This window comes from Mus caroli, unplaced genomic scaffold, assembly GCF_978045245.1.
Source record: "Mus caroli unplaced genomic scaffold, Mus_caroli_1 scaffold_4, whole genome shotgun sequence".
Classification (NCBI taxonomy): domain Eukaryota; kingdom Metazoa; phylum Chordata; class Mammalia; order Rodentia; family Muridae; genus Mus; species Mus caroli.
In genome coordinates, this window is record NW_028227259.1 from 39328285 (window position 1) to 39451209 (window position 122925).

Genomic DNA, 122925 nt, shown 5'->3' on the forward strand with positions numbered 1-122925 from the left:
CTGCCCCCAACACGAGGGATGTGCCTGCGTGCCTGTGGTTGACTGTGGTTAATGTGGCCATTTTGCCAGCATCAGCTTTTGTCACCATTAAACCCAGCTCCCCCAGGGCCCCGCAGAATTAGAGATGATCTCCTAAATTAGAGCAATTTATCCTGTGTCTGGGATTCTGAAACTTTCACCCTGGGGTGTCCTGAGAATGTGTGCTGTGCAGGCCCTTAGGCTATTTGTCATTGGTGGGCGGGCACAGAGGCTTGCTTCCAGCACACCTTTTCAGAGGCTGAAATGCACCTTGTTTTAGCTGGAGTTTCTACAGCTGTGATGAGACACCACAACCATACCCAACTTGAGGGGAGAAAGGGCTTCGTGTGCTCACAGCTCCACATCATAGTCCACCGTTAAAGGAAGTCAGATCAGGATTCAAAAAGGTCAGGAACTTGGAGGCAGGAACCTGGCACCAGGAACTGATACAGAGGCCATGCGTGGGTACTGTTTATCAGCTTGCTCTGCCTGCTTTCTTGTAGCATCCAGGACCACCAGCCCAGCGGTGGCACTACTCATCATAGAGGTGAGCTGGGCCTCCCACATCAATCATCAATCAAGAAAAGGAAGGCATCCCGGGCTTGCACATGGGCTGATCTGATGGAGGAAATACCTCAATTGGGGTTCCTTCTTCCAAATTGACTGGAACTTACATCAAGTGGACATAAGTCTAGCCAGCACACACTCCCCTTCTTCCTGGTCACGTGTTTGGGAGACTGCAGCCTCTAGGAAGATGGTGGGTGTTCCTTCTAGGGCGGTGGGGGCCAGGTGGGGTCATATGGGGGCAGGGTCCCTTCCAAATGATGCTGTTGAAGTCCACAGCCCTGGATAGATGAAGTGCACAGGTCTAGATGACCCTGTCTTCCTGTCTTCCCTCTGTCCAGTTGAAGACTCTCCACAAAACACCCTGTCATCCGAGCTTCTGGATCCCAGTTCTAGTCTGGAGATGCAGTGAGGGAATCCTCAAGTTTTCACCTCAGAAGCTCACATCCTGTGGGAGGGGAGGCAGCTTCCTGTGTGTCATGGTTGGGAGTACTGTGAAGGAGAAGGCTGGTGGCGGCTCATGCTTGAGGTGGGGATTACAGTGATGGGGAGCCTTCAGGTATCTGGGTGTGGTGCTGACTTTAAGGGACAATTTTTAGGCTACACAAAGGAGCAGTGTGAAGTGTTCCTTTGAGCATGTCTATTCGTGGATCCAGAGCAGGTTAGAGCATGCATGAGTCTGCTAGATGGACTGGGGAAGAGCTGTAGGAGTCTGGGAAGGTGCCACCTAATGCCTCAGGAAACCCAGCTGGGACAAAGTTAGCACACAGCAAATAGGGAGGAGCTTTCCACACAGAAGTGAGGTGTGTGTGGAGGCCTTCAGCTGTGAGTGGGCAGTCGCTTTAGAATCATGAAGACCAAGGGAAGGACAATAGAGAGGATGGGGGAGGGGCCTGAGGTCAGAGGGGATGGGCTTCTGCAAGGAGGCTGGGTATTTTTATGTCAACTTGACACAAGCTAAAGTCATCTGAGAAGAGTGAACCTCAATTAAGAAAGTTGACCAAGAGCCAGAGGCTAGATAGCCCAGGGACCTAAGGTAAGACAAAATATTACTGGTCTTTTAACAAAAGGAATTAACTATAAAATGACTCCTAAAGACATTCTGCCATACTCATAGATCAGTGCCTTGCTCAGCCATCATCAGAGAAGCTTCCTCCTACAGCAGATTGGGGACAAATCCAGAGACCACAGCCAGACATCACTCAGGAGTGTGAGACCTTGGAACACTCAGTCCGAATGGCAGTGTCTCCATCAGGTCTCTCCCCTCAGAGCGCAGGGAACCCTGCAGAAGAGAAAGAAGGCAGAAAGAGTGTAAGAGCCAGAGGTGATGGAGGATACCAAGAAAACAAGGGCCTCCAAATCAACTGAGCAAAACTCATATGAACTTTCTTTTTTCTTATTTTGGTTTTCCAAGACAGGGTTTCTCTGTGTAGCCCTGGTTGTCCTGGAACTCACTCTGTAGACCAGGCTGGCCTCGAACTCAGAAATCCGCCTGCCTCTGCCTCTGGAGTGCTGGGATTAAAGGCATGTGCCACCACGCCCGGTCTAGGTCTCTGATTCTTGTGCCTTCTCATGGGTTCTTTTCCTTTTGTTGGTTTGTCTTGTCCAACTTCAGTGTGATGATTTTTGCTTTGTCTTGTTATATTTTATTTTGTTATATTTTATTATTATTTCTTAGAAGCCTGTTCTTTTCTAATAAGGGAAAAAAAAAAGAGTTGATCCAGACAGGAGGGGAGGTAGGGAAGAACTTAGAGAAGTGTAGGGAGGGGAAACTGTAATCAGGAAGTTATGTGAGAAAAGAAAAATCTACTTTCAATAAAAGCAACGAATATTAACAATCTAGGGAGAGAGAGACAGAGACAGAGACAGAGACAGAGAGAGACAGAGGGAAGAGAGAGAGATGAATTAGTGGTTTGGGGTTAACACTATGTGCTGGCTAGTCTTATGTCAATTTGATACAAACTGGAGTTATCTGAAAGTAAGAAACCTCAACTGAGAAAATGCCTCCATAAGCTCCAGCTGTAGGTAATTATGGAGGGCATTTTCTTAACCAGTGATTGACAGGGGGTGGGGTGGGCGGCACGACTCAGCCCATTGTGGGGAGCGCCATCCATGGACTGGTGGTCGTGGATTCTATAGGAAAGCAGGGTGAGCAAGCCACGAGGAGCAAGTGTAAGCAGCATCCCCTGCCAGCGTGGTCTCTGCATCAGCTCCTGCCTCCACGTTTCTTCCTGCAGGGCACATGGACCATGCCACCAGAGGAACTGGCACAGAATGGACAAGATTGAGCATGTCCAAGCCGGGCAGTGGTCGTGCACGCCTTTAATCCCAGCACTTGGGAGGCAGAGGCAGGTGGACTTCTAAGTTCAAGACCAGCCTGGTCTACAGAGTGAGCTCCAGAACAGCCTGGGCTATACAGAGAAACCCTATCTCGACTCCTTCACCCCCCCAAAAAGATTGAGCATGTCCAAACCCCAGAAATCTAAAATGTTGAGATTAGAATTCCACCCCAAGACTGGCAGGAGTAGGGCTAACTTTCTCCCTGTTTCCTTCCCTGCCTCAGAGCACATAACAGGGTAACCTCCAACCCAGTGGTCACGGGCAGTCAGTCACTTACCCAGCACCTGGACTGCCTCTCCATGCTAATGAGGCATCTCAGTAGTCTTAGCCTTCAGCCAATGACTTTCCCCTTCCCTGGATATGCTCATGCCCTCCCCCCAAAACACAAAACCCTTGGTTTACCCTGAATAAAGTATGTGCGTTCAAATGCACCTCCAACAAAGAACTATGAACAAGCTAAGATCACCTCAGAGAGCTGCTTCACTGAAGATCATCAGTGGTGGCCTTTGTCTAAACCACACCACTGAGATCCTCTGAGAAGCCCCTCCTACCCCACTGCACCCATTCCCAGCCTGACCAGGATCCTGCTCATGGTGCTCAGCCTCGACACTCACAGCCTGGCTGTCAGCAGCAGTGTCGGATGCCCCAGAGGGAAGAGGCAGACTGCGGACCCCACCCGATCCAGAACCATCTGGAGCCAGTGTGCCCAGGACCACACCTTTCCATTTGACTTCCTGTCCTACTTCTAGTGGCCTCCCTGCCCAGCTGCTTTGTAGAGTCTACGCTGTTCTGAGATGTCCAACTGATTTGTGTTTCCAAGGCTAGGAGGAGGGAGAGTAAGTTTGGCATACCTGTTTCAACACCAGGCGTCTTCCTAACTTGGCATGGCAAGTAAGGTCCCTTCTGGGATGGCGAGATTGCCTTGGTGATGAAGGCACAAGGAAGTGCTTTTCCCATTGCTGTTTGAGTCACAGTGTTATCCCTGGATCAGCGGGACTGTGTGGCACCTAGGAATGTACTCCCCATTTAGGGCATTTCAGCATGTACCCACAACCCTGTCCCAGACCCGGCACAATCTCCAAGACCCGTCTCTGCCTTGTAGACCACCCCACAACCCTGCTACAGTCAGCATTACTACTTGACCATGTCCATCCTCTTGCTTAGCCGAGTTTGGTGAATCAGAACACAGTGTCTTGTTCATTAAGGACTGCCTTTTTTCTCTCAATGTCCCTGGGGTAGCAGTTATGTGACACTCTGTGCTTGTGCAGTGTCTCCTTAGTGGCCACCTCAGCGTGGGTCCACCCTCTCCTGATGGGGTGGTGCCCTGCCTTACTCGCTTCTGAGGATGCCCTGAGGCAGTTTTCCCATCTCTCACAGGCTGGCTCTCTAGAGTTTAGAGAGACACTGTTGGTTTTGGGATGGCCAGCCAATTGTACTGTCCTGACAACAAGCATCCCGAAGGTCATTGGCCATCTCCAGCCACATGTGAGTATGCTCTGGAGACTTGCCAGATCAACACCTTTGCTGGGGGAAAAGAGACTCCCATGTTTTTATTTTTTAGTACTAAGGATAGAATCTGAAGTCTTGCACATGCCAGGCTAGCATTCTACCAGCAAGCTACAGTCCCAGCCCTGGCCAACTATTTGGCTCTTACAGGTCTGGGCATGCTGTTACAAACCTCTCCTGGGACTGTTATTTCAAGTCCTTGGCAGCCTTCCTCTCTGTTTCTAGGTGTTTCTCTCTGACCATGCTACGCTCTGATTCCTGCAAAGGTTTTAGTTGGTTCCTTGGGTTTCTTACTTGACCCCACAATCCCTGTATGTTTTCAGTCTGTCAGCTGCTCTGTCCGTGGGTATCAAGTGTGTCCCTCCTGCTCCAGGCTGGTCTTTGCACCTGTTTATTGAGACTTTGCTAGCATTGCTCTTTGGCCATTTGTGCCTTGGATTTGTTTTGCAAAGTCCTGTTCTACCCCAGGCTCCCGGCGGTAGTTTTCCGTAAAGTCTTCCAAAAGAGATTTAATTTTCCAATCTGTGCTTGAGTTTACCCATCATTTTATTTTTGTGTAGTGCTTGAGACAGGGGTAAGACTTTTTTTCCCAAGAGAGAGCAACGCTCCATCTCTGTCTGGCAAGTGGCCCCTACCTAAGGATGCTTTCAAAGAAAACCTAGAGGCCCCGCCTCCCCATGGGGTGGGGTCCCAGACTAAATTCAAAGCAGAGCAAGCTGAGCACAAGCCTGGTCTCTCTCTGCTTCCCAAAGGTGGGTGCATGTGACCAGTGCAAGCTCCTGCTGCCACGCCTTCTTAGCCTCAATGACTGTGCCCTCAGGCTGAGCTAAAGAAAACCCATCTTCGCCTTGCTGCTTCTGTCTGGTGTTTTGGCACTTCAAGGAGAAAAGTGGCTAACACAGTCCTCCTCACCTGACACTTTGGTAGGGTCCCAACCCCTTATTAGCCACTGTGGCATTTGTGAAGTTGAGACCAGCTTACTGCTGCCCCAGGGGTTGTGTGTGTGGGGGGGGGGGGTGAGGGAGGCCACTCAGGAGTAGCAGGTGTGTGAATGGCAGGAAGAGTGTGGCATGGGCTCTGGCCCTGAGTACTCAGAGCTCTGAGCTGCCCTTGCCCAGTGCTATGGCTGTGCTGGGCAGGGCAGGCTAAGCAGGCAGGGGTTAAGGGGCAGGCAGAGAGGCGTGGCTCTTTGGCTAAGTCTGTTCCTCACCTCCCTAGTCACCACCATGATGGGGCCAAGTATGGGGGCTGCTTTCTTTCTATATTGCCTGTTTCCATTTTCTGTGTCTAGAATACAAACCATCCTGCCAATTTCCAGCAGGAAATTCTAGCCTCTCTGTCCACCCTGTACATGGCCTTGCTCCTAGAGCCCTAGGTAGTTACCTGGGCTGCAGGGTACCTTGGGAGCTCTGCCAGTCATGTGTGGGCTGCTGGATGCTCAGGCAAGAACTGATCTTGTCTCTGTAGCTGGGGCTTCCCTGGGCCTGCATGGCCCTTACTTAGGGGATCAGTGTTGCTTTTGTCCTCAAGAGGGATCCAGGCTCTCTGAGGTCAGGTCTCTGAGGGGTCCTGGGTGCAGACAGTGCTCTAGACTACTATTAAGTGATTGGATGATCGCACGAGTGCTTGAGTGGATGGGTGAATGAAGCAAGATGGGGATCTCTGGTTACTCAAGGAAGTAGCTTACACCTGGATGATAGATCCAGGGCACTATGCTCATGGACTCTTTGAGGATCTGTGGTAAGGAAACATCTTCCGTGTGTCCACACAGTTGCATGGAGTAGTGGTTTGAATAGATTTGGCCTTTATAGACTCATGTGCTTGAATGCTTGGCCCACAAGGAATGACACTATTCAGACATGTGTCCTTGTTGGAATAGGTGTGGCCTTATTGGAGGAAGTGTGTCATTGTGGGGGTGGGATGGGCTTTGAGATCCTTTGCTCAAGCTCCACGCAGTGATGAAGAGACCTTCCTGCTGACTTCCAGTGGAGGTGAACCTCCTGGTTGTCTTCAGACCATGAGGTAGAACTCCCAGCTCCTTCTTCAGCACCATATCTGCCTGGGTCTTGTCATGCTTCCCGCCATGATGATAATGGACTGAACCTCTGAAACTGTAAGCCAACCCCAATTAAATGTTTTCTCTATAAGAGTTGCCTTGCTCATGGTGTCTGTTCATAGCAATGGAAACCGTAAGACACATACATGGCAACCTGGGTCAGGAGCAGAGCAAAACTAGTGGCCTCCAGTTTGTATAGGAGAGTCCTTTCCATTCCACGGCAGAGGGCTTGACGTGTCCCATCCTTGGACGTTGGGCAGAATTCCTGGAAATCACCAAAGACTCTTCGTGAAAAGTTCAGCAGACAAGAGATGGTCAGGAAGATGCCTGCAGGAGAATCTGTGAATCTAGGAGCCCGAGAGCCGGGTGCAGCCAAGACTTGGGGCAGATGACATGTTTGGATTAAAAACAAAACAAAACAGTGCATCTAACAGCCAGGCAGGGCTGCCTGCACATTCCAGCATGTTCTGTTGATTTATGGCTGTTGCTAAGCAACATAGTACACTGAGGTGGGTGTGATTTTAAAGCTATGGCTCTTGACCAAAATGAAAATCATTAATGGGGGTAGGGGGAGGGTGGAGGCTGGGGCTAGGGAGGGGGAGGGCTCAGTGAAGCCTGGAACACTTGAGGTGTTAGAAACCATTAGAATGGAGAAAGGGTCTCTGCCCCTCCTATCCACTAAGCTGTCTAGGGCAAGTTCAACTCCAGGTACCAAGAACTGGCTGCTGATGCATCTTGGGAAAGCCCAGTGCGGATGCATCTTCTATTTTGCGGTGAATCCATGCACCATGTGTCAGGTTTCTGATGTCACTCCCCAGTGTGCTGATCTGCAGCATGTCATTCTCATGGTCAGGTTGCTTTGCCATCACACATAGCTCCCACTGTTGTGTTTACAAAAAGATAACGAGAGAGGGGGTATGTTTTATGGGGGTGTGGTGAGGTACGGGGGAAGGGGATGTCTCAGTGGGCCCATGCCAAGGCATCCCTTCCCCCTGAGGGACGAGTCATACGGCAGTATAGTATAGAATACAGTTTATTGAGGGCATGGAGAGGGGAGATAAGAGGGTAGTAGAGGCAGAGAAAGGCAGAGGGAGGGAGAGAGTAGAGAAGTAGAGGTCGACCATGACTACATGGAGAAAGGGGGAAGGGGATGGGAAAGGGAGAGGGCAAGGAGACAGAGAGCAAGAAGGGAAGAGCCCAAGAGAGTGAGAGAACAGGAGAGGGAGGAGGGGGCAAGCAGCCCTTTTTATAGTGAGTCAGGCCTACCTGGCTGCTGCCAGGTAACTGTGGGGTGGAGTTTAGACAGAATGCTAACACCCACCCCATAGTACAATCCATGGACAAGATGAGTGGTAATACAAAGTGTCTGGCTTGGGGACAATGGAGAAAAATATGGCTGTCACATATGCAAACATGAAGCTGGCATTCAGAAGGGGGTGGGACAGACCACAAGGCAGTAGTCCTCAACCCTCCCAATGCTGCCACGCTTTATGACAATTCCTCATATTGTGTGATCCCCAACCATGACGTTATTTCGTTACTGCTTGGTAACTGGAATTTTGCTACTGTTATGAATCATCATATAAATATCTGAGATGTAGGATACCTGATGTGTGCCCCTCCCAAGGCTCCTAGCCCACAGGTTGAGAACCGCTGCAATAAGGCATAGCTAAGATTAAAGAGCAAGTGATGTCCTTTAATGTGAGTTTCCTTGCGGTGCTGGGGCTGCAGGAACACTAGGCAAGCATTCTACCACAGAGCCACACCCCCAGCGCTCTTATGTTGTTACAAAGAGAAAACCACTAAGCAGGTAACCTGGTTAGTCTCACTGAGGTGACGTCTGAGGATAGCTTACAGGACTAAGGATTACCAATGGGGTTGTGGGTGGGTACATGAACTAGGAGTTTTGTACAGCAGGTACAAAGATCCAAGGCAGAGCATGCATGTTCTGTTAGAAGAATAACTGGGGTGGGTGAACAGTGTGGCAGGAATTAGGAGGGATCCTAGAGGGTCCCAAGGCCACTGGAGATCATTGCCACCTTGACAAGTCACAATTGCAATCCCTCCTAGGACTGGAGCGATGGCTAAGAGCGCCGGCCTCAACTGATTCCCAGCACCTGCACAGAGGCTCACACTGTGGCCTCCTCAGGCACTGTCTGCGTGTGGCACACAAATGTGCATGCACTCAAAACACACAGACACATAAAATAAAAATAAAAAGTTCCAAAGCCCGGTCTTACAGCTGGGACTTGGGTCCTGCAGGCAGAAGCCCGGCTTGTGAAGGGCAGCTGCCATCTCTCAATGGTGTGCCACGGTTTGAGTTTCCCAGAGTTTGGAGGTGTGGGCAGTTTATTTATGACCCCAGGACCTAGATGTCCCTGATCTAGAGAATAGGGGACCTGGCCCATCAATAAGTTTGCAGAGGCTTTAGAAGTGAGCCACAAGGACAGGTGGGTGAGAGCACCTCTGCATCTTTCCGGTTCAGGCTGGCAGCCAGTTGCCATGGAGACTCTGGCTCTTCCATGGTTTACCCTGAACATTCTCAGAACCAGTGATCTCAGGAAATGCCCAGGAGCTGGATGTGGGAAAGACACTGGGTGTCCTGGGCAAGCTGCAGGCCTCTCTGTGGCCCGTGTCCACATTTTGGCTCAGACCAAGCTTCCTTACTGTCTCTGGTGCTGCCAACCACGACAACAGAGCCAGACGATGAAGTTGACTCGGGCTCTTCCCAGGCTCTGTTCCCTGAAGGTCGGCTGAAGCAGAGCAGGTCACTGAATGAAAAAGAGAAACAAAGAGGAAAGACATGGCTGCTCTTAGGTGTGGTGGAGGAGAGCGTTTATTGTCGATAAAGGGAGACCATAGCCAGAGGCAGGGACATCTGAGAGAGTCCAGAGTGTACATGACCAGACTGAGCTGAGCCATGTGTGGAGACAGGGAGGGCAAGGGAGAGGGAAGAGAAAAACAAGATGAAGCAATAGAAAGCCAAAGGTACAAAAGAGGCAGGTAACCACAATGTCTGGATTATGTATGGAAGAGCCTCTTGAGGAAGGGCAGCCCAGCCCCTGGGCTGGAGTTTAGGGTAGGGATAGGATATGCCAGCCATATCCTGTAACAGGTAGGGCCTGAGGGATACAGGGGAGAGCCTGGTGGCCAGATCTGCCTTCATATGTAAAATAGGCACCACTGCCCTTTGTCCCTGGTTTGAAACTCAAGAGCAGCTGAGGCATAGTGACAAGGTGGGGCTGAACGTATAGAGGGGTCCTGCCTGTTTGTTGCCTGCTCTAGAGTCAGGCGCCTGGTCTTAGGGCTGGGACTTGCTCACCTGAGGCTGTGATTACCTAATGTCTTTAGGCTGCAGTTTCCCATCAGTGGCATGGAGATACTGAATGCAGCCTGTAGGGTCTACAGGCAGAGGGAGACTTGGAGCATCTACACATTCATAGGGTGGGCATGGTTCTTCAGCCTGGGCCACTTGTCAAACATTGTCATTTTTTTCTGGGGAGGCTGAGCTGGGGTGGGGTACACCTCATTCTTGGGGATTTATGATCTGTGATGTTCCTTTATTCCTCTGCCCCCTCTGGACTCCCAGCTATCTCCCTAGGGACTATGTTGTGTTTTGTTTTTACATATATTTATTGCTTATTTAGAATGTGTGCTTTTGGCTGTGGGGATGCATGTGCCATGATGTGTGTGTGTGTGTGTGTGTGTGTGTGTGTGTGTGTGTGTGTATGTGCTGTGCTGTGTTTATGTGTGTATATGTGGGTGGGACGGTCAGAGGACAACTTTGTGTGATCAGTTCTCTCCTTCCGCTGTGAGATGTGGGAATTGATCTCAGGTCACCAGGTTAACACGGTGAGCACATTTACCCACTGAACTAGTCATCTTTCTAGCCCCGAACAATCATTTTAAAATGAAATGTCTGAATTAACTCAGTAAGGACTTAGCAATGCCTTTAAGCACCGAGGTAATAAAGGAAGGCTCAGAGGAAGAAATGACTCTCTGTGGATGCAGCTGGGCAGAGTGACCACTTCATTAATGGGCAGAGTGTGACCACATATGATGGGATGTGCCCTGGGCTATTGTACCAAGTTCCCAGGAGCCCACCCTGGGGATCTGTCTTGTTTCCTTGATGTCACCAGGCCCAGGTGGTAAATAGAGTAAGCATGGACCTACTGTGTCTCTCGAGAAGCCAGACCCGATGTGGAAGCTCCATGCCTGCTAGGCTATCAAGTGCTGTGAGCTATTGATCATGAGAGAGGCACACACAGACGGAGGTCACATCTCTCCTAGGTCAAACTGCTCGATCATGCTTAATGGCCGGTTCTCCACATTTCCCCAGGGCTGGCTTCCAGGAGGGATTAGCTATGTGCCCATTCACTTCTCTTGACCTCAGTGTGTCAGGGATGAAGGGACACCTTGCCTTTTAAGTTTCAAAGCCTGGGGCGGGAGGTTGAATTGCACCTCCTGATACGGCAAAGCCAGGCACTCCTCTGCCCCCACAAACCTCAAGTAGCACCCATGGCTTCCTTTCCTTCTCAGTCAGTGAAATCAATTAACTGTGATATGCTAAGGGGAAGAAATCAGATTGCCAAAGAAGACTGGCCAATTTGGGGCTGTGGCAAGGATCCTCCTGACTTCAGGGGGCAATGAGGGAGGTTTGGAAGGAGTACCACTTGGAGAGTGTGATGGTTTGTATATCCTTGGACCAGGGAGTGGCACCATTTGAAGGTGTGGCCTTGTTGGAATAGGTGTGACCTGGTTGGAATGGGTGTGTCACTGTGGGTGTGGGTATAAGATCCTCATCCTAGTTGCCTGGAAGTCAGTCTTCCACAAGCAGCCTTTGGATGAAGACATAGAACTCTCAGCTCCTCTGCGCCATGCCTGCCTGGATACTGCCATGCTCCCACCTTGATGATAATGGACTGAACCTCTGAACCTGTAAGCCAGCCCTAATTAAATGTTGTTTTTTATAAGACTTGCCTTGGTCATGGTGTCTGTTCACAGCAGTAAAACCCTAACTCTAAGACAGAGAGGTAATACTGGAATCCCACCCTGTAAGGGGCAGGAATCAGAGTGCCTGCTTCCCCATACTCAAAGCTGAATGCAAATTCTGGCTTCTGGCCAGGAAGGGCTATTAAGGGCAGGGTCTTAGGGTACAGCATGTAATCTCCCATCATCCCCAACAGCTGAACACCAGACGTTACCCGTTACCCACCTGAGCCACGTGCACCTCAAAGCTGAGTTAGGAGAGAGTCATCAGGCAGATGGATGGAGGAGAGCGAGCTTCCCGATGGCAGAGGGCTAGCCTGAGCTCTCTGAGTGCCTGCTAGCATAAGCTGGGGGAAGAACCAGAAGGACCCAGGGAATGGTGTGTGTGCGCTCACCTGAACTGGGTCAGTGCCTGCTCCCATCAGCCTGACCGAGAAAACTCCTGGTTTACATAGAGTGGGAATGTTATTTCTGACACAACTGTGAAGGAGTGATGTATTCAAGACTGTGAGGCATGGGCGGTAGAACTTAAGTTGCAGAAGATCTGAGTAAGTGGAGAGAGATTACACCAACGGATTGGAAGACTGGGGATGGATATTGTTAATGTGTCAAGTGTCGTCAATCCGTATGTTAACAGAACAGGATAATTTTTTTTAAAGAGAATTTGACAGCTGATTCTAGAACTCTTCTGCAAACACAACAGTCCTGGCAGACCTCTAACTATGAAATAAAGAAGGGAAGCCAGAGGACTAACTTGGTTTAAACATTGTAAGTGCTTGTTCACTGACTCCAGGGTTCCTGGTGCCAGAACAGATAAGTAGGTCAGTGGGAGAGAACAGAGAGCAGAACTGGACTTGAATGCTACGTGCCCTCTATACCTGATTTTTAGGAAAGATAACAGGATAAATGCAAGTATGTGGGTGTCAGTGCAGATACCCAGACCCCACGTGAAAGCTGGCCATCCAATGTGCTTGAACCCCAGCATCGAGGGGACACAGATAGGGCATTCTGGGGACTCACTGGCCAGCCAGTCAAGGTGGAATAGAGAACTCTGGGCTCACTGAGAGACTCTGTCTCAACAAAGGAAAAAAATAGGTGGAAGTGGGGAGAGAGGGAAGTAATAGAGGAGATACTCAGCATTGACTTCTCTCTCTCTCAATCTCTCTCTCTCTCTCTCCTTCTCTCTCTCTCTCCTTCTCTCTCTCTCCTTCTCTCTCTCTCTCCTTCTCTCTCTCTCCTTCACACGCAGACACATACACACCTGAACACACACTTGCACATTAGAAAATAATTATAGGTAATATAAAAAGAGCTTCAGTTCATAGTGTGCACCGTACTAAACTGAAATAAAAATGAATCACAGCTCTTAAAAGCACATTCTTGTGGGGACCGTTTTCTTAAAGGAGCGAAGTATTTTAGGACTGTGGGTCTTATGGTGGCTGATGGATCTCTACAAGTCTGTCACGGTGCTGTGAAAGAGGCTGTAAGAGATGCATAAACGAATGGGGACAGCTGTGTTCCTCTGACACTCCACTGCTCAAAATAGGCAGCTGGTCCCTAGGCAACAGTTTGCCAAGTGCTGCTGTAAAAGAGAACAGGATGCACACCTTTGTGGTCTTGGCGCTGGACTAGGAGAAGAACCTTTGCAAAGCTTATATCTGATGGTGAGTCGGTCTCAAACCGTGGGGGGAAAAATCTTTCAAAAGTCAGTAACAAGAAAACAAAGAATAATTAGCAAGTGGGCAAAATGCCAGAGCTGACCTGTTACCAAAGCTGTTGCGAGGATGGCAAACTTAGCCACAGAGCAAGGCATTAAATCCACAGTGAACTGCTTGCTCCCCTGTCCCTGCTGCCATGGCCAACATCAAGGAGCCCGGAAATGGCAAAGATGCAGAGAAACCAAGTCCCTTGCCCCAGCAATCACAGGAGCGGTCTGGAAAATGACCTCCATCACTTAGGACCTAAAAGCATGTAAAGAAAGTTCTTCAACTGATTTTGTGGTATGAGGACTGACCTGCCATAAAACCGCGGGGAAAGAGATTCACTAGCCAGCAAAACTTCTACACCCAAATGTAAATCTCAAACATAGTATCAAAACAGATCTGGATGTGTGTGTGTTTATTTGTTTTGACCACTTTGGGTCCTCTAGGAATGTAAGACTGGTTCAAGACCAGTTTCTCTCCAATTCACTTTCATCACAGACTAAAACTAAAAGACACAGGATCACAGATATGGTAAAAATCCAGCAACTAGAGTCTCAGAAAACCGGGAAGGGAGATCTCAAAAAAATAAAAAATACAGTGATCCAAGCCATGGCTGGGGTGTAGCTCAGTTGGTAAAGTACCTTCCTGGCATACACAGAGCCCTGAGCTAGAGCCCCAGCTCATGAGGAAACAGACATGGTGGTGCATGCTTCTCTCCCAGAGCTCTGGAGAGCAAGAGAGGAGGATCAGCAGTTCAAAGCCATCCTCACCAAGTTTGAGTCTATGGTGGACTGCAGGAGACATGGTATCAAAACCAAGGAAACAGACAGACAAACAAAAAGCTCACGACGGTAACGTCTTCATTATATATAGAGTCATTTGGGTAAAGGGAACCTCGATTGAGAGAACACACCTACCAGACTGGCCTATGGGAGAGCCTTTGGTGCATTTTCTTGACTGATGATTGGTGTGGGAGGGCCCAGCTCACTCTGGTCAGTGTACTACTGGGTTGATGGCCCTACGCAGCTCGAAGCAGGTTGAATAATCCACAAGAAGCAAGCCAATAAGTAGCATCTCTCCATGGGCTCAGCTTCAGTTCCTGCCTTGAGTTCCTGCCCTGCTTGTCCTTCATGGTAGACTGTAAGCTGGAAGATGGATTAACCCCTTTCTTGCCCCAAGTTGCTTTCTCTCATGGTATTTATCACAGCAATAGAAAGCTAACTAAGACGAAACCTCAAACTAAAATTCAGCGGCTAGCGTCATCTTTCATGGCAAGGCATTAAAAGCATTTCTAAACACAACCAAAGGCTCCTCTGTTACCACCACTGCTCAGTGCTTTGTTGTCTTGAAACTGACTGGAGCAGACAGCTAAGCGTTGAAGAACGGCAAGGGTCTTGGTTAGGGTTCATTGCCGTGAAGAGACACCATAATCGTGGCAACTCTTAAAAAGGAAACCATTGAATTGGGGCTGGCATACAGTTTCAGAGGTTCAGTCCATTCTCGTCCTGGTGGGAGCATGGCAGTGTGCTGGAGGTGCTGAGAGTTTCACATCTGGATCCGCAGGCAGCAGAAGGGATTCTCTTCCACAGGCAGCCAGTCAGGAGGAGGCTCTGGATCACACTGGCCAGACTGGAGCACATAGATGAGACCTCAAAGCCCCGCCTTCACAGTAACATATTTCTTCTAACAAGAAGAACCCACACCCTCTCCAATACCTCCAATACCATACCTCCTGATAGTGCCACTCCCTATGGCCCTATGGGGGCCATTTTTATTCAAACCACCACAGCATGGACGAACATCTGGATCCGCAGGCAGAAGGAAGACACAGTGAGACACTTGCCTGGCTTGAGCATTTGAGACCTCAAGACCCATCCCCTAGTGACACAATTTCTCCAACAAGGTCATATCTACTCCAATAAGTCCACACCTCCTAGTAGTGCCTGTCCCTATGGGCCTATGGGGCCATTTTTATTCAAACCATCACAAGGGAAAGTCAAAATTGTCTTCCGTTTCAGATAATATGATCATATAGGAAATCTAAGGGAGACTGGGCCTGGCGGTGTACAGCTGAGTCCTTAGGCTTGGGAAATGGAATAGGGGAAACCTACCTGTAGTTCAAGGACAGGCAGGGCTCTGAGAGATCCTGTCTCAAACTAAAGAAAAACAAACATTAAAAAAGAAAAAGGCTGGACATGAGAGAGGTAACCTGAAAAATCACTCTCAAGCCATTATCAGTATATGACAATTCAATACAGCTGTGAGGCACTGCACAACAGAGAAATCAGCCATGTTCCTGTTGGACAGTGGCACCAATCAGAACAAGTGAGAAGGGTGAGACCCCTTTACAGTGGCAACAACCTCACGGAGACCTATAACAACTCTAACACAGTATGTCCCAGCTTCCTGTGGAGGTGGGGGACATAGCTTCAGCAGTCAGAACAGAATCTCCCATCCCAGGTCTAGGTCACAGCCCTGCTGCTTTCTGGCTTTCACGAATTATCCGATCACTCTGTGCCTCAGTTTCCTCATATGTAGAGGGAGATCATAATGATATCTCACAGGAGAGCTGGGAAAATTCAATTAGATGTAAAGTGTTTAGAACAGTAGTGGACACATGAGACATCTAACCAAATGCTATTTTTTTAAAAAAAGATTTAAATTTAAAATTTTAAAAATTTAAAAATGGATGTTCAGACTGGAACTGGGCCCTCTATAGTCCTATAGTTGAGTATAGGACTCTTAACTTCTGAGACACTTTTCCTCTTCCCCATGATTCCTTTTTTTTTTTTTGATTTATGTATTTATTTTGTATATGTGAGTACACTGATGCTGACTTTAGGCACACCAGAAGAGGGTATTGAATCCCATCACAGATGGTTGTAAGCCACCACGTGGGTGCTAGGAATTGAACTCAGGGCCTCTGAAAAAGCAGTCAGTGCTTTTAATTGCTGAGCCATCTCTCCAGCCCTGAAAGTTACTTTCTTTTGGCTAACTGTAAATTCATATTGAATTCAATGAAAATAACAGCAAAGACTATTTTATTATTAAAAAAATATTTAGTGTATTTATTTAGTTAGATTTTCAAGACAGCGTTTCTCTGTGTAGTCTTGGTTGTCCTGGAACTTGCTCTGTAGACCAAACTGGCCTTGAACTCAGAGATCCATCTGCCTCTGCCTCTTAGGTGCTGGGATTAAAAGTGTGCACCATCACTGCTATGACATAGTTTACTTTTAATTATGTGTCTGTGTGTGTTGTGTATGGCTGATGTGCATATGAGTGAAGTACCTGAAGAGGCCAGTAGAGGGCACCAGACCTTCTGGAGCTGGAGTTAGGCTCTTGTGAATGAACTTGTGTCCTCTGCAAGACCAGTATGTGTTGGTAACTGCTGATCTATCTTTCCAGCCCCTCAAAAGTACTTGTGATGGGATCTGAATGGTTAGGGACCGATACTGAAGAGCAAAAGCCCAGGAGTAGCTAAGACAATTCCGAAGAAAAGCCAAGATGGAGCCTCTGGTCTATCAGATATTGACCTACTATACTATGTAGCTCTTATACACTATATACCTACTATAATGCTATGCTACCTAAACAGGATGGTACTGCCATATGAATCAGACAGAAAGAATACTTGAACAGAACAGAGTCCAGAAGTAGACTCACATCTCTACAGGGACCTGTGTAGAAGATAAGTGATTTCATAGGTATGTGCAGAAGGGATGTGTTCTGTCCAGTGGATGGACTGGACATTAGGTTCTTTATATAGGGAAGGAGCTAGTGTGGTCCTTCCTCAGCATGGACAGAACACACTTTGTAGACATCCCTCACAGCTCAAGGTATGTAGTGTATCGACCCAACAGGAGACAGAAGGTGGCATACACAAATGACAGCACCAATAAATCTCACTGCGTGAAGATCAGCATCTTCTGTGAGTTCTTGTGGCAGAGACGTGTGCCCTACAGCAGGAAGTCATTGTTCCTCAGCTTTGGCAACACGCAGATGCTAACTATGTACTCCAGTGTCACTCGGGGCTCCCTCCACGTTCCCAGGAGCCTTTACCTTTAAATGTGGGGACTTGTGTTCTGTTTGCAGCCCTGAGAGTTTGGAGACAAGCTGGGCATCCATCAGGGTGGGTGGAAGCCGGGCTGGAGAAGTGAGAGCTCACTGTGGTCACAGATAAACATTTAACAACTTTCCATCTAGAGAGAATCACTTAAACTTGTAGCTTTGGCTGGCTTCTGAGATGTAAATTCTTCATGGTGGCTGATTTCCTGCCATTCCCATGACATCACTGAACACAAACTCAGGCATGATGCTTGCAACCGGCTCTGTCAAGAAGGTTAAAATGCAGCACACCATCGATTGCTTCCTTCCTGCACTGGAGATCAATGGGGAAAGCTACATAAGGTTGAAAGAAACAGTGCCCGGAAGAGCGGGGAGAAAGCAATTCGGAACATGGGGCTGTCAATATGATTTTTGTTTACACTTTAGAACTACTCAAAATGATTCAACCGTATGCACATGTGTTAAAGGATAGAAATGAAGATAGCATTAGCTTTGAAACAGTGCTTGCCTTTGGGAAGAAGGGAAGGAAAGGGGTAGGACCGGGAGGGGTGTAAAAGTCTATGTCTGTCTGTCTGTCTGTCTGTCTGATCTTTCAGTGTACGTAAGGACATGAGAGAGTGTGGTTTGTGTATGTGACATGTCTACACATGTGTGTACAGGTGTGCATACCTGTGTCTACAGAGACCAGAGGAGACACTGGATCAGAACTCTATTCCTTTGAGACAGCATCTCTCATCGAACCTAGAACTTAGAACCAGCCTGGCAGCCAGCAAGCACCACTGGCCCTCTTGTCTCTGGCCTCTATAGTGCTAGGGTTATAGGCTGGGGAACAGCCAGACCTACTTTTTACCTGGTTGCTGGGGAGTTTGAATTCAGGTCTTCATGCTTGCACAGCAAGCACTCTCACCTACTGAGTCATCCCCCGAATCTTAGTTTTATATCTTAAGTAAAAGGAGCTGTAATAAACACTGACCTATTGGTCTAGGTCCTGGATGAAGATGGTGAGGGTCAGACTGGCAGCCAATTCCTTGTGTTTTGTTTATTACAGAGGATGGAACCCAGGGCCATGCACATTGCTAGGGAAGCTCCCACTAAGCCATGTCTCTAGTCCTTACAACCAACTCTTCTTGGCTGGCCCTGTGGCCCACCCAAGGAGGTGCTTGTGAACTACTTTTCCTGGTACAGTGTAACTTTGGTCCATTCTAGAGACAGGAGGAGAAAGCAGGTGGGAAAGCTTCACCACTACCTGCTGCACAGGGATGTAGCCGTCAGGACAGGTAAAAGTGTGCTGCAGAAACAAACAGCCCTCAGGAGTTAGTGACTCCATGCAGCACTTGTTTATACTTGTGAATCCTACACATGTGATGGGGGCCCTGACATCTTTAGTCACTCAGGGTCCAATGGAAGCTTCACCCGGATGTGTACTTTCCCTAAGATTCTTAGACACGAAAAAGAAGTTTAATAAAGAAAATAGAGAGAGGCTGTAGAGTGCCAGTCCAGAGGATGCTCTGAATGCTTCACGGTCCTTCGCCCAAAACATGCCCTGCAGCCAGACCCAACTCAAGAAGTGAGAGGCTGTACTTCTACAGGAGGCAAGAAACACAATGTGAGCTTCAGGGAGAGCCAAGGATCTTCCTGGGGCTCATTGGAACAGGAGTTTAACCTGTAGATTCTGAATGGAGGAGAGGAGGAGAGAGAATGTGGGGGATAATAGGCTAGGCTGTGACTAGATTGTACAAATTCACTGTCTGAGATGTTCATCTTATCACAGATGTTGCTGGTGTCCAGTAAAGGAGCACATGAGGCACACGGGGCGGTGTGGTTTGGATGCACAGTGTGAGACTCCAGAATTTAGACCCGGCATTTGGAAGCTTGGAGCCTGGAGTATCAGGAGGAGGGAGGAGAACCCTGGAGTCTAGAGGAGGGTGAAGCTGGGACAGCATGGGGTACAGAGTCGTCACCTCAGGTCATCCTCACTGGTATGAGGGGCCGGGCAGTTCAGAGGGTGTGGGACTCAGCAGTGGAAGCAGGGAGTAGCTGACCCCGGGGGCAACAGCTCTCTGAAGGAGGCTGAGCAACAGGCACATACGTCTCAGGAAAGTGCTTAAACATCCACAGCTGAGCTGAATACTCACAAACACTGCCAGCGCCAAGACACAGGAGCCCCAGCCATACAGCTTTTAAACTAACGGTCACCCCGCACACCCATTAAAACCGGGCAGAGTGCAGCATGGTTCCACAATGGAAAACCACACAGCAGTAAACAAAGAACAAATTACAGCACCATACCCAAGAACCCGAGCCAGTCTCAGAAACATAGCATCCAGCAAAAGGGACAGAGCCCTAGACATCTGTCATAGCTACTAGCTTCAGCCGACAGCTTGACAGAACCCAGAGTAACTTGGGAAGAGAGAACCTCAAATGAAGAATAGTCCACAGCAGATTGGCCTGTGGCCTTATCTGTGGGGCATTTTCTTGGTTGCTAACTGATGTAAGAAGTACCAGCTCACTTAGGCAATGCCATCCCTAGTCAGGTGGGTCTGGGTTGTATAAAACCCTAAGTTGAGGGGAGCAAGCCAGTAAGCCGTACTCTCTGTGGTCTCTACCTCATTCTGACCTGGAGAAAATAAATCCCTCCACAAGTCGCTTTTGTCCAGAATGTTTTATCACAGCAACAGAGAAGCAAATTGAAACAGACCATTACAAGGATGGGGGACAGCTTGGCGGCACTGCTTACCCAGTATATGTGTGGTCCTGAAATAAGACCCAATGTGTGGGTATGCATGGATGCACACAGACACCATGGGCTGGATCACTTAAAGAGCACATACATTTTCTTGAGGTTCTGAGACAGCTCATCGTGAGAGCAAAGTGCCTGTAGACCTGATGCCCGTGAGGGCTGCTTCCTGGTCTGTGGTTAGCTGTCTTCTTGCTATGCCCTTAGTCAGCAGGAAAGAAGCCACATGCTGTCCCTTGGAGGGCACTAATCCTGCCACAAGGACTCCTTTCCACCCACCTCATCATTTTAAATACATGATATTTATGAACATGTACGTGCCCACTTCTCTAGAAGTGCACCCTGTCCTTGCAGGTATCTGTCGAGCCCAGATACCCTGAAACTAGAGTCATAAGTGGCTGTGAGCTGCCATGTGGGTGCTGGGAATTGAACCTGGGCCCTCCTGAAGAACAGCTAATGCTCTTAACTGAATATCCACTTCTTCAGACCGAATCTTTTCACTTCTTGAAGACTCTCTTCCTGATACTGTCCTTTGGTTTCAACAGGGAGAGTGGAATGAGGCAGGCCTGGAGAGGCTAGCTCTATCTCCCCTCCTGTCAGAGGGGCCAGTTACAGAAAAGAGGACATAGCAAGTCTAATTGATTTATGATTGCCCACTGGGGACATAGAACCTTTGTGCACATTGGTCACCTTGGATCACTATGACAAAATGCCATAGATTGGGTCCCTCAAGCAACAGAAATGTATTTTCTCACAGTTGGAGGGCATAGTCCAAGATCAAGTTCAAGATGGAGATTCTGTGAAGAGCGCTTTCTTCCTGGTTTGGAGGTAGTCGATGTCTCTCACCTAGTGCCCTGTGACCTAAAAGGCCATAGGTGAGAGGAGCTAAGCAAACTCTTCTGTCTTTTCTTGTAAAGCTACTATCCACATCACAAATCCTAACCCCTCCTGGAGGCCTGCCTCAGGGAACCAGGCCTCAGGATTAGGGACACAGCCTGGCCCTCTGGATGTCAGAAGGAACACAGGAAACACTCATTGATCAGTGACACACACACACACACTGGACAGTTTCTTAGGAGGAGCCACCAGAGAGTTGTGGCAGTGACCGAGGAGGGAGGAAGAGAGGGCATCCGTGTAGATTCTCCCAGCATGGGCCATGTAGAGGCTGGAGCTCAAGGGGATGTGGAGTGGAGGCTCAGAGGGACCTTGGCAGGCACATCTCTAGCTTAGTGCCAGCTGTCTCTTCATCATCATGACCCACTGAAGCAAGGTCTGCCCTACTATGGGGACATGTTTGCACAGTAGGGGCACAGTGGCACTCATGGTGAAATGCAGGAAGGCAGAAGTCTGTGGAGAGAGTATGCGGGGCTCATGCTTCTTCCAGGGGCAGCAATGGACATGCACAGGAGTAAAAGAGAGGCAATGGGTTCCATGGCTGAGGGCTACAGGTGTTGGGTCAGACTGAGAGTCAGGGAGTGTTGTAGTGACCATCCTCCAAGCTAAGCTCACCCACCATCAGGAGGCCAGCTTGGCCTGCTCACTCTCAAAGCATCATCCCTCCAGGGCTGCTTGACTGCTGACTTTCCTCCTGGAATGAAGGGTGGGAGAGTTCTAGGACCCTCCCCCGTGTATCCAACTGCCACTCCCAATTGGCTGTATTCAATTCTACTCCAGTTTTGTGTGGCTTAAAGGGAAGGGGGCTTCTCAGGGAAAGGCTAGAGTATATAGGTAAGGTAGGACTAAGGAATGGGTCTCCACCATCTCTGCTGGGTGCAGACCTTCCAGTGTGGCTGCTTTAAGGTCATCCATACCCCTCACTCATTGCTCGACGAGCAAGCCTAATACATGCAATGGTTCCCGGGTGAATGTTGGTGGACTCCAGCTTTTTGTCACTGGGTCCTTGTGGGGTAGGATGGGAATTTTGCCTAATCCCCCCAGAGCAAAAATTCTCCCAGCACTGAGCCAGTGCAGGTGAGCCCTGAGGAAAATAGGATATTGCAGGTGCAGAAGGGCGGATGACAGCTTGCAAACCATGGGATCTGGGATCCTCAGCACAGCTCAGAGCCACGACTGCGGCATTTGGTCACGGCAGGCTGTCTTCTGTGTGGTCCAGGGCATTCAGGCAGGTAAAGCTAGCCAGACAGACAGATGTGGGTATCCCTTTGAGACCAGGCGACTGGGATGGAACACAGGGAGGGTGCTGCTCATCACGATAGCAATACTACGAGGAGGAGAGGCTGCAGAGGGGCATGCTGGGTAAGGATGTGGGGTGGGTAAGCAGAGCAGGTGTTAGGAAGGGAGAACGTGCCAGGGCAGGGGGAGACCATGTAGTTGCCATTCACCTTCCCTTGGGGAGTGAGCTTGTTTGGGTGTTTTGGACCTGAATCTAAACCCAGGCAGGGAGGTGGATAATGGTGGCCTGCTCTGTGGTAGAGAAGTCCAGGCTGGGGCAAGCTCCAGATCTCAGGGGGTTTAGCCTTCCTCTGCTCCCTCCTTGGATTCCCTGCAGGACTCTGGGGTTACTTGCTACTCCTTGCAGTCCTCAGTAGGCCTTTCTGTGGAATCAGTCTTAGCTCTGGATGCCCTCATTCTCCAGCAGGAAACCAGAGTCCATTTAGCCCATCCTCTCCCTTCCAACATCCTCTGGACTGTACTGGGGAGGTGCCTAGGGCCCCAAAGGCTAGCTCGGAAGGAGGAGCAGCCTCAGTACCCCCTTTCCCTACTCTCCCTGCTTACCTCATTGTCTAGCCTCTCCCAAAGGAGGCTGAAGCTGCACTCCTGTCGCTGCAGAAAGTACTGAGAACCCAGGAGGGTGGAGGATCAACACTCCCAAGGCCCATGCTCCAAACTCCTCAAGGTAGGAGTCGGTAGAAGGGGGTGGCTGCTTGGTTAAAGAGGTGAGCACACCCCCCTCCCGCTGCCCCTCCTCCCTCTGCCTGGCTCACGTGGGATGCTGGAAGTACCTGGATGAGTATGGGAGGAAGGGAGGAAAGGGGGGGGGGAGGAACAGAAGAAGGAAGCAAAGAGATATGTACTGAAAAGGAAGAAAAGGGAGGGGGAGCAAGGAAGTACTGAAAGGTGAGGGAGGGAAGGAAGAAGAGGAAAAGGGAGAAGGAAGAAAGGAGAACTAGAAGGGAAGAAGATGAGAGGCAGGGAAGAAGTCAGACGGCCCTTCCTTGGCAGAGAGGCTCTAAGGAGCAAACACAGCCAACCAGCCTCAGTGCTCCCCATACAGGTGCCGGAATAGAAAGGTGGACAGGACAGAGGGTAACTCACCCCCAGACGAATTATCCAGCTCTGCCTTATGGGGTGCTGACCTTCTGTCCCCAAAGGCGTGCTGGGGGCCCTCCCTCTGCCCCCGCAATTGTCAGAAAACCTCCGGTCTTTTCCTTAATAAAGGGCCGCGATATCCTCGCGCTCCCGACCCCCCCCCCCCCAAGTCTCTCCTCCAACCACCTTGTCCCTAATTGCAACACCTGGCCACCAAGGTGGCCTCAACTCTAGATAGGTGTCCCTGGTTCCGGAGGTGACCGCTGTGGCGGGGCTCGGCGCATCAGCTCCACCTGCGCGATGGCTGCACGGCCGGGGGCGGAGAGGCGTGCAGCGGAGGGAGGGGCCTGCGACACGGCCCCGCCACGGCGCAGCCCGGCTCAGCGCCGCGCGCGTCCCCTCGCCGCCGCCACCGCCAGGCGCCCGGACGCAGCGCGAACGGAGCGGCCGGGATGCGCGCCCGAGCCCCGGCCCGCCCCACGCTGCGGCCGCCGCCTGCCCGCCGTACGCTCGCCTGAGCGCGGCGCCCGCCCGCCTATCCCCGACCACCCGACCGCGATGCCCGCCCTCCCGGGCCCCGGCGGCCCGAGACCCTGCTAGGCTGCGGCGGCATGGCCCGCGCGCCCGGCGCGACCTCTGCGGATTGCATCGGTGTGCGGCGGCGGGGCATGCCCAGGGCACCGGGCGCGGCCTTCAATGGGCGAGGACACGGACACGCGGAAAATTAACCACAGCTTCCTGCGGGACCACAGCTATGTGACAGAAGGTAACGTACGTGTTGTCTGAGACCCCCTCCGGCCGGCCGCGGCGTGGGGATGCCGTCGCACCGAATGCCCTCCGAAGGTTTGGACCGCGCGCTGTGTGTCGTGTCCCCCCCACCCCCACCCCGACCCCGGGCCGGGAGGGAGGGAACCCGGGGGCTTCGGCCGCTGCCCAGCGCCCTCCTCCGTGCTGCCCTCGGGACCGCATCTGTCCTTCCCCCGCCGGGTGGCATTGGATCGGGCCCTGACTATCATTTACAAAGCCCAAGGCTACAGCAGATCTGGCGTGGAAATCTCCAGGACCTGGAAAGGCTTAAAAATCCTTCATTTGCCCTTTCAGCGGGGCCAGAGCTCGCAGAAATTTCTAGATTGCCCACTCCCTAGAGAGGGACCCAGGAGGGAAAAATTCCATTACCAGATCCTCTAGGGTTCAGCTGCCCTGGCACCTCCCTGGCCTCCAGAGGCAGTTCCCTTGCGTGGGAGGGGGAAGGAGGCTCGTAGGGGCTTCTGTTTTATTCCTAGGTAGTGCTACTGAGACAGGAGCTTGGCCAGACCTTCATGGTTTTCTGGAAAAGTGGGGCATGCTACCCCAAACAGGTTCTGCGTTTAAAACCCCCTAAGTTGGCCCTGTGCGTCAGCCCCCACCAAAGGCTGGTGGGATTCAGAGGATCGGTGTCCTTTGCTAATGTGACGGTAACTTCCGGAGTCCCCAGGCCCTGACTGGCCACAGGAACGGTGGGGACAGCTCCAGAGCTCAGCCAGGGGCCGGAGAAGTGAATAGGCTGCAGTGAGGGAGTACCAGACCTAGCCACAGTAGCCCGCCTGCATACGGGTGCTGGTGAGCTTCCCGGGCAGCGTAGGCGCCTCTTCCCCGGGGCTGTGGGCCTAGTTGGAAGGGTGTCCATGGTTTAAGCAGGTGGCTGACCCGGTGGGAGGGGCCCTGGCGCTGAGTCCCGGGGGCTGGCGCGCGTGGGTGCCTGCTCCAAGGATCCTGCGTGGGCATGGCCTCCCCAGTGCCGAGCTCCGCCGGAAATGAGGCGGGCGCGGCGACTCCCGGCGGGCGCGCGGACCCCGGAGGCAGAGGCTAGGTGTGCGACCCGGGCGTGCTGATGCTGATGCTGAGAGCTGGGCTCCGCGCGCCGAGGAGAACCGCTGAGTCACGCGTTGCCGCGGGGTGTGCGGGGAGAGGGGGCAGGGCTGCCAGGCCGGGGCTGGGTGGCGGCGCTGCCCTAACGGGGCTTTGGGAGGCTCCTGGCGCAGAACTCAGCCCTTTGTCGCCCGCTGGGTGATGCGGAGGAGGGTCGCGCTTCGTGAAGATGATTATCTGCTCACAGCCTGCCTAATGGCAGAAGGCAGCCTGCGTGGCCGGTCCGCTGCGGGGCTTCTTGGCAGGGAGTCGTGTGCAGGGCCAGTTGTTGCTCTGGCTTTCCCGGTGAAAGCCTCAGTTTCCTCATCTGCACGCTGGGAACGATCCAGCGGGCCTCAGAGCTTTTGTGTACCAATCACAAAACGCATGGTGCCCACCACACAGGGGGACAGCGCAAAGTATTGCTCCCATCCGGTATCCTACATCCTCTTCTTTAATAAACCCACCCCAGCAAGGTTCGCTGGAGGACTTACCTGAAATTCATGGTTCGGTGGCCGCTACTGCCATCCGCTGAACTTTCGGATTCCAACGCTCGGGTTGGAGGGAGGTCCCTTGCCCTCATTCATCCTGTGTTATAGTAAAGAGCCCTGTGACCTGTGGGAAAGCATGTTTTCATATACCTCAGTTTTCCTATTTGTACAATGGGAGGAAACAAATTATGAGAAATCGAGGAAGGGCCACCTTCGATCTGTAGAGGTGATTGGCAGTTGAAATGTGTTGAGCACCTACTGTGCCCTAGCGTTTCACATAGGGCGTGGTGGAAAATTCTCACCATGAGTCCTGGACAGTGAGCAGTGTGTGTAGGACCCAGGACTCAGATACCCCTACCCTTCAGAGATGCAGAGTAACGTTATAGAGTGAAACTCCCATAGAATCTAACTGGAAGGATGTAGGAATTTTGATCTCCCTAAATGAAGCCCCCCCCCCCGCTCCCCCCTGCTCCCCCCTGCTCCTCTCTCCCCTCCCTTCATACTATAGCATCCTGACAGATTTTCATCCTGACTTCAAGGTCACAGATTTGTCACCTGGTCTACAGAATTGTGTTCAGGTTCTGCTTACAGCTCTCGACTTGCTCAGCCTCCCTAGATGAGTCACTGGGCTCCATTTGGCTTCCCTGTAAATCACAGTGTCCTCTAGCTCAGGATTGTTGAGATGACCATGGCCCCCCGAGAGTGTAAAATGCTCACAGATAGGATGGGGTTTCCTGGAGGCATTTGGTAATGTTACCATCGCCATTGAGTCTTAGATACTTGTTTTTGCAAAAGACGGAGGTGTATGTCTTCCCATCCCCCCTGGAGGTGGGCTCCTTGCTCACTCATATGCTCTAGCTTTGCCTTTTACTGCTGTTCCTTAAGCTAGCCATTTTCTTCTTGTCACTGTGCATTTCACTGTCTCTCTCTTCTCTCGAGACACCCTGTCATTTCGGAAGACCAGCTCCTACAAGACTCTTGAATTCCCAGTCCAGTGACATCTTATCTCCTCAGAGCAGTTCGAGTTCTGTTCACACTGTGGTAGTTTGAATGAGAACAGCCCCAGAGGCTCCTATATTTGAATGCTTAGTAACCCAGAGTGGAACTGTATAGTAGGACTGGAAGGATTAGGAGGTGTGGCCTTGTTAGAGGAAGTGTGTCATTGGGGGTAGGCTCTGGGGTTTCAGAAGCCTGTGCCAGACTCAGTCTCCATCTCTCTGCCTGCAGATGAGGATGTAGAAGTCTCAGTCATTTCTCCAGCACCATGGCTGCCATGTTTGCTGTCATGCTTCCTGCCACCCAGTAGGGACTAAGCAAGCCTTTGAAACTGAGCTTTCTTCTATAAGAGTTGCCGTGGTCATGGTGTCTCCTCACAGCAATAGAGCAGTGACTAAGTCAGAGGTCGGTACCAGGGAGCAAGTATTGCAGTGACAGGCTTCACCATGCGGTTTGGGGGTGGGGGGATGGAAGACTCTGGGACTTCACACTAGAAAAGTGGTTGAACACTTTCAGCAGGGCCTAATTGGAATATGGAAGTATGGAAGACAATGCTGGGGGCAATTTGAACTGTGGGGGCCCACCCAGCTCAAGAGGTTTCAGAGTGGAAGAATACCATTAGTAAGTGGCTTAGAGACCATTCTTGTGATATTTTGGCAAAGAATGTAGCTGCTTTTTGCTCTTGTCCTAAAAGTCTGCCTGAAGCTAAATTGAAGTAGGTTTTTTTTTTTTTTTTTTTTTTTTTGATTCATGGTGTTAGCAGAGGAAATTGCAAGACAGCCTAGTATTGATTCCGATATGTGGTTATTGGTAATCACTCTTACGCAGATCTATCATGAAAAGGAGAAAGCTGGAACAAAGATTAAGTACAAAATGTACAGTTAGAAGAGAAAGGAGCACCAGGAAGTGTAATAGAGCTGAGTCCAGGGCTCCAGGAGATAAAAAATTAAAGTTTCATGTTAAATGGATAAAAGGGAGTGGTGACTTCAGGGCGAGACCCACCCAGCTAAGGCTGCAACCTGTGAAAAGGAATTAAAGGAAAGCTTAAGCTCAGAAGGAATCCGGCTACAAAGGAAAGCTGACGCAGATGTGATTGAAGAAGGGGAGCAAGTTCCAGCCCCATCAAACTGCAGAACGTGGGCGCTTCGGCCACTGGCTCTGGCTTTAGAGTCAAGGATATAAGGAAAGGGTTGTAGGGTGCTCCCTCCGTGGTCAAGGAAAGCTACTGAGGCCAGGCATGCATCAGGAGTGTCACTGGGTGGAGGCCCAGAAAGGCCATTGTATGACGCTGTGAATGTGAAGCCTAGATTGCCTTGGAAACCCCAAGATGTTGGGGATGCCAGGGTCATGGGATGCCTGCTGAGGAGAGCTGCAGACCGGGTGTGGGACCAGCCCAAGAGAGAGAAGTGTGTGGCAGTCCACAGAGCTGGAGGGAGCTGAAGTTCTGGCACGGCATGTGGAGATGCAGAGTCAGGGGTCTGCACTTCTGATTTTCTGGCTTGCTTTGGTCTAGCATGTCTTCATTATGCCATCTTTCCTCCATTTGGAATGGATGATCTGCCCACATAGAGGCACTTCCCTCTATTGTACCAGCATGTACAATCAGCTCTTTTGCTACCCTAAGGTGTGCCTGTTGCCCAGAGATGTAAGAAGAGGGCATTGGATCCTCTGGAACTGGAGTTACACATGCTTCTCAGCCATTCTATGGGCTCTGGAAATTGAACGCAGGTCCCCTGGAAGAACTGCAAGTACTCTTTAACTGATGAGCTGTTGCTCCAGCCCCATAGTTATTTCTTTTGGGGGAAATTGGATCTTCCCTCGAACCCATAGCATATTGTTAGGGCTGGCTGACTTGCCAGTGAGCACTAGGGAGCCACCTATCTCTGCCCCCCCCCCCCACGTTGGGGTTACTTATCTGTGCACGTGCACGGCGGGCTTTTGTGTACCTTCTGGAGATTGAACTCTCACCCTCATGTTTGCACGCCAAACACGCTATTGACTGAATATAGGAACTAGGAAGATGATTCCGTTCTCCCCCCCCCACTGCCCCCCCTGCTAATTCTGGAGATCCTTCTAATTTTGGAGTAGAGGTCCCAGCCCCCCACCCCAGCCCCAGTCCCACTCAGGGTACTTTATACCAAGAGCTCTCTCCAGATAGCCTGGTGCCATGACTTCTTCTATTGTCTTTGGGTCAGCCTGGGTCAGCCTGACTCACGAGTTGTTGAGATGAAAACTCAGAGCGCCCTGTTGACACGCAGACCTCGGCTGTCTCGGGGAGAATGGCTTCGACAGTCGTGTGTTGCTAATTAGCTGTCAGTGTGGAGAAGTCTCATGTCCACCTTCTCATCTGGTGAGGGAAAGGCAGATTCAGTGACCTGCAAGTGTCCTTCTTATTCATTGTCTCTGATTCTAAAGTCAGAGCTGCAGGTTTTCTCTCTTTCTCCCTGGACATAATCCTCTTATCCTTTGAGGTACAGGACTAGCCTCTGAGCCACACAACTGCCATCTTGTGACATTCAGCTGTGCCCACTTGCAAAAGATCACCTCAGATGGGCTTGTTCACTCTTTGGATCACCCCCATAGAGGGGCAGAGAAGGCCACAGAACCTCATCTGAGTATCCAGCTGCACTGTAGCCCCATCCCATGGCACAAACACGCCTTGGTGTGAATTAAGATAGCTAGGTGGGTTTTGGGGTGCATGTTCTTGACTGAACTCAGCTGTGTTGAGGGTTGGTGTGCTTTTGGCTGTGGGTGCAGGGCACAGAGAACTCGGGAAATGGAAGCTGTTAGGGTGGTGGTGGGGCCTTGAGCCTAAGACCTAGAGGGTTGTAGGATGGGGCTACTGGGAAACAGGAATAAATAACGAAGTAGAAGCTATCAGGGTAGTGAAGGGATCTGAGCCTAAGAAAGGGGGAGCTCTAGAATGGGGTGCTGGCAAGTGTCTGTCAGACATTTTCAAGAACTACATAGATCTCCCAAAGGATGCTGCTTGGCTCTGTTTTGAGACAGGCCCCAGACTCAGTTACAGACTAAGATGGACATGTCTGGGCTTGGCTAGACCTAGTCCACACACCCATCCTTCTCTTAGTGTACTGTTCAGCATATCCTCTGGGCTGTCCACAGCTCGCAGCTGTGGTCTTGGGACAGGCACTCAGCCTAGGGGCAGTCCCAGCAGTGACCAGTTGCCCTGTTTGCACATGGTACGTACTGAGGGAGCATGGTCTCTTGGTTCCTGAAATCCCTCAGGCGTCACTCCAGGATGTAGGTGTCTCTTTACCTGTGCCTGTGTACTACTCTGTGTGATGTTAGAGTTGTCTGTCCCTACAGGACCCCATAGGCTTTGTAGCTGGACAAATGCACGGGTTTCAGATGAGCAGGGGTCTGGCCTGTGGGGTTTAGCCCATCCATCCAATGTCCGGTATCTAGGCGGATCCCTCTGTTGACCAGCCTCCCCTCCCTTACCTGTGCACCTAGAAAGAGACCTCAGGCAGTGGCTCCTCTGATTGGTCCAAGGGTAATTTCATCGCACAGCAGCTTCCTGAATGGGAACAGGGTTTTGTTCTGGAGAGTGAGTATAAGATAAAGTATATCGGAGGTGGAGCCCACTTGATAGAATACAGAAGCCCCATGGTTTCTCATAGCCATCTTGGCACCCTGGGTGGGGGACGAGTATTAAGCCTGCATTGTTTGTAGTAGGAGGGAGATTTCTAGACCCGGTGTTTACCTCAGGCTTTCTGTCAGGAAACCCAGGAGGAAGCCTTTAACACCCAGGAGACCGAAGGTAGGAAAACCTGGAGGGGTTTGCACCAGCTCCTTATCTGGGGAGCTCCTCCTGTGTCTCTATGCAACTCAAGTCGGCAACTCTTATGCTGCTTGGCCCTGGATTTCCCTCCATGCACTGCTGTCAGTGTCTCTGTGAGCTTCCCTCTGCCATTGGGAAAAATTGTTCTCAACTCACCAGGGACTGGAGCTCAGGGCCCTCTCCTCATGCCATCTACAAATGAGATATGGCCAAAGCCTCATCAGAACTCATCAGCCTGGCCAGCCAAAGCCCCACCCCCACCTATGAGGAAACTGAGTTTAGGGGAGGGGTTGGTGGTGCTGAAGTGCAGTCCAGGAAGAGCCAGTGTTTGCTAGATTGGTGCTCCCCTTGCTTCCTTCTGTCGCAGAGGGCTAGTGAGCCTTCCTAGGCTCCATAGCCTCCCGTTAAGGGGTTGGGGGATGTAGGTCACTTCGTTCACATCTCTGGGCCTCAGTTTCCCTGTGTTGCCTGGTAACTTACATTTCATAACGCTCAACGACCCAAGTGCTGTGTAGATACTGCAGTTAATGTGGGGAAGGAAGCCCCCACTCTAGTTTCCCTAAACCCTTGCCTCAGCCTGCCCTGTCTCATGTAGCCCAGGCTGGCTTCTGAATCATGCTATGTAGCGGAAGCTGACCTCACGTTCTTGACCTTCCTTCCCATGTCTCTGGTGCTATGGTGCTACCATCACACCTGGGTCCCCTCAGCTGGAGTTGAGCAGGCACAAATGGTAGCTTTGTGTCTTTTCCTCCTCACAAGCAAGTTTTGGTGTATTCCCTCATCGGCTTCTGGTTCTTGCTTTTCCCCGGGGGTTCTGGGGAGAGGATAGCAGGTGTGGAAGGTGGGAATTGGCAGGTGAAAGGTCTTTGAGGCTGCCCATGCCAGCAGCCTGCAAGCTTCCACTGAGTCTGTCTCCATGCCTGGGTCTGTTTTTAATAACAACAGTAATGTCATTATAGAGACAAGATTGAAGCTGCTTTTCTAACTTAGCATGAGGTCCTGTGGTTTTCCAGGCTTGGCTGCAGGGCTGGTCTTGTGGGGCACAGCCTGGGCAGTTGGCAAGGACCCTGTACCAAGTTTGTGGGGCAAATCTGACTATGCTGTCCAGTCTTGAAATTTCCAAGCACGTCTCTTAGAGCTGAGGTTCTGGGGAGTGGGGGGACTCTAAGGAGGTGAGGCTTGGAACAGGCTTCTCCTCTTCAGGGCCCAGCATTGCAGACCTCGCATGGCCACTTGTCCCCTACATGGCCCTCTGCCTGCGGTATATCTCTGTCGAAGGAGTCAGCTCTGCTAGACAATGTGTCTAAACGGCGACATCCAGAGACATTAACCTTCAAGATCACAGCATTTAAGAAACTAAGGGTGAGGACATGGGATAGGGACAAGGGACACCCACTTACTTCTCTTCTTCCCACATGCTAGGCGAGTGTTCTACCACCGAGCCACACTGTAGGTTTCTTATTTTCATTTTGAGACTGGTTCACCAAGTTGCCCAGACGGGCCTTGGACTTTCACTCCTGCTTCAGCCTCTAGAGCTTCTTTGATTTTAGAGTTCAAATTTTAACCCCGTCACTCCTGAAGGCAGGTGGCAGGATGGGCCCAGGCTCCAGGTTCACCTTATGGGATCACCTGTGTATTCAAGCCTAAAGTAACCTCGGGCTGAGGACCCCATCCTGGTGAGGAGCCACCCACACTGCCAAGCCAGAGCCTGTGGGCAGCCTTTGTTCTGCCTCAATGGGCCATTCAGCTCATGTCCTGGAGGACAATGGCCTTACTGTGTCAGGGTCACAGCTCTTTGGGTGGGTCCTGCTCCCTGGGCAGCAGGCAACTAACTGTGTTCTGGGCTCAGGAGAGGAGCCCAGACACTGCCAGGCACAAACACTGACTGTGCACCGGCTGTCCTGCCTAAAGAGCACTAAAGCCCCATGGCCTACTGCATCACCATCCCAGGCCTGGGGAGTGATATGCACCCTGCAGCTTTCAGAGCTACCAGGCAGAAATCTGTGGACCCTCCCTTCTTCCCCTCTGCACCGTAGGGCCCTTTTCTCCAAGGAGCCCATAATTGCCAACTTGCACAGACGTCTCAGACTCTACCTCCTAAGGCATGGCGTGTAATCAGAAGTGAGCAGGCCAGCTGTCCCTGCCCTGGTGGTCCCTGTTACTAAATGTGGTGGCCAAGCCCGTGTGCAGATGGCCTGCCTGCTTTTAAACTCCAGCTTTATTCCCCATGAAAGAAGATGCTAGGCAAGTGCCCACACCTCAGTTAACCCCTCCGTAAAATCAGAGCACGCGGAATACCCAGTGAGGCCCACAGCATCCTGTCTGTCCAGGGTGTGGCCACTTAGGATACCAGCATTGGTGGGACACGGCTGCCATGGAACCCTGACACTCATTCCTCGTTTTCAAAGCGTAGGGACTCCCAAGCACCCAGGCTTCAGCTGGAGGCTTTGGAAATGTGCAGGAGCTTCACAATTGTTCCTGAATCTTCTCCTTATGTGTACTGATATGGAGAAGGATGTGAGGCCCATGCCTGCAACTGTCTGGGCCTCTCTTAAGTGGTTTCATGATCCATTTTTTAAACTGCCAACCTGCTGAAGGCACTCGGTATGGCCTTGTTAGGATCACAGTGTCACCTCCACGGGTCCATGCCAAATGGTGAGAAGTCTGGCTCCTTTACCAGGGGCTTCCAGCACCCCAGCTGGTTCAGACTTGCTCAGTAGCTAAAGGGAAGGCCACACTTGGTGACCACATGGAAGATGGAGGGAGAGTGGTAGGGATGACGTCCCTTTGAGGTGTGGCAGGTGCTGTGTGGGGTGACACATAGGTCAACCCGGCAGAGCCCAGTACAGATGGAATGAGCAATCTTTTCCCCCAGGGTGAGAGCGGCAAAAGGACTAGCCCGTACTCACCCATGTGTGCTCCTGTTGCTGCTGAGCGGCCTTCACCCCAGCACTCGTCAGTGTGTGGGGAACCAGCACTCTCTGGGAGCAGAGGGTGGGCTGTCATCTAGAGTGTGGTAATGCCATACTTGACACCAGTTCCACAGAAGCCCCAGACCCAGTGGCTGAGTGTTGTGCTTGCCTGTATGATAAATCATTCTGACAGCAACTCAAGGGAGACAGGGTTTATTTGGGGGGCTCAGTTCAAAGTACAGCCCACCACGGTGGGGAAATCAGGGCTACAGGAGCTTGACGTAGCTGGTTACCTCGTGTCCGCAGTCGGAAAAGGGAAGGTAAATGATGGTGCCTCATTCGGTCCTTTTAAGCCAATGTCTGTGCCTCATTCAGTCCACGACCCCGCCCATGGAATGATCCAACCCCAGGTCTTCCGATCTTCAGTTAGCCCAACTGAGAAGATCCCTTCCAGGGTTATCCAGAGACCAGGATACCAGGTGATTCTAGACTGTGTTAATAGCAGTTAATCATCACAGATGTGGCCAGCCCGGTGGTGGGCAGCATTATGGGGGACCAGACCCTTCCACCTGTCAGCTTTCTCCTTCCAAATGTTCTTTGAGATGCTTTGTGGATGTAGTTCACTGGCCTTCCAGACACTTTGGCTCACAAGTGGTACCTTTCACTCCCCCCCCCCCCCCCCGCCCCACCGCATTCTGGCTGGAGCTAATCACCTGGATCTACCTGGCTGTAAGGGGGAGCTGGAGAGTGTAGTCTGTGGCTAGGTAACCCAGGAATGGTGTTATTATTAAGAGAGTGTGGATCTTGGTGGGCTGCCATCTTTGCCACATGACCTGACCAAACTAAAGCTCTTGCTTTCAGTCTAAAAGCCCCCCCCCCCCCCCCGCAAGAATTCTGTAGCTCTGGGTGTGGTACACACATCTTTAATTGCAGCACTCTGGAGGCAGAAGGATCTCTGAGTTTGGAGCCAACCTGGTCTATATAGTTCCAGGACAGCCAAAAGAATTCCATAGCAGATACCCTCACCCAAACCTTGTTGGCCTCAGTGTCCCCCTGTCCCTGGTGATGAGGGACCAGAGTGGAGAGGCAGAAATTGCCAAGGGAGGTCAGGGATGCCTTTTCTTGGGAAGGAGATATCTAAGTTGAGGCCTGAAAGGTTGAGCCCAGGCGGCCAAGGTGGACACAGGTACTGGCTTCATGGGAGTGAAGTCAGGGAGGGGGACGGCCTTGCAGGAGCAGGTTATGAGATTGTTAAATGCAGAAGATTCATAGAGTGGTGGGGAGCAGTGTAGGACGGAGACTTGTAAATGGTTTTAAATGCTCCAATAAGGAGTTTGGATTTTGAACTGTCAACCCCGAGGTCATGTAGAGGTGGTCCTGTCCTTGTTTGAAAGCATTTTAATTTCTGTTGTAATATCACAGAATAAATGCTCAAGTGTATGAAGGTCAGGAAATACAGCAAAAGGAAACCCCACTACTGAAAGCTTGGGGTATTTTCATATATATATATACATATATATATATATGTATATATATATATTCCTCAATTTACCTGCATATCATCTACTTATCATCTATCATATATCTGTTGTTTATTCATCTTATCACCCGTATCTGTCTGCCCTGTCTATCCATCTGTCCACCCATCACTTGTTTATCATAGGTAGTGATCCATATTTTGGCTGTCCATTCTTGTATTGACTCCTTAAGTAAAACGAGCATCTTTGGGTTGTTTATTAAATGCTAATGCTGGGTTTTGCTTTTTAAGCTCCCCCTTACTAATATACATCGACAGCTTTCAGGTTAGAAGGTCCCAGCCTTCTGTCTGAGCCTACGGGTGCGGCCATAGCAAAGTTCTGGGGATAAGGTGACTTAAACAGTAGAAATGTGTCAGCCCACAGGACTGGATGTGACAAATCCAAGGTCAAGGTATGGTCAGAGGTGGCCTCTAGGGTCTGCTCTCCTTGGCTGGTGGTGTCCTCATGTGGTTTGTTCTTTCTGTGTCTCTGTCTCTGTCTCTCTCTGTCTCTCTGTCTCTGTCTCTCTCTCTCTCTGGTGTGTGTGTGTGTGTGTGTTGTGTGTGTGTATGTACTGTGTCCTTGTAAGGCCACCATGCACACTGGATTAGGACCGACCTATGAGAGCATATTTTACCTCAGCCACCTCTTCAGGGAATCTGTCTCCAGGTACAGGCATATTCTGAGCTCCTGGGGCGAGGGGGGGGGGAGTACAGCTTCAATAAATGAATTCCAAGGGCACCGTTGCCACTGGTCATATCTGTCAAGAACTCTTCCTAGGAATTTTAATAAGTTGCATGCTGGTGTGCGTTGTGGAAGCACCATCTGCCAGGGGTCATGCAGGCCACTGCGAAGGGCCCCTCTCTGGACACTTTTGTGCATCTTTGCTTTTTTTCTCCGGGAGGCAGGTGGGGCTTCTTCTGGAATGTCTTCCCGGACTCCCAGGTCTCCCCAAGGACCTCACTCAGCAGTGCCCCAGAGCCCACTCCAGTCAACCCTTCCACACTTGCCAACTTGACTGTAAAGACATGGTGATCTGAAGTGTTGGTGAGCTGAGGCCCCCTTGCAGGTCCTTCCTGGCTGTGGTGTCACGGCTGAGGGATGTGTATACCCTCCTTGTCTGTCTTTCTGATCACCTGTCACCTCTGCAGCAAACACGACTCCTTGTTCTTTCATATGCTCCTTGTAGTGTTTAATTTTGTGTGGTTGGCTGTCAGCCCTGGCCCTGGATCATATATGTGGCTGCCATCTTCTAAGAAGAACCAGTAGGACGTGGAGGAGGTGACAGCGTGTGGCTTGGGAGTCCGGCCAACAATAGGCTGTGCTCTAGGCCAGGCCCTGCTTTTTGGGGCATGTTTGGGTTTGGAAGCAGCCATTTTGGGAGAAAGTCCAAGGGGTTTGCAGAGCCAACAGCCAGGGTCACTTGTATGGGTGAGTGACTACCACAGTGAGTAGAGAGGACCCTGCAGGTAAAGTACTCCAGCTGCGTCAGATCGAGGGAAGAGACCTGCCCAGTGACAGAGAGATTTAAATGGAAAGCTATCTGACCAGTCATGGCTTCTCACACTGAGTTCTCCATCTTAGCTCACTGTCTCCTCCCACTTGCCCCAAAAGGTGTGGTCTCTGTGACTCTGCTGGCTCCTCTGACCCTCCTCTCCCTCAGGTGATCCCCTGTGTTAGACCGTCTTGGCTTCCGTCTTGGCTTCTGTTGCTGATGACTACAAAGCTCAGACAAAATGGCGGCTCCCCTAGGGAGAAGGGAGCCACCTGAGAGCAAAGGGCAGGAGCCCAACAACCTTTCTGCAGCAGTTCAGGGCCTGTCCCACACCTTGGCATCAGACATCTGGGTGTGTCTGCTGCCTCTGCACCCAGCTCACCACTACTGGGGCACGAAAAGTGTATTTGAAGGAGGAAGGGAGTGAAGGGGCCCCTCTCCAGTGAGCTCCTCACCAGGTGTCGTACTTCCCCCCTGGCCTAATTCCCCAGGACCAGTAGTTGTCCGTTTATAGTTGGAGTTGCAGTAAGTGAGGATTTTTGATTTTGCAGCTTAAATGCTATAGCCCTGGATGACATAGTTCAGAGCTCTCACAGCAGTGTGGGAACTGAACCGTCCCAATGAGGACCAGCTTTGGAGGGCCTCTTGTGCCCTAGACATGCACTGTGATATGTGACCAAGTCCTGTCTTTTAGTCTATGTTGGTGGGCCACACACATCTGTCTGCCCAGGGACAGACAACTTAATTGGACCATTGTGCCGCTTCTGTGGCTCCGTGTGGAATGTTGGTGTCCTCTGCAAGTTCACGTTAAGTCCACACCGCTGTGGAAGGGCCTTTGGGAGGCGTTTCAGTCACTAAGGTTGACTCCCCAGACAGATCCTTTGCACCCTGACTTGCGAACACAGTGAAGAGATGCTGTGAATCCAGGAGAAGTCTTCACCTGATGGAAAACTAGCCTGGGCCTTGCTTGACCTTCTAGACCCCAGTCCTGTGAGAAATAAATGCCACCTAGGCTGTGGTATTTTGTTACAGCTAGCCTGGGTGGACGGATGGGACTTCCCCTGTGACAAGCTCACTGGACGCTTTGCAAATAAGAATAATTCAGAATGGTAATTGCCTGATAAAACTGCATTCAGCAGAGATGTTTGCCTTGAAGAGAAGAGAAGTTTGCCTTGGGCTGGGAGGGAGGCTCAGAGGTGGAAGGAACACTTGCCTTCTGTGCAAGCCCTGGAGAGAGAATGCTCTCTCCATTAATGTATTCATCAAGTGGGACTTGGATTAATGCAAATTGTAGACGTCTTAGGCATGGACTGCTAAAGAAGATGGCCTTGGAGAGGGTCATCTGCAGCCAGGACTCCATGAGAAAGGAAAACAGTGTGCCACCAGGGTGGAAGTGCCTTCAAGGAATCAAGGCTCGGGAAACACTCTCTGTTGAAGAAACTCTCACATCCAGGGCCTGGGGCATCCCAGGCTAGTTAGGATACTTCCATGGAACCCCACCACACCCAGCTTTAGAAACTTGCAGGTACCCCATGAAGTGGAAAGCAAAGGATGGAGCCTCCCACTGCTGTAGATTTTGAAAGGGCTCTCCAAGGCACTGAAGATCTTTTCCTCAGCTTCAACTGCCCAGACCCCAGCAAGTAGAAACCAGTGTGGCTTGGACCACTGTCCTAGCCAAGGGAAGAAAACAAATGACTCCTCAGAATTCACAGTACTTTCAATTCTAGTGTCTGAGCTAGGCGTGGGGCTGGGATAACAGCTGATGTTGTGTTTGCCAGAATCTGGCACTACCTGAGAGAAGGGCCTTTGAGCATTTGTAGGAGACTATCATGATTGTGGTAACTGTTGTAGGAACAACCTTTGAACTGTGGAGCTGTTCCCCGAGGGCATCCTGGACTGTAAGAGATGGAAAAAGCTGGCCAGCCCTAGGGAGTAGTCATTGCTCGGTTTCTTGGGCTTGTCTGTGCTGTGACCAGCTGGGGTTCCCGCTGCTCTGACTTGCACGTTTGACCGTGAAACCCTTAAGCGGCACTTTGTCAGGATGTCCTGTCCTAAGAACAGGAAAGGAAGCTAAGCTGGTGGCTCACACCTGTCATCTCAGTTTCATCTAGAGCCTGAGGCAGGAGGATTGCTATGAGCACAAGGCCAGCCTGGATTACAGAGAGAGAGAGACCTTTCTGGGCCTCCATCCACCTGCCCCTAATTACAGTGTCCTTAATAAATAGCAGCTTACTTATTCATTTCCCTGTACATTTGTAACGATCAGGAAGAGAGCTTGTTTAAAGGTCACAGGGTGATTGTAAACTGCCTCCGTGATTGCTGAAATGACTTTGAGCTAAGTTAGCCTGGGCCACCACTGGTACTTCCCCAGATGCTGTGTGAAGCGAGGACGCTGATGTTGGAAGTGCAGCAACTGCCCTTCTAGGGTGAGACCTCGCTGGTGTTTTATTCCCCTGAACAAAGGCAGTGACTTCTCACCAAAAGCTGCGGTTCAAGAGGGTCACACATCCAACCTCCTTGCTGTGAACGGATGTGGCCCACGGCCCAGCTCTGACGCAACTCCGCTGTCCCTCCTTGATGTTCTTGTGGGCACATCCCCCTGCCCCCGTTCCTCACCCCTCCCCAGCCTAGCCTGTGCACATTGGGCCCATCTGGCTTGGAGTGGCCTCGATGGGGTGAACTGAGCAGTAGCTGTTCCTGTGCCAGCTCTCCACGAGGAAGATGGTAAAAACACCGTGAATATTTCATAGCCCTGAGGAGAGGTTAGGCTCTGTATGGAAGCCATGAGAGCATCCGTCATCCTGTGCCCCACACTGTCAGGCTGGGCGTGGCGGTGCCCAGTAAGGTGCTCCAGCCAGAAGGTGTTATTGTACTTCTCTGTAATTTATCTTACTACAGAAAGGCTTGAAGATATAGAAAATAGAAAAAGGGGTGTGTGTGTGTGTATGATGGGGGGAGGGGACACATAATATCCCTGATTCCACCACCACTAGAAACATTGTAGGCATTTCATGTATTTCCTTTTAAGCCCCCTTCAGATTATAACAGTTTTGTTTCTTTTAAAATATTAAATACACTGGAAACATTCCCCTATTATTATGTGCTTATAGTAAACAGTTTTATTGGCTATATACTATATTATTTCATCAAGTATAGATAATTATGCATTCAGTACTTACACGTTAGTGTTGCCTGTGGTAGGTTTGTGGAGGGTGGGGTACAAAAGGAAGGAATATTATGCAGTGCTGCCCCACAGGGCCCGTGGAAACAAATAGATGAAGCAGATGGTCCTGATCTAGAATGATGGGGTACAGTGGAACGGAGCCTGGAATGGAGGAGTATTCAGAGGTACCCAGGCTTTGAGATGGCCTTGAAGCAGTTGTGTGGCAGGGCAGAAGGGAGGTGGTGGTGGCGGGTTTGCAGGCAGGAGAGTGGCAGCACAGTTAGTGAGACTCAGTGGTCAGGATCACCTGGTGTATTCAGTGTTGTGGAACCATTGCTGGTTGGTCTTGGAGGTTTCTAGGCAGGCATGGTGGATCCTAGAGGGCTGGGATGGATGCTTCTAGCAAGAGGCCAGAAAAGTCCCAGTGAGGTGGTTAGAGCTGGTGGTGGAAAGGATGTGGAATGCCGATCTGTGCTGGTCAGTGGGAACCCTGGATATGGGGAAGAAGAAAGGCTGAACTGCCTGGCCTGATTCTTGCCAAAAAAGAGGCCCGGGGCTGGGAACTTGGATGCTGCAGAGGAGGGTGGTGTAGTTGTTACTTTTGGCTGTGACTAAGTATCTGAGAAAAGCAACTTAAGCAAGGGTTTATTTGGGCTTACAGTTAGAGGTGTGTAGAGAGGCGGCTGGTCACGTGGTGTGTAAGGTCTGGAAGTGGAGAGAGAAGAATGCTGGAGCTCAGCTCAATTTCTCCTCTCGCTTTAGTCCAGGACCCCAGCTTCGTGGGATGGGACCACCCACTTTCAGGGCGGAGTTTCCCAGGTCTGCTAGACCTCTGTGGAATACACAGCCACATGCAAGAATGCTTCCCTGGTGATTTGGAATCCTATCAGTTTGACAAGATTTAACTGTCACTGATGGAGAGAGCCTCTCCCCTGCCTTCGAAGCCCTCTTATCCAGCTTTTGCTGTCTTAGATTAAGAGCTGCTGAGCATTGTGGGCTATGCTGAGCATCATGGGAAGGTCTGTTGGCCTGCATCTCAGGCTATCTTGATGCTGCCACTCTAGGAATGTCGAGTCTTGTTAAAAGTGTTGGGTGTTCTTTATGAGGGCTTGAATAAAATTGAACATCATGTTGCCTGCCAAGCTAAACTTCACTGGCCACAAGATCTTGTTCTGGGTATATTTCTGGGCAGGCCTTTTAAACAACTACTGTAGGAGTTACCTAGAGAACCTAGCTGCGCACCTCTCAAGGTTTCTCTGCCTGATCAAAAGGATCAACTCTTAGTTCTGCTATGTGGGCCCTGTGGTTCATGCTCACTGTGTCTTCTGTAACTTGCCCATACATAGAGGAGCTAATTTGTCTTTGTAGCAAATTAGTTAAGAGTAACTGTGACCAAAGCTGTCCCGTTTCCCAGTCTCTGCTGCAGAAAACCAGGCCTATGGTGTGGGCAGAACTTGGTCAGCCCTGTGGGAGCTATGGGGTGGCCTGACTGACACTCAGAGGCCTGAGGGAGGCTTTGCTGCACACACCTGTCTCCCTTCAAGAGCTGCCAGTTTTAGGACTGTGTGACCGCCATTTAGTGAGGCAGGCAGCAAGCACTTTAGTTTTCTTCCCAGTTCTGAGGGTCTGGGGTTGGGCAAGGTGAGGCTGAGCCAGTCTTCTCTCTGAAGCACTCCTTCTCAGTCTTCCTAATGCTGCGGCCCTTCAATACAGTTCCTTACATTGTGGCCCTCAATTATCTCCTTACTTTGTTGCTACTTCATAACTATCACTTTGCTACTGTGATGGCTCATAATGTCCATATCTGATATGCAGGACATCTGATATTTCAACTCCTGGGGGTTGAAACTCACAGGTTGAGAACCGCTGTTCTGAAGGGTACCTGCTGTGCCTCTCTATAATGGTGGTGGTAGTAACGATGGTGTCCATAAGGCCAGGATCCCATCTCTAGCATGTATCTTTAGGGGAGGTTGGATTCCTAAGAGCCTTCCCTGACTTTCTCAGAAGTCACGTGCATCCCTGTCCTTTACCTGGAGCAAGATGCAGGTTAGCCCTGGTTGGAGGGCGCTATACTTGAGGCATGGGGTAGAGGCCAGCTTGTGTGCAAGAACAAGAACAGGTGGGCTCAGAGATGGAGCTAACGACTCTTGGTGCCTGCAGTCTGCCCCCAGATGGCCTGGGTGGTGCTTAGCCCTGTCTGACCTTGGACAGGTTCCTGCTACGCACATTCATCTTCCTGCCCAGGCAGAAGAAGTGCAGACCTTCCCCTCCCCATCCCTGTTCAAGGAAACTGACAACACCCCTTACTCTTTAAAATGCAAAACAAGGCAGGTGAGTGGAGGGCAGACTTGGCTGAAGGCAGCCTGAGTCCTGTGGCTGTTTCAGATACACAAAGCTCCCACCCATACCCCCTCCACCCCTTGCATGCCTCAGACAAAAGTGATCAAGGTGAGGCTGGCCTGGCCTTGCGAGGCTCGGGTGGCCTTGTGTGGGAGAATGCAGAATGGGAACAGGTGAGCGGGGCTGGCCTTTCTGCCTGGCTGCGTTGGTGCCAGGAAGGACACGCTGACCTTCCCAGCAGCAAGTCTGTTCAGCATCTTGGAGGCAGCTTTATTGGACACTGCTTCAACCCTTGTGGGCCCAGGGCTGGCATGGTGCACGAGGTTCCTTCCAAGGAGCTGCAGGAGCCATTCCCTGCTCTGTGGACCTGCCCTGGTCTCTCCATGCCGAGAGGGGAAGCTGGGACAGGCTTGCATGGGACTAGTTCCTGGTCTTAGTGCCAGGCTCTCTGCTTGTCCCGCTACCCACACTTGTCCCTGATGTTTGTGCATCATGCATGACAGTGCATCTGGGAGGCGCTCAGGCCACTCTGGGGCTTCCCCTGATCAGTGCTCTAGGCCAGCGCACATGTGACCTGTCTTGGCCACTCCCAGCATCCCCATATCATCTTTGGGTCTAAAATCAGTGACTAGAATGTCCTTTTGGGGTCCCTCCAAGATCACACAGAGATTACATGCTGATGATAAGAGAATTTTCACTCCACACTGGTCATTTTGGTGGGTGGTGAGACTATGGCAGAGGGCCACACTTACTCCAGCCATGCTTTGCAGCATGTCTAGGCAAGAAAGCCTCTGTGCTACCCGCCTCCCCCTGCAGCCAGCCAGGGTGTAGCTGTGGGGAGTGAAGCTGTACAGAGGGTCAGGAGCAACAGTGTTCTCAGGTGGCCAGCCACCCTCAAAAACATGGACTCCAGTCAGTAGCTCATCTGCCCTAATACACATATCTCAGCTCCTCCCCCAGGGGAGGTGTCAAACTCAGACAGGAACTGGTGACATCAGGGTAGCATCCCTGTAGAGTCCCAACAATCCAGTATAGCCCTTCAGAGCTCTAGGGGAGGGGAGAGGAGGGAAGGGGAGGGGGCTGACCCACCCCATGCTTTTTCTTTGTCCTCCTGCCTCCCTGGCCACTCCAACCTGGGAGACTGGGGATTAATTATGTGTTGTCTCCCTAAGCAGGAGGCTATAAAAACCTATCTGCAGGCCAGCACCTTCTGCTTCAGCCTGACTTGGCCAGATTTATCACCCCAGCCTCCTCCAGGCTGCTCAGGGCGGCCAAGGAGACCCTGCCTGCTGCCACCCCCACCGAAACAGAAGGAATTACACAGGCGTGCAAACCACAGAAGGGAATGAGTGTACTGTGGCACCGTGTCCCTTGGAATTGGTTCCTATAAAAAGGTGGCATTCTCTGGCATGGGGGTTGTCTAGGGGTGAACAGGAAGACTTTTTAGGAGCAGTGTCTGAGGGTCGGCCATTACGGATAGGACATGGGTTTGTCCTGATGATAAGCAGAGTGTGGGAGCACATTACACATCAGGGGCTTTGAAGGGAGGAGGTCACAGATATGATGGACAAGGTCTGTGTCCTGAAAAGTTACCAAACACACTGGCTGGGTGAGTGAGTGGTCAGCTCTGGCTCAGTGGTGACAGGCTCCCACAGGCTAAGCTGCCCAGGCTAGGGGGTGGGACGTCCCAGTCAGGTCAGGTCAGCGTTTCCTAGAAGAGCATCTAGGTCTGCTGTGGTAAAGCAGGAGACTGGTGTTAGGTTAGAGAAAAAGAGCAGGGAGACCAGCTCCAAGCGAGTCCCAAAGTCACCATGCCTTTTAGATGAGGGAGGGACATAGGATTCGGGTGAGGAGGAGCCTGGCATCATGGTAACAGGCTGGCAGGGCCTGGACTCCAGATGCTGCCCGCCACCAAGTGCAGAACTGTCATTTCCAAGGAAAGAAACAGAAGGAGGGGAGTCCCTCCTACCTCCGAGGTTCTAGGTGGCCTCTTTGTGTGTGGGTCATGCTGGTCACAGGCTTTTGCGGCGGCAGGGCGGGGGGATGTCTCCTCCCTCTATTATTTGCTTGGCAGATCTGGTGGTTCTGCTGGCCATGGAAGGCCGGAATCCCCTACGCTGACCTGCTGAGTGTATCACCTGGCGCTTCCTTCTTTGGCCCTTGGCTAGCTTTGTCAGTGAGACTGAGCCACAGCGTTGTGTCTTTGCAACTCTGATGAAGAATGAGGTAGACACTTAATGCTAAGTGGAGCAAGAGCCTGTGTTTGGGTTAAAACTGGAAATGCCAAGGAAAGGGGGGGGCAGAAACCAGTGTCTTGTGTGTCCACGAGGAATTGGTTTTGGATGCTGGCCAGATCCTAATCCTATAGACATCCACTATGGATGCTCAGACTCCCACCCACAAGATAAAAGCTGATGATTCCATTTGGGTTCAGGTATGGCTCAGGGCTGCACAGCCCATGGCGGTAGTGGAAAGGCTCTAAGAAGCTCACTCAGATTGACTGCTCCACAGATGGGATTCCTATGGCATCCAGCAGCTCCCCGTGCCAATTTTGTTACTTCTGGATGCCTCCGTTCCCAAAGCTATCTAGGACAGGCGACAACGGAATAAAAGAGAATTAGGCGACGATGGAATAAAAGAGAATTAGGGGATCCTGGGAATACACGTCTGGCTTGTGGAGGGTTGAGGGAAACCTTGCAGAGAAGTCCCTGGTCTCTGAGGCTGTGGGCAGCGCTCCTTCCATCCTCTCTTGCCCTAGTGAGTCACAGGCTCCTCTGGGAGCCTGTGGTGGGTTTCACCCACTGGTGGGTTTCAGCAGGCTCTCTGCTTTCTCTGTGTTTCTGTGGTGCTCCTGGCCTTGGTGGGTCACTGCATGCCTCCTGAGTGGGTTGGAGTGGTTGGATTCGAGGGAATTGTAGAGACCCCATACTCCCTCTGCACATAGCCTTTCCTGCTGAAGGGAAAGGGAGGCTGGTGTGTGTGGCTTCTCACCAGTCTTCCTGAGAGCCCAGCCTGAGCTTAGTGCATGTGGCTGGCCCTTGGAGAACACTTGGGCTGTGGCCTGGCCCCAGCTCCTGTGACCTCTTAGTCCCTTAATGTTCAGTAAGTGACTTTGGAATCCTAATGTGTGCGTGGAGGACATTCTCAGAAAATGGAAGGGGGGGCTTTCACAAAATCTCAGTAAATACTTTCTGTAAAAAAAAAATGTTGTAAAAAAATGTTTCTGTAGTAATCATGATTTTCTTCCTCAGTAACCCTGCAGACCTGGGAAAGCCTTTAGACATGTCTGCAGTTCCAGTACTTGGGAGGCTGAGGCAGGAGGATTGGCATGAGTTCCAAGTTACCATGGATTATAGAGTTGAGGAATTGTTTATTTAAAAAAAGAAGGGAGGTGCTCAAGAGCTCAGTGGTTAGGAGCATTGACTGCTCTGCCAGGGAACCCTGGCTCAATTCTCAGCACACACATGGTAGCTCACAACTGTCTGTAATTCTAGTTCCAGAGGATCAGATACCCTCACACAGACATACATGTAGGCCAAACACCAAATGTATATAAAAATTAAATATATATATATATATATATATATACACACACACACACACACACACACACACACACACACACATATATATATATATTTAAAATGGGGAAAAAGAAAAAGAAAGAAAGGAAGGAGTGAAGGTATGGAAAAAGGAGAAGCCAGGCCCTCTTCCAGGGTGTGTCTGAGTGTCAGGGGCTCTCTGCACGGCACTACAGAACAGTTGGGCAGTTGCATCTCTGCTCTTTCTACCCGGGAGGAGCCTGTGACTCTTGAGCTGCAGGCATGTAGTGCTTCAGTTATTGGGCCTGATGCTAGATACCTGAGTCTCTGAGAGATTGGTCAAGGTTGCACCGCTTCTCGGAAGGAGGCTCTGCAAATAGGCCTTGCTGGCTCTCATGGGGCCTCTCCCCAGAGAAAGGTGGGGTTCCCTGGTGTGGTCATCAATGTCCTGTTTCCCATTAAATTGTTAAGGAAACAGTCCCCCTCATCCATAAGGTGGGGAGAAATAAAGGTTAGGCCTCTCTGCAGCCTTGTGCCACCCCCTTAGGGGGCCTTTGGGAACTGAGTTGTGCGGGGACTCAAGTACCTATGATTGGGTCGGGGTGGGGGCTCAGTCTCCGCAGTGTCCCTGGTGAGCTCTGCCTCCTTCCCTTCTATTTCTCCCTGTGCCTCCTCGCCTTCTTCCTAGGCAGGGAAGAATAGCAGCCACTGCTGCGGGGTTATTTCAAGGGGATCCCCATGGAAACGGGGAGTGGGCGGCTCCTCTCAGCCACAGATAGGGAATTGGTTGTAGTGACAGCTTGTCCAACCAGAGTGTGCAAAGGACCTGCTTTGACAGTGGGGTCTGCAGAGGCTGAGGGCTGTATCACCTAGGCTCCCCTGGCTCCCCAGGCACCCCCAAAGTCGGACTGCACCTACCAATCTCTTCTTTCTTCAGCCACGCTTAAACTGGGGCGTTTGCCTAGAACTCTGTATTTTTTTTAAGATTTATTTATTTTATGTAAGTACATTATAGCTGTGTTCAGACACTCCAGAAGAGAGCCACCATGTGGGTGCTGGGATTTGAACTCAGGACCTTCAGAAGAGCAGTCAGTGCTCTTAACCGCTGAACCATCTCTCCAGCCCCCTAGAGCTCTGGGTTTTGAGCCTTTGTACCTCTTGGGATCTCTTCCCCACAATGGACTAAATAATTCTCAGAACCCCTTCATCTCTCTCACCATCCCTTCTCCTCCTCTAGCAGCAGTGTTAGTTTTAGCTCCTGGAAAGCTTTGCCCTAGGAAAGTTCTGCAGAAACAATGTGAGCCTCACTTCTTCCACCTGAGGACTGGCGCCTCCTCTGCCTGGCTACACTGTTGCTGTCTGTCTCCTCAATCCTGGGTGGACAGCACAGGTGAAAAAGTCTAGGAGGCAGGGAAGCCACTCAGGAAGTGATAGACACAGGGGAGTGCCCAACAGGTGGAGCCTATATAGTGGGACCCTTCTATTCCTTTATGAACCGTAGGCTTCTGAGCTCTGGGTGTCTCTGCTGCTTCTGCTGGACCTGAGAGACAAATGGTGTTCTTTCTAAAGTTGAAGGGACTTTAGGGTTGAGAGAGGTACCAGTTTATGCCTGGAAAAAGGCTGAGCTAGAATGTAAGCCGAGAGCTTGGTTTCACCCCAGTGTCTCTGAGGGTTCACTGCCCACTACTGTGGCCTAGCGGCTGGGCCACCTTGGGGTAGGAGCTGAGGAAGAGGGCCTGGAACATTTCTAAGCCAGTGCCATCTGGTGTCGGGAATCTGTGAGGGGGAGTGTGTGTAGGGTGTGGTAAGAATGCTGGAGGAGAGCCTCTGACTTCTGGTGTCTCAGGATTTTAACTCATATGCACTAGATGGTTCCTGAGGACCAGGCAGTGTTCTGGGTGCTTGGTTTTAAACTTCAGTGTGCTCTAAGGATAAATAACCATTGTTCCTGACTTCTACAGGCAAGAAAAACAAAGCACAGAGGGCATCAGTGATCTGTCTGGTGGCACTTAGCCAGCAGTACTGAACCAGTGCCCAGAAGTACATGAGACACTGGCCCTCGGGGTCCTTAGAGAGGGGACACTGTAGGCATCTAAAACTATGAGACATAGATTGAGGCCATAAAGATCAGGGCCCAGCAATCCTCCTGCCTCTGGTTCTGGGGCCTGATAGATGAAAGGCTGAGAGACACAGTGACTCTGTCTCATGGAACGAGGTTTTTTTAGACCACTCTGAGGATTTGATTAGCAGGTAGCAGACTGAAACCCATTTGACATGGGTGTCCTTAGTTTGGTGGCCTCCCTTGTGTTTCTGGTTGGAGGAATTGGGTGCGTGGTTGCTAATACATGTATACAAGTGCCTCCAGCAGATCCTGTCTTACCCACGACTATCTGGAACATTCCTAGCTACTGCAGAGGGATGGTCTTGAGAGGCATAGAGAGGGGTTTGAGATGCACTGGATCCCAATAGTAATGGAGGTGAAGGTGTTCCCAGAAGTAGCCTGTTAGGACTGCTTCTTTGTTTAGGGCATGGTTCCCATCTAAGCTGGTACCCAGGGAATCCATGCACACCGTGGAAGATAGGCAAGATAGACCTGCAGGGTGTGTGTGTGCTGGGAGAGGGCATAGCTCTGCCTTCCTCACATACAGCTTCCTCCATTGTAAAGAAGTGAAGAGCAGAGGTCATCTTTGCAGATTTCAAAATGCAGAAGTCTTGTCCTTAGCATAGCAGGGTTTAGGAAAGTGTGTGTGTGTGTGTGTGTGTGTGTGTGTGTGTGTGTGTGTGTGTGTGTGAGAGAGAGAGAGAATTCTCCCAAACTTCAGAAGCCTAGCATCTGGGCCTCGGTAGGTCTCCTGAGAGTACTGGGGGAAGCTATGTCACCTCCTTAAATGTCAGTCTTTCTGTCTTTGAAACCAAGGGAGTCAAAAGCTCAGATGCTCTGGGTGAGACTTGGTAGGACATGGCTAGACAGGTGGAAGGAAGGGTCTCTTTCCACACACACTGCCCTGCTGTCTTCTGTGGAGACTGCCTCTGACTTGGGGACCTACTCACTTTTCTTATCGGGTCTTTGGACCGGCCTGCGGTCCCAGGCCTTGCCATTGGGAGAAGGCTACAAGCAGTTAAGTGCGTGACCAGGATGAGTTGCTATGCTTGCTGCCTCAGCGGCGTGGGCTGGGTGAAGCTGCACCAAGAGCCATCTGTTTGAAGCCCGTGGACCAGATGGTCTGGTAGGACTCCTGGGGGCAGGGTGGGGAGGGAAGACATTTGCCAAAACACCCAGCATCTTCTAGAGCCTCATCACAGCCCATACTTAAACAGACCAGGAACAGAAAGCCTAGAGTGGCTCAACAACTGGTGACGGTCACACAGCCTGGGGGTGGCAGAGGTGGCACTGGAACATGGGGCTTCTTGGAACCTGGGCTCCTGTGGTTCCAGTTGAGGGCTGTGACCTCAGGTTCCGTGTCTTTGGGCCTTGTCTGGAAGTCTAGACTGTACCCTGCTTTATTATGGTCAGACAGACAGCCTGGGTCCGTACAGCCCTGTATGTATCCTAAAGTACCCTTTGCTCTTAAAAAAAATGCACAAAACTCTCCTGATAAAGTTGGGGGAAGGGAGAAGTTGATGTAACAGCAGAGAAGAGGCAGGTTGTCGGGAAGGCAGGCGAGAGCCTTGTGATGATGGGGTTCAGGGGAGTGAGGAGAGAAAGAGGGGAGAGAAAGGAAAGTTGGGGGAGGAAGAGAACAGAGGGAAGGAGAGGTTTCATGAAGTTAGAAACTGGGGGACCCTGCTTTCTAGGACACTGGGGGGTGGGGGGAAAGGGTCAAGTCCATTGTGTGGCATAGAGCAGGTTGTGAGCTCTTGGACCCTGGCTCTCCTCAGCTGTGATGAGGTCTCTCAGCTGTGATGTTAGCCTCTCTTGGGTGGCTCCTCCAGAATTCACACAGAGCACAGCCTCCTGGAAGCCGCAGCGGCTCCACATGGAGCCAGTGAGCACAGACTCCGGAGGCAGGGAACCTGCACTCCAAGCTCCATGGCTCAGACTAGCCATGTGGCCACAGGGAGTCGCCTAACAGTTCTGGGCCCACTTTTATTTCTCTGTAGGAGGAGGGTAGTAGAATTGTGCCTCCATGCTAGGCCTGCTGGGAAAGTAACAGGATTAATTCACAGGAAGCACGTAGCAGTGAGCTTCTCCTGGTGCCTTGGTAGTCACCAGAGTTATCATCATTGTCATCGTCCTCTCCCTCCTCCATCGTCATCGTCGCTATCTCCTCCTGCTTTGTGTGCACAGTAGGGCCTGAAACCGCTTGGACTAAGCTGAGCTGCAGAGCCCATGGTCTTCTGGGGTTCATAGACTGGTGCCCCCTGGGCTGGAGCAGTTGCCTGAGGGCAGATCCCCTTCCCTGTGGATTCCACCATTTCCAAATAGGCTGTTGGGAAGCTAGTCTGTCCTCTGTTTAGAGTAGGCAAAAAGATGCCCCCCAGCCCTAAGCAGGAGGGCTGTCTGTAGCCTGGGGGTGGGGAGACCTTCTGCTAGGGGCAGATGGCGGGAGCATAGGCCAGGTGCTGGAAACCTGTGCAGGAGGTGGCATGTGAGACACAGTCTGTTAGCCTCCTTGAAGTGCAGGGTCCCCAAGCTACTGGTAGTCTCTGAGTCACATCAGAATGTGGCAGGCGTAGCTGGGTGGTTTGAGGACCGTGTGACCACAGCCGGCTGGTACCCTGGCCCTCTGCCTTCTCCCCTCACTTCTTCTTTCCTCTTCTGTCCTTTTTTTTGTCCTGTCCTCCCCTGCCCTGTGTTCTGTTCTCTCTTCTCCTCTAGACTCTGGGTCAAACTGGATTTGTTCTAGTCTGTCCAGCAGTCAGCTACGTCCTTTGTAGCCTCTGGTACACAGAGGTACACAGGCAGGAAGAGAGCTTTGGTAGGTAGAGTGCTGCCACCACCAGACATTTGATTCTGATGCCAGGGGTACCAGGAGGATTTGTAGCCGTGTCATGGATAGAGACTGGGTAGTTCCTGCCCAAACATATAAGTGAGCAGAATAAGCCTTGCATTCACCAGCCTCTTTCCTTCCACGGATCTGTGTGTGTGTGTGTGTGTGTGTGTATGTGTGTATGTATGTATTTATATCCCCCTTGATACTCATTGGGGCAGTATTTAGTGAAAAGAGGCTTGGGGTGCAGAATGGAGATGGCAGAGTCCTGGGCATACTGAGAAAAAGGTGACAGGGGACCCATCAGCCAGATGGCACAACAGGGAGGGTCACAGCATGAGCAGAGGTGAAGGTAAAATAGTAAGTGTTCAAATATAAGTGTGAAAATATGATGTCTGTGCAAATATGAGCATGCAAATATAAGTGTGCGATATGACGAGTGTATAAATATGATGAACATGCAAATATGATGAGCGTGCAAATATGATAAGCGTGCAAATATGGTACATGTGGAAATGTGATAAGGTGAGGCTGCAAGCACAGTGGAGTGGTGTGGACTACATAAAGAGCAGGCAGAGGGCCTCAGATCCCTGCAGTGGGAATCAGGGGGTGGAAGGTGTGGAGTCTGCCAGGGCTTTGAGCTGAGAAGCAAGAGATGGGCGTTAGGTGGGAAAGTCTCTGTTTGCAGTGTAGGGAAGGACTCAAAGGGAGGAAATGGATCATGGCTACAGCTGATGTCATCAGCCGCTGCACAGATCCCCCTGGGGTCCCATTAATGCTTTCTCCTCCGGAGCCTGTACCAGTCATGCTGTAGGGCTGACCTTGGGCTGCGGGAGCTCATGCTGCTTGTGTACTTGACAACCAGGAATCTTGGGAGTTCATATCTTCTGGTTGGCTGCCAGAAACAGTGGTTATGCAGCCCAGGTCCCAGGCTCCTGGCTGGGCTGCTCTGAGATGCTCACACAGAGCTAAACCCAGGTCATCCTTCCTGCGATATGCTGCTGCTACGTTGCTTGGCTGTCTTCTGGCTCTGGCCCCACTTTCCCACAGCCCTTTTAGTCCATAGTCTGCTCCGGGGGCTCAGCCCAGATGCTGGGAGAGATATGGTCAGGTCTAGGAATTAAAACAGTTGAGCACAGGTCTAGGAGAATGAGGCAGACAGGAGGGAATGTGAGGCCCAGCTTGGGCATCAGCACCATGGACAGCCCCAGGATCACCTCACCTGGATGGTGTTCTCCCCACAAGGTTACAGAACTAGCATGCTATATCCAGTCTACCATATTACTGAGAGATCCTGAACTGTGCTGGGGGGGGGTGCTGCGGTCTCCCTGAGTGAGCCTCTGCTGAGCCCCCACATCCATCCTACAAATTATTGGCCATTAGGAACATGAGTTTTCACTTTCTTCCTCTAACATGCCTTGGGACAGGGTAAAACCTTTCTGGGATGCTCATGAAACATCTGTTCACCTGTCCTGACCTGCATCTTGTTTTATGAGTCCCAGGAATACGCTGGTCTTTTAGTCTATTATGAGTGTTTCAACAGTACCTTAGGCTGGGAAATGACAAGGAGAGGTGTTTATTTTCTCATAGTTTGGGAGACTGGGAAGTCTGGGATTGAGAGCCAGTGCCTGGAGAGGATTCATGTGTTTGTTGTATCATCTCCCAGTTGAAGGCAAAAGCACTTAGAGTGTGATTCAGCAAGAGAGGATAAGCTTTAACAGCAAGCCTATTCTTGGAAACTCAGCCCCACAGTGACATTAGTCCATTCCTGAGGGCTGAGCTCTTTGGCCAGTCACCTCCCACCTCTGTTGCTCAGGAGAATAAGTTTCCCCTGGGCAAACTTTAAAGACACATTTAAACCATAGCAGGCCCAGGGCATCCTCATTGAGCCTGCTTTTGGGAGGAGGCAGTTTCAATGGACAAGGCGATGGTGGGAAAATGGAGCATGGAAACTTGGAAGACCTGGGAAGCAAGGAGAGGAGTAGGAGAACACCGGTACGCCTCCTGGAAACTGGCCTTGAGCTGGGCTTCAGAGGTTCGTATTCTTGCCAATGGGAACAGTGGTGAAGGGTGGTGGGTGGGTGGGTGAAACTTAAGGACATGAGATGGTGGCTTATGTGCAGAAGTTTGCAAAGGAAGCTCCAGGAGCTTCTCTCACGGCCTTTGGACTTCATCCTGAAGGCACAACCTCCTCTTGGGACTGGAGAATTAACTCAGTTGATAGAGTGCTTGCATCCCATGTGGGAGACCCTGAGCCAGACCCTCCGTACTGCATAAACTGGGCATAATGGAGCACCCCCGTAATCCCAGAAGTTGGGAGGTGGAGGCAGGAGGATAAGAATTTCAAGGTCATCTTTGGCTAGACTGAGATACAAGAAGCTCTATTTTGGGAATTTAAAAATAATACCAACCAGAATATGATGTCACATTTTCAGGTTAGGAGGATCTCTCCAGACATAGGAGTGAGTCAAGGTGTCCCAGAGGTAGGAGGGCAATAGGACTCATGGACCTTCTGAGATAGGGGAGTAGAGCTGCCCCAGGGCCTGTCCCTGAGCTGGTGACCAAAGTCCCTCACCAGCCCAGTTCACTAGGTCAGAAGAACATCAGAGGATGGTCCCTCCACCTTGCCTTTCTGGGATGGATATGAGCTATTGAGCCTGCCGAGGTTAGACTTCTAATTTATTTTAATCTGTGACTTATTTAAAGCATTAGGAACTAAAATCATCACCATCTGAATGTAGTGCCACGAGTCAGTGCCCACTACTAGCGGCAAAGCTGGCCAATTCTATGGGCGCACACACCCTGTGCTGATGATAACTACAATCTTTATCTTCATGGGCCGCAGAGCGGAGTAATTAGTCATTTCTGCTGATCTTAGCAGAGCAGCGCCAGCGGGGTCAGGCGGAGCACGTTCTCTGGGCTGCATTTGCCGTTCCTTAAAACTGCCTCTTCTGCCTGCGTCTCACAGGGAGAGATGCCATGCTTTTGTATTCTGGCCTTTTCTAGAAATGGGCAAGGCAAAACAGCAACAGGTGGCATTTTCTTGGGCTCTTTCCACATCCCTGGAGCTGTGTGTGGTCCTAGAAGGAGAAGATCCATTGTCTACATGGAATCTGTGCTGCATGCTGGGACCCATCTGAGCTCACAGAGCTTCTGTTCTGTGCCCTCACTTCCTCAATTACTCCTAAACACCAGCCAGCCAGGGCCCACCTGTATACCGTGCATACATTAGTCACCTTCTCTTTCCTTGACACGCAGCCCTCTCTAATTAAAGGAAATGAGGGTACAAATAGAAGTGGCAAAAGATAATTCATATCCTCTCCCCGTCTCCCTCTCTCTAATCAGGTGCAGGCTTTCTGCAGTCTGCAAGCTATCGGTCTGAGGGCCATGGTACTAAGATTGGCTGAGAGCCCTGGAAGCCTGCACCATGTTTCACTACACAGGGAAAAAAAGCACAGGAGTCCTTTAGAAATCTGGCTCAGTTTATAAAAACCTGTTTAATTCCCAATAAGGAAAGGAGGCGGTAATTAAAGAGTTTCATCTTGGGGGAGGGAAGGTTGCTGGGTGGAAGGGTCTGCAGAGAAGGAAGCTGAGTGAGCGTTGCCTTCTGTTGTGAACATTTCTCCTGACTGCTGCGAGACACGGACATCCAGAGGAGAACTGTCTGATTCAACTCAACCTTCACGTGGTACTGAGTGCATCCACCATCTACCAATCACGTGACCAGGCTGCTTTGCCATGTTTGGCCTTGCAGGGTCATGTGGGATGGCAGAAGGCCCGTGACCTCCTCTCCAGACAGTGGTGTGAGCACTGGTCCTCTCCGCCCAGATCTGCTTTGGCAGTTGGCAGGCATGAGGACAGGGTTGGGTGAGGGGAGCCAGGCATGAGGATAAGGAGGGAAGCCTGACATGTGGAACACCCTTCGTTTTGGGTCCCCAGAACCTTGGAGGCATTACAGACAAAGCGGGTTATGTCAGCGAGCAAAAGCACAAAGTAGCATGAGGCTGAGCAGCCCAGTTCACTTTGTCTGAGGTCATGGAGCGGGGGCTACAGCCAACTGGCTTCTGTCACTCATGCTGCCTCGAGTAGGGAGGCTAGAGAAGAAAAGAGCCATGCTGTATGAGAGCCACTTGGAGCACTCGTCAGCATCACACCGGGAAATGTCCAAGGTGCCCAGACCTTCTACATCTCCATTCCGTCACTAGGTAGGGAGGCAGGGAAACAGAAAGGCTTATGACAGCCATGGGCTCTGATGAATTCGTTTGGCCGACAGACCAACCTAAAATTGATGGGAGGTGATTTGTGGTCTCTGTTGCTCTCAGGAGTGTGAGCTGTATGTTTAAATGCTTGATCACTGTCCCAGACCTCCTGGGGCTGAAGGATCCAGTGGGTGCGTATTAGCACCCCACCCCCAATCTGGAACGTTATCTGCTCTGAAAAGCTGAGCCTAGGACTCAGCTCCCTGGACTCCCTGTGATACTGAGCCCTGGCAGTTCCTCTACTCGCCCTGCAGGGAGCTGGAAGGCTTGGTAGCTTCATACCAGCCTTGCCCAGTTCTGTACAGTGGTTGGTGCAGAAGAGCAGAGGCACCAGCCTTGTTGTGGCCTGGGTGAGACCTGGTTGTCCATGGAGACCTTTTGTGAGGTGAGAGACACTACTGCTTTGGAGCACCCTCTTCCTGGGTTTCCCTGGGGACGCTTCCCTCATTAATCAGCCACATTCTGGTCCTTGTCTTCAGGCCACTTATGGACGTTTCAGCAAAAAAATTGTTCCCCAGGATCTCAGGCCTGCTTTTGAACACTTGTTCCCGATTCCCCATGAACCTCTTCCTGGCCTCTAGCTGAGGCCCCGGGGAAGGCAGGTGAGAGAGTGGCCGAGTCCCAGTTAACCAGGTGGTTCAGTACCTAGCCCTGGGCTCCTCAGCTTCTGACTTTTCACTTAGTACTTTACTCTCAGATGTAGGGTTCTGCTAGCAGGAGTTTGAACTTGGCACACTTGAGCTTCTGTGTGGTGGCTGTGTTCAGCATATGCCAGTGGGGTAGGTGGGTCTGTGGTTGGTAATATAGTCAGCCGGGCAGGGGATTTATATATATGTGGGAGACCAGTGGGTGTTGAGGTTCAGAGCCCCGCCCATGGCCATGGTGTCCTGTTCTTGTCACATGCCTTCCTCTAGGCTCCGTGCCCATGCCAGGCAGTACTGATCCTTGGGCTTGCAAGCAGCCACCTCATCTGACCCCTAAGTACATTTTCCCAGGCTGTGCTTCTTAAAGCGGGTGAGCGTCCCAGCGTGTGAGAGCCATGGGAACCTCCCTAGCCCTCCTCCTCTGCCCTGCTTTATACTTAATCTGTAAAATGGTTATTTGTGGAAAGCAGGAGCTGGCTGCTCCCAGAGTTGGCTTGATTTATCTAAGTAAGCATGTCAACCCATCAGCTCCGAACGAGCTGGCAGCAGGCCACTATTGTCCCTGCCTGCCTGGGGCCAGGCTGCCTCTTTTGAGGGTCAGCACAACCCAGAGGGACATCTGGCTCTGAGTCTTTCTTTCTTCACATGGAGGGAAGCCTCGGGAGACCAGTTTCCCCAGTGCTGGGTGGGTCACAGAGGGACTCACCTCTTTCTCTGAGCCTCAGGCTCTCCCTGGTCTTTCTTTGGGATAAGGCTATTAGTAGAGTGGCATTTCCTTAGTATCCCCAGGTGTGTGGCTCCCATACTTCCCGGTACTGCCTGGCCCACCTGACCTTTTTGTATTCTTAAAGGTGGTTTCCCCCGGTGGTTCTTAACTTTCCTACTGCTGTGACTCTTTAATACAGTTCCTCGTGTTGTGACCCCCCCAACCATAAAATAATTTTCATTGCTACTTCATAACTGTAATTTTGCTACCGTTACAAATCACAATGTAAATATTCAGGATATCTGATATGTGACATCTGTGAAAGGGTCATTTGACCCCCTAAAGTGGTGGCGACCCACAAATTGAGAACCACCGGTCTCCTCCTTCCAGGCAGCGTCAAGTCATTATCTGTCCTAAGGTATGACCTGCAGCTGAGTCTGCTGACCCCAAGGGGACCCCCATGGGTAGCCTTCTGCTGAGGCCCTGATGTGTATTTGTTGAATTGCCCAAAGAATCTGGGGCTGCTCTGATACACTCTAGGGGTTCCATAAAAACATTCCTATGCACCTCTGCCCCACCCCAACGAATTGTTTGGAAAACTTTTAAGGATCAAATGTTTTGTTTTGTTTTTTCAAACAAATAGTACATTTTATTTTATGTGAGTACACTGTTGCTGTCTTCAGACACACCAGAAGAGGGCATCAGATCCCATTACAGATGATTGTGAGCCACCATGTGGTTGCTGGGAATTGAACTCAGGACCTCTGGAAGAGCAGTCCATGCTCTTAACCACTGAGCCATCTCTCCAGCCCCCAGATCAAAAATTTTTTAAAAAGATTTATTTATTTACTTTATGTATGTGAGTACATACATACATAAAGTACATGTATGTAGCTGTACAGAAGGTTGTGAGCTTTCATGTGGTTGTTGGGAACTAAATTTTTTTTTTTTTTTTGGTTTTTTCGAGACAGGGTTTCTCTGTGTAGCCCTGGCTGTCCTGGCACTCACTTTGTAGACCAGGCTGGCCTCGAACTCAGAAATCCGCCTGCCTCTGCCTCCCGAGTGCTGGGATTAAAGGCGTGCGCCACCACGCCCGGCGGGAACTAAATTTTTAGGGCCTCTCTGCTTACTCCAGTCAACACCGCATGCTCACTCCCAAAGATTTATTTATTATTATACATAAGTACACTGTAGTTGACTGCACCAGAAGAGGGCATCAGATCTCATTACCAGAGATTGTGAGCCACCATGTGGTTGCTGGAATTTGAACTCATGACCTTCAGAAGAGCAGTCAGTGCTCTTACCTGCTGAGCTATCTTGCCAGCCCAAGGATCAAATGTTAACACAGGCTTTCATCCTCACTCTGTAAAACCAGCCACTGTCTTTCCAACTGTGTGTCCTCTCCCTTCTGTCCCTTGACCTGGGCCAGTTCACCACCCATCCTTCTGCCCTCTCATCCCAGAGAGCCTCCTCGGTGCTTCAAGTCCTCAAGAATGTTTTCTCCGTGCCTGGGCCCCTAGCATCTTAACAATCAATGTACTGGTCTACCCCTTAGAGGCCCTCTCCAATGGACTGTTGTTTCTTGCTGTGTTTCTTGCTCACCACCCAGGCAGCACCTAGGGCTGGACAAGTGCTATGTAGCTCCTCTGTGCCTGCCTGGGTGGAGGTGAGCCATTTCCTGGGAGTGGGTAACAATAAGGCCAGCAAGTGGTGGAAGTTACTAGGCGCATGGTTGATGCCAGTTGTTGAAGATGCGGCATTTATCAGGATCCTACTGTGTGTGTGTAACTATACATTATTGTGGTAGCTAAACACACCCAACCAAACACACACACCTACACCCACCCACCATTACCTATCTACCTTATGGTGAAGGCTGGAGAAAGACTCTTTAAAGAAGCAATCACAGAAAAATGAGGTCCCTACGGTAAGTTCTGCTCTGGGTTAGCTGCATTTCTTACAAGATGAGATCAGGACCCAAACTCTGAGAGGATTCCACTTGTGGACACAGGGAGAAGGTGCTATCTGCAAGCTAGGACAGCAGTCTTGCAGAAGCCTCAAAAACTGGCTTGCTAACACCTTGACCTCAGCTCCCAACCTCATCTGCAGAAGATAAGCGTCTGCCTTATTTTGTTAGAGCTGCCCTGTAATCCTAGCACTTGAGAAAGGAAGGCAGGAGGATCAATTCCAGGCCAGCCTCTGTTACATAACAAGTTCAAGATAAGCCAGGGCTATAGGAGACTCTGTATCCAAGAAAGGATCGAAGATGCAGAGGTCAGTCCCCAACTGTGTGCCCTGCCCCTTCCGTCCCAGCCCCCTCTGAAGTCACCCTACTAGCTTGGTGGCATGTGGCTTACCTACCGGTGAACAACTCCAGCCAAGTCTGGGGGTGTGGCAGTCCTGGCTGTGTCTAGCTGCTGTCAGGACACCTGGTGCATTGAACACCTAGGTGCCATTAGGGTGTTTTGTAGTGCAGAAGCAGGGATACACCCTGGCTTCATCTGGGCCTTGTAGTCTCAGGGAGGGCTGAAAGGCAATCTGTGAAAATGGCAGCTGGGACTCCAAGCAACAGAAAGCCTGTGACTGTTCTAGCAGCACGGACTCGATGTCTGGCCCTCTCTTGAGTTCCAGGGATTAGCCACTGTGCCACAGCTAGATTCTCAGTCATCTCCACCCTTTTGAAGGTTTTTTTTTTATTATTATCATAAGGCTGGCCCAAGAACTTCAAACAGTTAATCGTCATATCACATGAGTCGTGGAGAGCAAACAGAAATGAATGCATGCCTGCTCACTTGTTCCTGCTTGGCTTGATTTCTTCGCTCTTACATAGTTCAGAGTCCTCTGCTTAGGGAATGGTGCTGCCCACGGTGGGCCTACCCATATCAATTAACATAATTAAGATAATCTCTTACAGACATGCCCATAGGTCAACTCAATGTAGGCAATCCCAATGGAGAATATCTTCCCAGGTTATTCTAAATTGTGTCAAGTTGATAATTGAAACAAACCATCACAAATGTCTCAGGCCTTTTTCTGTATTTTAACAGAATCCTTTAGACTGAGTACATAAAGATATCAGTTCTGGGGACTCAGAAGCCAGCTACCAGGGCGGCATTTAGTGAGAGCCTCCCTGCTTTCTGTTTTACAACACAGCAGAAGGCAGCAGGCCGGTGATTGAGAAGGTCTTGCTTTATAACAAACCCACTGTCACAGTAACTAGTGACATTGTCTGTTCATGAAGGCAGAGCCTGGTGGTGACCCAGTCATCCGGAGGCCCCCACCTGTCGTTAGTGTTGTTGCTCTGGGAACTGTGTTTCCAGCTGATGAGTTTTGAGGGACACCCTCAAACTGTCCTGCTGTGTACTTTTGAAAAATATATTGACCCAACTCCATTCTTTTCTTCACTGTGTCTTGCAGTAGATCAGCAAGCAGGTCATATGAAATCCTAGAGGAGTGTCCCCAGCATGTAGGATCTTATAGCTGGTGCTTCCCTTTCTAGACCTAAGCAGATCAGACAGAGATGCAGACAGGTGCGGTAGCTAGGAGGGGATCTGTCTGGACCCTAAGGCAGGGGCAAGACTGATGTCCTTTAGAAAAAGTGCTTGTGTCCCTTTGGAGCCAGCAGTTACACACAGGCTCTGAGTCCCTTCTCTGAACCCTAAGCTAGCTCAGTAATCTGCTGGCCCCATAGCAGGCAGGGATGCTGGTGGGCCACACACAGCAAAGATCTTATTCCTACCTTCATCGCCTCTGGGATGGATTGGCAGCAGTGGGACTTGGCAGGAGACAAGTCATCTGTCATGGCTGCAGGCCAGCCTGCAGGTAGTCCCACAGCATGTCCTTGGGAAGTCTTGACCACCTGTCATTTGGAGAGAGGGGGAGGGGGAGAGAGAGAGAGAGAGAGTAGTGGATGGAAGGAAAGAGCCAAGAGAATGGGGAGAGGCGTCCACATCCTGAGACCACACTTCTGTAGAGGAGGGAGAAAATAGGGCTTCAGACTAGCATGTGCACTGCAGTCTTTTCCAGACTCCTGTCCCCAGGGCCTGAGAATGGAACTTTCTTGGCAGTGGCTTCCTATTGATATCACTAATTAGAATTCGGCTACAGTGGGCTTAGGAAAGGAGGGGAGGACAGAGAGGACAGGGATGACAAGGAGCTGTGTGGCCACAGAGACAGAGGTTGGAGCAGAGTATCTGCTAATCAAGCAGTGGTGGGGATTGGCCCATCCAAGAAGCTTAGCGAGAGTCCAGAGCCACCTGTAATGTTGAGACACCGACCTTGCTGTCCCCCCGCCGAAGCACAGGGTGGATCTGTGCAGTTCTGCAGTTACAGCTGACTCTGCTCTCCCAGCTGCAGACTGAGGCTTGCCCTGAGCTGCGATTTGTCTCTCTGTCTGACTGTAAAGGGCCAGGATCTGGAATCCCTCTTGCATACTTTTCTGTTTTGCTGTTCTACGACCCTTTCAAAAAGCACTCTTGCCTCTTGAGCCACTCTTGGCCCGTGAATTCCAGGATCCCTGGATTGGAAGCATGAGTTCAGCCTTTCCTCACATGCAGGGCCTGTTAGCAAGGTGACTTGAACTGACACCACCCCGGTAAATGCTCCACGAGGACGGAGTGAAGTCTGGCTGGGGTGTCCTTGGTATCCCTGCTCATCCTGGGTCAGATCCTGCTGGGCCTTGATCAGAGAGGGAGCTGGTGTCTTGTATGCTCAGTAGGAGGCATTGGAACGGTGGCTGCAGGGTGTGGTCCTAAGACATGGGTCCCCAGAGCTGCTGTGGGCCTCAGCAGGGGAACATGTTTACTAAGAGTCAGAGCAGTAGCATCCAGAGGGAGCTGGACTAGGCACGCTGGCCCTGGAAACATACCAGAGGCTGTCCCTTGGGACTCCGGGAGCCTCTCTCAGTCTCCACATTGGGCAAGAAGAAGATAGTTCCTTGGGGAAGGCCAGAGCACTGTCATTACAGGGAAGTGACACACAGGTCCCTGAGCCATCAGATCAGTGGAAGATTTCTAAGCCCAAGGACATGGAAGGCATTGTGCTATCCAGTCACAGGGAGCCTATGGCCTGTATCACCAAAGCAGCTAGGCTGTCTGTTCTCCTAGCCCTACCTGCTTCCCCTTTCTTCTCCCCACTTCCTCAGCAGGGCCTGCTGGGAATTCTGGGAAATGCTGTCTTTCCACTTAGATTATGAACAAAGGAGGCAGGACCAAAGATGTTTAGGCTTGCCCTTGTCACCATGTTGTTGCTGTTTTGGGGAACTTGGTGTACACACACACACACACACACACACACACTCACAATCTGCATTAGTCCCTAGCTCATTACTGTGCAGATCTGGGCCATTTTCATCTGCACTTGGCCACTGGTAGGTGACATTGCCTTGGCTGCCTGTGGAGCTCCAGCATTCTGGTCCTGATCTTAACCAAGAACTCACGGGAGGATAGAAGGACCACAGAAGGGGCATAGATGAACATGGTGGGCTGGGAAGGTTGCTATCACGGCTTGCCAGCCTGAGGGGCAAGCTAGAAGTCCTCAAGTTAGTCACAGTATGCTCAAGCTCCTTCCTAGGCCCTTAGCATGTCTGTCTGTCTGTCCATAATAGGACAGTTGGGATAGCCATATATTAAAGTGCAGGTGCTCCAGCCTGAGAAAGACAAGAGTCTTGGTTTCTAAGTGGAATATGGTAGTATACATGCAGGTTGAGAGGCAGAAGGGAGAACTCTTGATGATCACTCCAGGAACACACTCTCACACTCATCACACACACACACAAACACACACATGCATACACACATACATGTACACACCCTCAGGCTCACACTCATCACACACACACACACATACACACACATGCATGCACACACATGCATGAGGCTGAGATGGGTGTGTATGAGGTACCAATAGTGCACTAGGAATATTCAAAGCAGGCGAGGAGGAGCTTGGGAAATGCACAGGTGCTGCCCCCAGCAGTTCTTACCCCCATGTCTGGTACAGGCTTTAAGGAGGAAGCTGCCATTTCTTAAGAGGAGTCAGGACATGAGTGGCAGGGCCCAGAAGCCTGAGGCTAGTAGTTCTCTGCACTTGCTGGCTCCAGCCTCAGTATGTGACATGCCTTCATTTACTTGGGGGAGACAGATGACATGAGACAGCACCAGCTGTGTATCAGGATGGGTCGGTATCTGGGCCGGCAGGTAGCCTCATCTTTCGGAACCTCATCATTTTCCTTGTAAAGTGATGCCTGCCCCAGTGCTACAGTACCTCAAGGGTACTGTGTACCAAGGTTACTGTGCACCGAGGGTACTGTGCACCAGAAGTATGGTGGGGGGGGGCAGAAGCCCGAGGTAACCACATTTTATCCACAGTGAAGAAGCAGAGGTGAATGCCGGTATCCAGCTTGCCTTCTTCTTGATACTCAGTCCAGGACCCCAACCCATGGGGTGTGTTGCTTGCTCTAACAATAGGATAGGCGGAGTTAACCCTGCTTAAAAACACCCTCCCAGACATGCTCAGGGGTGACAGTGAAGACTAGCTGCCACACTTCCAGATGCCATTAACTATGAGTCTCGGGGTTCAATTTTTAACACAGAACCTTTTAGGGGATACATGCAAGCCACATTCAACTTCAGCGAACACTTACATGGGCACCGAAGGAGGGACAGAAGGTGTTGTCACTCTGCATTCTGCCATTAGCTCCAGTAATGACACCAGCACTCCAAAGCTGGCCTCGTAGGCTTAGGGACCAGGATTGCAGCAGGGAGCAATGAGGAGGTTGGGGCTGGAGACTTGGTCACACCCCTTCCTGACTGTGTGACCATAGGCATGCTGCTAACCCTCTCTGATATCATTGCAAGAGTAGGAAACATGAAACAGGTTCAGTGCGTGAAGGGCTTCGGGGTGGCCTGGTGCTTCTGAAGGGATGGCATTCTCTCACTTGCTCGGATGTGATGGAGCTGTGGCTCACTATCCTGTTCAGTTCTCACTTCCATGTGCTCAAATGTGCATATTCCAGAGTGGCCTTTACAGCCCAGCTTCACACTCAATACACACCCAGCTTCTTCCTGTTTACCTACATGGGCTCTGCTACCAGTCGTGCCTCTCTGTTCCCCCCCCCCCCCGCCCCTGGGTATCTTTCTAACACTTTACCTTCTCCATAAATCTGAGACTAAAACCCATCCCCCACTAGCTGTGGGCCCAGACACCCCTGCCATCCCAGCCGACCATCTAGAGCATAGCCAGATCACCCCTCGCCCTGTTCCCCGTCAGGCATGGGGAGTCTGCTCCCTGAGTGGTGGGTAATAAGGGCCGAGCCGGAGCAGAGGGGTAATTAAATCATGAGGTAAAGCTTTGTAGAACACGGGATGCCTCATTAGGTCGTGAGGGAACAAGCACGCGTGCCTGCCTGGGCCCTGAGCGCCCGTGAGCCCGTGTAATTACAGCTCAGTGTGAGCCTCGTTAGCTCCATGTTCAGGGAGGACTTGGCCTGGGGGCTCCATGGACTCACTGGAATCTGCTGCAGGGTGGCTGTGGCCTCCCTGCTTGGATGGCCTGTGAGTTTGAGGGCATGCAGGGGACTGTCCTGGAGCCCTGATGCTGGCCTGGCTCCTGCTTTAGATCCATTTCCCAAGAAGTTTCTGTAAACCAGCACATCAGGCAATGCTCGGCTGGGAGCAAGAAGAGACCTTTCATTAAACAGATAAAAGACAGATGGGTGGATGGGATTTTAGGAAGGGAACCGGGACAGTGAGGGCTTGGGGGATGAGGGACCCAGTGTGGGGAAGCAGTTTGCTCATGGAGGCCTATTGTGCCCTATTGTGTCCACCCTGCTCTATCTATGGTGTTAGTCCTGGGTCTTCTCACCTAGTCTCCCCGAATAAGCCACTCGGAGTTACTCTCTGGCCAGTGGTCAGTCTTGGCTACAAGGCTTCTGTGTCACCCCAGTTCTTTCCAGTGACAAAGTTATTTCTCGGTTTTCCAGGGAGGCACTCCCTCCCTGGTTTCCACACCTCAAGGCTTAGATTCCTAGGTGAGAAGTGTGATTGGTTCAGATCTCTTGGAAGCCGTATGATTGGCTGTCTGTAGAAGGGTGTGGCTCCCTTTTGATTCAGTCAGCAAAGGGCAGCAAGGAAGGGTGGTCAATGTGAAGAAGCTGGTGTAGGCTGGGCTGGCCCAGCCTCTGCAGGGGAAACAGCAAGAAGAAATTGCTCATGTCTTTTTGGATGTCAGCATCCTTGTTGCAGTCCCTTTCGTTTGAATTTTGAATCTGTGAACGTGAACTAATTTGAGGTCACGTGGCATTTAATTTGTATTCTTGATATGGGCTTATCAATCTCCAGCATCGTGTACAAAAGTGCCCAGCCTTGGGACAACATGTGGAATGAAGGATTTAGGAGTCCAGTGGTCATGGTGGCTCATAATCACAATCCCAGCACTTGGGAGGCAGATCACCTCCAGTTTGGATGACAGGTTTAGTGGCCACCAGTGGCTAGTGGCCTACCACGTGCACTACATAGCATAGTTCTGTACACACTTTGCTGTACACACTTAAGGAAGCATCCTTTCTAACTCATTTCAGAATAATGAAGGAACCTTTATGCACTTGTCTAGTTGACATGGAAGTGCCAGGTTCCACGTCCTCTGTGGGAGCTTGCAGGATGAAGGCTCTCTGTTCTTGTTGGGTGGTGAGTTGTGCACAGACAGCCTGGTCCCCAGTCAAGCTTGGCCTTGAACCCCAGAGACCTGGTAGGTGACTTCTGCCTACGAGGGAGTTCGTCAACACCCCTTGGACCCCTGGCTTCTGTCGCAGTGACAGCCTCCCACAGCCACCCTCAGAGAGGTTTGTGGCCATCAGTCACATAGGAGCAGCACCAAGCCCTCCTACATACAAAGATGGTTTCCCCTAAGCACTCAGACCAAGCCCATGAGAAGTACCTGTTGTCAGACCCTGACCCACCCCAAAACTGTATATAAGAATCCTATCTGGAAGGATTAAAGGTGTGTGAGTCGTCTGAGAGCTTCTGTCCTAAGAGCTGTAACACTTGAGAAGAGGTCTGCTCTCCTGAAAACTCCACCTGAAGCTCGGCCGCACTCCTCACTGGCTCGTCAGCCTCTCGTTGGTCCAGCCCACCCAGACTCAGCACCGGGCATCGGGCAGCGTGGAGTAACCGAGATGGCACGGAGGAGACGGGTGGAGCCAACTGCAGCAGCAGACGCGGAAGCAGTGGAAATGACTTTCCCTCCGTGCTCGCACTCGCTTCCCTTTGCCGGAACTCTCGCACCCTGCTGGGCCAGAGACCTCTGTGGAAAGCCTCCCGTACACAGGCCCACATGTTCTGGCTTGCCCTGTCCCAGCCGTCACAGTTCTTGTGCCTCTAGTGAGTCCATTCCTCAAATTGGCTATGGTAATGTCATTGCTCACTGGGTGACTTAAAACAGAATCTTCTCTCTGGTTCTGTGTGAGGCTGTCAGCATCCCTTAACTTCCATCCATGCTCTTCTGGTTTCCCATTACCTCCTGCTCCTCTCTGGTCTGTGTCTCCTGTAAGACAGTCATTGGATGTCTTAAGATCCACTGTGGTGATCCAGAACGAACTCTTTGGATGGTCCTCTGCTCAGTTACATCTGCAAAGACCACTTTCAAGTGAAATCTCTCTCTCTCTCTCTCTCTCTCTCTCTCTCACACACACACACACACACACACACACACACGTTCTGGGGCTCAGCAGGCAGACTTGTTTGTTACTAGACGATGTCATTCTGTCTTCTGTTTTGGACAAGAGATGCAAGGAGTTAGCATATTGTTCTTCTAACCCAGGAAATGTGTAAAAAATGGTCACCTATCTAGTGGGCACCATTGCCCTCTGTAGCTGGTATTAGGCCACTTTTTTTTTCCAGGGCCAGCAAGGGTCATTTGATGAACATTTAGGAGACTGAGAAAGCTTGTAACTGTACAAAGCAAGTGCACTCTTGTTCCCCAGGGGCTCCACAACCCGTACGTAGCACTGCGCCCAAGGGCTGAAGACATCTGGGCTTCATCCTGTAGTTAACTATTGCCATCATCTCAATAATAGATGATAGCAGATGAACAACAACAGACAATAACAGATAAACTCAGCTCAAAGCACCCCTGCTGGCACACAGCACAGCCCTGTCTATAAATCAGTGGCTGGGTCGCCCTGCTGGCAGCATTCACGAACTCTGCCCACTCCCCTCAATCCTGCCATCTACAGCCATATTTGCTCCTGGCTCCAGTTCTGTGTGGGCCATCCTTCTCTCTGTGATCACCAGGACGGCACTAATTTGTGTTTGCCAATGAGATGCTTGGGATATTACGTCAGTGTCTGGATTGAAGGTGACTGCTTCCTGGACCCCTTTCCAGCGCAGGGGTGGGAAGAGCAGGCTTGGCCCCTCCCCCAGCCAATCATTCCAGGGGAACCTGGGGATGTGCTAATGGGCCCAGGAAGCTGTAAACTGTAATGAAAGCACTGGAGATGAGACTCAGCATGGGGCTGCCTGTGGCTTCCTTCCTCATAATTAAATTGGGGATCCTCCTGCTTTGGGGTTGAAAGAAGGCTGGGCCTCCCAGTGGCATTTGTTCAGCAGCAACCTCCCCATTCATGTATTCATGCATTTATTCACCAGAGTGGACAGGGGTGGGAGGAGAGAAGGGCTGACCCAGGCACGTGCTCAGGGGCTTTGTGAATTTGGGGAGTCCCTTTAACTCCTGGCTTGATTTTTCTCATCTATATAATGATGATGCTTTTGTACAATGGCTGCTCTACAAGTGACTTCAGGAATTCAAGGTTTGGACAGAGGCGACCTCCCACACAGAGTGTGCCACAGGGCAGGAATGCAGTATCAGAACCCTTAGCTTCTTCTCACTCTTGGTCTGTACCATGCTCCTCTGAGCACCTACCTCACCCGGCTCCCTTTTCAACCCTCCCAGCCCACCTCTGTAGTATCTTGCGAGCATCCTTCATATTGTGAGGATGAGGTGGTTGGGTCTGGAAAGGACAGGGGCTTGCGCAAGCCGACACAGGCAGAGTGGGAGTCCTAGCTATAGTTGGCATTCCTCTGCCTGCTCGAAGCTCAGAGGGACTCCTGCTCAGCCTGGCTCCCACGCAGACTCTGGCACGGCACCTTAACACATTGAGAAAGGTCCTCCCCTGGTTAGCATCAGAGAAGAGCGGTGCCCTGGGGGCTGTGACATCCCCAAGGGGGTTGAGGTAGGACAGTTTAAAGGTGTTGGTTGGCTTCAGCCTAGACAGCTACTTCCTCACCCCAGCCTTCTATCCATTTAAAGGTAAAGGATTATGTAAGGTACTTTGGCTCAGCGATCCTTGGCCACAGACATCTTCCCTGCGTATGGCGGAGGCTCCGGAGGAGTCTTTTTCTGGTCAAACCCAAGTCTTCAGCACCTCCTGGCTGTGTTCACTTAATTTATATTAGGTCTTTACAGAGTGATTTCATTTTTATCCTGGCTACTCAGGCTTGTCTCCACCTTTCACCTATGTTAGATATGGGGTTCCCTCACATGCCCCTGCCTCAAGAGGGACCCTTCCCAGAAGTGTGAGTTAGAGATTCCTGTTGTGCCCTGTCTCCCCAGCTACAGATCTCAGAGCCCTTCATTTCCTGGCAGGCCTTGGGGTGCTCCTGATTTGCCTACAGGATAAGAACACTCTCTTTAGGCCACTTAATGACTGTCCCTCTGAGTGCTCGGGAGACTTGAGTGTGCTTCCCAGGTGTGTCACAAATGATGGCACACATACTGCTGAGCACAAGAAGTGAAAGTGTCCATACTTGTGGATACACTGTGAGCGGCAGGGTCAGAAGCAGCTCCAGCCCTCCTGGTAGGCATCCTTTGTCGCCTGGGAGGGCTCATGTACTCACACTCTGAGATGCCCCATTCAGTCCAGGACAAGGGATGTTCCTGGGTAAAGACAGTAGCACTCTTGGCAGGACATCCCGCTAGCCTGGAGACACTACTGCAGCCTTGCTGCCACAACATTTCTCTTTGCTACCACTTGTGGCTACCGAGAGGACACCTGAGAGTTATTTACTCAATCAAACAAGAAAGAGTCTCGGGAAGCAGCAGACAGAGCCCGAGGAACAGCTTCTGTGACTTTTGCCTCTGAACGGTTTCTGAGCAGGCTCCCCTCGCAGCACGGAGCGCCCCACCCACCTTAGTTAGGAAGCTGCTCTCGGCTGGCCTGTGCTTAATTGCCCAGAGAGTGCCAGCCTGGTGGGCTTAATCTTCACCTGCATGGGAGGCACCATCCTGCCAGGCACCATAATTGAAGTCCTTGGCTGCTCGGTTGTTCTAATTAACTGAGAGGCCCCTCCTGCCTCCTGGCTTTGCCAGCTGCCTACAAGGGGATGCCTAGAGCTAGGCTGCCTAGTTGAGGGTGGGGTGGGCTTTCCTGATGGTCATTTAGGTCCTTGCAAGAAGCTGGTCCCCCAGGGTCCTGGTTCCCTCTGGATTAGTTGCACACATGCATAGGCCTCTGTGGCTGTCTACCTGCAGCATTTCTGCTCCAATAGGTTGATAGGATTCAAATTCAGTGCCCCTCCTCCTCTACCTCCTCCTCTTCCAGGAAGCCCCTCCCCCCCCAGATCCATGGTTAGATGTCCCCAAGCCTCATGTCTTCCTCCATGGCAGCTGTCTGCATCCTGACTCCCCCAGTGAAGGTGGACACTCACTTCCAGGAGTAGCACCATTACAAGCTTGTTCACTCCTGATCCATGCAAAAAACATGGTGCGTGGCTGCTGAAGACTAGGAATTCAGGAATGCAAAGAGAGCAGGCAGTGTCTTCCTTGTCCATTCTGCAGGTGAGGGACATGGGTGACACTGGCAGCAAGCGTCAAGAACAGCAGCTGCCAGAACCTTGTTCAGTGTGAACAAGAGCGAATTTGATTCGTCGACATAGGGAGGAGACTATGAAGAGCCTCAGCAAAGTAGTGAGAGTCCAGAGAGGTGCGTGCAGATCTGCATCCTTGACCAGGACCTGGCAACAGCGACTTTCTCAGTCCCCTCTCCTCGAGCAGGATTGAGAGCAGAAAAAACCAACTCCTTGGAGCTCCAGATCCATCCGTGTGTTACCACAACCGCACACAGCTGGAAACAGCACCTCAGGCCTTTCTAAACTGAGCAGTTGATTCCTGTACAGCCAGCCAGACCCTAGCCATGGGTGATCTCCTTTGTCCAGGTTATTGATCATAGCAAGAACATGGAGTGGGGGGATCTGACTGTCCTTCAGGCCCAGTTCTCTGGTTCTGGTGTTTGTGGTGTCAGCTAGTCACTGGGGGCTTTATGGTTGGTAATGGTCATGTGACAGCCTCATGGGGCATCAGGGGCTGTGCCTGGCTGTATGGGCAAGGTGCTGCCCAGAGTAACATTGGCGTTCAGAGCTGACCGTGGGTCCTACCAATGGCTCACTGTCCTGGGTGGGCCATGCTAGTTATCCTGTCTGTGGAAGGCACCTGTGTTGTTTCAGGAATTTTTTTTAAAGACATTTTTTGTGAAACCATAGTGGTCTAGAATCTGTTTTAAAGTTTGTGCTTGGAGTTCCAGGCCACAAGCCACAGACAAGACTTGAGGAGCCCAGTGCTGTGTTCAGGTTCTGTGAGGGTGCAAGGCCATCTTATGGTGATGGTCCCGGGGACCTGCCTGCAGGATGGTGTTGAGGGCATTGGCTCTGGTGGTCAGCAGGTATGGATCAGCTATCTGCTCCTGGGTCATCTGCAAATCAGATCCTTGGAAACTGTAATTCCCCACATGGAAGGCAGCTCCTCATCAACCCCCGCCGCTGAGGGTGGTTTAAGTCATATTGTGTAATGCACCTGTGTAAGGGGCCTCTGGTGTCCAGGTGAGGTCCCGCTGCAAAGTCACGGCCTCTGTTGCAATCTGGTAGCCCAGGCTATGTCATCAGGGACCTGGGTGGGAGACCCCACAGGGTATCAGTGAGGAAGAAAGAGGAGCTGGGTAGAGGCCAGCATTATTCTGTGCAATATGAGTGATTACAGTGCATAAGGACCCAGCTCCTCACTCGTCAGACTCAGAGGGCACTCTTCAGAATCCTTGATGTGTGGCCTAAAGTCTGGCACTTAGTAGGTGAGCAGTAGCTGCTTAGTGGGTGAGCAGTAGAGGCCTGTCTCTTTCAGAGCACTGAGAACCACCTGTTGGCTAAAGGGAAGCTAACTTTGTGAGAGGAGATGAGAGGGTGGGAGCTGTATTCTCTAGGCAATGAGGATCCACAGAAGACTTTAGGGAAGGTTGGATAGCATGGCCATGGCCTGAACCAGAGCTGAGGCAGGAGAGGTGAGTGGAAGAGATGGGCTGGGTCTGCCAATGATGATCTCAGCATCCTGCTCAGAGTCTGCCCAGGGACTCAGCATCTAAGTGCCTGACCCATCCTGGACCAGACAGGCCTTGGGAAGGTCTGGTGGACACATTGATGGGATGAGACCTGATGGTACCAGACTGTCATGGTTCCCATTTCCTGCCTGACAGCTGCAGCCTGAGAGGGAGTACAGGCCCCTGGGACCCCAGGTGCTGGGAGGCCTGAAGCCGGCCCCAGCCAGCCAGCCCCAGCCAGCCAGCCCCAGCCAGCCCCAGCCAGCCCCAGCCAGCCAGCATCCGATATCTGAGCTGTCAGTCTAAATTAATGTTAGGCAGCTTGCCCCTCCTCTCACACAGTGCAGGGTAGTGTCCTCATTCTGGACAACCATTGTCACCACTTTATAAATGGAGTAACTGACACTCTGAAGAAACCATACAACAGGGCCAAGTTAGACTCAAACCCAGGTCCTTAGCAGAACACCACATCTTACATCATGGCTCTCTGTATGTCTGTTATTCATGTGTCTTTATCATGGTGGCTAGGTGGTTGGGTTTATACCTGGAATGGTGGTGGTGGTGGTGGTGGTGGTGGTGATAATGATGTGATTGTCTTAGGGTTACTATTGCTGTGATGAAACTCCTTGACCAGAAAGCAAGTTGGGGAGGAAAGGGCTTATTTAGCTTAAATTTCCACATCGTAGTCCATCACTGAAGGAAGTCAGGTCAGGAACTCAAGCAGGACTGGAACCTGGAGGCAGGAGCTGATGCAGTGCCCATGGAGGAGTGCTGCCCATAGCTTGGTCCCCATGGCTTGCTCAGCTTGCTTTCTTACAAAACTTAGGACCACCAGCCCAGGGGTGACTCCACCCCCAATAGGCTGGGCCCTCCTCCATCAATCAGTAATTAAGATCTTATGGAGGTATTTTCTCAGTTGAGACTGTCTCCTTTTGGGTAACCCTAACATGTGTCAAGCTGACATAAAACTAGCCAGTACAGTGATGATGATGACAATGAAGTACTTTGACAATGGTTTCTGGCTGCGCTATCCTGCCTCTGCTGTCTCGTTTAATCCTTACATGGATTATAACCATTTACAAGCCTGGGAAGCTGAGTATCAGAGGCTGTAACTTGCCAAGGAACCTGCTAGGACCCCTCAAATCTCAGCCCACAGGGGAGAGTTGTCCCTCTACAGATTCCAGGCCCTATCAGGCCTACCAGATCAGGACAGACTCTAGAACCTTCATTAGTAGAGAAGCTGGGTTCCATGGGAGCCCTTCTGGAGCCTGAAGTTCAGAGAAGCAGGCAGTGAGTGGGGGTCCTCTCTCCATCTCCTTCAGCCTGATGTGTCTGGAGGCCAGAGACTGGTCCCAGGCCACCTGGCCATCAGGCTAGAGACAGAGCTGTGTGTCTTCCTTCTTTGAGCACCGTCCAGCCTGGCCTGGGCTCAACCACATGGTGCTGACCACAGGCAAATCCACAGCTGCCTGTCTGCCTTCTAGGCCCATCTGCTGTTGCTTCAGTCTGGCCAGCAGACATGCCATGGGGCGGGGAGCGAGGGGTTGGGTCTTCTGGCTGTGAACTGGCTCCCTCAGCAGTCCCAGCCCTGGTTAAGGTATGGGAACTTTTAGAGGCGCACTCTGGGTTTCTATTCTGGGGCCTGGGTTTCTGATTGAAGAGCAAGGGTCTTAAAACCATCTTGGTGGCATGGGGTGGGTGTTTCAGCAGCTCTGCAAGGCACCTGGGTGCCAATGAGTGCAGTGTGCATGGCCCTCACAGACCTTGCGCATCGTGAGATGCTATTTATGTAGAGTGATAGTGACCAGATCCCATAGGGACAGATGGGAAAGATGTGGATCTGTGGCTGATGGGCTGGGGAAGACAGACTAGGATGCTCCCAGGGTCTGGAACTTCTTTCCTGGGGGGATAGAACTATGGGTTAGAAGGCACTGTTGGCCTCCCAGCACATGGAACCCCTAGAGGGCTAGGCACACTTCGAAAGGGTGAGCTTTGAATTAGCCATGTCATGCTCTAACCTAGGAGATGCTGAACTCAGAACAAGACTCTAAACGTGCTTCTAAACCTCTCCTGATGTCAGTGCTCCACCATGATGGAGGGGGCCCAGTGGGGAAGAGTCCAGGTTAGGGAACATGGGATGGAGGACGGACTGCTCTCTAGCTGCAGGGACTTTGCCTGCTCTGGCCATTCTGGGATGCGGACACAGATGCCTGCTTCTGTTATGGATTCCTTTCCTGGTGGTCTACAGGATCCCCACAGATCTGTCTAACAGAGTACTTGCTTGAGAGGTACAGCTATGTGTCCAGCGGCCAGTAGTAACCTATGAGTTTCCCTGCTGTGTGCTGCCTCTGGTTCTCTCTGTCATGTTCCCTTGTCATCTGTGTAGCCACCACACACACATGATGGCCCTGGACTGCCTCTCTGCAATCCTGAGCCCCAGCTGACTCGGACCCCAGATTTTCTGGGGGCAGGCCTGGGCCTCTTGTGCCTAGGAAACACCTTTTGGAGCAGCCTGAGGGCCCCTACTCCAGCATTTTCCTTTTCTAACCCCAAGATTCTTGCCCCTGACCCCTTTAAGGTGTCAGCTGGGTGGACTTGGTGCTTCCTCTCTAGGCCCCAGGGTAGATGCAGCCTGACCCCCTCCTAGCTCTGGTGTGGCTGGTAGACTGGGGTCTGCTTGCTGCTTCTCATCTTGTGGTCCTTTCCATGTGTGTGTGTGTGTGTGTGTGTGTGTGTGTATACGTGCGCGTGCACCCCTGGATCCTTCTCCACTTTCATGTCAGGTTCTTATGTTTACGGCTCCTCCTGCCTGCAGCTTGACATCTTTATCTTGACCACCTACGAAAACCCCATTGCAGAGCAATCTCCTGCTCATGGGGCTGAGGTCCAAGCTTTTCTCCTCTTTTTAGGGCATGCAATCCAACCATCTTTGCTCATCTTTGCCTGCGGTGTGCAACAGCTTGTCATTGCATGGCCACCAGAGGTAACACCTTTCACTTCCCAGGTGTTCACAGGTAGGCAGGCACACACTGGGCTGGCTCAGGGTGGTAGCCAGTGGCCCCTGTCCATTGTCTCTGCTCACCTCCCCTGCATGCCTTCCAACTCTGCAGAAGAGCCTAGGGCTAGTGCCATTCCAGGTGTCTGCAGCCGCCCACACTGCACAGACACCCCTCCCACCACCCCTCCCTCTGAGACTAAGTCTTGAGTGAGGAGGCTCACCTGGATTGAGCTTTTCTGCTTTTCTGACCCACAGGCTTCCTAGTGTTTCATTCTCCTCCAGTGACACAGATAGTTTAGTTTTGGTTTTATTATTTGGTCATGGGTTTAGATCCTGCTGTTGTCACCATGGGAACTCCACTCCCATAAGGGTTCCTGGGCTAGATGAGCAGGGTCTCTCAGGACAAGTAGCTGGGCTTGGTGGCAGACCCTGCTGCTCTTGATGGTGAAGACTAGAGGCAATGTGGACATAGACCACAAGGGAAGAAGAGCTTAGGCCTTATAAGGAGCACACATTGGCCCTGAGCCCATGGCTAGAGGAAAGATAATTTTGCTGATATGGGGTAAGGCAGGCATGGCGGAAGCACTTCCTGAAGGAGGGGGTACTGGGGCAGGAGGTGTCTCAATTCTACTAGGAGAAGAGGTGAATTTTCTGCAGAGGGGCTGGCTGCCCAATGACTTGGGTTGACATTGGTGGATGGTGACTCCTGGCTCTCTGAGGTAGCTCTGCCTCACAACCCCTATGACCTATGCCATAAAGACAGTAGGTGTGACCCCCATGTAGCCCTTGATTGGAGAGCTTGGCAGGGCCCTGGCCTGGGTGGAAGGGTCTTGAGGGTAGAGGTAGCTCTGCACTGGTGTCCAGAACAGGTCTGGAGGGGCCGAGTCAGACCCACGATCTATACTTTCGAGTGCCACTGTGCTTTCTAGAAGCCAGAGGCAGGCATGGCTGAAGGCTATGGCTCTCTACCTAGTAGATTTGTTTTACCCTGGTTGGCTCTACTTTCCTGGTTCTTCCACTCCAGTTGCCTCTCCATCCTCTGTCCCCAGAAAGACCACACATCGTAGACGTGCCACAGATGAGGGAGGAGCCAGGGCTCAGAACAGTTGTGATGCCACACAGCTGAGTGGCCTGAGCCGAGATCCTAACCCAAACTTCTAACTGGTCCAAGGAGAACTCCTCCCTTTGTCTGTGGAGGGAGCACTGTGGGGTGTCCTCCCGCCACCAACTGGAAGTCATCTCTCTCCCCAGGGGGGCTTTTGTGACTCCAAGGAAGCAGTGGACATGAAAATGACATACAAATTGTAAATTGCCCACAGACATTAGTGTCTGTTACTGTGGTAACCGCCCAGCCTCGGTGGACCTCAATTGCTCTGGATAGTGAGGTTATGTTGGCATTTTAATTTAATTGCATTATTTTTCCCATCGTAAAAATAACGAGTGTCATGTATACCCCCAAACTCATCAAATTGTCTACATTAAATATTGCTGCTTTTGATGTATTGATTACATCCTAATAAAGTTATTAAAATCATGTTGCTGCATCACAGAAATTTCCTACAGAAGTAGAAGGGGACATTTATTTCATCCATCCTGCATAAAGCGTTGTTAACAGCTTTTATGTGAACAAAATTCCCACCCCCCACCTCAGCCTGTTTGCTTATTTAACAAGGCTGTGATCACTGGTCTATATAATTAAGACATTTTATATACAATTTTATATTCTGCTCCCCACTCCCCTTAGGGAGTTTTAAAGTGAAACTGCAAGAGCCAGTGTTTCATCTGGAAGCCCAGTACTATAGGTTTGAGGTCAGCCCTGAGCGCTCAGACGTCCCTGGACCACATGATGGGATGGGCTCAGTGGCCAGGACAACTTAGCTTGTGTGTAGCAGGCACTTGTCTGGTCCTCTCTATTTAAGCATAAAGGATATGGTATGTCTCTTTATCATCCTGTATCAATGCCCTGATTTCTTGCTACCACAGCTGGCATTTATTACAGCTCAGAGGCCCAGTGTGGGTCAGGGGCTCCCTCTGGAGGGCATGTGTTGGAGCTGGGGGTACAGCTCAATGCTGGCCTGTAATATAGCCTGGGTCTTACACCCAGCACCCCTAAAGAAAAGTTTTTGATAAATAAAAGGTTTGTGTTGAGTAGATGCACATACTACACCAGACACAGGCACCACTGTGGCTTTGAAGTACATATATAGCTACCAGATACAGATAAGGAACACAGCATACAGCCCAGGCCAGGAGAAGGGGAACAGGCTGCCATGGAACGGGCGAAGACGCTGGTAAAAGGTTCAACAAGGTTGCCACACTAGTTCACCGAGTAACTGCCCATGTCCAAGATGGGAAGAAAGTCTCCAGACTATGTTGTACTGATGTCAGGGGAGAGCACCCAGGCCCAAGGTCTAGGCTGGATGTTGACATTGATCAGCTGGGATGAGAAGACACTGGGTCAGGCATGGAGTGATGGCAGGGTAGCCTGGCAGGTATCCATCACTGGCAGATAGTTTGTTAAACATCTGCAAAGGGTCTGTTTGGGCTTATTCACTGGTGGCCTGCTGCAGGCTAGGCTTGGCTAGTGGCTCAGTGGCCCTTGCCTCTGTGAAGACTGGTGGACTAGCCTGGGCAGGTCTGTCTGCTGGCAAAAGCAGAGGCGACAGGGTAGAGCTGAGTGTATTCGTCCCTTGTTGTCCCATAGGCCCAAGCAAATCCCAGAACCCTGCTCAGAGTCCAGGACAGGTGAGAGGTTTACCATCCAAGTGGGGGGGGGGTGAGTTCCAGGGAGGGAGCTGGGGCAGGGGCAGGAGCAGGGAAGGTCTGGGGGTCCTGGTGTGCACAGTTACAGACTGCTCTGAATGTGAAGTACAAAGCTGTTCAGAAGCCCTGGGCAGGAAGTGACGTGTCATGGTGTTAGCCCGTAGTGTTGCTGGACTCTCCATATTGACTTCTATTGTGGGCACAGTGATGCAGATGAGCGTTTAGGAGGGGGCTCAGGCCTTCCTTTGAAGGACAGTGATAGCACTGGGCTTGAGTGTCATTGGAGGTTGAGCCGAGGAATGGTTGTTGGAATAGGAAAGGCTATCTATCTGCTATTGCTAATACCCAGAGAAGGAAATCAGGTGTGGAGACTGCTGGCGGTTGAGGCATGAGGCACGGTTCAAGGGCATCTCTCTGGTGACTATCTAAAGAGTTGAATATAGTCAGTATAGTCAGAGAGGCCTGCTAGTGATCTACTGGACCCATGGAGAACTGGTACCTTGATGGCCTGTTTGACAGATGCTCCTGTTATCATAGTTGGGGTCAAAGGTTTTGGTACTGACAGAGCCCGGGTCAGAAAGGTGAAGAAGCACCAGGAATCCCATTCACAGGGGTAGACCCTTCCCTGCCCTGCCCTGCCCTGCCGACAGTTGCTGCTTGGGCACATGGGTTGATGCTCTAGAACTTTCTGTGCTTTAGAATGTATTGGAAATATGCTTTGGCAGGACTACCTCCACCTTTTCAATATTAGGAATATGTTTAAATTTAAGATAAAAATCATTTTGGAATTCCGATAAATCCTGTGGTAGGACAGCCTCAGGTTTAGGGCTGGTGAGCTCTGGCCTTGTCTAGAAGGAGAAGCTCTCCTGCCAGGCCCAGTGCTGTCCTTCCCGTGTGTGGCCTGGCCCTGTGGCTGGCCACCTGGAATGTTCAGACCAGTCTTCACTGTGGCTCACAGAGCCTGAGGAGATTGGGGGTTGCCTTCATTCCCAGATACTGAGACTGGAGGCTGGGTCTAGCCCTGTGGGCTCTCTCCAGACACCTGCCCACACAAGTAGGTCAGACACTCCAGTGACTGGGGAGTCAACCCCATGAGCAAAGCCTCTAGGTGGTAAGTTGAGCTCAGCCATCTAGAGTATGGCTTGGGAGAAATTCCAGAGGCCTGTCTGGAGGTGAGCTGGAAGTTCACCCCAACCACTACCAGGCACTGTCCTGGCAAGGGAGTGGCTGGTTTTTCATTTCCTGCCATAGGTATAAGGAGTGGACATAGGGCCTGATTCAAGAAGGGACGACAAGGCACATTCAGGTGGCTTGCAATGCCACCAACCTTCTGTCCCCAGTTTGCAGACAGTCTTCTAGCTGTTGTGGTCCCCAGCTTTGAACCCACTCTTCATCTGTCCCAGTACACTGGCTTCCCTGGCTTTATGCCCAGTCCTTAGTTTCCCCCAAAGGGAAACATTAGAGACTACAAGCCACTGTGTCTTGACCCTTGGTCCCTACTGTCCCCATAGACAATTGCCTTCCCTTGCCTCCCTTCCAAAGCTGCAACATCTTGACCTGTGGAAGGTCTTGATGGCATCCAGCCCTGTGGAATGGTGCCTCCCTTCCCTGATGCCCAACAGGCCCCAGGCCCTCAGCATGACCCCACCCTGTCCCCAGTTTGTCCCTGGGAACTGGAGCTCAGCCTAAGTGTCAGGTTTGTACCAGTGACCTTCGGAGCAAGGAGATCAAGCCTGCCTATTGTTGTGTGAGGGACAGGGTGTAGGGAAGAGTCACACGTTCCTGCAGGAGAGTGGGGACCCTCAGCATGCTCTATACTTCTGCTCCAGGGGCCCCCGGGGTGTGGGGTCTGCAGAGCCTAGCAATGTACGGACATCACTGTGTGATGATACAGCCGGCTAACTGATGCCTTCTGTCTTGCTTCCTCAAGCTGACGTCATCTCCACTGTCGAGTTCAACCACACTGGGGAACTGCTCGCCACAGGTGACAAGGGTGGCAGGGTGGTTATCTTCCAGCGGGAACCAGAGGTATGTGTGTGGAGGGATCATGAGGGAGGGCAGGAAGAGGATAGGCAGATGGCTAGAGGCAGAAGTGGGGTGGGGAGAGGGGGAGGAGGGGTGAGGGAGATGTGGCCCCCAGCAGGATGCAGGCCATGGACTTCTGGTCCGCCTTGCCTAGGTGCCCAGTTAGAATTCTGTTACTGACTGCCTTCTGTCACAAGGTCCCTGGGGCCAGAGGGCAAGGGATTTGGGGATGGGCCTGGTGAGCGGACTGGGATAGCTCTCATAGCAGTGTGCTGAGCCCCCCATTCAAAAGAAATGAGCGGATTATTCACTGACATGTGCTGTCCCAGACAAACCAACAAGCTCTCAGCAGAACCTTCCCTACCTGTGTGGCCTGCGGCTGCTGCTAGGAAAGGATCCAAGACCCCCAATCCCATCCAACTCTGCCCGACTGGCAGGTTTTGCTCAGGCTTCCACTCTTCAAACTATTCTGTACTGTTTTGTTTTGTTTTGTTTTGTTTTGTTTTGTTTTGTTTTGTTTTGTTTTGTTTTGTTTTTCAAGACAGGGTTTCTCTGTGTAGCCTTGGCTGTCCTGAAATCTCTCTCTAGACAAGGCTGGCCTAGAACACAGGGCTCCACCTGTTTCTGCCTCTGGAATGCTGGGATTAAGAGTGTGTGGCACCTATTCCTGGTTTCAAGCCAGTCTTACTCTGCTTTTCTGCCCTCCCCTGTTGCTATGCAGCAGGATTCTGAATACAAGAGCAACCAGAGACCATCCACCCAGGAGGTCATTTCTGAAACCCTAAAGGACCCTGTGGTCTGAGCCCCCTCACCTGAGGTACCACTTTATGTCGACCCAGTGCTGAGCATTCTCCTTCCACACAGTTTCCTTGTTTTCTCTTTCTTGTTGGTCCCTGAGGGTACAGATGCACACCCACTTACAGACAGACCAATCAGCAGCAAGCCCGTGGGAACCTGCTGGGCTCTTGACTATGTTCTGTCACCCAAGCAGGGAGGCCTCTCAATCACTGAATGTGTTGGGGGATGAGGAACCAGGGAAGGGAGAAGGGAGAGGCTCAAGGGAGGCAGGGTCAGGTGAGGAGCTGAAGCTGCCTTCACCCCTCCAGGGTGAGGTCCCCTTGCTGCCTTAGCTCATATAGACCCCTCATCCCCACCCCACCACACAGAGAGCTGCTGTTACCCTTCATCTGACAGCTGAAGAACTGCAGCACAGAGGGCTTAAAATAGCTCACCAAGGGCAGGCCAGGGACAGCCTGGTGCACACAGGTGTCACAAGACCAAACTGTCCCACCAGGGCACACCAGAGTCAGCCATCATTCTGCCCACTGCAGAGAGAAAGGAGCTCAGAGGTTCTGGCTTTTCTCCATTAGTCTGTCTCTCCCTCTGGTCCTGCTGACCTTTTTCACGACTAGTGCTCATGGGAAGAGGAGGCGAAAACGTGGAAGGATTTTCAAATAGATTCTAACGCAAGAGAGAGACAGGGACCTAAAAATAGGCACTTTCAAAACGAGCAGAAAACCCGAAGCTGTGCTTGGCTGGGCCATCTTCACTCGTTCCCAGCTGTGATCTTGTGTTGTCATAGAAACTTGACTTGTCTGCTAGGAAAGTGGTCCCAGTATTTATGGCAGGTTCAGCACTCAGCTTTTGGAGGTCTCCACCAAGAGGGGGTACATAGGAACTCTGCTACCCAAACTGGGGTGGAAGCCACTGTGAGAAGCAGGGTTAAGACCTGACTAATGAGGATGGATAGACGCTCGGCATTGGCATCTGACCTCAGCGGGGTGAGTGGTGGCCACTTTGTGGAAACATGGGGAGACCCATGGTCTCACAAGTATGAGGACCTAAGTTTAGTTCCCCAGAACCCACATGAAAATACGAGTGCCTGTGATCCCACTTTTGGGGAGGGTGGGGACAGGAAGATCTCCGAGCCTTGCTAGCCTAACTGGTGAGATCCAAGACAATGAGAGGCTCTGCCTCAAAGAGGGTGGGCAGTGTTTCTGAGGATGATACCTAAGGTTGTCCCTTGTCCCTTGTGTGTGCATGTTCATGCACATGCATGCACACCTGCATATACACCTGCAAACCCTCGTCCACACACACAAATCTCTGGGCACACACCTGCATACCCTTTGTATAAAATGCATACACTTTAGCACATATCCACATAACCCCTGTATATACACACCCATGTACAAAAACACCCAGGTACACATGCATACACACCAGCACACATTTATATCCCTGTATACACACAAACTTGCACAAACACACACACACACCTACACAAAACTGTGCACACACCTCTCTGTGCACACGCACACATACACACACATACACACTTTCCAATCTCCCACCTTCTGCTTGCATACATATACCCATGCATGTACCCACACCCTCCATGTACCATACTGTCTTAGTCAGGGTTTCTATTCCTGCACAAACATCATGACCAAGAAGCAAGTTGGGGAGGAAAGAGTTTATTCAGCTTACATTTCCATACTGTTGTTCATCACCAAGGAAGTCAGGACTGGAACTCAAGCAGGTCAGGGAGCAGGAGCTGATGCAGAGGCCATGGAGGGATGTTCTTTATTGGCTTGCTTCCCCTGGCTTGCTCAGCCTGCTCTCTTATAGAACCAAGACTACCAGCCCAGAGATGGTCCCACCTACAAGGGACCTTTCCCCCTTGATCACTAATTGAGGAAATGCCTTACAGTGGATCTTATGGAGGCATTTCCTCAACTGAAGCTCCTTTCTCTGTGATAACTCCAGCTGTGTCAAGTTGACACAAAACTAGCCAGTACACATACCTACACACACACACACACTTTGATACCCACTACTTGCACACACATACTCCTGCATATACCCACACCCTCTCTGTGTACATGCCTACACACACACCTGTGAAACATACATACTTGCACACACATACCTGCACATACCTACACACACACACACACATACACTTTCCAATCTCCCACCTTCTGCTTGCATACATATACCCCTGCATGTACCCACACGCCCCCTGTACCATATCTACACACACACACACACACACATCCCTGCACACACATGTACACGGTATCAGTAGTTTCCTTTGCTGATGCTGATGGTACACATATAGCAACATGTGTTCAGCCCCTTCTCACGCCTGCCTCCCTCTTCCGTGGGCACTCCTGCGGCTCAGTCTGCCTTTGGGTTTCCCTGCAGAGTAAGAACGCACCTCACAGCCAGGGTGAGTACGATGTATACAGCACCTTCCAGAGCCACGAGCCGGAGTTTGACTACCTGAAGAGCCTGGAGATAGAGGAGAAAATCAACAAGATCAAATGGCTCCCGCAGCAGAATGCCGCGCACTCACTGCTGTCCACCAATGGTGAGGCCCCGCGGGTGTGGCTTTCCCGACTCACTCAGCCTTCCAGGTTTCTCTGTGGTTTTAGTGACAACCAGGCCACCCTTCAGCTTTCCCTGTCTGGTCACAAATCTCCCACCCTTGTAGATATAATGGGCATGGAGAGCTCCAAGGTGGAGACGAGGTTGAATATTTCAAACACCAAGGACCAGGGCCGGAAACTAGGGACCACCAGATACAAACTGAACTCTTAGCCAGAGTCACAAGTCACCCAAACTGGGGCTGTCCCCAATGATGTGACAAACAGACAGGCAGCTGACATTTGTCTCTCTGCCTCAGAACAATAACTATTGCCACATGCCAGTTTTGCCTGCTACCCCAAGGTATCAGGTGTAGGCTTTGCAGCTCTCCTGGCCTGGAGCAGCCATGCAGTTCCCACACTTGCCCTGCTATTCCTTTTTCTCCTCTGAGCCCATGAGCCAGGGCCAGGGGTATGGTGGGGCAGATTGGGGTCCCGGCCAGCTTTGGGGACTGGGGCACATGGCCTTGCTTTCCTTAGTCTCGACTTCCATACTGCCCAGAGGTCAACCCAGCTCCCTTCTGTGGTTGTGTGGAGATAGATATCCGCCCAGTGATCTGAGAATAGTAAGTGCTGTGTGAGCCTGAGCGAGGCTGGGAAGATGGTGGCGTCACCTGTGCCTTCCCTAAGGAAGTCCCATCGCTGAGGGGGCTACAGGGCTTCCTGAGAGTGACCCATTCTTTGTTTGTTTGTTTGTTTATTTGGTTTTTCGAGACAGGGTTTCTCTGTGTAGCCCTGGCTGTCCTGAAACTCACTCTGTAGACCAGGCTGGCCTCGAACTCAGAAATCCACCTGCCTCTGCCTCCCGAGTGCTGGGATTAAAGGCGTGCGCCACCACGCCCCGGTGAGAGTGACCCATTCTTTGTCACCTGCCTGCCCTCAGAGTCTCTAACATGTCACTTCCCTCTCCATCCCCTCTCCACCCGCTGGATATTGCCTCACGAAGTCTGTCCTGATGGCTCATGTCCTGCTGACCCTCCCATGACTGAACACCTGTCATTCTAACTGTGTGTCTCTGCCAGTCTTTGAAAGGACAGGATCTATCTGGCCTCCCATAGGCCTGGCTGGACTCAGCTCAGTACACCTGGACTCTGGGGGTTTTATCCTGTGTGTGTGTTGGGTGGATGGATAGTCACATGGAACCAGGAGCTTGTATAGATGATGCTTAGCTCGTGTGCATGTGCACATGTGTGTGTGTGTGTACCCACACATGCACAAATGTCTTTAAAAATCACTTCCTGCCATTCTAGAAATAAGCCAGCCATGGGAGCCATCTACTTTTCAGCCCCACAAAATGTCTACACCAGCTTTACAGCTCATTTCTACCCTGTCCTCACAGAAGGCTGTACCCCTATTGAGGGCCCCATTTGAAAGCAGATTTCTCTCTAGCTCCTCCCCATGTTCACAGCGTTGGTTGTGGGGGAGAGACTGAGAGAGGAGAGAGGGGGAGGTGGAGATGGCGAGGACCTGTGATTCTGACCCCTGTGATTGTGAGGCCAGAAGCTCACAGCTCAAGCCTGGAGGGTGTCTGCTGGCCAAATCCCCTCCTCCCAAGGAGGTAGGCTTTCATTCTGTCAGGGCCTTCAGCCAATGATATGAGGTCTACGATCTCCTGATGGCAGGTTATCTGCTTATGGATTTAAATTTTAATTAATTCTAAAGGATCCTTCATAAAAGAGCCAGTGTGTTTTGAACAATGTGTCACAGCCAAGATGAGCCATAAAATTATCGCCACTGATTCTTCCTCCTGTGACATCCAAGGAAGGAGTATGGGGGAGAGGCTCCTGGAGTTGGCTTCTGGGTGGCAAGTACCACTGAATTAGGAATGGCAGAGTGGCCACCTTCTCCTCAGGAAGGGACAGTGGTACATGCCCAGTGTAGAGGTCAGTAGTGACCCTTGCAAGGGGCATGCTCTTTGACCTAGTAACATCCCCTGCCAGTGAGTAGAAGATGCAGCAGAAACAGATTGCCCATATTCAGAGGTATTCTACAGTGAGGGGGGAAGAGGGACATGGATGGTAATTTCCAGGGTGGTGGCCCCAGGACACATATCACTGTTCCTCTGGCTAGAGTGGGTATTCTCTTCCTGGTCTGGCTGTTGATAGAATACCTTGTTCTTCCCTGATCTGTCCTTAAAGATAAAACTATTAAATTATGGAAGATTACCGAACGAGACAAGAGGCCCGAGGGCTACAACCTGAAGGATGAGGAGGGAAAGCTGAAGGACCTGTCCACGGTGACGTCACTGCAGGTGAGCTTCGTGAACATTACGTGAACATTAGGTCAGCATTACATTCTATCAAGTCATGGGACCTTTCGGGCTCTTAGAGCCAGGGTCAGGGTCACATCATTGTGACACTATTCCTGCGGTGATAAACAAACATCTACTCATGCCAGATAGGAAACGGATGAAGACCAAGGTACTGACACTACCAAGTCCAGCGCAATGAACCAGTGAGTTTTATTCTGGTTGTTTATAGGAACATGGATGAGGGGTTACTTACAGCAATAGAAGTGACTCAAAGACAGCTGCATCATCAAATCCCACCCCAGCATGAGTGACAGCCCACCAAAGCTGGGAACAAGGAGCTCACTGGAGCCAGCTCAGCAGGTTGAAGAGTGTTCTCTCCAGGTGGCTCAGCTGTTCTGAGTCTCTTCTGGGAGGCTCGACTGATCAGTCCCCTGGTCTCTGCTCCTTCCAGGCTGATGGTCTGAGTCTTTTCAAAGCAGCTTAGCTTGTTGGAGAGTAACTCTTTAGAGTAATTACTGCATACATGTTCTTAGAGAGGGAGGGACTTAGTGAACCTGATCAGTTTCAGGGACTTCCTGAAGCTATTTTGAGTTGTTCCTCTATTATCCTAAAGGAGCTTCCCTGATGGAAGGAATGTTTCAGCCTTCCTTTAGAGCAGCGGTTTCAACCTTCCTAATGCTGTGGCCCTTTAATATAGTTCCTCAAATTTATGGTGACCCCAGCCATAAAATTATTTTCATTGCTACTTCATAATGGCTATTTTGCCACTGTTGTGAATTGCAATGTAAAAATATGCAGGATATCTGATCTGCAACCCCTGTGGAAGGGTTGTTCGACCCACCTAGTAGTCTCGACCCACAGGTTGAGAATCACTGTCTTAGACTAACCTGTAGTTTCTCCCCCTTGTAAACATCCTGTCCTAAAATATCCTGTTGTTTCACGTCCCCTTTATGACCTATGTCTTCAGGATTTCCTCCAAGATGAAAAGTTTTAACCCATTACACAGCAAACACTATGTATGCTTCCTCACTGGTGTGGTGTGTGGGCTGTGTCTGTGAAGGGCTTTGCGCCTGCAGTTGAGGGGGAGAATAAGCAGAAAATGCCCATTACAGAAAGGAGAAACTGAGGCCCAGGGCACAGCCATACTCCCCCTGCAGCTACTGAGTTGAGCTTGGTGAACTCTTAGCCCTGGGCTACTGGGTGGAAGGAGCTGAACTCCATCTTTGGTCCAATGAGGCCGAAGGTGGTGCTGTAGAGTTGTGCCATAGTCAGCTCTTGTCCTGCTTAATTAAAAAGCGTAAGGACTTGCATCCCCCAGCAGTGTATGAAAGAGCTCTGAGGGGTTAGAGAGATGGCCCAGTGGTTAAGAGCACTTGCTGTTCTTGCAGAGGACCTGGGTTCAGCTCCCAGCACCTACATGGCAGCTTACAGCTTACTTCTAAGGGAGTGCCCTCTTCTGACCTTCCTGGGTAACAAGCACACACATGCGTGCTTGCAGTCACAATGGTCATACACACAAAATAAGCTAAATGGAATAGAGAGGGGAGGGGGAGAGGATGTGTTCCTGTATGCGTATGGACATGTGTGTTTGAGCCATAGGGCCAGAGTTCAAGTTCTGCCCCTGCCACCTCCTTGAGTGAGTGTGCATACCTTTTAGGCACTCACTCTACTGGTAGTTCCTGTTAGCCTTGCCAGGAACTAGTGTATCGTTCCACCGAGGGGCTCAGTAGGAGCTGGGATCTGGATGTAAGAATGTCAGGCTCCAGAGTCACCACCCAGTCCATGTTCCTTATGGAGTGGGACCAGAATCCCTGTGTCCTACAGTGATCATGAGACGATGGCACCAGTCTCTTCCTACTATAGCCGAGTGGGTGGTGGCTGACGCTGCCTCATAGCTTCCCTGGCCTCCAGACGGTTTGGATGCCTTAGTGGTACTTGGCAGGCAGCACTAGATGCGCTCACTTGGAGTAACCCATCTAGATTGAGGCTGTGGTCCCTCCCTGCAGTAGGCATTAGGAGCTAAGAGAGCCAAGGTGTTCTTAAGCTGACAAGAGAAAGCCTGGTTGCTGTAGGGGAAGAGAGACTGGACCACGATGGTCCTCCCTTCTCCAGAGAAGCCCCACTTCCTCTCTCTCTGACCCAGGCTCCTCAAGGTAGATGGCGATTGTATCATGAGAAAGAGGGAGGCTTGGAGCTGACCATGACATATCCACACATAGGGACCAGACAGAGGACCCCGGAGGGGTTCAGAGATACCCTTATCCAGGCACACAGGGAGCAACCGGGGACCCAGCAGAGTTAGACAGACATGGCCACTGCTGCATGAACAGTCACACTCACGGGCACACATGCTCACACGTGTGTGCACATTTGTATTCACCTTCTATGAGCCCAGATGAGAGACACTGTCCAGTGTGGGTTTCATCTGCACTAGAGGAGCTTGTCTGTCATATGGCACTGAGGCTGTCACCCCCATTCAGGGACATACCCTGCTATGTATTCACTGAGGAAGACTGTGTGGGACCTGGGTGGATACCAGAGAGACAGGAGCAAGAGAAGGTGTAGCAGATAACCTTAGGGCAGACCAGCTGTGACAAGGGCCCACCGGGCCTTGAGAACACCAGCCTCCAAAGCAGGAGAAAAGGCATTTATTCTCACCAGATCTGAGTGACCATGACCTGGGAACACAGATCCAGCTTGTCCCAATTAATATGTCCCAATATGGAAGTTGCTACATGAATTTTTTTTTAAGATTTACTTATTACTTATGTATGTGAGTGAGTATACTGTCTCTATATTCAGATACAGGAGAAGAGAGCATCAGATCCCTTACCAGAACCAGGATGTGGTTGCTAAGAATTGAACTCAGGACCTCTGGAAAAGCAGTCAGTTCTCTTAACTGCTGAGCCATCTCTCCAGCCTGGCTACACGAATTTTTAAGGAGCCATGAAACAAGGCATTTTTTTACGTACATTGATCAAGACAATGGGTAGGCATTAGCTAGGCAGGGAAGTCTGCAACAGGCCTCAGATGCTGTCTGATGACGTTCTAACCCTCACTTGGTGGAAGCTGATAAACCCATACAAGCTTTTACCTGATGGTTAAAGGGACAGTAGATCAGTCAGAGAGGTGGGTAACCAATGCCTATCAAGGGGAGTGGATTAGCCCAAGATAATGTCGTTCTGGGTGTGTAGTTCTCTAAACATCCACAGTATCCGATGTGTAAATCAGTCTGTCAAGTGTGGATCCTCAACGTGTGTGTGTGTGTGTGTGTGTGTGTGTGTATGTGTGTGTGTGTGTATGTTCTGGGCACTTCAGTTCACACGACGTGGGTTGGGTTTACCTCCTGAGCCCCTTGTACAGGTTGGGACACTTTGAAAACCTCATAGTTAAGCAGCCATGTCCAGGATTCTTCATGAGCAGGGCAAGTGAGGGACATTTACCAGCTATGGATGCTCATTTCATACCCTGCTTTGAATGTTGCAGCCTCCCATTGAGATTTGTGTCCAGTGCCCCTCCCTGTCCCCTGCCCTTGTGGTGCTGACTGCCTCTCCACTGCAGGTGCCTGTGCTGAAGCCCATGGACCTGATGGTGGAGGTGAGCCCAAGAAGGATCTTTGCCAATGGCCACACCTACCACATCAACTCCATCTCCGTCAACAGCGACTGTGAGACTTACATGTCAGCGGACGACCTACGCATCAACCTCTGGCATCTGGCCATCACTGATCGGAGCTTCAGTATCCTTGGCCTTGACCTGGGGGTGAGGGGAAGTGGCTTCAGGGTGTTATGTAAGCACACTGGCTTGGGGGGTTGTTTGTCCTCGACTGCTCCCTTACTGAAGAACCTGTCTCATCTACAGTGTAAAAGAGGCTGAGTGTGTGATCACAAATTGTCTATTTATGATCACCCTAAAGACACAGTGGCTGAGGGCTCCATCCCATCCTATGCTTCCTTAGAGTGGCAGTGATCTCCATCACCTTGAACTCTCTTAGAAACCAGGAAGGAGCAAGAGAGCTAGCAACAATGCACCCTGGAGGAAAAAGGGAGGCTGACCACCCCCCAGGACAGCGACCTGGAGGTTACATCCCTGTGTGTTGGTCCAGTGTTGTGTCACTCAAGATGTAAAGTGACAACTGCAGTGTCAGAAGCTAGGGTTTCAGAAGCCAGGCAGAAATGGGGTCTTGGTGTCAGAATAAGTCAAGGACTGGGCACTGCCTCTCCTCCAGCCTGCTTAGGAAAGAGCTACTTCCAGGACATTGAGCATAGTGAACTGGGGAAGGTCAGGGCCGATCCAGGGTGGGCAGGCTGCTACCTTGTCACTGTTACATGGACTTAGTGACAGCTATACTAAGTGAAGTTTCATGTGTTGGGCTCTCAGTGAGGTAGGCACTGTCACCAGCCCCTTGAAGATCTCAGTAAGGGACCTGAGTCATGGAGCCAAGCTTGGATCTCCTGGGAGAGAGTTGGGGAGGGCAGGGAAGGGTCTAGCTAGGATGGGATACAGACAGTAAGAAATGTTATGTTGGCTTTGTTGACTTGGGTTGTGTTGTAACTGTCTCTGGACCTAGGTGGCCACAGGACGTTAGGACAAGTTAGTTGTGAAAAGGGAAAGAGAGTCAATCACCCCAACAGTGAGCCTCCTCCCTGTGTCACCGGCTCCTCCTCCCATCTGGAATATGGGAATTACGCTCACCCGTGGCGAAGAGCATCGCGTTCACCAGCAGGTGTTTATCAAGCACCCACTGTGTGCCAGACCAGATGACATGCTTGACGCTGGCACTAGGCATGCAAAGGCCAGATGTGCGTGAGTGCTTAGTGACAGGCCAGTGTGTGCTGAGCACTTTCTTCATCCACCTCTGCTGTAGGCCATAAGCAGCAGGTGGGCAAGCCAAGGCAGGCCTGTGCTGGGTGAATCTGTGGGCCTGGAGCAGAGGGTATGTGTGACAGTGAGTGGGATTGTGCTGGAGAGAAAGAGAGAGAGAGGGAGAGGGAGAGGGAGAGGGAGAGGGAGAGGGAGAGGGAGAGGGAGAGGGAGAGGGAGAGGGAGAGGGAGAGGGAGAGGGAGAGGGAGAGAGAGAGGGAGAGAGAGAGAGGAAGAGGGGGAGAGAGAGAGAGGGAGAGGGGGAGAGAGAGAGAGGGATAGAGAGAGAGAGAGAGAGAGAGTAAAAAAAATGCGTGTCAGTGGACCGGTGGCCTGTGGGGACTAGGGGGACTAACTCGGCTGTTCTTGAACTTTGCCCAAGTAGTGTGTAGCTCCAGTTGTGTCAAAGTGACTTATATGCTGGTAACAAGAGATGCCTAGCTTGTCCACTGGAGGAAGGAGTGTGTGTCACGTGCTGAAGACTGGGAAGTGGCTTAGGGAGAACCAGGACTTGAAGCAGCTTCCTGTTTGACAGGTTAATCAGGGAGCCATGTTGCCTCCCTATGGCCTGCTGGTGCCTCAGGCCACAATTCTGAGATTCAGACACCTGGAACAGAGCTCTGGGCTCATTCCCTGGAGGCGAGCCTCCCTTGGACTCTGGGCCTCAGGTGTTCCAAGGATCTGATGGCAGCTGGGTAATTGGAGAAGTCTCACTTCTGGCATGGGTGGGGCCAGAAGAAAGGTGTGTGTGTGTGTGTGTGTGTGTGTGTGTGTGTATGCTCGCTCATGCTGAGTGCTGGGCTGGATCTGGACCAGAGTCTCACAGCCCCTTTCTATCTTGCTTTTGTTAGCCTCTGCCTAAAGTTCTCAGTGGCCCTTCGGCTTCTGAGACCCTGCTCTGTGCTCCTCAGTGGTGGCCTATGATCCTTGGTAACGCTTTCCTTGTCCCCTCCCCCAGCTCTGAGACTTATCTGTCCTTCGTGGACCCAGTGGGGTGTGCTCCCTTCTCTGCTGATTCCCCTCTTACCCTTGGCCCACAAGCCTCTGCCCACAGTCCCATGGGCCATCCCCACCTGTCCTTGCCATGCCCCTCCTGGGCTGGCAGGACACGTCTTGGGCCCCAGCTCCTCTGTTCTCTGCCTATACAGGGTTTTCTATAACTGCCCCTCTGCCCACACTCTTTTTGGAACCCAAGATAAAACCTCTCCTGTGTCCCTGGCACGCCACAGCCCAGGGCAGAGTTACTGGGAGCATTTAGATACAAAGCAAGCAAGTGACTTGTGGAAGCTTGCATGTAGATCCAGAACAGCCACTTTCCTGACTGTCTGAGACCAAGGTGACTCAAACCCTAGACCCTAAGAGCTGGAGGTCAGCCTGCGTCTGCATCTGGGAGCCTGGATTCTCCTTTTGCTTCTCCTGTGGATATCAGCTTTCAGGGAGGCAGGATGAACAAAACCAAGTTCCTCTCAGGCCCAGAAGCAGCCCGGCCAGTGCACCAGGCCTCTGCTCCTTGATGGAAGTTTTCTCTCAACCCCACTCAACCTGTTTAAACCACCTTATGTCTCACAACACCACCACTTGAGGTACTGGTGCGTGGTGCCAGTGACTTTAGGCTGTCTGCAACATCAAGGCATTAGATAGCACAGGGGACCTCAGCTGTATTTTTTAGCAATTGAAGGATTTTTAAGGATGGTGTTGACTTTTTTCTCCCCCTGGGCGGTTTTTTATGCCAGAAGCTAGTGTGACAGCAAGCGTTGGTCTACAGCCCATTTCTCATTGGCATCTCTGGAGCAGTCCTGCAAGGAGCTTGGAGTGGTGGTGTTGGGCTAGCTCAGGACCTAGAACAGCATCTGTCTCCTACTTACTTAATGAGCCACCCTGGCTGCTCATCTCCATTCGGTGGAGATGGGCCTGTGTGGCAGGTGATGAGAGTGGAGTGGCCACTGGGTACAGTAACAGTCGCCATTTAGATACACCAACCTCACCAGCTCATGACACTGAAGCCTCTCATGGCTGCCCCACGGTACCAATGTGCAGAAGCAAAGGTGTGCCTGTTCAGAACTGTCACCCAGGCCTTACTGAATAAATGGGACTGAAGGATTGAAGCCAAGGCCAAAAGTCTGCACCCCTGGGTCCTGGTTCAGTTCTGCTGTTCCCCGAGGCTCAATGTGTTCCTTCATTTAACAGTGTGGGGCATTTGCTAAGGTGTGGGGATGCAGGCAAGCGTTTGCCAGGACTTGCAAGAGCAGCACATAGGTTGTCTACTTCACAAAGGAGTTGGTGAGTGGGGACAGAAATCTCAGCCCAGCATCCAGAGGACAGACTTACAAATGCTTCGCAGAAGTCAATCAGATGCCTGGCACAGGGACTCAAGATTCTGCTAACACAGTGCCACGACCGGTTACTGTGTTTAGCCCTGTCAAGGATCTCAGGACAAGGCTGGTCTGCAGTCAGTGTGTTCTGGAGCTGTTACCTTAAATCTAAGCCACAAAGGTCTGGTGTGGCGGTGTCCTTGACTGCAGAGGTATGAGGGCACTGACACAATGTGCCAGCAGAGGCTAGGTGAGGACACAGGCACAGAGTGGGTGACCTCCTGGAAACACTAGTGGTAGGCCTTGGGGAGGGGGCTCCTGTCCTGTTCTTGGACTTCTAACTTCCAGAACTCTGAAAACCAGGTGCCTGAGGCTTCACCCACTCACCTCTGGCATTGTGCTGTGGCAGTCAGGAGCCGTGTCTAGGATTTCACATGCTGAGCTTTGAGTGTCCCCAGCTTGTTTGCAGCCAGGTCATCTTCTGGAGAAAAAGCAATTCTTTTTTTAGATCATCTCTATGTGAGGAAGGCCTTGGGGGCTCTCCACACAGGAGGCCGTTCTGCAGGGTTCTGGCAGAGCTGCCTCTTGCTTCACTCTAGTCACTACTTGGTTGCCATGACAACATCTTCTGGTCTGGAGAGCAGGCTCCTGGGAAGGCATGTGGATGAGCCTCATGCTTTGCCTGATGCAGTCTGTGAAACCCAGAGCTTCCACATTCTCTCTCATGAAATCTCTGTATGCACTTGGCATCTACTTTGGTGAGTGACAAGCCATAGTCACACAGTGTCAGGCCCCTTGGGGTATAAAGGCTGCTGGAAGGCCTGCCCTGCCGAGATGTTTGGAAGCCAGCTCCTTCCTCCACAGCGCACAAGTGGTTCTGGGTGTGTCCCTACTCACCCTGGCCTCCTCATTTTCTTCAGGGATGGGCTGCCTAATGACCAGGCTATGGCTGTGTCTGGAGGCTCAGTTCATTGTTGCACTGTTATTAGCATGTCTGCTGCTGTCTCCACGAATGCCCATGTGATAGGGGTTGGTACCGGTTCTCTGCTCTCTGTGCCCGCTACTCCATCTCCCAGTCCAGATGCAGAGAATGGTTAGCCGGGAATCCCCTGTGAAGAAGTGACCCTCTGTCCCCACCACTTCTGATGCTGAGACTCAGTGAATGAAAGCCATGGGACACACAGAGCCTGTCCTCTCCACAGCTTATCAGTCCAAGGTGATAGCTTGACTCCAGCTGGCCTTCAGGAGATCAGGCAAAACCCTTGGCCACAGGAATGATTGACAGTCTATAAAAGTCCCTACAGCGTGACAATGCCGCAGAGGTCTATGCGGCTCACGTTTCCCATGTCCTTGATAGAGGAGACCGCAGATGGCACTCTAGGGCCAAACACAGCCTGGCTCTGCAGTATCTTGGCCGTGTCATCTGTCTCACCTGACTGGGGTGTGCCAGAGTGTAGAGCTCCACCTGTCCTTCAGAGCTGTATCTGGCAGTCTCTCCTCTCTCATCTCTTCTGGTCCCTATCACTAAGTCAGTCAGTGTGTGTCTTTCTCACACTCCCCAGCCCCTGCACCACTCTTCTCTGTGTGTTCAATAAAGACACTTGTGTTGGACTCCAGGTCACCGGTCACTGGGGGATGACAGTACTGATATCTCAGCATCCTCTCGTAATTATAAATTGTGTTGCTGTCCGCATTTCCTAGTCTCTGAGGCTCACAACCTTAGAGGTGCACCTCAGCTCATGGGCACCTGGCCACTCCTTGAAAGGAACCATTACCTTCCAATCTCAGCAAGCCTCTGTTTTACATATGGTGAAACTGAGGCTGGGAAGAACGGGTGGTGCATGATATTCCTATGTGGTATAGCACAGTCTAGAATGCTAAGATCGGACACAACGCCCGGTTAACTTCCCATCTGATCTTCAAAACTAAAGCCACCCAGAGGGGTCATAGTTGAGGGTTTCTGGAAGTCCCCACTGGCGTGGCATGCAAGGAGAGGTGGTTCAGTGTGTTGGCGCCGTGCGTCCCACCCACAGCCACGCCCTTGTCAGGAAAGCCCTTCAAGCCCCTGTTTTAGGATGGATTCAGTGAAATCTAGTGGGGCAACTTGTGATGATTAATCCTGATTCTACTTGACTAGATTTACAGTCACTGTGGAAACTGATCCCTGAGCAAGTCTATGAGGGGTAACCTAGACTGACTTAATTAAGGTCCCATCTTAGATGGAGATGACATCACTCTATGGTCCTGGAATGAATAACAAGGAGAAAGTCAGAATCAATCAATCTCTCTCTCTCTCTCTCTCTCTCTCTCTCTCTCTCTCCCTCCCCTTCCCCTCTCCTCTCCCTCCCCTCCCTCTCATCTCCCTCTTCCTCCCCTCCATTTCCTTGCTGGCTGTGTGTGCATTGTCTTTGTTGCTCTCATACTTCCTGCCCTGCTGGACTGCCCTCCATCTTTCTCTCTCTTTCCCTCCCCTCCGCTCTCTCTTTTTGAGATTGGGTCTCACTATGTATCCCTGGACGGCCTGGAACTCATTGTGTAGACCAAGCTGACTTCAAACTAACAGAGCCTGCATCTGTGTCCTGAGAGCTGGGGTTAAGGGCGTGCTCCGCCAAGCTTAATCCCACCTTCCTCTCTGAAGATGCTTTTGCCAGGCATTTTGTTGAAGCAATGAGGGAAGTACGGCATACACAGACCCTCTCAGTACTTAATAACTTCCATCCCAACAGCACCTGACAACAGCCAGGCGGTGGCATTAGCCAGTCCCTGAGCCCTGTACCCATGTGCTTAGCTGGGTGCTCACAGCCTGTAGGGCAGGCACTGACCAGTCCCTAGGCACTATGACCATGTGCCTGGCTGGATGCCCATAGCCTATATAGGATTCCGTTCTACTCTGCAGGCAGAGAGGTGTGACTCCAGGTCCCAGAACCCTCTCCTCTGTTCCCATCTAGCCCAGGGAAACCATAGCTCAGTATCCCTGCATTCCAGGTCCTGGGGTCTCCAAGGCATATGTCAGAGCTGAGTGTGGGGCTGCCTCCAATTAAAGAACGTTCCCTCACTGGAGAGTCTTGATAATGCCGGGAGAAGGGGAGAGGATGCTGGGGTAATAAACCCGTACACACGGTCCAGATGTAAAAGGACAGAGATGTGAAATCATTCATGAAGAGTGCCCATGGCCCAGCATGCAATGGGAGTATCTACTCACCACCTTCTGAGTCCCTGTGACCGCATCCCCTGATGGGTGGAAGGAGTCATTTTGAGTCACATTTTGAGTCCTAGGCAGGGAAGACATGGTGAGGCAGCACAGTTTATGGCCATGGGAGGGTATGCCAGAACCTGCTTGTATTAGGGGGGCCCAGGAGACCGGAGTAAGGCTGGAACAAAGAGCAGGTGTTAGCTTTAAAGGCCCACCCCTAGGAGCCCCCTTCTAAAAGTCCTGTGGCCTCCCAAAATAGCAGGAACTAGAGGGCAAGCATCCAGCATCTACGCCTGTAGGTGCCACGGACTGGGCCCAGTCAGCCCCCCTCAATCCGTGGGAATCAGGGGTTTGGACAGATGGACATAGAGTTGGGCAAGAATTGACAGACAAGCGCAGATATGAGAGAGTGTGTTGAATCTGAATGTGTTTTGTCAAATCGAGCATCAAACTTTTTATACAGAAGAAAATAGGGAAGTTAGGTGATACACCGGCCAGGTACCAGGAAGTTACCAGGTTACCGGATTCTTAAATAAAACAGAGGAATGCAAACATGAAAGACTGGCAGGAATCAGCTGGGATAAAATTCAATGTTAACCACTGGGATCAAAAGCAGCCCCACCCAAGGTCAAGCTTAATCTTAGAAGTCAGGGGCAAGGGCTTCATGCCCTTGCCATAGTTCCTATTCTAGTCTATTGTATAGTCCACCTTCCCCCTAGGCCATTGTAAATTCATGTGTATGGGTGTAACTCAGCTATCTATAGTTCTAAGTATCTACTCTAGTTCCTCCTTAGACCACAACCTTCCTTCTTCCTAGGTAATGGTAAATTCCTGTGTAGGGCAGTGACTCAGCTATCCAAGCCCCGGGTCGGCTCAAGGACTGACTGCCTAGGACTGGTGAAGAATCTAACTTAGCTATATGTAAAAAATTCAATCCTTAGAGGCACTTATACTAAATCAATATTAAGGGAAAGCACACAGATCCGTTTACTAACTAAAGCAAGGACATGGGAGCATTCGTTAATACAGGATGCCACTGTTCCAGGAGACTAAGTTTCCGTGAACTTTTTGTCTCGGGACAGCGCCCAGGTTTTTGGGGCCTGTCGCGTGTCACTACTGGAGTGGATGTAGCATGTAGGGGACAGCTTACCGTGTGCCCCACTGTGCACATTAAGCATGCCTTCTGCTTGACTTCTGAGAGGAAGGTGGGCTCTTGGGAAAGGTCCGTGGTGACTGCAGGGCTGAGCAGCTGTTTAGAACCATGTTGTAAGAGGCTGTGGGCTCAGCTCTGTGGGGCAGGGGACAGGACTGGGAAGGGGCACTGGTCAGCAGTCTTCCATGTGAATCTGTGGCTGGGGGGACTAGGGACTGGGGTGTTCATTTGTTGTGTGTGGGGGTGTCTTACCACCAGAGAAGCCACGCAGACCTGGCTGAGTTTGTCATGGGCCTTATGGAAAGGCAAGAGCAAGGGCACCCTTGCTCACTGTTTCCTTGACCTTGCCAACCCAGACATCGTAGACATCAAGCCAGCCAACATGGAGGACCTCACGGAGGTGATCACAGCATCTGAGTTCCATCCGCACCACTGCAACCTCTTTGTCTACAGCAGCAGCAAGGGCTCCCTGCGGCTCTGTGACATGCGGGCAGCTGCCTTGTGCGACAAGCACTCCAAGCGTAAGTCTCTGTGCTAGGTCTATTGGGACTGGCAAGTGGGTGCACCACTGTGGCATATGCACGAGGGTGATGGGGTCTGTTCTAGCCATTCTCCGTTCTCCAAAGCACCCTGTGAGTTCCTTGGAGGCAGGGTGTATGTAATGCTCCCTTCCTGTTCCAGAGGGCATCTGTGAGGCCCAGGGATGGAGACTAAAACAGCAACAGCCATTTCTGAAACCCCTGGCAATGCCTGCCATACTCTGCCTGTCTCGCATGATGGTTACATCCCTCCAAGGTAGCTACTGTAAACAGAGAGGAAACTGAGGGCCCAGGGATGGGCCTGAAGCTTCATACTGTGGCTCTAGGCACCAGAAGCTCTTTAGGGTCTGCCTTCCCCATTATACTCAGGCAGGAGGATAGGGCTATATCTCTCTGATCTACCACCCACCTGTCCCTAGTACCTGTGACAAGATCTGCAAACAGTTGTGAGTGAGTGAATGAATGAATGAATGTGTGTGTGATTCCAGTAGGCTCTGGAGGGGCTTTAGAGAAGTGAAGGTGCAGATAGTCCAGGCTTTTGAGTGATAGAGGCTTGCTTCTTTCTCCCCCAGGAGCCAGGTCCTGCCAGATAGTGGGGTCAGGCTGAGACTCCAGTTCCTTTCTCATTGTTTGACCAAGTTCTGTCCCTGTGCCCCGCCCTGCAGCTCTCCTGCAGGCTTGTTCATATTCTATGTGTCAGGAGCATTTGGTAGGCCTCATGGGTTCCTGTCGTGGAATAGTTAGGGCATGCCCATTCAGGGATGGGTTATTAGAGGGACAGGGATCATCTCACTCATGTGTTACCCAGGAACAGGTACTCTAAGGGTGAGTCATGAAGGCCTTAGAAGGATCGAATCATAGGGGCAAATGCTTCAAGTTGGAAGCCTTACCAAAGACGAGGTGGGAAGATGGGAAGGTTGGCAGGGGATCCATGAGCAGGGCAGGGTAGCTGGGGAGCCATCGTGGTTAAGGGGAAGCTGGATTTTATTCTAAGTATGGAGGGCAGCCTTCAGAGGATGGCATGCAGGGAGGTGATGGTATTGATCAAAGTGAAGAGCAAACATTACAGAGGGAAGAGACAGCCAGGGAAGGAACCACATAGCCCCAAAGTGCACTCTAGAGGTAGAGCTATGGGCTCTACCTGGTAGGGTTGGATGGCCAGAGTGGCCATTGGGCATGTATGTTGGGAGGGATTGGGTCATATTCTAGCTGGATGGAAGTGGAACGTACAGATCTGGGGTGGTGGGTGTGGGGCTCAGTAACAGGATCTTCACTGGACTCTGTGGGGTGTGGAACAGTCGGTGCACAGATGCTGGTGGTCAGGGTCTTAACTGAGATTGACACTAAGAGGGGTTATCAGCGTGGGGTGATGTCACTGCTTTAGAGAGGGTAGCACCTGGGAGAACTGAGCTGACAAATGAGGCAGACTAAAGTCTCATGCACCAGTCAGCTTGACTCAGAACCCCAGACACTTTATACTCTGAGGGTTATGACAGGGCACATTGGTAAAGTTCAGGTTTTATACAGTCACAAGGACAAGTCCCGCGTGACAAGAAGGTGTTTTTCCATGGAGGCACAAACATTTAATTGAATAACAGCAGCAAGCAGTAATGAATAATCCGAAGCAAATTAACTCATATCCGCTACACCTGGGAGGAGCACGAAAACACATTCCAAGAACAAGCCTGTGTTTTCAAGACACAAGGTCACAAGACGCTGTTTCCTTGGAGAGTCCTCCCAAGCACTCTCAATTCTCCTCACGCTGTGTTCCTCAGCCCTGTTTGACAGGGTGAGAGGGGAAGCCTGAGAGGGCCAGGTGACTGGACAGAGCCAGGTTCACTAACAGCCCTGGACTTCCTGCAGCTGGGCCACTTCAGCCACCACCCAAGCCACCTGAACACAAGTTCATGGTTTTAGAGGTATGGTGTGAGTCTCACTTGCCAGAACTAGCGGCAGCCATGTGGTTCCTTCGGGTCATTTGTGCCACCTCCTTGACACTCAGCCACCCCCTCCATCCCCAGAGCCCCGTTGAGACTTGCCCTGAAGTCGGTTCTTCACTCTTGCGCAATGATCCTTGCAGTCACACTGGGGCCACAAGGTGATCTGGGGTGATGAGCCTTCTCAGGACCACAGGGTGATCTGGGGATCTGCTCAAGACCAGCTGGTGACCAGGCTGTCTTTGGTCTTAATATTTTCTCTCTCTTTATGGATTCAGGCAGACATGGTTGGGGCATCCTTCTTCCACCATGGGGCATTGCCCCCAAACACCTGTGCTCACTCTCTGCTGGCCTAGGTGGCACACATTCCTGAACTAGGTCCATATTCAGCTCTTTGTCAGGCTGTGCAAGAAAAGATGGGGAGGAGAGGGGAGCCCAGGCCTGCTGTGAGTTAAGCCCTGTCTGCGTCCCCTGAGGAAGCAGAGACCCTATGATACTCCTTCAGTGTCAGGGCAGAACCCAGGGTCATCCCACTGGTCCAGCAGAGTAGATGGCACGTTGGCAATGGTGACAGCCATTTAATAGACACCCTTCAGTCCTTTCAAATGTTTAGAAGATTTTTAGTGACACAAGGAATCCACTGCATTGACAGAGTCAGTGGTGATGGTCGGGGGACAGACAGAACAATACTGCTTTGCTCCCAAAATGGAAGCAGAGACAGTACCAGAAAGACATCAAGACATGGCCTTGGAGTGATACACCATGAGACATGGTTTTGATGACATTTGTCTGTGTATCTACATGTAAAAAATGCGGTGCATGTGTGTATGCAAGCACCTGTGTATTTAAGAATGTGTGTGTGTGTGTATATGTGTGTGTGTGTGTGTGTAAGGGAGATGAAGTGTGTATGTGTAGGAGAAAGTATGTGTATGTATGTAAGGGAGAGAATGTGTGTATGTTAGGGAGGGAATATGTGTGTAAGAGTGTGTGTGTGTGTGTAAGGAGAGAGATTATGTGTGTGTGTGTGTGTGTGTGTGTGTGTAAGGGAGAGAGATTGTGTATGAGCGTGTTTCAGACAGGAAAAGGCTTTTTGGTACTGTCTTTGTGCTCTATACTGGTTCAGATTGTGTGCAGATGTAGAGGTAGCAGGCAGAGCCACCTGACCTTAGTAGTCTGTGACCCCCAGATTCTTGGGGTGGGGTAGGTGGAGTGAGACAGCAGCAGCCACCAGGGCAGCTGCTTCGAGCCCCTTGTCCATTTCCTGAGCCCAGGACTAAGAACTCCTCCTGTCATGCCTGATATATGAGTGTTAGATGTCCGTGTCTGTCACACGCCTGGTGAGGCTGGAGTCTCATACGAGAGGTGGATCTCATATTGCAGTGCCTCTCTCTGTTCATCCCATGTTTTCCTCTCAGGCATGCATTGTCCACAGGCTTGTGTCTGTGGTATATTGTGCCACTTGAAGGCTTCTGCAAGACTGAAGCATAGAAGGAGCTACCACTGAAGGCTTTGGGTAAAGCCGGCAGTCCTCAGGGCTAGGTCTTTTCTGAGGGGTTCTCAGAGTCCTAGGAACTCACTTAGAAGCTTTGACTGCATCAGCCTGTCTGGGCCTCTCTGCAGGCCAGCGGTCCTGTGTGGAGACAGGCTGTATGGCACATGGCAGTCTACAGTTTGAAAGCATTTGCATGTGGGTGCACAGGTGCTGTGGCCTGAGGTTTTCTCCTCCTGTGCTCTCTGCACTGTTGTTAGCATCCTTCTGCCTTCCTCCCCAAGAACTGCAGGTCTCTTCCTTTTTCCTGAGGTTGGCATAGTAACCCGTCCCTTGAGGCCTTGTACAGGTTGTGTACATATGCCAGATATCCTTTTGATGGAAAGACATGCTTTTCTTTCTTTTGTCTTTTAACACAAGAGTTTATTTTATATGTTTATATCTGTATCTGTGGGTTAGGTTATGTGCAAGTAAGTGTAATGCCCACAGAGGCCAGAAGAGGGCAGCATTCCTTGGAGCTGGGGTTGCAGGCAGTTGTGAGTCATGATGTGGGTGCTGGGAACCAACTTGGGACCTTCTGGAAGTGCAGTGGACACTTGGCCACTGAGCCATCTCTCTAGCTTCGTGGTTTTGTTTGTATCAGTGAGTAAAATTCTTTCTTTCTTTCTTTCTTTCTTTCTTTCTTTCTTTCTTTCTTTCTTTCCTTCCTTCCTTCCTTCCTTCCTTCCTTCCTTCCTTCCTTCCTTCCTTCTTTCAAATTCGTGTTTGTCATTGTTTCTTTTCCTGTTGCTATGGTAAAGTACCCCAGCCAAAGCAACAAGGTAGAAAGGGTTTATTCTGACCCACAATTTGATATTTCTGTCCATTATGGTGGCTGAGTGAAAATGGAGATATGTCTTCTACACATGCCTCGGGAGACATTTTTTATTGTGGATATGAGGGAGAGTGCATCCAGGGCCATCTAGAAGAGTCTACACTGAACCAGGGACCAAAAGAGGAGAGATAAAGAGAAGAGAGAGGGAACAAAGCAGAGGGGCCAAGAGAGGAAGGAGCTGAGAGAACCAAGGGCCAAGAGAACTGAGAGAGAGAGAGAAACAGACCACAGGAACCAAGAGATGGTATGCCAAAATGGCAGCGTTATATAGGAACGAGAAGGTGGGGAAAGGTGCAAAGGCCCTGGGTGGAGAGGTTTAGGACAGGGGGCAGAGGTGAGAAGAGCAGGTGAGAGGTGCAGGTGAGAGGAGCCCCTCACTGAGTGAGCCTGGAGCCAACACACTCTTTGGTATGCAAATAAAGGGCCCCAGCTACTTGTCCCAGAATTCTTTGGGACAGTGGGGGAAGCCCGTGGCAGCAGAAACTTGAGGTGACTAGTCAAACTGCATCCACGATCAGGAAGCACAGAGAGAAATGTTGGCGTTCAGTTAGCTTTTTCTTTCTTTCTTCTGCAGTCCAGGGCTGTAACGTTTAACTTCCTTGGATTCTTTTCCTCTTTGACAAATCACACATTAAAAATTGTCCTCTGTTCTGTTTTACTGTGGCCCTTACACATGCAGTAAACAGTCATGCCACAGCCTAATGCTCTTCTGTCTTAGAATGTCCTCCACCAAACAAATTAATCCATGACCTTTGAACTTTAAACTCAAGACTTTTACACATGAAGCTAGCTAGATTCTTTTCTAGAATCTGTAGAAGTTACGTCTGGTTCATCCAGTCCCATGTTCCCTCCCAGAAATAAGACTCAGACTCAAAATAAATTTACAAATACCTTGGCTATATAGCTATGCTCTTCTTCTCTGAGTAGATCATAACTAAAACAATCCATTTATTCTAATCTACATTCTGCCACATGACTAGCTACCTGTGCACAGGTACCATCTTCCTGAGCAAATCTCCCACCCTGCCTCTATCCCAGAATCCTCTCTGCCTTCCGATGTCCCACCTTCTATTCTACCCTTTCCTACAGGCCATAGGTTTTTAAATTGACATGTGATGCATCTGTACAATACACAAGCTATTTTCTCCTAAGAATCTACATGCATGGTCCACAACCCTACCCCAGATAGAGCCCTTGTCCTCTCTAATGAGTAGGGTCTCCACTGTCCAAATTTCTGTCAACATTCTTGTCTTCCAAGCTCCCACCAGTATAGCTTAAGCTCTGCCTACAGCATTCAAGGCTTTTCTGCCTCCAACCTCCGGACTCTTCCGTATTTCTCCTTTGAATCTGTTCTAAAGGCCTGAAAGACTAGTGGTCAGGCTTATCACAGCAGCACCCTCACTCTCTGGTACCATTTTTTTCTGAATTGTATATGTGTCATGTTTCTGTAATAAAAGCAGCTTAAGGGAGAGAAGGTTAGTTTTGGCTCATGGTTCAAGGTTGCCCTCCATCATGGCAGGGAGCATGGCATCAGAAACTTGAGATATGGGACTGTTTTACACCTGCACTCAGACAGCAGAGACTTGACGGCTGCTGGTCAGCTTGCTTTCTCCTTTTTCTGCATCTCAGGATTCAAGCTCAGGGAATGGTGCCACTCACTTTTAGGGCGTGTCTTCCAGTCTCACCTAGCCTAATGAAGATATCTCCCAGAAGCTAACCCAAGCAGCCAGTTTCTTACAAGTGTGTCATGCTGAGAGCATTAACCATTATTCATACACTTAAGTCTATAATTTAGATTTTTCTGGAATTTTTTTCTCCGCCTCTAAATAGCCTGTGTAGAATCCAGTATTCAGAACCAGTCCCTACCTGCTTGCCTCCCGACCCCAGACCAGATGGAACCCTAGCCAGGAGCATGCTTGCTAAGCACTCTGACACCAACCATGCCCTCTGCCATGACATCTTATGCTTTGATGTGCTGCTACACAGGCCACTGCCTCTGTCCTTGGCCATGTGCGTCTCAACCACAGTGTGCATTCTTGGCTGTCATGAGGTTCCCAGGGCCAGAGCCTGTGATGTTCCTCATCAGCCATGATAGTTATTCCAGCTGCACTTGTGTAAAAAGCCTGCAGCTTTCACTAGTTCTTTGCCTCCCACTCCTCTGTTTGAAAGCCAGGGTGTGGCTGTCAGAGACTCCCCCAGGGCCCCGCCCACAGCATCCTTTCCTAATAAGATGACACTGCAACTTTCTTCTCACCGAATAAGAAGCACAGTGGAGTCCTGTGTGCGCTCATGCCTGCACTGAGCAGGGGAGGAGGCTGAGGGTCAAAGGAGTACAGTAGTTCCCCAAACCTGTCTGAACCAGACAGGGCTCGGGCGTACTGGCTCTCCTGTATTCCCAGCCGTGGCTTCAGCTCTCCCACAAACACTAGAAACGCAGGTTGTTGTCTGCTAGGCATTGTGGCAGGGTAACCATAGAAACAGCCATTCACGACTCCTCAAAATAGACAGTGATTTCTGCTTTTGATAGCAGAGTCTGCAAGACGTGCTAACAGCTGCTGAGCTGTTCAAGGCTAGCAAACCTTTCACTCCTCAGAGTCTCCCAAGATGGAGCCATGGGCGCTCCTTTCCTGGCGTTTTGCTCTTCCTCAGCCTCCTCAGGATGTTGCCCTGGAGCCTCAAGAGAGCACTCTTCTCTTGGACTTAAAACAACATGTGTGCTTTGAGCAGTTGTGGGGGTTGGAGATCTACTCAGGGTGTGGCCAGGGCTGACTATGATGGAGGCTTTAGAAGCAGCCGTTGCCCTGTCCTTCCCAGCTGCTAAAGCTACCACATCTTGGCTACCACAGCCCCTAGACAGCCAGCACAAATCCCCATCCTGTCCCAAGGTTGTTCATACCAGTGTGGTGGGAAGAGGCCTTTCTGACAGTAAGCTTGGGGGCTTCAGTATAAGGGATAGTGTGGCAGAGAAGATGGAGGGCTCTGAGACTCAGAAATGGGGGCCAGATCATGCCAGTTCTTCATGGGCCACAACTCAGGACATATTTCACTTTGTCTCTTGGGGATTGGTTGTGTGAGGCTGAGCATGGAATGAACACTCAGTGAGCATTATTGAATCCAGTTTATTAGCCCTTTTATCTCTGCTGGTCTGGGTCACTCTTGGGGGCTTTATATTCCCGGGGAGGAAAGATCTGTCTAGAGCTTCTTGGGAGCTGTGGCCAACCCTCTTCTTCCAACGAGGCAATGGGCGGGGCTGTCAGTCAATGGTTTCTTGAGGCTGGCTCTACTGAGATGCTTAGGTGGTAACTGACCGCTAGCACCCCTCACTCCCCCCCACACACACACACACTTCCCACAGAGCTCAGGGAGTGAATGTCAGCCCAAAGTGGTTCTAGCCGCTGGGGTGTGATTAGCCACAGGTGTCTAATGCACATTCACAAAAGCAGCTCCTGGCCCGAAGACCCAGGACCTGTTAGTACCAGAACCACATAGGGTCTGGCCTAGAAGACGCTTTCAGGCTTGTGTTCTGAACTGCCAGTAGGGGGCAGCAGAGAGTGTGCAGCAAGCGTAGCTCTGAGATCTGCTTGTGGATTCACTCACTCTCAGTCTGAGTTTTCTTGTGTATTCAGTGGGGGTAATTAGGCTACCACCCCGAAGGTTTTATTAGGGGATTAAGTGAAGTCATTCACAGCACTTCAGTAAATAATCAATTAACACAGTTCCCACAAGGGAGCCCTTCCACTGGCTTTTCCTCTTTAGAGGATCCTTAGAGCCCGGGTTTTGGTAGGTGTTTAGGGAAAGGTTTGATGAATGAATGAATGAATGATGGTACAGATGAATACAGCTGGCTCTGGTTCTGACTGGTCAGGACAGCCAATGATAGCTGCAGATTCTTTCTCCACAGTCTTCGAAGAGCCCGAGGACCCCAGCAACCGCTCCTTCTTTTCAGAGATCATCTCCTCGGTATCCGACGTGAAGTTCAGCCACAGTGGGCGCTACATGCTCACGAGGGATTACCTCACGGTCAAGGTCTGGGACCTGAACATGGAGGCGAGGCCCATAGAGACCTACCAGGTGTGTGTAGAATTCTGGCGTCCTCAAGGGCCCTCTGTGTGGTGTGAGATCTCCCAGGATGCCCCCTCCTCCTTCCTTGTACTGACAACCCACAGGGCTGCCTAGCCACAGGGGCTTTCTGTGGTTGCAGTGTAGATGAAACTGCAGAGAGCCTGGGGGTAGCTGAGGGGCCTCTGCCTGGGGCTGTCATCTGCATCTAGAGCCCCAGTTTCTGGGGATGGAGGGGAGGAAGGAATAAAGGTATGTAGGCAGGCCTGAAGTTGGGGTACAGATGTAACCCCCAGCATCCACAGCCTTACCAGTAAGTAGGTAAGCATGACTCCCATCATAGACCTCTGTGTGTGAATTGTATTCAGTGGTAGCGTGGAAGGCGTTTCTAGATCTTCGGGGTGGTTTTTTTGGAGCCAGTGTTCAGGGTGGACCCCTGAGCACTTCTGGGGAAACTTTATTCATCCTCCCGCCAGGCCTCTTGGTGGGACACAAAGACAAAGCTGGTTTGCTATTAAAATATCAGATGTGCAGCGCAGCTTGTAGGTGTTTGGCAAGGGGGCAGGGCAGGGCTTTTGGGAGGCAGCTGCATTTGTGCTGAATCCTAAAGGTGGTCTAGAATTTGGATTGGCAGAAACAGGTTCAGCCATGCCACAAGAAACCCCAGCCCCAGCCGGGCGTGGTGGCGCACACCTTTAATCCCAGCACTCGGGAGGCAGAGGCAGGTGGATTTCTGAGTTTGAGGCCAACCTGGTCTACAAAGTGAGTTCCAGGGCAGCTAGGGCTATACAGAGAAACCCTGTCTAAAAAAAAAAAAAAAAAAACCAGCCCTACCCACGGGGCTGTGTCTGTGTGTCAACACACACGTGCCTATCATCTATTCTGTCCTGCTCCAGCAAAGAAGGCGCTGACTACCGGTTCTGCAGACAGGGACACTGGGAAGCTGGAGAGTGACAGAAGAGTCTGAGCTCAGTGGTGGCAGTCCCAAAGCTCACCACTGCTTGCTGCCCTGCCCTGCTCTGCCCAAACCTGAGATGTTGTGTCCCGGAGGCAAAGCTTCAGGAAGGAGCTCCTACAAGTCCCGTGCTCCCAGCACATCTCCTGCTGACCTGACGACCCCTCTGTTAGCAGTGGGCAGGGCTTGTGGCTCGCCGCTTCTCCAGGTTTTAGCCTGTATATTCTGAGCAGAGACAGACCCTCTTGTGTCCCTCTGAAAGTGTCCGCAGCTTGAGATTGAGGCAGGAAACAACCTCCAAGCTGTGAGGTGACTGGGCCTCTGCTTTTCCAGGGCCCTGGGCTCATCACAACACTGTGGTCATTATTTTAGGGAGGGGTGAGTGTGAAGCCTCTGGGCTTCTCAAAGCCTGTGGGGTCTCAGTGGAATGGCGGCATAACTATTTGGGGGGATCAAGAGTTGGGACTTTCTGTAAGATTTCTGTAAGCTGTCCTAAAATATCCTAAAGATTCCAAAATAACGATAATAATGACTACAGCTGCTCGTGTCTTTGGGTTTGACTTTTGTGTCCCAGAAATTGTGTGTAGTGAGACTGTGCTTAGCCATCTTGCAGTACTTGACAGGTGAGAGCTATTTCACGCCATCAAAAGGACTCTCGAGGGGCCGGAGAGAAAGCTCCATGGTTAAGAGCACTGGATGCTCTTCCAGAGGACCCAGGTTCAATTCCCAGCACCCACCTGCAGCTCACTGCTGTCTGTAACTCCAGCTCCAGCGGGTCTGACACCTTTACACAGATACACATCTAGGCAAAACACCAGTGCACATAAAATAAAAGTAAATAATTTTAAAAGGAGGAGCCTTTGAGTAGGCTTACAGGAGTGGGATGATCCCAAGACATTATCATCATCCTCAGCCCATGGTTCTTGAAGATACTGGTCCCTAGACATGGAGCATCCTCAGGGCAGGCCCAGCAAGCCTGGTCTTCCTTCTTCCTCTGCAGCTGAAGCGTTTTCTTCTGCCACCAGGGGGCAGGCAAGGCTTGGTACACAGGAGGGGAAGCCACATCTATGCTTGGACCTGCTAAGGGCTGCTGTACCTACACAAGGAGATGAAAACATAAGGACCCTGTCTTCTGGCAGGGCTGGCAGTGCCAGGGAGCCCTTTGGCTTTGGCTAGTGCACCACATTCCATAGGGTGCTGGACCCAGGGATCAGAAAAAGTTAAAGTCTTGGCTTCACCCTCTCAGGTCCCAGGCAGGTAGGACCAGGGTGATGGTGTCACAGCCTGGTAGGACTGTGAGCCGCAGTCTGGGGCAGTAGGTGTGGCCCCCAGACTGTGGCTAGCAGTGCGCCCCCCCCCCCACCTCACTGATGACAGCCTCTCCAGTCTCAGAGCTGTGAGTGCTGCTCCCTGGTGCTTCCCCCACAGCTATCCCCATAGCCCGCAGCTCTGGGTGGGCTGTGTGCACAGGACTATGTCAAGATTATCATTCGTCCAGTGGAGGTGTCAGGGTGATTGGTGTCCATCACTCAGCTTGTCCCTCTTTTCACCAGGTCCACGACTACCTGCGGAGTAAGCTCTGCTCCCTGTATGAGAGTGACTGCATCTTCGACAAGTTTGAGTGTGCCTGGAACGGGAGTGACAGGTGAGCCAGCTGCAGGCACGCAGCCTCAGACACCCTGCCTTGCCCCTCACCCTTCACCCCAGGAAGGAGTTTCCCCCAGTTCATCACTATAATAAAACTGCACTTTGCCTGGTCAAGATGAGAAAGATGTGGGAGGTCTCCCTCCCTTGCAGCCAAGCTCTTAGACTCAAGTCCAAGTTTAGGAAGTGAGCCTTTCTTCACCCCCGTGACTGATGCTGACACTCACTCTGGCACACCCCCCCCCAATCCTGTCCCAGGATGCGGTGAGATTTTAAGTCAGGAGCAGCCAAGTGTCTCCCACTCCCTGGGCCCTCGGATGAAGGCTTTACCCCAGCATCCCCATGCCCAGACAGACAGGCACTAGACCACCCACACCTTCTCCTAGTGTCACTGTGGCAGCCCCATGCTGGTCCTCTGGGGCTCACAGCCTGAGACACAGCCCCTAGAGTATGGTGGACTCCGGTATTGCTATAGCCTGGGCTCAGCACAGTGGATGTAGACGGACCCATTGCATCCTTCATTTCCCCTTCTGGATCCAAGGGCCTGCCTTTCTGTGTGCCCCACCCTTCACAGCTCAGAAGACTTTCTGTTAGGAGGTGGGAAATTGCTTCTCTGTCCTCCCACACAGGCCTCAGGCTCAGTTAGTTACCTGTGACTTTTCAGTGTAGAAGCTGGTGGGTGGCCTCTCAGGGCCTCCTATGGCTGAATGGCCATGTATCCTGCTGTCCAGAGGAAGGAGAGAGGCTCCAGGTGACCAGAAGAGCGTAACACCAGGCATGTTTTGGTACCAGAGCCTCTGTAGCATCCCCTCCCTTCCCACTGTTCCTGTCCCTCCATCAGTGGGTGTGAAGTGGTGGCATGAGGCCCTCAGCCCAAACTCCTCACCATCCAGGTGTGCATCCAGGTCTACAGTTAGGTGTGCATCCACACAGGTGGCATCTGCTTTGTCCTGTGCCCAGGTGGCTGGGACACTCCAGAACTTCTTAGGCAGCCATAAACAATGGCTGTGCTCAAGGCTGAAGCTGTCAGTAGGGATGGAGATGGAAGGCAAAAGACCACTAAGCGGAAGCCACCCTGAGCAGGCCTGTTCCCACGTAGTGGCTGCTTCATCTCAAGAGTTCACCTGAACAAGAACCATGCTGAGAAGAGGGACCTGCGTGGTGGTCCATAGTGTTCACTGACGGTCATGAGAAGAAGGCAGGGTAGAGCCCTGGTCTGAGATAAGGCAGGCAAACTAGGCTTTAGTCAGGGCCCCTGTGGTTCTCCCACAGGCAGCTATATCCACTTAGAATCCTCCAGTGAGGGGGCTGGTGAGATGGCTCAGTGGTTAAGAGCACTGACTGCTCTTCCAAAGGTCCCGAGTTCAAATCTCAGCAACCACATGGTGGCTCACAACCATACGTAGTAATGAGATCTGATGCCCTCTTCTGGTGTATCTGAAGACAACTACAGTGTACTTACATATAATAAATAAATAAATCTTAAAAAAAAAAGAATCCTCCAATGAACAGTGGGAGCAGGCCTCTGTAGACTTGCAGGAGAGAGATTTGCTGTAAAAAGGTGACTCCAGCCCCAAGGGTAGGTGGCTCAAGGTTGCCACCCACTGCCTGAACTTTTATTTTGACACCAGGGGGCGCATGTAACCAGGCAGTGCCTAAACCCAGCAATTTATGATATGATAAATTCTCACTGACTCTGTACTTCTTCCCCATCACCAGTGGATAAAGATGTCTGGCAGGAGGGACCTCAGGAGAGTGTCCAAGCAATGGTTGTCCATGTTTCTGGCCGGTGAAGAACAATCTTTACCCTTCCTTCTGCCTCTGGATTCCCCTGAACTTGGTCTGTCTATGGATAGGGACCTCAATGCCTGCATCCCAGGAGCTCAAGGCTAAGCGGAGAAATTCCCATCCCTTTACAACCTTTAATAAATGGGACGGCAGAGGGCGGGTCACTCTCTGATATAACAGCCCTCAGTGGTACCTGCATCCCATCCCCAGCAGCCCTCAGTGGTACCTGCATCCCATCCCCAGCAGCCCTCAGTGGTACCTGCATCTCATCCCCAGCAGCCTTCAGTGGTACCTGCATCCCATGCCCAGCAGCCCTCAGTGGTACCTGCATCTCATCCCCAGCAGCTCTCAGTGGTACCCGCATCCCATCCCCAGCAGCCCTCAGTGGTACCTGTATCCCATCCCCAGCAGCCCTCAGTAGTATCTGCATCCCATCCCCAGGAGCCCTCAGTGGTACCTGCATCCCATCCCCAGCAGCCCTCAGTGGTACCTGCATCCCATCTCCAGCAGCCCACAGTGGTACCTGCATCCCATCCCCAGCAGCCCTCAGTGGTACCTGCATCCCATCCCCAGCAGCCTTCAGTGGTACCTGCATCCCATCCCCAGCAGCCCTCAGTGGTACCTGCATCTCATCCCCAGCAGCTCTCAGTGGTACCCGCATCCCATCCCCAGCAGCCCTCAGTGGTACCTGTATCCCATCCCCAGCAGCCCTCAGTAGTATCTGCATCCCATCCCCAGGAGCCCTCAGTGGTACCTGCATCCCATCCCCAGCAGCCCTCAGTGGTACCTGCATCCCATCCCCAGCAGCCCACAGTGGTACCTGCATCCCATCTCCAGCAGCCCTCAGTGGTACCTGCATCCCATCCCCAGCAGCCCTCAGTGATACCTGCATCCCATCCCCAGCAGCCTTAGATGGAAGAGGATCCAGCTTTGTTTCTAGTCCTGATTAGATCTACAAACAGCTGGATTTGCCTGAGTCAGCCCTCAGGAAAGTGGCTTCATGTGGCCTTGGGCCAATATCTTGGACAGATAAACACACACACACACATAATACACACGCACACATGTACACAAACATACACACAAATATACACACATAAATATACACACAAGTGTTGGGTCTCTCTTGGCAGTGGTGTTCTATGCTCTGCACTTACAAGACTGGTGTAGGCTTGCTTACCTTCTTCTTCAGCCACTAAAACGGTGTGAATATCCCCTCCTCTCTGGCAGTCAGCCTCTTTCTCCTCCTCTCCCCATAGCTTTTTCAGCCTTCCTTAGAACAACCCCAGATGCCTCCTTTAGGCCCAGGCCTGCTTCCTGAAGGTATCATGGTAATAGCCTGCTCCATGCCTCACTAGACAAAGCCCCTGGTTAGGAGAGGAGCAGAGAGTATGGAGCAGAAGTCTGTCTCCAGGGTCCCCTTGCCTGCTGTGGCATTTGCCTCACCCCATAGCTCTGGGGTATCCTTGTCCCCTCTCTGCTCCTACACTGAGTCCTCTCCTTCTCTCTCCAGTGTCATCATGACAGGGGCCTACAACAACTTCTTCCGCATGTTCGACCGTAACACCAAGCGGGATGTGACGCTGGAGGCCTCAAGGGAGAGCAGCAAACCCAGAGCGGTGCTCAAGCCAAGGCGTGTGTGTGTGGGTGGCAAGCGGCGGCGTGACGACATCAGTGTGGACAGCTTGGACTTCACCAAGAAGATCCTGCACACGGCCTGGCACCCAGCCGAGAATATCATTGCCATTGCAGCCACCAACAACCTGTACATCTTCCAGGATAAGGTCAACTCTGACATGCACTAGCTGGCCTCAGTGGCCCTCCCGGCCACCTCTGTAAGAGGACAGGATGAGCGTGGTGGCCATTTGTGGGGACATGAGTCCCAAGGCTGGAGTTGGCTTGGATGGTAGTTGCCAGTTTAAACAAAGGAAAGAAGGGAGCCCCAGTTACAGGCGGATAAAGCAGATGTGCCCGGTCCAGGGCTCCTTTGTTTACGGCCCTCCTGTCTCCGGCTGGGCCTTTCATTATTATCAGGACTTTATTCATGTCCAGGGTGGGTCAGTTCCTATCAGGGAAAGTCAAGCTGGTCCATGATGGGGCTCCAGAGAAAGTTCATAGGGCAGTCAGGATCTGCAGATCCTCAAGGGAGCCAGCCAGCCATGTGCCCTGGCTCAGAGCTGCTGCTTCACGTTGGGTTTTGGACAGAGAATTCTCACTGAGTGCTGGTTGTGGCAGCTTGTCACTTGGGTGTTTGGAATGTTTGGGTCTTTCCATATTCTAGGTGCCAGGCCTGGGCAGGTTCTGAGAAGCAGAGCCAAAGTCGTAGGGTTAATCGTGAGGCAGGGCTGGGTCCCTCAGGTGGGTTTTTCCAGGCTAAGGCAAGTCCTGAGAAGCAGGACTGGGGACCCTGTGTGGCTGTGGCCCTCACCTCACTGCCGTCCGTTTGTGAGCCCACTGCACGCTGGACATGGTGCTCAGCCCATGGTGGCTGTGGCTGGATCCCCGCAGCCCACTTTGTGATGGCTTTGCTGTCACCCTTCCATGCTAGCCAGTCATCTTCCCCGTGGCCGACAGCCAGTCCTGTCCCTGACTGTAGAATCCTCATGCCCATGAGACAGGTGTCCGCTCATTTCCATAACTCCCAGCTGAGATCCAGGCTCTGCTGGAGCTGGGGTTAGTAACCGTCTCCTCTGTACACAGGAGGGAACCAAGGCTCTGAGCAGAGAAGTGGGGTGCCTAGGGAGTCACACCCCGAGGGCTGAGCTGGTGTCCCATTTCCAACCCGCCACACACGGGTGACTGGTTTTCAAGCAGCATTCCAAGGGAAGGTTTTAGAAGGGAAACATCTCCATGCCGGGCATTCAGTGCAGGTGAGCTGGTGACAAGATGTCACAAGAGAGAGAAGATGGAGAAGAGTGGCATCCTTGCTTGCCTCTCAAGATGCACGTCACCGACACTGTACCTGCAGCTTTCTCCTCACCCTTCCAGCTGCTCCCCAAGGAGGTTGCATGCAGCCAGGCAGCCCCAGAGGATGTTTTCTCAGACCTCCTCAGGGCCACAGGTGAGTGGCCATTCATTTCATAGTGATCCCCGCTCCATCCTCATTCCTGAAATCCCAGAACTGCAGGGCTTGGCGTTTTGACCCTGGAAGCAGAGAGCAGAGGGGCTTTGGTTTTTACAACATGGACTGCCACCCAGGAAACAGATGCGACGGAGTTTTTTTTCTTTCTCTCTCTCTCAGTGGATCAAGGTATCCTTGTGTGTGTCAAAGCACAAACCGCATGCACACTCACTTCTGGCCATGTATTTACACAGAAACTGGGTCCATTACATTTTTTGGCTTTTTTTTTTTCCTAAGTCAACGTGAATGAAGAATGTTTATCACTGTAAAATTCAGGCGCTCTGGACAGTATTACATGTACATATTGACCCTGATTCAAGCTAGCAATTAAAAGATCGGCAACTTTCCCCTCTTGTAAAGAAGTTGAAGAATGTGGCCAGTCGTATATAAATCCCATTGAAGCCAAAATCCTGGTGAGAGGGCCTTACACACTGGCCTGGATCTCTGGCACACCCGTCTGCCTTTGCGGTTTGGCGTTAGAGAAGATTCGCCTTGGAGGCTGGAGGCTGCTATGAGGTCATAGGTTTCACGCATAATGTCTTCAAAGTCAAATCTTACAGGGTCTTCAAAAGGAGGGGTCTTGCACATGGCCCTAGTTTCCAGACTTCAGTTTGAAATGTCGGGTATCAAAGTAGAAAGGGAAAAGAGAGACAGAAAAAGATCTCAGAAGAAAAAAAAATAGTCTTTGGGACCCGAAGAAATCACCCAGGTTCAGAGCGGACTGCTAATAATAATGTGTGTATTGATCGAGGAAAAAGTGCGGAGGGGGGAGGGGCGGTGTGAAAAAATGGCAGAAGGACCAGAGCCTTGCAAGCCACAGACTTTGCCACTTTACTCTGCTTAAGTTCTCTGGTCTTGAGTACGTGGCATTTCCCATAATCATTGCGACATTGTTGGGGTTTTGAGTTTGTTTTCTTCTGCTTTGATTCTTCTCCGAGGGTGACTCCCTTGGAGGGTGTTGGGTATCTACGTGCTGGTAACATAGTCAGGCCCAGTCACTTGGGGGTTCTGTGGCTCATAGGTGCATTCTTTTTTTCTTCGGTGTCTCACAAATTATCCAACTGTTGAATAAAATTATAAATATGTTAATACCAGCTTTTTCCAATAAAATAACAAATGTTACATCTAAGACGAGGCTCGCAAGGCTGCTGATTAGTGAATTGACCAGGGTGGGGAGCAGCCTCGGGGAGCCAGTGGGGTGGGCAGGGCAGGGAGCAGCTCCAACCCTAACCCAGATGAAGGAGGAAATAGAGTCAGTCAGTGGGGACACCAAGCTTGGCATGTGCCTGGAGGAGGGGTCCCCAGCTGGAGCTCCATTGCTGGGAGTTAGTGGCTGTTGCCATGGTCTTTGAGGTAAAGGGACTGTCCCGGGGGGTCCCATCAGGTCTCCTGAGCCCCCTATAAAAGGGGGCTTTCTTGACTGTATTAGGAATGTGACATCAGGAAAACTTTCAGAGAGGCATGGCAGGGAGATGGAACAGCCATGGTTGGCTGTAGAGATGGAGGATGAGCCATGGCCACACTAGAAGGCCTCTAGTCTCATTGGCCTGGGGCTTGCCAACTCTGGCAGCTAGCGAGTGAGCCCTAAGGATGCTCTTGTCTCCTCTCTGATCCCAAGATGTTAAGCATGTACCACCATGGCTGGCTTTTTTTTTTCTATGGATTCCAGGAATCTAACTTGGCTGCTCACATTTGCCCAGCAAGCATTATTAAGCTATGCCACTGCTGGGGTCTTCAAAGGACCAACCTTGACCTTTCCCACCAAGGGCCACGATGGGCTTAAGGTCTCCTGAATCTGCAGAGCTGAGTATGTGCTCTTCACAAACACTGGGTCCCAGGCCAGTGCACTGGTACCTTCCCTCAGGACATCTAAGGCCATTCGAACCTTCCTTCATAGACAGGATGCTCAGGGAGGCCCCAGGGCTTGCCCGAGTTGCATGGCACAGAGTAGGCAGCAAGAGTGGGGACTGGATCCACCCCGACCACACCCAGACCTTCCTGAAGGGAAAGAGTTTGGCACCAAGAGGGGCTTGGTGTCCAGAGGTGGGAGGAGTGGATCCCAGGGCCAGAACTTGGACAGCAGAGGGGCATCTGGCCAGACCTGCCACAACACTGCACCCTGGACAACATTGTACCCAGGAGCCCCCACTGCTTCGGGGATGAGCTTCAGGTAACAGTGCTCAGACTCAGACTTCCAGAGCCCCTCAGCTGCCATCTGCCCTTTGAAATCAAACTGGGGTGTTAATCTCTCCATAGTCCTGCGGGCTCTGGGTAATCCCTGCACCTGCCAGCCCTGTCACTCGGTGTTATTTGTAAGGACAGAGACTCCTCTAGGTCTGGGGAGATGGATCTGTCAGTAATACTAGCTGTGTAAGCATGAAGACGTAGAACCCGATCATGGTGGTACATGCTTGTTAACCTAGCATCAGGGAGGAGACACGATCCCTCGGCCTCACAGGCCAAACCCCAGGCCAATGAGAAGGCCCCGTCTCAAAAAACAAGGTGACAGCTCTGCAGTATCCAAGATCCTCCACGTGCACAGACACACCCGTGTACACACAAAACACACTGTGAATATGTGAAGTGGAAACTTAAGGGTTCGTTGGAAAGTTGGTTGTGTCGGATGGTGTTTGGCTAAGGCAAACACGTGAAGGAATGATCCATCGGCGCAGATACAATTGAAAGGCTCAGGCAGACTTGTGAAGGAACCTTTCTGCTAAAGCAAGCATGTGAAAGGACACGTGATGAAGGATTCTTTGCTAACAAGACGCATATGTCGATCTGCCTTACATTGTGGAGATGAGCTCCATTTGTGGGGATTCCATGGAGAGAAACGCGCACACACAAAAAAAATGTCAGGTGTGCTGCAGTTTCTTGTCGCTTCCAGAGACTCAGGCTGATTGGCAGAGTGATGTCAGCTGAGACAGATGCATGTACTGAGGCAAGACGTGTGCTCAGACGAGACCTGTGAAGGACTCGTGATGTTTGGAGGGAGTGTAAATAGGACACAAGGGACAGTGAAGGAGGCCGAGCTTGGCTTGCTTGCATAGCTAAATGCCCCTTGGTCTCACGTCTTCACTGAGTCTGCATCAGTCTTTCACCTCTGTCCACTTCAATGAAGCATTCCTTCACCTGTTTGCCTCAGCAAAACACCATCCAACACAACAAACTTTCCAAAGAACCCTTAAGTTTCCACTATAAATGTGGATGACTGTGGGCCACATGAAGTACTAAGAGCTGTGTGCTCATCTCAATCACAATGCCATCCTATAGATGCCAGAGGCTACTCACTGCATTACAAGTGCCAGGGGCAGCCTCCAGAGCCCCTGATCAGAATGCCCATCCTGTGCAGCTGCCCCAACAGTGTGGGGCCTGCAGGTGTTGTGCTGGTGAACATTTTGAGCTACCATCTAAACTTTTGCCCTGCCTAGAGCTATGTAGTAGTGCCCACTGATGGAGGCCCTAAGGGCCCGGCTACTCGATGATCCTTTTTTCTTCTTAGAGTGAACTCACTGTTAGTCCTCACATTGCAAAGGTGAAGGACTTAAGGATCAGAGAGGTCTAGGGACCGCCCATGGCTGCACCATAAAGGCAGAGGCTAGACTGGAACCTGGCTCTCTGACACCTTTGCAGGTACATGTTTAAGAGCTGCTATGGGCATAGGAGAAGCGCTCCTCCTGTCCCTAGAACCTTGTTCTTCATGCTCTGATATGTGCCAGACACAGGATGATGCCCAGACAGCACAAATCAAAGGGAGGGTTCCCATTTCTCTAGGCATCTGCCGGTTTCCCTCATCAGTACACTGCTAAAGATTGGGGCACTCTAGCTGCGACCACTCTGATGAAAATCACTATTGCTAAAACCAGGTCTAAGCTTAATAGAGCACCTAGACAGGGAAGGTCAGTCACATCTGTCCCCAACAGATAAAGCCCAGACCTCTCCTCTGTCCCCACCAAGAGGGTGTAAGACCAGGGTTAGGCTGTGTGAGGACCACACAGGCAACGGCTTCCACATCTCTATACCATGGCTTAGTCTCAGGATGTCTGGAAATTGCGGAGTCCTGGCAGACAGGAATATTGCTTCTTCAAACTTCATTAAACAAACAGCTTGGAGTGATGGAAACATGTAGAAAAACAAATTTTATTCAGAACAAAGAGCATGTCTTCAGTGTATTGACAGCTATGGGATCAGAGCATGTAGGCTCCCAGGCTTCGTCTTCTTTCTTCTTTAGATTTTTTAGGTGCATGGGTGGTTTGCTGGCCTGTATAGCTGTACACTGTTGTATGCAGTACCCATGGAGGCCAGAAGAGGGCAGTCAGAGCTCCCAAGAACTGAAGCTATATCCCAGTGTGAGTCAGTGCACTTATGGCTGAGCCATCTCTCCAACCTTTGCAGGGTGGGTGGGTGGGGGGCACTTTAAGGAGTGAGAAAAAGAACTCCCAGGGCTGTGGCTGCTGTCTGGGAGAGGGCTGAGGAGTCTTTCCTTTGGTGCTGCATAACAAACTATGGCCAGTAAGCAGCATCAAGCTATGCCAGCCATCCCCTCCCAGTTTCTGAGTAGATGGACACTGAGCAGGGGTCTCAGAGGGACTCACAGTCATGCAGCATTTACAGGGGGTTACCTGTATTTAGGCTGTTCACAGTTTGCTTAGGCGTGAGGCTTGAGATCCCAATCCATTGGTACACAGGTCTCTCCACAGATTCATCCAGAGCCACCATCCTGGGAGCAACTTAGCTCAGAGCCACCATCCTTTATAAAGGGTCGGCTCTCCTGACCACATTCTGCTGCTCAGAGCCCAGCCTGATGCACTGGAGCAATTCCTGCAGGTGTGGAGAGACCATGGACTGTCATGAAGGCCACCGCAGGACCTCAGCAAGAAGAGACAGTAAGGAAGCCACCCGCCCTTAATGGTGCGGTTATACATATAAGGATAGTGAAAAGAAGAGAAAGAGGGTTTATTCACTGTGACAACTCTAGAAAGAAGAACAAAGAGGTCTGGTTACATCCCCCAAGTCCATCTTCAGGGTTCTGACCTCAGGTTTAGATTTAAGCAGAGGGACAGAGCTGTGCACAGTTAAACAGACCTGATCAAGGTGTGATCCTGTCCACCATGGCGCCACCACCATCTCTCAGTGTCTTGCATGGTGGTCTGACAAATGTCAGAACTGTGTGAGATTCCCTCCTGGCAGACAAGCTCCCCCTCTGCCCGGCACCAGGCTTCAGCCTTTCCATTCTCCCAGTATGAGACTCCTGGGCAGTTTCCATCATTTGGAAACCATTCTTTCAACAATCTGATAGCCAGAGGGAGGAGGCGCTAAGTGTCTCTCAAGACTATATTTCTGTAAGGGTGGTAACATATGACACCAGCCACAGGACACATTTGACTCTGTCAGGAGCCATAAAGACTCAGCCCCTAGATATTTAGTATCCCAGGATGAGACTCAGCCCAGGGACCTGGGAGAAAACCCTTGGGCTATAGTGTCTCATTCAGCAAGTCATGCTGATGATTAAATAGGAAGAAAGGGGAGGAAAGATGGCTTAGCAGTTAGGAGTACTAGTTGTTCATGCAGGGGATCCAGGTTCAGTTCCCAGCATCCATATAATGGCTCACAAACATCTATAACTGTGGGTCCAGGGGAACCAGAGCTCTCTTCTGGCCTCTCTAGACACCAAGCTCACATGCAGTGCATATACAGACACCAAGGCAAAAACACTTACATAATGCATTATACATAACATATAGTATATACTATATATGAACTTGCTCACTCAAGTCTTTTCCTAGTTTGATTCCTTTTCACCCAGTCTACCTTTCTAAGTATCACCACTCAAGTCCAACCACTTGATGCACAGATGAAACAAAGCTTTTAGGCCTCCAGCACTGTTACCTAGCAACCAAAGCTTTCAGAGCTGGAAATAATCGCTGGAGTGGGGAGCGACTGTTTCAGTGAGGTCCTTGGAACAGACAAAGCCCAGCTATCTTTACCTGTCACTGTTAGAATTAGTCAGTCACACATCCAGCTGACACAGTGAGTCACAGAGAAAATGCTGAGAGTCTCGGGGCGGGGGCAGGGTGTAAAAGTGGACAGTGGGAGGCTCGACTATCAAATCCGTATACCCAAAGTCCAAACATGGGGAATAGGCAGGGTTTTAAGAGCAGTGAATATTCACGGTATTCCCTGGAACACTGTGAAGGGACAAAGGAACAAAGGGCAGTCTGTGTCTGTCTGTATCACTTAGCTGTTCATCTGACATGTGTCCTCAGGGCCTGCTGAGTGCAATAAGGCGCAGGAACTTGGGTTCTGAACTCAGCTTTTACACTGGCTGAGGACCTGAGGGATGTCACCTTAATCCTCTGAGTTCCAGTATTTGTTGCTCCTGTCTGCACACCTGAAGGACACAGGTCTCACCTTGAGGGGCTGCTGGTCACCCCACCCCCTTGTCCCTAACACCTGCGGTCTCACTGCATAGTGTGACTGGGTCCTGGCTGTCTCAGACAAAAGTGAGACACTCTGCAGTGCATGCTGAGACTCTTAGGCCATACCAAGAACGGCAGCAGCTGCAGAGAGTGGTGGGAACTCAGGAAGAGGGTATAGGGACCAGCTGGATGGAACCAGTGCCAACTGAAAGTGGGCTAAGGCACCCAGATCATCTTAGGATCCCTGGCACTGCAGTGAGGGGTAGGGCCAGGTCTGGATCCTCAGGGCTGCCCAGCAGGGCCATGGGTATTTGTTGCTAGTGGTCACTACCTCTCTGCTGGGCTCTGGCCTGGTGTGAGGCACCTCCCCAGGACTGGAAGATGAGGGCTGTTGGTTGTGAGATAACACATCAGCCCCGAGGCGTGGAGACTCTGAATAATGACAGAATCTCTGGCATGGGGGTCTGAGCTGGGACAGACCTTTGTCTGGCAACCGTTGGGCTCTTTCTCTGTTCTTTGCCACCAAGGTTTGTCTCTGACCCAATAGCTGGCCCATGATGATGTACAGCACAAGGGCTTCAGATCCTCTGTTCTTCAGTGGAAAGATCTGGAGACTGACTCTATCCATTTCTATTAGTTCCCTGGCCACGGGGAGCTGCAGGCATAAAGTTCCCTAAGGTAGGAGCCGTGGGGACACAACTGAGTTGAAACTTCTGCTAGGTTGGTTGACTGATTAGAACTCCATGACTGTGGAGAGTTAGTGTTGCAGACCTAAGACTAATTATCATGGGATGTCTTAAGAATCTTCCTGGCCGGGCAGTGGTGGCGCACACCTTTAATCCCAGCACTTGGGAGGCAGAGGCAGGCGGATTTCTGAGTTCAAGGCCAGCCTGGTCTACAAAGTGAGTCCCAGGACAGCCAGGGAAACCCTGTCTCGAAAAAACAAAACAAAACAAAAAAACAAAACAACAAAAAAAAAGAATCTTCCTGGCTATTCATTGCCCAACCCTCTGCCCTACCTAACATCCTTGTGACTATCAGATTAATCTTTTTGAACACATTCATAGCAGACTCCTCGCCCTCGTCAACCAAAAAGCTAAGAATGCCATCAGATTGCATCTGACGGCTGTTTTCAGAGATTTCCCAGTCCTCCAATGTCTCAGCGTCTGACTATATTCTGTAAGTAACACAATCTCATGCGACCAGTTTCATGGTGGAACAGGTCTTTTAGAACACCCTGAAATAGTCATGGCTCCAGCTACATCACTCATATCGCACTCATAATAAAGTCCTATTCCTTTTGAGGCGAGAGCTGGGCTTTCACTTCAACACAGGGGCAGCTGGGTTATGTGATTATTCTTGGGCAGCCAAAAGGCCAGCTTAAAGCCAGGCCCTCATCACTGTGGAAGAGGGGGCCTCAGCAATGCCCAGTCACTGCTCCTTCCACTGACAAAACAATGTTACTGGGGGTGCTGCACCCCAGGACCCCAAAAGCCTTACTTAGGTTTTAAGCTGGGTCCCAGACCTCGCACAGGACTTTGGGGAAAGCCAGATTCCATTCCCATGTTTTGACACCAAGTGCTAAAGGACAGGGTGAGCTGTGATGTTTGTTTGTAACTGTCCTGGAAGGAATGATGATATTACAGGGAGACGTGTGTCCTTCCCTGTGACGAAGGAAAACAGTAGACCCTGAGAGACGGGGATTTCTCCCTAGTTGAGCTGGAAGAAGGGAAAGGCAGCGGCCATGATGCCAGCCAGAGAGAGAGAGAGAGAGAGAGAGAGAGCTTCTTTCTAGAAAGACTTTTCCAAATTCTGACAACTTGGCAATCACCTTGTGAGAGGGATTGGAGTTGGGTCAGTGAGTGGGACCACACCTTGGCAGGCCTTGTGCATAGCTGACTCTCTATTTAAATCCCAAGTACCGCAGAGCAGGGGTTCTCAGCCTTCCTAATGCTGGGACCCTTTCATACAGTTCCTCATGATGTGGTGACCCCAACCATAAAATCATTTTCATTGCTACTGCATAACTGTAATTCTACTACTGTCATGAATTGGAATGTAAATACCTGTGTTTTCTGATGGTCTTTGGCAAGCAACCCCCATGAAAGGGCCATTCAACCCCCAAAGAGGTTGTGCCCCACAGGTTGAGAATCTCTGTCCTAGCAGGACTTAGAGAAGAATGTTACTTGAAATCTTGTTTCTCTTTCCGATATGGCCCCATAAAATAATCTCCTTTCTCTGCTTTTCACTGTTCTTCATATGTTTAGTTGGCCTATTGTGGGGGTAGGGGAAGGGCAGGTCTATATAGTGAGGGCAGGAGGAGGGCAGGTCTGAATAGTGAGGGCTTGCAGGACTCAGGTTCTGCCTCAACAACTCAGATAATAGCTGACCCTTGGGACAGAGCTTCTAGACCAAGAGTGAGCATTCTGATGACAGCCACAGCTCAACAATGGATCCAGCCTGTGGGTGTGGTATCTGGTCTGCAGGCAGGGCAGTTGGACCAGGGCTGTGCAGGTCTCAGGTCTGTGTAAGGATGCTACACCCCCAACCCAGATCTGCCTGGGAGGAGGGGGACCTAGGACAGAGACTCTGCATTGACTGGAGGGCCCTTAGGCTGCCCTTGGGGGTCAGGACCCTTAGGGGGAAGGCCTCTCCCTGATGTACACCCACTTCCAAGGATGGCAGGCTGCCTCCAGAGAAGTTTTAGAGTGGAAAGGGCAAGATCTAGGGACCAGGAACCCTGCCACCTAGACTTAGGTGTCTCTACTGGTTGCATGGAATGCATCCAGGCTCCTAGCTAATATTTATAAGGAATATTTCAAACAGTAAGTCACAGATACCGGCCAAATGGTTTTGGTCAGATGGCTAGGAGGAAGGAGGGCAGCTTGCGTGTTAGAGTGCTGTACAGTCAGCCAGGAGACGCCAGGCCCTGTTTGGATCCAGTCATTTAGCTCAGCTCTAATCTAAACATTGCTGTTTTCTGTTTGAAGTACTTACGAAACCGGCAAGGACGTCACAGTGCCTGTGGCCCAAGGTTCCACTGTTCAGGAATGTTTGAAAGAAGACCCAAGTTTATGGAAGGCTTATCAATGTCTTGTGACTACCTTCCCAGACAATCAACTCTTCTCTCTCTCAGAACAGCTGATGAGGCTGATGCTGAGGGGCTTACTCAAGATTACAGCACTGGGAGGGAGCAGGCATGAGGCTCAGCAGCTGCCCATCGGCTGGAAAGGCTGCTTCCAGACTGGAGAGCAATGCTTCTACTACACTCCAGGCACTCTGGAATTTCTGCACATGGCTCATTGCGTGGAAGCTCTGAGAAATGTTGTCCCAGATAGAGACATGAAAGTTGGGGTTAGCTGCCCTCACAGGGCTTTTGGGCACAGAGGGGTTCAAAGTAGAATGAGAAGTGGCACCCAGAATCCATGACTGCTTGGGGTTCTCCCTGAGTCTGCTTCACTCCCAGGGGAGATGTCATGAGGTGACGGCAGCAGTGTGGTGACCTGGGGACAGGCCTATATCAGTCCCATCCTGCTCTCTGAACCTAGTGTCTTCTGTAGATGGCGTTGTCATGGATACATCCCCCCCCCCAATCAAGGCAAGGATGGGTAGAAGGTCATTTGTGATTTGCTCCAAAGGTCCCGCACAATCAGTGGCATGATGACTATGTGGTGTGGCCTTGTGGTGGAGGATGGGGAGAGGGGTGATACTGGACAGCTGCCCACACCCACTGCTGGAGAAGTCTCCCAAGAGCAAACGAATGTACTTATGGCCCCTGAATATCCCTTTAACATGTGGAGTTTGAGGCAGACCCATGGGGTAAGAGGATGAAGCTGCTACCATCCCAGTGTCCCAGGTGAGTGACCCTGAGGAAAATGGAGGCAGCCACAACCTTTAATGTCAGCCCAGGTTAGGTGATGAAGACCCCACATGACATTCTTCGACACCAGCAGGAAAGGCCTGTCTACACGTACCACATCTCTCTTCTTTCATCCCTCTCATAGAGTCAGGCAGTCCTCACCTTCAGGACAGAAACCAAACGGCAGCTTGGAGACTCAGCCCTGTAATCTCAGGACTTGAGAGGTTTGAGATAGCAGGATCACTAAGTTCGAGGCCAGGCTAGGCTACACAGTGGATTTCAGGCCATCCTGAGCTCCATACACAGTGAGACCCTATTAACTTAAATAAAACAAACCACTGCAGAGGGGTACTCGTCCACACAGAGCCTGTCCCAGTTAGCTTTAACAGGCTTGTGTCACCTGAGAAGGGAGTCTCAATGGAGCAAGTGCCCAGATCAGAGTGGTCTGTGGGCCTGTGCATGGGCTTTACCCTGTTAATAGATGTAGGAGGCCCAGCCCATGTTGGGCAATTCCATTCCCTAGGCAGGTGGTGCTGGGCTGTATAAGAAAGTTAGCTAAGCATGGGTCTGTGAGTGAGCCAGCAAGTCCCTGCTATACTTCCTTGGCAGTGAGTGAGGAATACCAAGCAGGCTGGCCTTGAGTTCCTGCCCTGCCTTTCCTCAGGGATGAACTATGGCCGACAAATACAAGCCAAGTAACCCCTTTCCTCCCCTAAGTTGGTTTTGGTCATGGTGTTTGCCACAGTAACAGGAATGAAACTGACCCAGCACCATAACTCTTCCAGTCCCCATGACAAACTCTGATTATGCCCGTGTGGAATTACCACACGTGACTGAACAGAGCAGCACAAACCCCAGACTGTGACTCATGCAGACGACCCAATCGGTGACCTGGGTTTCAGTGATCCTCGCCACAAAGAAAGCACTTTCCACCCAAAGGCCAGGGTCAGCAGCCATGTGCTGTTC

The 122925-nt window shown here is 51.1% G+C and overlaps 1 protein-coding gene and 1 long non-coding RNA gene across 4 annotated transcripts; one reads left to right on the forward strand and one right to left on the reverse strand.

Moving 5' to 3' along the window:
• The first annotated feature begins 23656 nt into the window (after positions 1 to 23656).
• Positions 23657 to 112810, forward strand: Ppp2r2c (protein phosphatase 2 regulatory subunit Bgamma). Of its 3 annotated transcripts, none has more exons than XM_021162830.3 (9): positions 23657 to 24014; positions 77978 to 78075; positions 81283 to 81448; positions 83642 to 83754; positions 87316 to 87493; positions 95632 to 95796; positions 104016 to 104185; positions 106682 to 106773; positions 110074 to 112810. In XM_021162830.3, exons 1-9 carry the CDS (start codon positions 23945 to 23947, stop codon positions 110363 to 110365), a joined length of 1344 nt encoding a protein of 447 aa, XP_021018489.1. In that variant the 5' UTR covers positions 23657 to 23944; the 3' UTR covers positions 110366 to 112810. The 3 variants fall into 3 exon arrangements, with proteins under 3 accessions (XP_021018489.1, XP_029333484.1, XP_029333483.1); XM_029477624.2 differs by lacking the exon at positions 23657 to 24014 and adding an exon at positions 24049 to 24091; XM_029477623.2 differs by lacking the exon at positions 23657 to 24014 and adding an exon at positions 52248 to 52359.
• LOC110294531 (uncharacterized) lies at positions 28924 to 31875 on the reverse strand. Its single transcript, XR_002377946.2, has 3 exons — positions 31825 to 31875; positions 30085 to 30160; positions 28924 to 28969 (listed from the first exon to the last, which is right to left on the reverse strand). It is a non-coding gene; the product is annotated as an uncharacterized LOC110294531 (long non-coding RNA).
• Positions 112811 to 122925: the final 10115 nt, after the last annotated feature.

Bases quoted from the DNA above. Each gene is read 5' to 3' on its own strand.
- Ppp2r2c (XM_029477623.2), top strand. From the start codon at position 52,263: ATGGAGCATGGAAACTTGGAAGACCTGGGAAGCAAGGAGAGGAGTAGG. The intron at 83,755-87,315 runs GTGAGCTTCGTG...TCTCCACTGCAG, and splicing joins CCACGGTGACGTCACTGCAG to GTGCCTGTGCTGAAGCCCAT. The intron at 106,774-110,073 runs GTGAGCCAGCTG...TTCTCTCTCCAG, and splicing joins GCCTGGAACGGGAGTGACAG to TGTCATCATGACAGGGGCCT.